This window comes from Salvelinus fontinalis, chromosome 3, assembly GCF_029448725.1.
Source record: "Salvelinus fontinalis isolate EN_2023a chromosome 3, ASM2944872v1, whole genome shotgun sequence".
NCBI lineage: Eukaryota > Metazoa > Chordata > Actinopteri > Salmoniformes > Salmonidae > Salvelinus > Salvelinus fontinalis.
Genome location: NC_074667.1, coordinates 41277569 through 41421747, shown reverse-complemented (window position 1 = coordinate 41421747; position 144179 = coordinate 41277569). Strand labels below are relative to the sequence as shown.

The 144179-nt window shown below is 41.6% G+C and overlaps 5 protein-coding genes across 6 annotated transcripts; 3 read left to right on the top strand and 2 right to left on the bottom strand.

Annotated features, from left to right (window-relative positions):
- Positions 1–9116: 9116 nt before the first annotated feature.
- On the top strand, positions 9117–17460 carry LOC129848660 (RNA-binding protein 15-like). Its single transcript, XM_055915759.1, has one exon. It carries the CDS (start codon positions 9259–9261, stop codon positions 11770–11772), a length of 2514 nt encoding a protein of 837 aa, XP_055771734.1. The 5' UTR covers positions 9117–9258; the 3' UTR covers positions 11773–17460.
- An 8478-nt stretch (positions 17461–25938) lies between these two features.
- Positions 25939–32116, bottom strand: LOC129848636 (amphoterin-induced protein 1-like). Of its 2 annotated transcripts, none has more exons than XM_055915753.1 (2): positions 31851–32116; positions 25939–31259 (listed from the first exon to the last, which is right to left on the bottom strand). In XM_055915753.1, exon 2 carries the CDS (start codon positions 31229–31231, stop codon positions 29591–29593), a length of 1641 nt encoding a protein of 546 aa, XP_055771728.1. In that variant the 5' UTR covers positions 31232–31259; positions 31851–32116; the 3' UTR covers positions 25939–29590. The 2 variants fall into 2 exon arrangements, with proteins under 2 accessions (XP_055771728.1, XP_055771727.1); XM_055915752.1 differs by lacking the exon at positions 31851–32116 and adding an exon at positions 31495–31844.
- A 36721-nt stretch (positions 32117–68837) lies between these two features.
- On the top strand, positions 68838–74452 carry LOC129848621 (G-protein coupled receptor 61-like). The gene is made up of 2 exons (XM_055915751.1): positions 68838–69213; positions 71105–74452. Exon 2 carries the CDS (start codon positions 71310–71312, stop codon positions 72696–72698), a length of 1389 nt encoding a protein of 462 aa, XP_055771726.1. The 5' UTR covers positions 68838–69213; positions 71105–71309; the 3' UTR covers positions 72699–74452.
- Positions 74453–78655: 4203 nt separating this feature from the next.
- LOC129848589 (guanine nucleotide-binding protein G(i) subunit alpha-3-like) lies at positions 78656–102448 on the top strand. Its single transcript, XM_055915748.1, has 8 exons — positions 78656–79409; positions 80413–80455; positions 80671–80812; positions 82352–82509; positions 92980–93108; positions 93356–93485; positions 93600–93753; positions 99359–102448. The coding sequence occupies exons 1-8, from the start codon at positions 79292–79294 to the stop codon at positions 99547–99549; spliced, it is 1065 nt and encodes a 354-aa protein (XP_055771723.1). The 5' UTR covers positions 78656–79291; the 3' UTR covers positions 99550–102448.
- A 1150-nt stretch (positions 102449–103598) lies between these two features.
- On the bottom strand, positions 103599–117853 carry LOC129848605 (guanine nucleotide-binding protein G(t) subunit alpha-2-like). Its single transcript, XM_055915749.1, has 9 exons — positions 117533–117853; positions 109125–109167; positions 106653–106794; positions 106275–106432; positions 106025–106153; positions 105722–105851; positions 105076–105229; positions 104655–104861; positions 103599–104407 (listed from the first exon to the last, which is right to left on the bottom strand). The coding sequence occupies exons 1-8, from the start codon at positions 117648–117650 to the stop codon at positions 104671–104673; spliced, it is 1065 nt and encodes a 354-aa protein (XP_055771724.1). The 5' UTR covers positions 117651–117853; the 3' UTR covers positions 103599–104407; positions 104655–104670.
- Positions 117854–144179: the final 26326 nt, after the last annotated feature.

Genomic DNA, 144179 nt, shown 5'->3' with positions numbered 1-144179 from the left:
TTTAAGTATACACCCTCTAATTCTCTTTCTCTCTCTTTCTCTCTCTCTCTTTCTCTTCTCTCAGAGGATCTGAGCCCTAGGACCATGCCTCAGAACTACCTGGCCTAATGACTCCTTGCTGTCCCCAGTCCATTTGGTCGTGCTGCTGCTCCAGTTTCAACTGTTTTGCCTGCGGCTATGGAACCCTGACCTGTTCACCGGACGTGCTACCGTGCTGTTTTCAAACCTCTTTCTCTACCGCACCTGCTGTCTCTAACTCTGAATGACATTTACTCCTGAGGTGCTGACCTGTTGCACCCTCTACAACCACTGTGATTATTATTATTTGACCCTGCTGGTCATCTATGAACGTTTGAACATCTTGGCCATGTACTGTTATAATCTTCACCCGCACAGCCAGAAGAGGACTGGAAGAGGACTGGCCACCCCTCAGAGCCTGGTTCCTCTCTAGGTTCCTGCCTTTCTAGCCACTGTGCTTCTAACACACCTGTGATGTCACAAAGTGCTATTCAGAAACCCAGCCTAACCCAGCTGGGTTTCTGAATAGCACTTTGTGACATCACTGATGTAAAAAGGGCTTTATAAATAAATGTGATTGATTGATTGATGTTTCAAGCAGATCACCATACTGCCCTACCAAGCAAAAAGGCAGTATCTACTCATTTGGTCGAAAATGAGTTAATGTAATTTTTGATACATTAAATACGTGCTTAATTATGTGGACAAGTATCCTGCCTCTATTGTATTGTGTTTTGGAGAAAATGGGGGTCTCATTAGCAGTAATTGCATAAAGTTACTGTGAAACCAAGGTAAATAAAAGTAATTCTTCTCAGTTCCACGCTATGAGCAGTTACTGCCTTTTTACTTGGTAGGGCAGCATAGTCCCTGTGCCCAAGAACACGAAGGTAACCTGCCTAAATGACTACCGACCCATAGCACTCACGTCTGTAGCCATGAAGTGCTTTGAAAGACTGGTCATGGCTCACATCAACACCATTATCCCAGAAACCTAAGACCCACTCCAATTTGCATACCGCCCCAGCAGATCCACAGATGATGCAATCTCTATTGCACTACACACTGCCCTTTCCCACCTGGACAAAAGGAACACCTAAGTGAGAATGCTATTCATTGACCATAGCTCAGCGTTCAACACCATAATGCCCTCAAAGCTCATCACTAAGCTAAGGACCCTGGGACTAAATACCTCCCTCTGCAACTGGATCCTGGTAAGGGTAGGTAACAACACATCCGCCACGCTGATCCTCAGTTCCCTCCTGTACTCCCTGTTTACTCATGACTGGATGGCCAAGCACGACTCCAACGCCATCATTAAGTTTGCCGGTGACACAACAGTGGTAGGCCTGATCACCGACAACGATGAGACAGCTTATAGGGAGGAGGTCAGAGACCTGGCCGCGTGGTGCCAGGATAACAACCTCTCCCTCAATGTGATCAAGACAAAGGAGATGATTGTGGACTACAGGAAAAGGAGAATCGAGCATGCCCCCATTCTCATCGACGGAGCTGTAGTGGAGCAGGTTGAGAGCTTCAAGTTCCTTGGTGTCCACATCACCAACAAACTATCATGGTCCAAACACACCCCTCAGGACACTGAAAATATTTGGCATGGGTCCTCAGATCCTCAAAAAGTTCTACAGCTGCACCATCGGGAGCATCCTGACTGGTTGCATCACTGCCTGGTATGGCAACTGCTCGACCTCCGAAAGCAAAGCACTACAGAGTGTAGTGTGTACGGCCCAGTACATCACTGGGGCCAAGCTTCCTGACATCCAGGACCGCTAAGTCCAAAAGGCTTCTTAACAGCTTTTACCCAAAACCATAAGACTCCTGAACAGCTAATCAAATGTCTACCTAGACTACTTGCATTGCCCCCCCCCCCCCCTCCTCCGCCTATTTTACGCTGCCGCTACTCTCTGTTTATTAGCTATACATAGTCACTTTAACTCTACCTACATGTACATATTACCTCAATTACCTCGACTAACCGGTGCCCCTGCACATTGACTCTGTACCGGTACCCCTTGTATACAGCCTCACTACTGTTATTTTATTTTTCACTTGACACTTACTTTTCTTACAACTGCATTGTTGATTAAGAGTTTGTAAGTAAGCATTTCACTGTAAGGTCTGTTGTATTCAACACGTGACAAATAACATTTTATTTGATTTCAGGTGTGTTAGGGCGAGGCCAGAGTGACAACAGTACAGCAGACCCCCAGGGCCAGGACTAAGCAGCCCAGCAGCTAGGGATTGCCTAAATAGGTATCTCCCCTGACGTGGCCATGTTTTCAACACAGTCTATTTTTGTTGTACAGTATTCCATATAAGGCATCCAAAACTTATGAAAGTTGCACAGTATACCCTTAATCTTAAAACAAATCTAGTGATACTGTACATAACTTGACATTTCTTCCACACATTGTGGAAGGATAACCAACCTTCCAATTAATGGCAATGCATTTATTAGCCACTATAAATGCAAGGTTATACAATTTATTCTATTAACAGTCTCCAGTATCAACATTTCCAAGCAAACAAAAACAGGGAGAAGGGAAAATCTGTAGAGATGCTGAGATAAAGGTACATACTCTTTGCCGGAATTCAGCCAACCTTCACAAGACCACAAAATATGCAAATATGTCCCCTTTTTTACTTTACACATCCAACAGAATAATACAATTTCTGAGTGCATGATATTCCGTTTCACTGGCATATAGCACATTCTATGGATGGTCTTAAACTGCAGCAATTTATGTCTGAGATTATATGAACATGACTGGGCATTCTAACATAGAGTGACTTTTTCCACATTTTGATATGTTACTGCCTTATTCTAAAATTGATTAAATAGTTTTTTCCCCCATCATCAATCTACACACAATACCCCAGAATGATAAAGCAAAAACAGGTTTTTAATCATTTTTGCTAATATGTATATTTTTATGGAAATATCACATTTACATAAGTATTCAGACCCTTTATTCAGTACTTTGTTGGAGCACCTTTGGCAGCGATTATAGCCTCAAGTTTTCTTGGGTATGACGCTACAAGCTTGGCACACCTGCATTTGGGAAGTTTCTCCCATTCTTCTCTGCAGATCCTCTCAAGCTCTGTTAGGTTGGATGGGGAGCATTGCTGCACAGCTATTTTCAGGTCTCTCCAGAGAAGTTTGATCAGGTTTAAGTCCTGGATCTGGCTGGGCCACTCAAGGACATTCAGAGACTTGTCCCGAAGCCACTCCTGTGTTGCCTTGGCTGTGTGCTTAGGGTTGTTGTCCTGTTGGAAGGTGAACCTTCACCCCAGTCTGAGGTTATGAAAGCTCTGGAGCAGGTTTTCATCAATGATCTCTCTGTATTTTGCTCTGTTCATCTTTGCCTCAATCCTGACTAGTCTCTCAGTCCCTGCCGCTGAAAAACATCCCCACAGCATGATTTTGCCACCCTCATGTACCTTTTACTGAGGAGTGGCTTCCGTCTGGCCGCTCTACCCTAAATGCCTGATTGGTGGAGTGCTACAGAGATGGTTGTCCTTCTGGAAAGTTCTTTCATCTCCACAGAGAATCTCTAGAGCTCTGTCATGGTGACCATCAGGTTCTTGTTCACCTCCCTGACCATGGTCCTTCTCCCCCAATTGCTCAGTTTGTCTGGGTGGCCAGCTCTAGGAAGAGTCTTGGTGGTTCCAAACTTCTTCCATTTAAGAATGATGAAGGCCACTGTGTTCTTGGGGCTTTAATGCTGCAGAAATGTTTTGGGACCATTCCCCAGATCTGTGCCTCGGCACAATCGTGTTTCGGCGCTCTACAAACAATTCCTTCAACCTCGTGGTTTGGTTTTTGTTCTGACATGCACTGTCAACTGTGGGACCTTATATAGACAGGTGTGTGCCTTTCCAAATCATGTCCAATCAATTGAATTTACAACAGGTCGACTCCAATCGAGTTGTAGAAACATCTCAAGGATGATCAATGGAAACAGGATGCACATGAGCTCAATTTCGAGTCTCATAGCAAAGGGTCTGAATACTTAAGTAAATAAGGTGTTTCAGTTTTTTATATTTAATAAATTAGCAAACATTTCTAAAAACCTGTTTTTGCTTGGTCATTATGGGGTATGGTGTGTAGATTGCTGAGGATTTTTATTTATTTAATCAATTTTAGAATAAGGCTGTAACGTAACAAAAGGTGGAAAAAGTCAAGGGGTTTGAATACTCTCTGAAGGCACTTTATCTGTATCCATTCATCATCGTCAATAGCGTCTCCCAGGTCTTCCTCACATTTTTTATTTAAATGTTTTGTGTCATTGGGAAAAGCCTCTATCAACCCTTCATACAGTCTGGAAATCAACTTTGGAGGTTTGTCAGACTGCCTTAAAAAATATCTGGCTTGTCCTGTGTTTGCTGGTTAAAATAATAAAGTGTTGTATCTGCATAAATTCACCTCACCTCTGTCACAGACTGGTCTTCCCTGGCTGCCTGACCCTGTTGAGACCCCTGTCACCATCTGATCCTCCTAAAATTAGGCATGACAAAGAATGACCTTGGTGTACATTTATACACTATATTATCCAAGAATCGAATCAATGGTTCAATAATTGAAATGACCAGTATTCCCAGATCCTAGACTGTAGCTTTAAGCTTAAGCTGCTGTCCTGTAGCTACTGTAGGTCTACACATCAATTCAAGATGGAACTTTGCATAATTCACTGAATATACTGCAAAATTCACCTGAGCTCCGTAAATTGGTCTTCCCTGACTGTCTGACCATCTTGGGACCCCTGTCACCATCTAATCCTGCTAAGACATGATGAGCATAGTGTTGTGTACTGACTGCACTAGAGGGCTGCATTTCTGCAGTATACCAGAGATCATTGCGGCACAGTCAGCATTTTTCAAGCTGCAGGCGGGAGCGAGCGTCAGACAGATGAAAATATTTTTGTTGTCCCACAGATTATTTTGAAACGTTCCTCCTTCTGCTTTGTATGTGTTAGCGTACCTATCGTATTAAAAACATACATTTTTTGCATTAGCCACACACTCAGAATTAGCTGCGTCAACTTCAGTAGCCTACCTCTCCTAGTTGGGTGTTAGAGTTCAAGTGCGCCTAGTATGTGTGGCGCTCAACCAACGTGAGTCGAAGTGCAATCATAAAAATGAATCATCATTGAAAAGGAAAAGGCACAACATAGTTTACCACATTGCCTAGAAATAGGCTTAAATGTTGATCACCCATATTTTTCTGTCTGAAAATCTTCCCTCTCCAAAAAGGTAGGCTATAAAAATAGATTAAGAGAAAGTGCCAGTCTCTCCAACTCTGCTCTCTTCAAACTACAGCTAGCATGTTGGCTGATATAGCCCAGTAATACAGATAGCCTAATATAAGGGCCATGTGAGAATCTATGGTAATTGAACCTATTTCTTAATTTCTTAAGTTATTTTTGCACATTTGATATTGCCTATAGGGCGCAACATTGCTGGGATCCTGGCTGGCAAGTGAGCTGCATCACAAATGCCTAAAATAACATTGCGGGACTGTGGTTGGGTTTGGGACCATCGGAAAGAAAGCCAGCAGGTGCTGGCAGAGTGAGGTATGAAAAGCTGTGTCTCAGGGCGGGAGCTGGATGAAAAAAATCGGTCCTGTGCAGACCTCTACTGTGCACCATGACAGCGAAGCCTGTAACTTTAGAGTTGCTTATTACAGTGTCAGTGTGAAAAGTAGGGAATTATCTAGGGAAACTGACAGATCAATAACATTACATTGACATCTGACTAATACAACTCACATTGCACTGAAAAAATATAATTCTTCAATCATTTGGCTGATGGTTTTATTGTTAAATTCAATTCTAGTTTAAGGCAAAAATAATAGCTAATGTAAGCCAACCTTTGGCCAGCTCTCTCTCTCTATCGGTACATCAACTAGCAAAAGCTTGCCAAGTTCATTTACTTCTGAAGCGTGACAAAACAAAGGCTACAAAACATTTCCATACAAACAACTGCTGTTAGATAGTAATAATAGCCACCTCATATCGCTATCTGACAGATAACTAGAGGCTAGAGCTGACCTGGCTGTGGAAGCTACTTACTAGCGTAGCGTATTCATTCACCTCAGTCAAGACGGGATGAAACATTAGCTAACGTTACATGTCAGTCACAATACTAGCTCAGCACAGCGAATATACACTTGTTTTGTATTTTTTCTGATAAGTTGAACAGCAGTTACCTTGCCAGCTACATCAGTCAACTAAAGAGTACACGTTTCAGTTCTGCTTTCTTTTACAACTCGGTGAAAGAGCTCAACACTATGTTCAACTCTCCCGTGCTGGCCCAGCCAGCCTTCCAGAAGCTTTGACTTCACACAGCCTGTCAGCCCGCTCTGTGGTGTCTGTGTGGTCCTAAATCCAGTTGGATAAACACTCCGAACAGCCTACCTGATTGCTCGGAGGCGTCTGCATGGTCTTAAAGCACACCGTTGCCGTGTTTTGTATCACATTCCAAGGATAAAATTTGGGGGACAAAAATGCAATTTCAGAATGTGGGGGGGACATGTCCCCCTGTCCTCAGTGGAAGTTGCACCCCTGCCTACAAGTGTGATCTGGGATTTATATTGGATAAGCAGTTTTAGCCTATCTTCAGACTGTACTGTCTTTGCCAACATGATGAGATTATTATGGACAAAAGAGCGAGATTATTCATTGGAAAGGAGCATCAAGCTCATCACCTTGCACTTTCACTACCCTGTGAAGCTCATCATTATTTATTTTAGGCTTACCCTGGCTTAACGTTTTGATAACTGTGTAAATCTCTCTAGGTGAAGGTGGCTTTTGACAATATATTTGCCTGTATTTACCCTCCAAAAATGAAATTCTAATTATCTGCTAATGTGGCTATCATAAAGAGCTACAAATGCCATGAAGATCTGGACGAGACTGCCAAATCGAGGCAAAGGTCAGAATCTCTGGATTAACTATCTAATGCCAGCTAAATTTGGTCATGAATAAATTGGCTAAATTTCTTTAAATTGATATGAACTAATAAATACCAGGAACTTTATGTGAATTTTGCAAAACCTATTACATGAATTTACCATTGGTCCTGGTGACCATTGGTCCTGGTCCATTCTAAAATCCACGTAAAAACAATTGTTTTATGCGCATTTTCCTAACAGAGATGTTTCCATCAAATTGACTTCTTGCAGATAAAAGCCTGTGCATGATCACATAGTGCACATAAAAATACCTTTTGTGGTTAAATTACCAAATAAAAAATACAAGTTAAATGGGTTTCCATCGCATTTTGAACTCTACATATGGTCCCCCCCCCCACCAAATTTGGGGATTATATAGGAAGTGTGCCCACTATGGTATTGGCACGTGCGTTCTAGCCAACAGCAGATAGGGGTACAGTACTGTATCTGCACGCTGGTGGCTAGAGCGCAAATATAGCCTACAGGATGAGATTATCATGCACAAAAACACAAGATTATGTTTGCCTAACAGCAGCCAAGCATCGATGATTATGTCACCAGAATATAACCCTTGATATTTATTGGAAAGGAGCATCAAGCTCATCACCTTTCACCACCCTGTTAAGTTCATCATAAATTGTTTCATCTGTAGCCTAAAACTGTTTGCTTTTGACAAATTGTACTTGGAGGACCACACAACATGTCATTGGGTGACTCCAAGTTTACTTTGATATGATGGTTATTATATCAATATTTGTGCATAAAAGCGTTGCCAACGACATTTCTCGCATAATTTGTTTAATCAACACAAAGAGATCCCTACTTCCCGTGGCATGTACTTTACTTGGATAAAAAAGGTTGGATGGTAACCTGGTTTAGCCTGTGTCTGTTTGTCCTTCATTGGACCTTGAGGTGTGTCACAGGAAGTGAGAAAGAAATTACAAGGAGGCCTACGCCCTCAGTGTCCATAGCACTTTATCAGAGGAACCCCTCTGCCCCCTAGTGGTTATTGTGCTTCTCACATCCACCTGGCAACAGGTTGCTCACGGCAAAAGGAGTATTTGTATTTGTATTGTATTGTATTTGTATGCGAACCAGACATTTTACAATAATAAACTTAAAGTTTACAAATTTGCACAAATGAATGAAAGGGGATAGATACTGTATCTCCAAAGGCCTGTACTGTAGCTATGGTGCCTACCCTATCCTTCTGGTTCAACTGTTGCTGTAATTGAGGCATCTGTCTGGCTGTAATGAGGGTAAATTACACTGTTATGAATAGGTTTCCTCTTCTCCTCCAGCTACTCCTCATCACTCCTCCGATGTCTCTCTGGCAGTGCACCAGTACTGGTGCCAGTGACTTTGGCTGCAGCCGTACAGGCAGAGAGATTGTGTCCCAAATGGCACCCTATTCCCACATAGTGCACTACTTTTGACCAGAGCTCGATTGCCCCTGTTTAAAAATAGTTCAATATATAGAGGATTTGGGACATAACCAGAGAGGTTCTACCTAAGTAGGCCCCAGAAATAAATGTGCCAGTCCCAGTCAGTCGATTCAGGCCTCATCAATCAACTCCTCTACCACTAACCAGTTCCACCTCGCTCTCCCCCATGTCTTTCATGACTTTGATTGATATTGTACATGATGTGTCTCTCTCTCACACTCTCTCAAAGAATTTACATCAGTATAGAGTAGATCACTATGAAGACATAAAACAATCTATAAGCTGAGTCTCATTGTAATGTTTTGTTACTACTTTTATTAATCTTATTAGTTTTTATTTTTAAAGCACACATTTTTTTCTTATTTCCTACCATATGCATTAGCCTACATTCTCAGCCAAATTTTCAAAATCTTCACTAGACAATACAAAAATGTGTTGGAGTTTCTATGGCACAATCTTATTTTTTAGCTTGTTGCATTTCCCTCTGATCCAAAAAGGATAAGCCTACTATAATATTAACATGTATGTATCTCATACATAAAGCCTAAGATATTAGAGGTTACTGACCTTCCTCACTGTATTTTAGGCCCAGAACCGCACCTATACTGTGTTGAGTGACATGTGTGGAACCAATCGTTCTTCTCTACGCGAGCCGCATTCCACCAATCACCAAAGCTGGGCGGGACTTTTAATGCTGCTCTTCAACATGGCGGACATGTCGCCTACGAGTTGAATTTAAAGCACATTTGACTTAAGTTAGAGACAAAAACAGTGAGTAGTAAGATTAGAATATATTGTTTTCAAGACGGTAACTGCAGTCTACTAAAAATGAAAGGCAAGGAGCGGTCGCCCGTTAAAAAGCGCTCGCGGATTCTGGACGATATTCGAGACCGGGGAGGAAGCCACCTAACAAGTAAGAAAATGGGAACACTCTCGGCGGCAGGCAGCAACGGGAATAGTTCTGTCAAAAGTGGTGGTTCGGTGAAACGGAGTTTACCATCTGAAAAGAGAGACTGTCGAGATTTAGACGGACATGTGGCAAATCGAACTGGGAGTAGTCATGGATATGCTAATACAACTGGTTCGAGTAGCAAGCTACACATTAGCATTGCTCTGGACCCCACGACAAGGACCAATTCTCGCGGGGAACCGCGGCCTCTTCCGAGTAACGAAAGTGAGTACAAGACTCTAAAAATCAGCGAACTGGGCTCTCAGTTGAGCGACGAAGACATTGAAGATGGATTATTTCACGAATTTAAGAAATTTGGGGACGTGAGTGTCAAAATAAGCCGAGTTAACGACGAAAGGGTGGCATTTGTGAATTTCAGAAGGCCCGACGATGCCAAGGCGGCCAAACACGCACGCGGCAAGTTGGTACTCTATGACCGCCCTCTAAAAATTGACGCGGTGTACATGAACCGGAGGAGGAGCCGCTCCCCCATCGAAAAAGATCCATATGCAGAAGTTGCAGGACACAGACATTTGCATGTCCAAAGACCCCTTTCACCAACGGGGCTAGGATATAGAGATTTCCGACTGCAGCAGCTAGCTTTGGGCCGTCTCCCTCCTCCCCCCTCCCTCCCTAGAGAACTAGAAAGAGAGAGGGAATTTTCTATCTATGAAGCCAGGGCCCGGCCACCCTTCATCCCTGACTGCGCAGCTTTCTGTGAGGAGGACCTTCTCTCCCCTGAAGATGAGCATCGGGCCAACAGGACTTTGTTTCTTGGCAACCTCGATGTCTCAGTGACAGAGAATGACTTGAGGAGGGTGTTTGACAGGTTTGGGTTGATCACAGAGGTGGACATCAAGCGGACATCCGCTCGCGGACAGAACAGCACCTATGGATTCCTAAAGTTCGAGAACCTGGACATGGCTCACCGTGCTAAGATCACCATGTCAGGAAAAGTGGTGTGTCACAACCCTATTAAAATTGGCTATGGCAAAGCGACACCCACAACCAGGCTGTGGGTGGGGGGTCTTGGCCCCTGGGTCCCCCTTGCTGCTCTGGCTAGGGAGTTTGACCGCTTCGGCACCATCAGGACTATAGACTACAGGAAGGGGGACACGTGGGCCTACATCCAGTATGAGAGCCTGGACGCTGCCCAGGCCGCCTGCTCCCACATGCGTGGCTTTCCTCTGGGTGGTCCTGAGAGAAGACTTAGGGTGGACTTTGCTGACACAGAGCTCCGCTACCAGCAACAGTACCTGCAGCCTCTCCCTCTGCCTCCTCACTTTGACCTAGTGGCAGATTCGTTCGTCCACCGACCCACCCTCGAGGCCATCAGAATCAGAGAGAGGAGCCCTCCACCCCCACTCCGCTTCAGGGAAAGGGAACTGTACAACGCAGACTGGGCTGGCCCAGCAGTCTGCGAGAGGGTGCGAGGGGCAGCTTTTGAAACCGTGGATCACCTGGAGAGGCGTTCACGTGAACCCTGGTCTCTGGAACGGGAGCTGCAGAGCCGAGACCAGGCCCGAAAACGCCGCCCCTTAGAAGATGGGCGTCGCCCGGACCGCTCACCAAACAGCAGTGAACATGGGCGTCGTCGTCACGGCGCCTCTCTGGAGCGCAGCCCTGGTGGCAGCAGCCGGGACGGGGGGCGCTACAGCCCCCCACGCTCCGATAGGCCCTCTCCCATCAGAGAGCAGCGGGGCAGCCTAGGCCGTGGCCCTGGGGACAAGCGGCTGCGGACAGACAGCCCAGCCTTACCAGAACGGGACCGCAAACGCAAAGCCATTGACTCATGCACAAGCCCTGTAAAGAGGGAGGACCGCTCTGATCACCCTTCCTCTTCCCTATCCAGCCTGCAGTCTAAGCAGGGGGCCGGGGGGCAGAAGCTGTGTCAGGCCTGGCAGGGCGTGCTCCTGCTGAAGAACAGCAGCTTCCCCACCTCCATGCACCTGCTAGAGGGGGACTTAGCTGTGGCAGCCAGACTACTGGTGGAGAGCTCCACTGGTGGTCAGGTGTCCCAGCTAAAGATCACCCAGCGCCTGCGTCTGGACCAGCCCAAGCTGGATGAGGTGTCCCGTCGCATCAAGACTGCAGGCCCCAGCGGCTATTCTGTCCTCTTGGCTGTGCCCGGGAGCTGTGAGGAGGGGCCCCAGGATGTGGGAAGCTCCACCGAGAGGCCTCTAAAGAACCTGGTCTCCTACCTGAAGCAGAAGCAAGCGGCCGGCGTCATCAGCCTGCCTGTGGGTGGCAGCCGTGACAAGGACGGCGCAGGAGTTCTTCACGCTTTCCCGCCCTGTGATTTTTCCCAGCAGTTCATGGATGCCTCAGCTAAAGCCCTTGCCAAAACCGAAGAGGACTACCTGGTGATGGTCATTGTCCGAGGAGCCTCATAAAATGAGAATCATTCATGTGTGATGCATTGGTAGCACATTCACACCCACAATGTGTTACGGGATTTAGCTGTCATTGAAACGGAACAGGGTGGGGTTGATAGCTTTCTGTCTTGCTACAAGTAGAACTTCTTGGCAGAACACAATGCTATACTAAGAGTCATTTGGTAATGAAAAATAACAAGCCTTTCAGATATTTTAAGTTGTCAACTTAGCATGCATTAGCATGTAGCCTTCATTACATTCTATTGGTGGTCTACTTTTAATGTGAACAATTTAAATTTAAATCGCAAGAAGTGGATACATTTAATTGAAAATGGTTAAGTCAAAGTAGACTCACCTTTCTCTATTTGCTTAACTAATCTGTAAATCATTCATCTGTAGAGTAATTTATGCGTTTTTGTGAATCACTACTACATTGGTTATTGCCTTTTTATTTGGAAAAAATCTGACATCCATTGTATTTGCAAACAATAATTTATCTGGTGTCAAGTCTTGTTTGCTAGTCATTGCAGTAGAACATAAAAGCATGTAAAGATTAATCTGAAAACTGAAAAAAAAACTGAACTACACTTAGTTATCTCCTCATTTGAATTTCTTACTGGTAATAGATAAGCCATGCCATATTTTAAGAGCCCTGTGAAGGTGTGTAGTTGTAAGACGATACAGTTTTCCATTGCATTATCAATAATTTATTAGTAAAATTGGCGTCTGCTTTTGTTGATCAATAAGAATATACCTCTATCAAGCAGCCAATGTAAAGGGACATGAACGGTTTTGAAATTCGATTATTTACTTAAAACTCTACCTGGAATATTTTCAAATCAAACATTGCTGTTTGATAAGGTCTTACTTATTTGATCCATAATTGGGAGGATTTTTGTTATTTCTAATCGCCAAAGTGCTCACATTTTCACCGACTGTTGTCAGTGTATCTTTGCTTGGCACCAATAGCACTCACAGTTAATTTTGAATTTTCGATGTTGGAAACAATATTTTGTGTGATACATTATAAGAGAATCTAGGATATCAGAGTTTGTTTTACAAGTGTTGCATTGCCCTGTTGACTATATAGACTAATAGTAAAAAGAAACACACAAAAAAACAAGGCTCATAAGTTTCTTTTGAGTGGTCTAATTTAAAAGTGCCTATTAGTTAGGCACTATCCAAATATTGACTCTATTACCGTAAATCCAGAATGGTTTTGATTGTCAACAGGTCTATGATCCTTGGGTTCATTCAATAGAGATGTCACACAAATTCCATAGAGGGTATTATTTTTTTACCAAATAAGAACTACCACTATTTTCCTGTGCCACTGAGGTCCTTGAGGTCAGGACGTTATCCTGTTTTTTATATTATGAGTAATGTTATTTCCAACAATCATCCCCACAGTTAAATGGTTAAGTTTAAGTAAGTATTTTACTATACATGGTAAAGAGGGAAATAAAGCTTCTAAACCAAATGATGATGGCCCCTCATGGCAGTAATATGTGTCCCTTGATGACTTCCCCTTTTGGTTCTGAGAGAACTGTCTAGAAACCATTTAGAGACTGCCTAGCCTTCCAGAAAGCTAGGCGGCGCCATTTCACATAGTCTTTTCAGTTCCACAAAAGTGAGTCAACAAGGTGAGAAGGAAAGTAGTTTATCTAAATGGAATTTCTCCAATGAGTTCAATCCGTTATGTCAAATGTATGACTCACTTTTGAAACAGGATACCTTTCTATTTGCTCTCAAGGACCAAGAGTATGTGTGTCCCTAAAACATCTATAGATTTTAACAATTGGTTTAGTTCAACAGTGTACTTAAATTCTGTTTAGAGTTAAACTAAGGATAAGGTTTTTTGACTGGCTTATGTATCAAAATCTCTCAATACTACAGTGGACGTTCATTTACATAATTGTTGATTTTTAATTTGGCCTTTACATTAATTGACAACTTTATACTTGGGGAACTCACCAGTAGTGTTGTTAATGCCATAGCCGTCTGCTTCTACTTAGAATTCAAAGTGTATTGGCATTTTTATATATATAAAAAAAGTTTTATTTAAAAATGTATTTTAAGTGACATTTCTTGTATAAAATTATTACTGTATGTATGTTATGGACACTTCAGATTTTTGAGCAAGGAATACCAGAGGGGATAACACCACCATACCACCGTTGGACACTGGAAAAAACCATATGCAAAAATACTCCAGAATGCACAGGGGCAAGGGTCCTTTGCACAGTGGCCCTTTGTGCATTTCCTCAGAATTTACTGCTCGTTGTGTTAATGCTTTGTGATGCCATTTCCCGTGTTTTAAATGGAAAATATGCTTTGTGCTGTGTCCACCTGATTTTTGGAGAAAAAATGGAAACCGCAATTGCACATGCGCCTAAGACGTAGTTGTCAAAAAACACAAAGTGCAGCTTGCACTTCATAGATTTTGTTTCGGTATCAATAAATGTTCTCTTTCGTGGGAAAACAAATGTTTCTGCCTTGGAAGACGACTTTTGTGACCTTTTCTGTTGTGTTGCGAAGGAATTGGCTTTCGCACTTGAAAAATGGGAGCACCTTTCCAGACCAGAAAGGAAAAAGAAAAGTGTTGAGAGCAAGGGAAAGAGCTCAAATCTTTGTGTTGGCATCATTGCTCACCATCATTGTTGACACAGCTTTTTGAAGAGTTGCTGATGTTCCAGCTGTTAATGCCCAAATCCCCCCCCACCACCTTTTACCTGGCCATCATTACTTTGCCTTTGCTGAGATGTCCCTAGTGTCCCTTTGAAGTGGGAGTGGGGCCCTACTCCTGTGTTATCTCTGGTCCTCGTAGCCATAGGTGATGAAGCTGTTTTCCAGTGAGCTGTTACAACTGGGGCTGGAGAGAGGCTCACCTCTTGCTGGCTGCTGCTCTGATGGTGGCGCTATTGTCATCACCTTGGGCCACTGATCCAGTTGTCCCGGGTGTTCCACTGCTCTGCACACCACACCTCCTGCTATGTGTCACTTTGGCCAACAACACACAGCTGGAGTGCCTGTCCTGTCCACTCAACTCTACTGACGAAAACAACCCTGCAGACCTAGGAGGGTAATGCCTCAAGATCTGTTCCAGCTTAACAAGGAGCCATAGTTTTTATTATTTGTGTATTTACCAGTTGCTTTGCTCCCCCTGCGTTGAAGCCTGCAGGAATAATATTTTACTGTGTTAGGGTCAGTTTACATTGGTACCCCACCATGGGATGGAGTGACTCGGCACCCAGGCTTTCCACAAACCACCATGTGCCACTCCCAGTGAAAGGAACCTCCCGCCCTGTGCAGGGATCGATGATTTGAATTGATTTAGTTTTAGAGGTTATTCTAAGTGAATATGAAATCAAAATGAAGAGACCGTCATTGGGCTGCCATCAGGGATCCAGAATCCACAGGAGGCACTGCCCAGTTAACAGTCGGCTTAGTGCCAGGATTCCAGGCCTGACTAGCATAGTTGTGGATTTGGTATGTAAACTTTGGTAGGAAATGCAAATCCTGCCTTGTGAGAGATCCACTGTGTGTGCCACACCCTGGACTGCAACACAAGGCTTCTCAGAGGTTTTGAGCTCTGCCTGTCTATGACAGGAGTGGGCACCTCCCTTCCCCCCCACAGACACCTGTCCCTGCTCAGGTAAAGATTGCTGCCAGCCTGAACGACATACTTGGTACGTATAAACAAAGAACAGTCTGATCCCTTGTTATGAACACCTGAAAATCACTTAATCTGGTATTTTGTACTTAGATGCATTCTATATATGAGGCAAGCAGATAAGCCGTTCAATTAATGATACCTGGTTCATAATAAATGTAATACCATACACTTGTATATATTGCACATAAACGGGTATAGACCTCTCCTTAAAGCAATGCCATCAGTATAATAGCACTGGTTACAATTTATAGAAGTGTATTGCTCCATGATCATTTTGTTTCACTTTCAAAATGTCCATAGGTCTGTTATACAATTCATTAACAGTGCGTTGTCAATAGTTTTTTTCTCCCTGCATGCTGTTTTGTCACAGGCAAATTTAGATTCAAAATATTGCTTAACCAATAGAAGTCCCTCTGATGTGTATGTCACATACCGGTAAGTTAAATTGAGTATGACGTTTTACTCCGTCAAGTGTAACTGGGGAGTGATAGATAAATAGCTAGGTCAGGACTATTCCTAAAATCATACACACATCTAATAATATCCTCATAGGCTATACTGTTTTTAAAAATGGTAAAATATTCAGATGCGCTATTTAACTGCATGCGGGAAGAACAACTGGTAGAGAACAAATGTTAGAGTTAAAATTCAAACTGCACATTATCAGGGGAGACAGGATCCATTTTGTTTGATGATATGAATGGGTAGGATAGTGTGTTCCCTGCTTATAATGAGTGGGGGAGTGACACGCTCTTGAAAACATCAGCTTTTTATGTCTGCAGCATGAGCATAACATTCAGTTTAACAGAAATCTTAGTGATGGAAATATCTGATAACAGGTGCCTGAAGACCTGGTAGTATGCCTGATATGATCAATACTGCTTGTACAACTGCATAAAATGGCAGGGACACATGAAATAATCTCACAGTTGCATTTGATAGATTAGACACAAATGGAAGAACAGCAGCGGACTCATGCCCCCACCTCCAGTTGAGAATAGCAGAAAGGATAGACGTATAAAAATGCCATGAGTATTGATCATCAGTAGTTGTGTTATGTTCAGATCAGTAGATGTTGTCAGATCATGCAGCGCCCTTCTTCACTGATGATATTGAATGGGTTTTGATGAATGACTTATTTCACTGTAGATAACATTGCCTTTGCATTATGAAGAGGTAAGTAGTGACTTTCTCTTGGCCATCACTAGTCCCAGGGGGCTTTGAACAGTAAATGCGGTCATTTTACCATTCACAATACGATTCTAGAAGATTCAATCAGCTTTTTTCTACTAAATTATAACACTTAGTTCATTTGTTTGATACTGAAGGCTTTGGTTTATTTAGAACATATCCTTATGATATGTGATATTAGGTTGTTAATTTTCTCCAGTACAATTTCAGGGGATTTCAATGTTTTTATGACATGTTCAAATGTTTTAATGTGCTACATATGTTTGTTGTTTCTCTGGCCAGTCTTGTCTTTGTGTTAAGGATGTGGCTCTGTTTCAGTCCTCAGCTCATCGATTAATCCTCCAGGAAACCGTTTGCAGCAGGTACTACATCATGCACTGTAGTAAATACACATTAGCCCCATACTGCTGTATTATGACCTCCTTTTTGTTCCTCATGAAAGGAGTGAACAGGGATTAATCACGTTTGAGTTTCACAAGAGCAACATTCAGAAAAGGAGGAAATAAAGAAGCTTGCTCCATTAATCTTTCTGCTCTGGAAGAGTCATACAACCTGAAACAGAACTGTAAAACTGTACACGGGTCAGAGTTTTACCTTAATGTTTTATCTAATTAACAAACATCTGGTTGATACAGTATTAAACAAGGAATTCATCTGACAAGGGATCCACACATTGGTGAGTACATTTTCTAATGCTGTCAGTGTTTACCATTTAATGTGCATTTAGCCAGAGTCATTATTTACTATTTGAGCTAATTTTAATTTGTACATACCACATTACGTTTCAATTAAAACTATTTGTAGAATGTTTTTTTTAATAAAGAGTATTTTATTTTAAACATGGCTGTTGTTTTTTATTAGTGTGTTCTCTTTTATTACCTTTGTACATTTGAAGATGAGGTTGAATGATCTAAAGTTATTACAGTTTTACAACGTTACAACCTGTTGGCATTAAATACAATTTTACGAAATTATAAGACCGTGTAAGTTATGATGATGTCTGACTTTGTCCTTTAGAGGGCAGAGTTGTCTAAAGAAGTTAGACAATTACCTACGTCACTTAGATGTTATTCAGACGCATGTGAAATATCAGAAACATTATTACTGACATTATCTTGTTTAAAAACACTCTAATCTAGTGATAATTGAATCAAATTGTTGAGACGCGAACAATTGAACAATTCCTATCAGACTCAAGTATGCGGAAAGTACGCTCAGACCTTTATTTGCAGTCATTAAAGTCACTCTATTCTTTGTATCAAATGGCCATTCATAAATAATATGACAAGCCATTAAACTAAACCCATTAAACTAAAACCAATCATACACACTCATATGTTACATGCTCACATTCTGAAAAGTCAACAGCCCCATTTTACAGAAATCTTTATTTTTGTGGGAAATGCTGAGTCATGACGTACTGTTCCAGTTTATCTATATGACTTATTATTAACCTGTAACAAGGTGTGACCTACATGTACTGTATATGCACTTCATTAGTGCAGATGTAGATTTATTGTATGCTCATCTTTCTCATGCAGTTGACAACATTACACAAATAGAAACACTTGCCACTTCAAATAATTCACGCTGAGTATACAAAACATTTGGAACACCTTCCTAATATTGAGTTGCATCCCCTTTTGCCCTCAGAACAGCCTCAATTCGCCAGGGCATGAACTATACAAGGTCTCGAAAGGCCCATCTTGACTCTGAAGTTTTCCACAGTTGTCATGTTGGCTGGGTGTCCTTTGGATGGTGGACCATTGTTGATTCACACAGGAAACTGTTGAGTGAAAAACCCAGCAGCGTTGCAGTTCTTGACACACTCAAACCGGTGCGCCTGGCACCTACTACCATACCTCGTTCAAAGGGACTTAAATATTTTGTCTTGCCTATTCAACCTCTGAATGGCACACACAATTCATGTCTCAAGGCTGGAAAATCATTCTTTAACCTATCTGCCCCTTCATCTACACTGATTGAAGTTGATTTAACAAGTGACAATAAGGGATCATAGCTTTCATTTGGATTCACCTGGTCAGTCGGTCATGGAAACAGCAGGTGTTCCTCACTGGGCGAGCACTGCTCCTACCTTTGTTTGCCCTGTCTCAATGCAGGATCATACGTCAAAAAGATTCTATGGAAATTATACTATTGCTTCTATTTTTAGACCCTCTTTATTCCTAATTGTTGAATCATTTGAGGCATGGATAAGACATTTTTGTTTGAAAGGTTTCAGGTGAACTATCTGTTTATTGTTCCCCTTATCTGATATATTAACCTATTGAACTCTGTTCTTATTGTTGTTAAGTAGTTTCTTATCATTGCATTAGATATTGCAGACGTATAGGAGGGGTAAATGCTGGGAATAATGAACACTGTCCAAACACACTAGGGTGTATAAAAGGCCAGGGTTGTACTACCCTGTCCAGTGTACTGTACTCCCAGGTAACTGAACAGGCGAGATGAAGTGTTTGCCTTAATGGCCCTTTCTGAGTGCCTTCTCAAGTATATAATCTAGGAATTATGTAGGATATTGTGTTGCTGAGAGAGACTTGAGGGTAGGTTTTGAACATGTTGAAACGGAATTGAAAGGGAAACTGTTTTTTCTAACTGCAGTATCAGACTGTTTTAAAGCTCTGTTCCTCTCTGAGTCACAGTAGATGGTCTTAGTGTTGTGTTATCTGATGCTAAAAAAGTGCTATGTCCACTTTGAGGCCCAGGGTTATTCTATTTAAAGGGGAAGTCAGCTAGCCAGGCAGGCTCTGGAGGCCAAGGGTCTGTATGAAGAGTATAATATGAAGTATCCCTACAACCCCATAGACAAGTTTAACACCAGGCCTGGAGATGCCACGGTGCCCATGAGGTGTGTGCACCTACCTAAAGCCCAGTATGTCTCCATTGGTGACTGCTCAGCCTTACTTGAGTGTCTGGCTGAAACATTCCTCATATGAATTTCTCTCCCTTGACTGTCTCACACAGTCCACATACTATGGAGTCATCGCCATCGGTACACCCCCTCAGTTGTTCAAGGTTCTCTTTGACACAGGCTCTGCTGACCTGTGGGTGCCCTCTACACTGCAGCAGTAGCCAGACCTGCAATGAGTATGCACAGAATGATAGAGATGCACAACAGTGATACAATGAAATAATACCTAGTTGTGGAACTGTAACCTCTAAATAAGACATTATGTATTTGTTAAAAATGTTCCTTTAAATCCGGGGTCGGCAACAAGCGGCCTGTTGGCCAATACCACCCTGAGTGATTTTTTTCTGGGTTCCTCAAGTGTTTGGGCCCTTATTTTTAGGATTTTATTTTTAGGTAAAAGTCAAATCACCAGGAATTCAGAATAAAATGTGTTTCATTTAGGAAATCTGTTAAAGTATTCCCACAGTGGTGGTAAATTTGCAGTGTACAAATTATTCTATTTATTTCCTGGCCCCGACCATCTGCTCTGACAAAAATCGGCCCGCGACTGAATGTAGTTGCCTACCCCTGCTTTAAATCATCTCTACTCTTTCTCCTTTTCTCCCAAACCAGGAAACTTGCAGCCCACCTCAGAGACTTTCTCCATCCAATATGTCACTGGTTACATGACAGGGGATGTGGGATACGACACCATAATAGTGAGAAACATAAATATCTATTTACTTTCTTTCACATTGGTAATGTAACATTATAAACTGTGTGGTTCGAGCCCTGAATGTCGACAGGCATGGTATATCAGACCGTATACCACGGTTTGACAAAACATGTCTTTTGCTCTAATTCCGTTGGTAACCAGTTTATAATAGCAATAAGGCACCTCGGAGGTTTGTGATATATGGCCACTTTACCACGGCTAAGGGCTGTATCCAGACACTCCGCGGTGCGTCGTGCATAAGAACATCCCTTAGCCGTGTTATATTGGCCATATACCACACCTCTGGCATTATTGCTTAATTAAAAACTGGGTGGTGACAGCCCTTGTATATCAGACCGTATACCACGGATATGACAAAGCATTTCTTTGTTACTGCTCTAATTAGGTTCATAAATAGCATGGCTGGGCTGATGAGACAGTGGATTGTGCAGTCACAACAGAGTAAATAGGCATTTTCCCAGGCACTCCGTGTTGCGTCATGCTAAGAACAGCCCTTGGCCGTGGTATATTGGCCATATACCACAAAGCCCCGAGATGCCTTATTGCTATTATAAACTGGCTACCTGACCTCCACTATAAATTGCATTTAGACTTTATCTCACATTTCTTTTAGACTAACATTTCGTTTTGATCAGCGGAGATTTGTATAAACCTTGCAAATGTCAGAGAGACAGAAGACTTTGTTTCAACATTCAAATTCTCCAGATGTCGCATAGTGATGAGACAGACAGGCAGCCAGCTTTTCTCAGCCAGTCGAAATCACGAATCATAATTTTTTTATGGAGATATGCAAAGACCTATCAATCGAAAACAGCTAAAACGACACTAAGTGCAGCTAGTTTGCTGTCTTTCCAGCTTCAGTTTGAAGTGATTGTGTTGGCTGTGTTGTTGGCTTGCTCCTCTGAATAGGTGTCCAGACGAGAGCACGTTTTCTACGCCAGTCGAAATCGCGCATCATTAGCTCATTGTTATGGATGTATCCAAATAAATGTCACTAGAAAACAGCTTAAACAAACGCAAATGCAGCTACTTTGCTGTCATTCTGTTTGCACTGTTTGACGTGACTGTAAGTTAGTCGTAACGTTAGTTGGCTAGCAAGCAAGGGATACGAATGTTGTCAGCCAGTAAGGCAATGGAACATTTAGAACGAACGACTGGGTCGCGTCCGTAAATACAGAACAAAAAGACTTCAGGACTGGGTTGCTTCTCTGGTAACCGAACCAATTGAACGAAAGACCAGCCGGTTTGGGGACCAACACACGATTTGTGTCGGGGTTATATCTTGTGGAAGGAGGAGATTGTATGAATACATTTATCAAAATAGCGTTTTTAATGAAAATATGTAAATAATTATTTGAATATGGAAACCGGTTGTATAAAAATAATCATGCCCGAGTAGCCGGTGTTTGTTCACTCGGAAAATAACAAACACCGGCTTCTCGGTAACAAATACCGCCACATCACATTCAATCCCCTCAATTTATGCTGTTGAGAGAGGCTTGTACTTCTCATTCTTAAAATGTCACCAACAGCATTTTGAGTGGATGTGTGTAACTGCTTTTTCCCCCAGATCAGTGACACCATATCTTTGGCCGAAGTCTGGTGGAGGACAGTCATGCAGACATTACCATGGGATGGGAGTATGGGTCTGGCCTTCCCCAAGCAGCTGTCAATTAAGGGAGGCACTCCTGTATTTGACAACATTTGGAAACATGGCAAACAACAGACCCACCCGGTGTGCAACATCCAGAAGTTGGTGGTGAAAAATATTATGCATATTGGCCTCCCGAATGGCGCAGTGGTCCACTAGAGATTCTCCCGCGACCGAGAGACCCATTGGCCCAGTGTCGTCCGGGTTAGGGGAGGGTTTGGCCGGCAGGGATGTCCTTGTCCCATTGCGCACTAGCGACTCCTGTGGTGGGCCGGGCGCAGTGAACGCTGACACGGTTGCCAGGCGTACGGTATTTCCTCCGACACATTGGTGCGGCTGGCTTCTGGGTTAAGTGGGCATTGTGCCAAGAAGCAATGTGGCTTGGTTGGGTTGTGTTTCGGAGGACGCACGGCTCGACCTTTGCCTCTCAATTGGATTCCACGAAATTGGGGAGATAAAAGGGGTACAAGTAAAAAATAAATATTTAAAAAGTGCATATTTTACGATTTTTTTCCTTCCACCCACAGACCATTAAATCGAGAAAAGGAGGAAACCGACGCCGTTGCAGCCTGAATGAAGGATGTGTTATGTACGAACCGGTCGCTAGGGGACACGAGTGTATCACTGTCTGGGCACATTAAGTCTAGATGATAGTGGACAATAGCGCCTACTAGCGGCTGTCCAGGCTACTTTTCCACCTGCAGTTATACTCCGCTTTCTTCTCTATCCAGTATGGCTCCAGTTGTAGTAAAATCAAATCAAAATGTATTTGTCACATGCAGATGTTAATGCGAGTGTAGCGAAATGCTTGTGCTTCTAGTTCTGACAATGCAGTAATAACCAACAAGTAATCTAACCTAACATTTCCACAACTACTACCTTATACACACACGTGTAAAGGGATAAAGAATATGTACATAAAGATATATGAATGAGTGATGGTACAGAACGGCATAGGCAAGATGCAGTAGATGGTATAGAGTACAGTCTATACATATGAGATGAGTAAGGTAGGGTATATAAACATAAAGTGGCATAGTTTAAAGTGGCTAGTGATACATGTATTACATAAAGATGGCAAGATGCAGTAGATGATATAGAGTACAGTATATACATATACATATGAGATGAGTAATGTAGGGTATGTAAACATTATATTAAGTGGCATTGTTTAAAGTGGCTAGTGATACATTTTTACATAATTTCCATCAATTCCCATTATTAAAGTGGCTGGAGTTGAGTCAGTATGTTGGCAGCGGCCACTAAATGTTAGTGGTGGCTGTTTAACAGTCTGATGGCCTTGAGATAGAAGCTGTTTTTCAGTCTCTCGGTCCCTGCTTTGATGCACCTGTACTGACCTCGCCTTCTGGATGATAGCGGGGTGAACGGGCAGTGGCTCGGGTGGTTGCTGTCCTTGATGATCTTTATGGCCTTCCTGTGACATCGGGTGGTGTAGGTGTCCTGGAGGGCAGGTAGTTTGCCCCCGGTGATGCGTTGTGCAGACCTCACTTACCTCTGGAGAGCCTTACGGTTGTGGGCGGAGCAGTTGCCATACCAGGTGGTGATACAGCCCGACAGGATGCTCTCGATTGTGCATCTGTAGAAGTTTGTGAGTGCTTTTGGTGACAAGCCAAATTTCTTCAGCCTCCTGAGGTTGAAGAGGCGCTGTTGCGCCTTCTTCACAACGCTGTCTGTGTGGGTGGACCAATTCAGTTTGTCCGTGATGTGTACACTGAGGAACTTAAAACTTTCCACCTTTTCCACTACTGTCCCGTCGATATGGATAGGGGGGTGCTCCCTCTGCTGTTTCCTGAAGTCCACAATCATCTCCTTTGTTTTGTTGACGTTGAGTGTGAGGTTATTTTCCTGACACCACACTCCGAGGGCCCTCACCTCCTCCCTGTAGGCCGTCTCGTCGTTGTTGGTAATCAAGCCTACCACTGTTGTGTCGTCCGCAAACTTGATGATTGAGTTGGAGGCGTGCATGGCCACGCAGTCGTGGGTGAACAGGGAGTACAGGAGAGGGCTCAGAACGCACCCATGTGGGGCCCCAGTGTTGAGGATCAGTGGGGTGGAGATGTTGTTACCTACCTTCACCACCTGGGGGCGGCCCTTTAGGAAGTCTAGGACCCAGTTGCACAGGGCGGGGTCGAGACCCAGGGTCTCGAGCTTGATGACGAGTTTGGAGGGCACTATGGTGTTAAATGCTGAGCTGTAGTCGATGAACAGCATTCTCACATAGGTATTCCTCTTGTCCAGATGGGTTAGGGCAGTGTGCAGTGTGGTTGTGATTGCGTCGTCTGTGGACCTATTAGGTTGGTAAGCAAATTGGAGTGGGTCTAGGGTGTCAGGTAGGGTGGAGGTGATATGGTCCTTGACTAGTTTCTCAAAGCACTTCATGATGACGGAAGTGAGTGCTACGGGGCGGTAGTCGTTTAGCTCAGTTACCTTAGCTTTCTTGTACTGTAGTACTGGTTTTGCTTAGGACAATGATCAGTGGATCCTGGGTGAGGTCTTCATGAGGCAGTTTTACACAATCTTTAACAGAGACCAGAACTGTGTGGGCTTGGCCCAGGCTGAATCGTTCTGATATTTCTTAATTTCTTTATTTTTGGGGATTTGTGTGTATTGTTTTGGTTTGTTGGATATTACTGCACTGTTGGAGCTAGAAACACAAGCATTTCGCTGCACCTGCGATAACATCTGCTAAATATGTCGATGCTGACAACCACGCTGGTGCTCCAACACAACACTGAGACCATGCCTGTCTGCATCTGACTCTGAAAGATTCACCAGGACCGACCATCATTATTCCAGTTCTGTTTACATCTGAAGTGAACTGCAGACAGGTCATGAAAAGTGAACAAGCTCCACTACTGTGCAATTATTCCAATTATGCGAAATAAACAAAGTTAACCTGTATTGGATTTGGGACTTATTAAGTCTATTGTGCTGTTTTGCAAATGTGGTAGTTTAACCATTGACATAAATTCTCGTTCAGATTAACCAGGTTGATTATGGGCCCATTCACAGTGTTAGACTGCATGTTCAGCTAAATCATTCACAATACAGTCCACTAGATGGCATGAAAACCCATAGACTCACAAATACACTATATTATCGGCAGTCATTTCATTAAATCAGGAGGGGGCTTACAGAGAAAGGATGAGTCATCTTCTGAATTCAGTCTACATACACACACACAAATACATGCTAATCATTGAGCATCAGCAGGCACTGACTACATGCACCATGCCATCTGTGCCTGCTCTAAATAGAGTCATCTTATATTCAGGTCGTTCTGACATTTCTGCTACGGGTCGATTGGTTCTAATTATAAACTATGCTTAAATATCTACTAGCTAGAAATGTCTCATTACCACACCTCAATACTTCCTATTACTTAACTATTTGTGACAATACATATTGTAGAGTATGTTACTGCAAGGCCATAGACATAGTTGAAGTAAAAATGTGCAGGGATCTTTACATTTGTTATACGCTCTTATCCAGAGTGACTTACTGTAGTACATTTTCATACTGGTCCCGCATTGGATTTGAACCCACAACACTGGCATTGAAAGAGCCATGCTCTACCAACTGAACCACATGGGACCTAAACATCTAGCATCTGCTGACATATCACCCAGTTTAATCAAATCTGTCACTTCATTACAAAACCTGGATGATTTTGCTTTTGGTCAGCGTTGCTAAATCAGGGATTATGTCCCAAATGGCACCCTATTCCCTAACCAGAGGCAAATGGGCCCTCGTCAAAAGTAGATGAACCCAGGGTCTTTAGACTTCCCTCTCCAGTCCTCTTGAATCATTAATCTAGTAGAAGTCTTCATTTACACTAGCAGTATTAAATTAGCGGGTTCTGGCACACATGCCTTCATATTATAGAATCTAGATGGAAATATACCTTTACTTCTGCAGATATTGACAATTAATCCATAATGACATCGAGTACAGTAATTCAGATTGGTGATAAACACAAACCCACACAGACAACACACTGTCCTTCCTTCAGTTTACCTGTAATTAAGTTACCTGTAAATGGCAAAAGGGATGTGATGGTGTGCTCCTACAGCCACAAGACAGTGCCAAAGGTAAATGGTCCAAAAGAGGGAGAATAAAAAGCCTGCATCAAATGGTGCCTGAAGAAAGTAAACAGACTGCTCCTCCAGTGAACTGAGTTTTCACCTCAGTGATCCTGTGAGTTCTAACATTTCACCCCCTAGTGATCACAGTACATGTCATTAGGGTAATTTACTGTAGAAAAAGAAGCCAGTGGAGTGGCATGCCATTTGGCCCTGTGAGCAGGCCTCAGTAACACTGGACACTCACGTCACAATATCGCAAGGAGGGCTGTAATAAAGCATAAATTCTAGGCGATCAGATATTGACAGTAGTGGGAAAAGTACCCATTTGTCATACTTGAGTAAAAGTAAAGATACCTTAATAGAAATGGACTCAAGTAAAAGTTAGTCACCCAGTAAAATACTTGAGTAAAGGTTTTTGGTTTAAAAGTACATCTAATTGCTAAAATATACTTAAATATCAAAAGTAAAAGTAAATACTATAAATAATTTAAAATATTATATTAAGCAAACCTGATTTTTATTTGCGGATTGCCAGGGGCAGACTCCAACACTCATTTATCACCCCCTAGTGATCACAGTACATGTCATTAGGGTAATTTACTGTAGAAAAAGAAGCCAGTGGAGTGGCATGCCATTTGGCCCTGTGAGCAGGCCTCAGTAACACTGGACACTCACGTCACAATATCGCAAGGAGGGCTGTAATAAAGCATAAATTCTAGGCGATCAGATATTGACAGTAGTGGGAAAAGTACCCATTTGTCATACTTGAGTAAAAGTAAAGATACCTTAATAGAAATGGACTCAAGTAAAAGTTAGTCACCCAGTAAAATACTTGAGTAAAGGTTTTTGGTTTAAAAGTACATCTAATTGCTAAAATATACTTAAATATCAAAAGTAAAAGTAAATACTATAAATAATTTAAAATATTATATTAAGCAAACCTGATTTTTATTTGCGGATTGCCAGGGGCAGACTCCAACACTCATTTATCAATGAAGCATTTTTATATGGGAGTAAAAAGTAGATATTTTCTTTATGAATGTAGTGGAGTTAAAGTAATCAAAAATATAAATGGTAAAGTACAGATACTCCAAAAAAACGACTTACACAGTCGCTAGTGAAAGTCTACACATCCCTTGCACAGTCTTCACATGTTGCTGCATGTTGCCCTAAGAGTTGTGCAAAGTTGGTAGAATATGATTCCAAATTATTCACAGCTGTAATGGCTGTATTACCTCTGGGGTGTTAGGACATACGTTTTGTATTTCTTAGTCATTTGGAAAATGTTCTATAAATGTTCTATAATATGGAGCACGTTGTATAGATCGATAGGATTTAAAAAAAATTTAATCAGTTTATTTTATACAATTTTAAGGCAGAAAAATGTGAAGACTGTGCAAGGGGTGTATAGACTTCCACTAGGCACTGTAATAAGTAATTAAAGTATTTTTACTTAGTTACTTCACACCACTGGATATCAACCTTCATGTTGTGTGTCTCCTGAGTGCTTCTTTCCAAGAAAAACACAGCATCATCACACTTCATGCTTTGGAAGTTTGAGGTTGTGAATACAGTTGACAGATACAGTGGGTGAACAGGAAGACATTTGGGAGGCAAGCAGAGAGATTCTGACAAAAGTTTGTCATTATAGATTAATGTCTTTGTACTTGACCCAACAATTCATAAGCAGTAAGTAGTAAGTAACACAGACGTACAGTAGACAAACGCAGAACATTAAAAGAAATGGCTACCACAAAGACGCATAATACTTTTACATATATAAACAGATAACAATTACTCAGCTGATTCCCTTTGTGAGTGTATAAGAGATTACACACCGGTTACTCTTTAAATATTTTAACTAATCATTGCTTGGTCAGAGATGATACATTTTTCTTCAGGAGATTATAATGCAGTCTTTATACAGAAGAGCTAGAGGTCCAATAGCTTCTACCAGAAATGACCATGTCAATTGTACAATGTCAGCAAATTGTCAAATGTAACGGTCTTCAAAGCATAACAAGATTATAGGTTATGATAATATTCTCATATAACATTATCTGTCTTTAATTTACAACTCCTCTGCTAGTATGCAAAAACACATACAGTATCTTGCAACATCTTTTTATAATAATTTATACTGTAGGCATCCATACTATTAAACATCTGATTAATAGATAGTTAGATAATGTGTATACACATACATATGAAACTATATGACACTGAGCAGGCAGAAACATAGACATGAATGGATAGCTTAAGAAAGTCTTGCTTCTGAAAATGTTAGTGGCACATGTTTTGTTGTGGGTGTTCAGTAACTGCTTTACTGTGAGTTAATAATGTGCCTTTCAGCTTATACTATAGGTTTGAGTATATGGTCTTAAGAGGTGGGAGTCTGTCTTCGGAGATGTCCCTCTCTAACATCAGCGCAGTAAGTTCCTCCATCAAGGTACTGAAATTACGATGGCACCTGGTTTCAAGTTAAGAGGCCCAGAGATTCTCAGGTTGAAAAGCTGTTAGTCAAGGTTAGGTAATATCTAATGAAGTGTGTTAAGAAACCCCCATAGCATACAACTGGACTGAGTGACTAAACAGAGATTCAGGTACAAAACAAGAGCTCAAACTTCATTGAGCTCAAACCTGATTTTCAGCTGGGTAACATTAGCATCTGACTGCTTGTTGACCATTTTTTCCAAGCTCATGGTGCTGGCGTAATATCAATGACTTTTGTTTATATTATACCTCCTACATCAGTCCTTAATCTTAGTTGTGTCTGTTTATCAATATAAGAAAAACAGCAGAATATCTGTTGTTCCAGTGCTAGAGTTGTGTTTACATCCCATGCTCAACTGTGGCAGGGGCACTGAGTGGGCTAGCGTATTAGCTGTACTACTGGCTGCTATTTCTGACCATGTTTATAAGACAATCGCCCAGTCTGCATTTGTCCGTTTGCTTAGGGACTTGAACCCATGCCCAGAAGTACTCAGTGGATTTTCACAGCAACTCCCTTTGGTAGGACTGGACCTAGCTGCTAACAAATATCCTTTCTGTGCCACACTGTCCCACTAGCATTCCCCTCCCAATAATGACTAAGTGACAGAGACTATTATTAGCCTGGTGATCAAGGCGTCACAGCAGCACAGATGTATTGGAGCAATGTTGAGTCTATTCAAGTGAATACACTTCAATGCTGCTTCTGTTGGTTGCATAAATTCAGCTACAATTCATAATGTTTTTGTGCCCCTTATCACTGGAAGGAATCAACAATATTGGTATTCTAACACAAAGAGATGAAGCATTTGATGAACACATAGATTGCTACAGAATAAATTAGTGAGAATTAATCCTCATTTGGTTGAAAGTTCTTGTTTTATAAAAAGACACGATAGTGTAATCCCACTACTTAAAGCCACTTAACCTATTGAATTTCTACATATGGAAAATGGATAGCCTCCTCCTGCTTCATAAGCAAGTTACAGTCCTACTGAGGCAGCTGAGTCACCCATCCTCCACCCTCCACCCAGTGTTTTTATGTGGAAGATCCTCCAGTTGAAGCGAAATCCTCTCATACAACAATAGGGGTGTCAGAGCACACAGAGCTCAGAGACTCTGCGTCTGACTTCCTTCTTTGTTCCTGCCTCCCTCTGTCCTCCTCCTGCCACTCCTCATCCTCCTCCCCACATGGGCTCAGTCGCCCATTCTGCTCCAGCAGGCCCTTTGGGTCCAGGTAGGTGACATGCCTGTTAAAGGGAGGCTTGTCAAAGGCACCCCCTCCACCTCCGCCCCCCTCCGGGCCTGTGTCCTCATGGGTGGGAGAGACGCTAAGGATGGAGGAGTGAAGGCTGTCCCCCGGGGCTCTCTTGTCCAGGCCCTGGCCCGGGCAGCAGATGCAGCGGCAGGGTGTGAGGTAGAGGTAGATGAGCACCATCATCGCACTGGCCAGACAGCCCACCAGTGTGGTGTAGGCCGTCTTCATGCCCTCCTGCCCTCCAGCCTGAGTGGCGTTGTGCACTAACACAGTCACATACAGGGTCTCGTTGAAGGATTCCCCCACTGCGTAACAGGTGTAGATCCCAGAGTCCTCTAGCGTGATGGGGCCGACCTGCAGGCTGCCGTCGCTGAGGACCCTGGAACTCTGGTTACCAGAAGACAACTGCACATTGCCGGGAAGGACCCAGCTCTTCAGCATGTACCTCTGCCTAGTGTCACAGCCCAGTCTTATGAACTGCTCAAGGTAGGCCTCCTCGTCTAAAATGGTCACTGTGCTGCAATTCAGATGGACCTTGTTCAGCTCCAGGGTGAGTGCCTTCTCCTTCTGTGCGCCTGGGAGGAGGCAGGTGTGGTCATCTCTGAAATCAGTGGCGGAGCTGAGCTCCTGGCGGTGCCAGCGGGCCAGCATGCTGTACAGCTCACAACTGCAGGGCAGCGGGTTGTTGTGGAAGTAGAGGCCATTCTTGATCCAGGCAGGCAGGACCTGGAGCTCCTGTATGGGCAGCAGTTTGAGCCGATTGGTGGACACGTCCAACAGAGTGAGCTTCTCCAGCCGATTCCTCTCTTTGACCAGCTCCAGGGGGAAGCGTTGGATTTGGTTCTGACTGAGGTAGAGCTTCTGCAGGCTGTTGAGGCTGGAGAAGGCGGTGCGGTCAATCTGGGAGATGTAGTTGTTGTAAAGCAGAAGCACCTCTAGGTGCTCCAGGGGCTCGAAGATGAACTCCTCCAGAATTTTCAGGCCATTTGAGGACAGGTCCAGGTAGCGCAACCGTGTGACATATAGGAAGGCCTCGGAAGAGAGGAAGGTGAGGCCGTTGTGGCTGAGCAGGAGGCTGTGCAGCATGCTGAGCTTGACTGGGGTCCATTCAGCTTTCAGTTTACTGATTTGGTTGAAGCTGAGGTCCAGCACAGCGGTGTAGCGAGGAAAAGCCATGGGGATGCCGGTCAGGTTCATCTTGGAGCAGCTAACGATGTTGCTGGCGCACAAACAGGTTTTGTGGCAGGTGACAGATTTTGAGCTGGTTGTTGCTCCTGAAGGCAGTAGGAGACTCAGGACCAGAAGGGCAAAGAGCCCCTTAATAGACACTCCTTCTATGGCACAGCGGGAACCAGAGAGTTGCCCATCCACCATGTCAGGTGCAGGCATGGTAGAGGATGTTGAATGTATTTTTAGATAGGGAATCTTAGTCTTCACAATGCAGAATTTAGACTTCATATGACATACATCCTCAATCGGCCATGTGCTGAAAGAAAATATATTGGAGGTCAGCAGCACATTGCTTCCCTTTACCTTGATATTTGTAGTGTCCCCTGGCTAAAATTATGCCAACACCTAGCAATAACATAAAACAACCACATGACAGTCATAACTCACACACGTGGGCTGTCAAGCATAGTAAATGCGCTACTAAACAGTAATAGATGAGCAGAATATTTCATCTTCCATGCACTTTACCCATGCGCACATGGTACACTTACCGGGGTGCATTGCACCACAGGACCGCTACAAGTTCCCATAATGAGTTGAACTTCATGCGTCTCAGAACAGATCTGTAATTTCTACGCTTGTTTCATTCACTAACTCATGTTCAACATTGAATACACTGCCTACATTACATCCTACATGTCTAGCCACATTAGCCACAAAAAGCACTGCCGATATCCTATTGCTAAAGAGGAGAGTAGGCTATCTATTATTAATAAAGCCAAAACAATTTAAATACTTTTTTATTAGCTGATGCCATGCAACATAGTTTTATTTTCAAAACCTATGGAAACGTTCAACATCCAGCTGACCTCTGCCTATAATAAATGATCCACAAGCATTATTTTACCTTCTGCTCCCTCTCAAGGCGTAAACTGAAGAAGATCAAAGGCGATATTAAGAAATGTCGCAGGTTGAACAGCAAATGGACCCAGGACGTCGATGCAAAATAGTAGCCTACCAATTGGTTATACTTCATATAATAAGAAAATGCAATTCGAAGTGATTCTTTAAGAGCGGAGTAGACCACAGCCTATGATGCCAATCCTTCTATGCCGTATCATAGAGAGCGAAGCAGCAGCCTTCTGCCGGATGAAGAGCCTTCTGATTGATTACTGGGAGGGCGCTCACGCGATGCACTATTACAAACACAGCAACGACCTCGAGTCAAGTCCGTTAGTTTCCACTCCAGTAGCTCAATGCAACATTTTTACGGATTATTATCATGGAATGTAGAATAAAACGATTAAATACAGATTAGGATAAAGGGGTATTAAATTATATTTATTTTATGTTATTTAATTCCCTTCAGACTGTAGGTCTAATAACAGGTACAACGTTTACACATGTGTATATAAATGTGGCCCCATTGTACTGTACCAGTCAGCCTATTTTGGTTTCTTAACTTCGAAAATAGGTATTGCAATATGATGAGAAAAAAAGGAATGTCAACTGAATCAGAATTATAATCTGAGCTAACCTATAGGCCAGGGATGGGCAACTGGCGGCCCGCGGGGCTGCATGCAATGCTGCTTTTGTAAATTGGGAGGTGCCTGAACAAAAAGTGAGCTGACCTGAGGCTCTGAGGTACCAGAACGCATGAAAGAAACACACACAAAAACATTTATAATAAAGCATTGCATGCATGTCATTGCTTTTGCGTGCTGACATGGAGCAGAAGAGTAGAATGGCTTGCAGAAGATGCACACATGGGGATAATTCATTTTGGCCTAGGGTCCTGGAAAATGTTTGCTTTATATAAACGCATTAAATGCAATTCTACACAATTTTAGATTACTGGAGACTTTGGCAGAATATTTTTTAATACCTCACAAATTGAGAATCTGAGATGAATAAAAACGACCTTGTCTTGACTCCATCAATAGCCTAAGCCTAGGTGTGTAGAGACACATATTGTATAATATGAGGAGGAAATATTATACTATCTCTCGCTTGTTTTACTTTGTAACGCATCGTTTTACTTTTCCAGATTAGTCTTCTCTTTTCAGCAGAATCCATTTCCTTTCAAACCTGTGTTTTCCGCGATGTTTGGCTATTTGAAATATTGCAAAAGGCCTGTTTTGGCTACATGCTGTTCACTGACAGATTTGCTGCGCGTTCCAGGCTGTAGGCATGCCTTGTGATTGGGCTACACACAATCTGCAGCTAGGCTATTTTAAAATAAAATAAGCTATTGATCCTCTGTAGCTAAATTATAGACCTACTCCCGGTGTAGTATTCTACGTTATTTCATTTCTTTCTGAACAGACAGCAGTAATTCTATAACTTTGGCAAATATATTTCAATTTATCAAGGGTGATGCGGAACCTCCAGCACCTTTCCCACTTCTACAGTCAGAAAAAAAGGTTCCAAAAGGGTTCTGCGGCTGTCCCCATAAGATAACCTTTTTTGGTTCCAGGTAGAACCTGTCTTGGTTCCAGGTAGAACCCTCGTTAGTTCCAGGTATAACTTTTTTGGGTTCCATGTAGAACCCTCTGTGGAAAAGGTTCTACCTGGAACTATGGAACTAAAGGGGTTCTCCTATGGGGGAGCTGAATAACCCATTTTGGTTCTAGATAGAATCATACACGCTTAGAAAAAGGGTGCTAAGGAATAAATGACGAAGTGCAACGCTGGAGAGAAGAGAATTGCAGGAGCATGACTATCAAAGCAGAGAGAGGGAGAGCGATCACAGAAAGTGAGTCTCATACTAGTTCTGTGAGATACAGGCGCACTTCTCTCTCTCAAAACAGCAATGGCAACGCATTGATCTATACAGGCTAATGCTGCGCAAACCATAAACCCGGGCAGGCCCAAGACGAATCAAGTGTTAGAATATCAGGCACATTACGTTTTTTAGGGGGAAGGAGAATTACAGAGAAGGCAACTTGAATTAACTTTGATTTTATTATATTTTTTACATTGCAAACAGGGACAATTATTTTTAATGCCAAGAGAGGTACTGATCCTGGCACATGGGTTCCGGGAAACAAAACAGTCCAGAATTGAGATGTGCCGGATCCTGTTCAGGCCGGATGCTGCTCGAATTAAGCACTGGCTGCATGTATGCACCTTTTAAAAAAAAGAATAGAAACTGAATAGTAGAATAAGGTGCAATTTCGAAATGTGGTTGTGCATCAGCAGTTTTTTTCTTATGTCAGTCACTAAACTATCCTATGTCAGCTAACATTTTTAAGATTGGTAAATAGTCTAGCTGCCAGCTATTTCAATTTAGTAATTATCGTTGAATTACTGCCTGGGTGGCCCCCATTTATTTATGCAGTTAGTCTCATTTCAGATATCATATTAAAAACTGGGTACAGAGGCCCATCAAAGTTAATATTTCATATCTTCTCCCTCCTTTTGCTGTATGGATGTGAGAATCTGATATTTCTATAAATTGATGTCATTATAATGTTGTTTTATTGCTAACAGTGAAGACTTCTGAATTAAACCTTGTTAGATGAGTTGTCCTCATTAAAACAGAGGAAGTGTGTTAGTAAGAGGATTGTGCTGCTCAGTTCAAAGCCTGAAGGATAACTACTGTCATATCTGTCCTCAGACCAGTGCTAATTTGATTATAAAATGGGGCTTTTTCACATTCTGTGCGGTTCATAGCCAAAATGGGTACTTGGAGGAGGTTTATCTCCATTGTACAGTGGGACATGCCCGTTTGTCCTTCTAAGTGAAGAACACCTCAAAAAGATTCACGTGCTTCCATTGCCTTTGAGATGAGACCTCCTCATTGTTAAATCCCCCTGAGCTCTCACTGTCTGTATAGGAGCTGGCAATGAGCAAGGTTATCACTATCATGATCCATTTGAACTGTAGATGAACTGTATCAGGGGGAGTGATGTCTGTTGGTGAAGCAAGATGTTGATTTAGGATTGCAAGGAGTGGAGTGTTGCTTACAGAGGAATTACAGAGATTCACTGTTCATTGTTTAGCAGATTCAGAAGTGTGTCATTAACCTAAGAGCCCTGGTTTAGATTGCATGCAGTTGGCACTCTATGTAGGATCATCCAGTACATTGCCCTGACTTTGATAATTTGCTGTAGTGGGGATTTTTTCAATTTCATGTTGCTGAGGAAGAAGGTCTCACTTGAGATGAGTTGACCCCACCTCTCTGTTAACTCTCAGCTCACATGGCACAAAAGATGTCACTTGAGCTTTCAGAGCGAAGAATGATGGGAACAGTCTACAGGGCCGGTTGCCATGGAAGCCAAGGTCAGTGATGACTTTCTGCTGCAGAGGCATTGAGGAGCGAGAGCAGAAAGGTGTGTGTGTGTCATAGCGTGGAAAAGTGACAGATTCTAGGGTCTGGGCAGGCATTGTCAAGTAGAGGCAGACAACAAAAAACATAATTTACTTTTCCTTTATTTAACTAGGCAAGTCAGTTAAGAACAAATTCATATTTTCAATGATGGCCTAGGAACAGTGGGTTAACTGCCTTGTTTAGGAGCAGAATGACAGATTTGTACCTTGTCAGCTCGGGGATTCGATCTTGCAACCTTTCGGTTACTAGTCCAACACTCTAACCACTTGGTCACGCTGCTGCCCCACGGCATGAGTTTCAATAGTCAAGTTTCAACACATCTTAATTCGTTTTCACGATTCAGTTAGAATGCTTCATTTCCATATGCAATTCTCTTTACTTTTAACTCCATCGTTTCTCAGACTTAGTCATACAGCAAAATGTCCATTTGTTATGTGCTCTCTGACATTTCACCATCATGCCTCTGGACTGCGTCACTTCCTGTAAGCGGCCGCCTGGAACACAAAAACAGGGGGTTTAAATACACAATTCAAATCACATGATGCGTTAATCATCCAGTAGGAAGGCTTGACTGTTACACATGCAAAATAGTCACACCAATGACGTGTGTGTGTTTACTTGTGTGTAGCCCAGCGCATCCACACGATGTCTGTGTATATGTGGTTAATACTTATGTTACTGATTGTTAAAAGGAAGTATAATGCCAGGTGATGGGGATGTATCCAACAATAGACCATGGTGCTTCTTCTTCTTTCTCCTTCCTCTGTGAAACACATGTAGATTTGTGTATGTATGTGAATGTATCCAACAAATGGAAAGAGAGAAACTTGTGTGTACAATATCCACAATCCCGGTGCAGACTCACTCCCTCCCTCCCCCTACATGAAGCTTGATTCCTCCTCATCTCCAGTCACACATTACAGTACTCATTACATTATCCAAATATGACTCATGTATTATGGGGTGCATTCTAAATGATGAGTGTATTTCAGTCACCTCAATTTGATAATGGAAGTGGAGTAGTTGTCCATGTATATCACATTGACATTCTGGCTCAGAAAGGCTTTGAGGAGATGGTTGAAATTTTCTTGGAGAACATGCTGAACTGTCAGTTCATCAGGACATTGTTAAACCTGTCTAGGATCAGCGTACCGCTAGCGCCACCCCCCCCCCCCCCCCCACTGAAAAACCAGTGCCGCGAAATTCAAAAAAAATATTTTTTTTAAATATTTAACTTTCACACATTAAAGTCCAATACAGCTAATGAAAGACACAGATCTTGTGAATCCAGTCAACATGTCCGATTTTTAAAATGTTTTACAGGGAAGACACAATATGTAAAGATGTACATCTATTACCTAAAAACACATTAGCATAATCCACCATCTTTTATTTGTCCACCAACACCAGTAGCCATCACCAATTCGGCTAAACTAAGATATTTATAGCCCCTAACCAACAAAAAAACTCATCAGATGACAGTCTGATAACATATTTATGGTATGGGATAGGTTTTGTTAGAAAAAAGTGCATATTTCAGGTAGATGGCATAGGTTACAATTGCACCCACCGTCACAAATGGACTAGAAAAACTACATTGAGCAACGTGTTTACCTACTTACTAATCATCAAACATTTCGTAAAAATACACAGCATACACGAATCGAAAGACACAGATCCTGTGAATACAGACAATATTTCAGATTTTCTAAGTGTCTTACAGCGAAAACACAATAAATCGTTATATTAGCATAGCACATAGCACATAGCAGCCCAGCATTGATTCTAGCCAAAGTGGGCGATAACGTCAACATCGCCAAAAATATATTAATTTTTTCACTAACCTTCTCAGAATTCTTCAGATGACACTCCTGTAACATCATATTACACAATCCATATAGAGTTTGATCGAAAATGTTTATATTTAGCCACCAAAATCATGGTTAGACAATGTGAAATGTAGCTCAGCTGGTCAGAAAATGTCCTTGCGCCACTTAGACAGTGATCTACTCTTATACATAAATACTCATAAACGTGACTAAAAAATATAGGGTGGACAGGGATTGATAGACAATTTAATTCTTAATACAATTGCGGAATTACATTTTTTAATTTATCCTTACTTTTCAATACAGTTTGCGCCAAGCGAAGCTACGTCAAAAAACATGGCGTCCTAAGCCACTAAAATGTTTCGACAGAAACACGATTTATCATAATAAAAATGTCCTACTTTGAGCTGTTCTTCCATCAGTATCTTGGGCAAAGGATCCTTTCTTGGGAGTAATCGTCTTTTGGTGGAAAGCTGTCCTCTTGCCATGTGGAAATGCCAACTGCGTTCGGGATGAACTGAAAGCGTGCCCAGCTATTCACAGCGTTAAAGAAATAAATGTCCCAAAATCGCACTAAACGGATATAAATTGCTATAAAACGCTTTAAATTAACTACCTTATGATGTTTTTAACTCCCATAACGAGTAGAAACATGACCCGAGTAATATTACCCCCTTCACTAATGCTTGGAACAGGTGCGGGCCGGTGTCCTCTAGGCGCATGACGCAGCTCCAAAATAATGACTAGCCTCAGGGTTTTTTCATTTGTAGTGCCTGTGAACGCGCAATCGACCCCATTGAAATCGTCATCACGTAAAGGCATCCAGGGGAAGACGTAAGCAGTGTCTGTATAGTCATAGCAATAACAGTGCCCTTTTAACTGACTTCAGAACAGTGGCCAACATTTCTGAAATCTGACTCCATGTCAGGGAAATTGCTGTAGAATGGGCTCTGTTCCACTTAGAGACAAAATTTCAACTCCTATAGAAACTATAGACTGTTTTCTATCCAATAATAATAATAATATGCATATTGTACGATCAAGGATTTTGTGGGAAGCCGTTTCAAAAATTACCCAATTAGCATAAATAGTCTCAACAGCGCCCCCATCCTCAACAGGTTTTAAGACACTTGAGTCTCTAGACTTGTCATGGCCTGAAAGAAATGACTGGCTGGAAAAAGCCAGCAGAGAGTGGGGGTTATTGATTACCTACGGTCACTTTGGATCACCTCAGTTTTGGTGTCTGTCTCTGCTCTTGAGTGCAGACTGTGGGTGGGTTAGTATGTTACATCGGACATACTACTGCACTCTATGGATGCCATGCCCAATAATAACCTGCTGTCGGTCCTTGTAAGCTAAACAACACACACATTTTCAGTATGAGAATAGTAGAGATGTGCATCTTTCCTTTTCAAGATGATTTGATACATACACTATATATACACAAAGTATGTGGACACTCCGTCAAATTAGTGGATTTGGCTATTTCAGCTACACCCGTTGCTGACAGTTGTAAAAAATAAAAAAAAAATCAGGCACACAGCCATGCAATCTACATAGACAAACATTGGCAGTAGAATAGCCTTGCTGAAGAGCTCAGTGACTTTCAACCTGGCAGCGTCATAGAATGCCACCTTTCTAACAAGTCAGTTTGTCAAATTTCTGCCCTGCTAGAGCTGCCCCGGTCAAGTGCTGTTATTGTGAAGTGGAAACATCTAGGAGCAACAATGACTCAGCAACAGCTCAGCCGCGAAGTGGTAAGCCACACAAGCTCATAGAATGGGACCACCGAGTGCTGAATCATGTAGAGCGTAAAAAAAAAAGTCTGTCCTCGGTTGCAATATTCACTACCGAGTTCCAAACTGCCTCTGGAAGCAATGTCAGCACAATAACTGTTCGTAGGGAGCTTCATGAAATGGATTTCCATGGCTGAGCAGCTGCACACAAGCCTAAGACCACTATGCGCAATGCCAAGCGTCGGCTGGAGTGGAGTAAAACTCGCAGCCATTGGACTCTGGAGCAGTGGAAACAAGTTCACTGGAGTAATGAATCATGCTTCACTATCTGGGTTTGGCAAATGCCAGGAGAACGCTACCTGTCCAAATGCATAGAGCCAACTGTAAAGTTTGGAGGAGGATGAAAAATAGTATGGGACTGTTTTTCATGCTAGGCCCATTAGTTCCAGTGAAGGGAAATCTTAACACTACAGCATACATTGACATTCTAAACGATTTTGTGCTTCCAACTTTGTGGCACCAGTTTGAGGAAGGCCCTTTCCAATTTCAGTATGACAATGCCACTGTGCATCAAGCGAGGTCCATACAGACATGTTTTGTCGAGATCGATGTGGAAGAACTTGACTGGCCTGCACAGAGCTCTGACCTCAACCCCATCGAACACCTTTGGGATTAATTGGAACGCCGACTGCGAGCCAGGCCTAATCGTCCAACATCAGTGCCCATCCTCACTAATGCTCTTGTGGCTGAATGGAAGCAAGTCCCAGCAGCAATGTTCCAACAACTAGTGGAAAGCCTTCCCAGAAGAGTGAAGAATGTAATAGCAGCAAAGGGGGGACCAACTCCATATTAATGCCCATGATTTTGGAATGAGATGTTCGACGAGCAGGTGTCCACATACTTTTTGGTCATGTAATGTATCTAGATACATGGGCTCTGATACAATACAGGAATGACAGGTTTTAGGATGAAACCATTCAGTGCAATTCGGTTTGATTAGAGAACAAATCGATGTGATTCGGTGCGATACCATGCACTAACATTTGTTCCATAAAAACATTAATTTTCCATTTTAAATGCAAATCTGCTGCTGATGGAGCGCATGAGCTAGGCCTCTCTGAGCTGGATCTGTCTGGGCTGACGTGTGTGTGTGTGTGTGATGTGTTTCTATGGTGTATGTACTACAGTATGTAGGCACCTTAGCTGAGCCATAAGGGAGACAAGGCTTTTTTTATTTATTTAATTTAAACTTTATTTAACCCGGACGACGCTTGGCCAATTGTGATACAGCCTGGATTCGAACAAGCTGTTTGTATGTGTCTGGTATGAAAGTGAACTGTGTTTGCTTATGATCAGGGGTGTATTCATTACGGCAATTTGGTTGAAAAAAGTTTCTTAAACGGAACGAAACAGGGATAAACATACCTGAATTTGTCCAATAGAAACTAACGTTTGATTGTCTGTCACCTTGATTACTCAAAATTCTCTCGACCTGTACACCTATATTGTAAACTTAGGCTAGGTTGTAGCAACCTCATGATGTGTACAGGAAAAATTTGAGTATCATGTAGTAGCCTAAACATATCGATGTTACATTGAGCTTGATGAATGGAAAATGAATGACAGTCAACCAATATGCTGTAATAGAAATTAGGCCATGTTCATAAAACATTTGTATCATCCTTCCTCATCTTAAACGGCACTGATCGCCACTGGGCTACAGATATTTCCTGGGGTTGTCGGCATGCAAAATTACTTGTAGATCAATGACTGTCAACTCAGTTACATGTAGTTCGACATTGAAGGAGAGTACACATTAGTTGTCACAAAAGATGAGAGATATTTTGGGAAGGTAGAAAGAATCTATTGAGCAAAACAAATTTTGTGAACCGGCGATTCTTAACGTTTGAATCGATTTTCTGACCGATGCATCTTGGTACATTTGGATCGGTGCGGACTGATGCACTTGTATCTTAAACATTTGGATCAGGGACTGATGCGTATCAGTGATTCGTTACATCCCTAGAATTGCATTGATTACTTGTCTTCCTAGCGTCATACACAAAGTGTTTATATGTGTGTGATGGAGTCATGATATGAATCAATCTGATATTATTGCATTTACCATTTGTCTCTGTTCCTGTTGACAAGGACTCTGCCAAGGCCAGTGGTTCCTGCTGCTCTATTCTTGTCCCTTCAGTGAACCCTCAGAGTGGAGTGAGGTAAGACAGAGGAGGTATCAATCCATTCTCTGCCAAGCACCTATGCTTGCACAAATATAGAATATATTGCAAGAGAATTCACAGATAAATCGGGCCACATGGAAAACTAAAGGCATAGAACCCATAAATTACTTAAATAGGAAATACATGCATTTCCATGACAGCATTACAAATCAATGTTGGATTGACCAATTTAGATTTATATCACAAAATGTTGATTTGAAATCTTTTGGGCATCAGATTAATCTCGATGGAATCCTATTTGAGTCAGGAAATGATATTCATATGGTAGGTTAGCTATACAAAACCTTGCAGAGAGCCTATGCATCTGACATTAATATATTCCCTCTGTAATAATGTTATTTTTTGTTTGATAATTATTGTGTTTTTCTCTGTTGTCTAGTCTTTGTTTGTATGTGTTTGCATGCCCACATTGTGTGTACTTTGCGAGTCTTCACATGTGGGAGGTATGTGTGTGTTGAGTACACACTGTTCTGAGCTTTAGGAGGAATAATTTATCACCCTCACACTCATTACACAAGGTCAGCATTGCATTGTGGGAAGGAGTAGTGCCACATTTATTGTGCTTTATCTTCTTGGGTTTACAGGTCTATGGAGTATCCTAGGTTCTAACACAGATCTGATTATGTCAGGTACTGTGAAAGGTTTATACTCCTGTCTCATTGCGATATAATGTGTGCAGCGTATCCATTTTACATGAAACCCTGACCCTGCCCATCCCCCACTAACTGAGACACAACCCGGATGCAGCTGCAGCTCCCTGGGTATTAGCGTAAGATGTATAGCTCTTCTAATAGCAGTAATGAACCCTGACTGACTGTCAGTGGGGTAATACTAGGACCAGAGACCGGGGACACAAAATGACCCTCTCTCTCCCTGTGTCACTGTCACATGGCAGTCACAATACATTGAGTTATTATACGGATAATGGTCATTAACAGCCTGACAAGGGAAAGGTAAATCTATCAATAACCTTTGGGGCCTCTAAGAACCTCTACGCTGCTCATGACATACTCTTAAGTGGTTTTAATTCAACACAATACATTTTAATAGAACTTCCAAAATAAAAGAAATACTGTGTAGAATGAATAAGATTGGGCATCAGTTTAGTCATCGGCCGGCCAGTTAGAGGAATCTGTGACCAAGGCTGTGGTTTGGAACAAAGAGTTAACCTAGTAACGGAATTCACCTCTTACTGTCACAACAACAGCCTGACAGCCAATGGGACATGGTGGTGTGTTATTTTGGAGGGGTATCAGGGGTGTCAGGGAGAGGTGTCAGAGTGTTGATCCCATCCCATGGTTGGTTTTGGCAGCAGCCCTGAAGATCTAACGTTCCCTGGTAAATGATGGATGAGACTGGCTGGGCTGGCTGGGGTGGTGGCGGTGAAGGAGGCAGGTGAGCAGGGTGGTAATACATCTCCCTGCCTAGCACTCCATCAGCCAAATGAGAAGTGACTCAGAAAACAGTGCTCTGCTGCTCACACACACACATTCCTATTCAAGGGTATCAAGGTGTTTTAGCAGGAGATGGTATAAATGTTTGATTTAGGTACTATTATATGTGTAGATACTATTTCTGAAGTACCCTATCCATTATAAAATGTATACAAAAAAGGTATGGTTTATGCTTTTATTTAATTGTATTACATTATATGCAATTACATCATATTTACAGTTGAAAGAAAGATGCATATGCAGAAACAAACCCCATACCTACTGTAAAATATGGTGGTGGATTTTTGATGTTTGGGGGGCTATTTTGCTTCCACTGGTCCTGGGCCCTTGTTAAGGTCAACGTCATCATCAACTTTACCCAATACCCAGACATTTTACCCCAAAACTTGGTTGCCTCTAGCAGAAGGCTTTAAACTTGGCCGCAATTGGATCTTCCAGCAAGACAATAAACCTAAATGGATGCCACCGGATGACCCCAAAATCAACATTTTGCAATGGCCATTTCAGTCTCCGGACTTGAACCCCATTGAAAACCTGTGGTTTGAATTGAAGAGAGAAGTCCATAAGTACAGAGGAAGGATATCAAGGATCTGAAAAGATTCTTCCCAATGTGTTCTCCAATATCATGTTGTTTTTTTAGGAAAGGCTCAGTGTCATTATCCTCGCAAGGTGAGGTATTGAAAGGTATTGAAAACAAGGGTGTGAAGATGGATCATAACATGGGTTCCGGTGGCATGCATTGAAACACGTGGCCTAATCGTGACTTTCTTTTGCAAAATTACTGTGAATTAATCGATTTGTTTTTCTAAAATTGTCAATTGTAAACACCATATTAAGGTATGGGACGTTCATTGTATGACAAGACAAAACTAGCAGGTCTAGTTCGTTACAGCAGATAGCTGTTACGGGTGTGTACTGGAGGCGAAGTCAGGTGCAGGAGAGTAGAGTGTAGTTAACAGGCGCACTTTTTTTTCCGGTCCAAACGAAAGCACATAAACGTGCCCAAAACACAGAACATAAACAAAGTCTGGCGTGTGACAATATCCACATAACATTAAAAAAATTCACACAACGACATGGAGGGGAACAGAGGACTAAATACATTCAGTGTGATTAGGGAATGAAAACCAGGTGTGTATGGAACAAGAACAAAAACAAATGGAAATACGAAAAATGGAGCTGCGATGGCTAGAAAGCCGGTGACATCGATCACCAAACGCCGCCCGAACAAGGAGAGGAGCCGACTTCGGCGGAAGTCGTGACAATAGCATGATCTGTATGTCTACAATTCACCTGTGGGAACATGGCGGCTCTCAACACTAGACAGAAAGAGCTGGCCTCTACTATACGAAATATTGTTTGTGAGGAGATTACCTCCGCCCTGGATTTGCAATTAAAACCGGTTAATGAATCACTTCCGGTGCTTACTTCTAAAGTGGATGCTAGGGTTGAATGGCGCGAACCAAGTTACCGATATTTACCTTCCAAAACCACTCCCTTTTCCCGGGATAAATAACTGTGAGAAACCACTACATTTTAATTATTTATTTATTTATAGGAACAGCATGGCGTGAAATAGAACTGTTTAATTATATGCATTGTCTAAATCTGGCTTCTCTATGGCCTCATCATGATGAATCATTAACACTCAGGGTGGTGGCAGACAGCCCATCTCAGTATGGAATTCGGTTCACAATGCATGTAGACCTATCATCTTATCATGGTAAATGTTTTTCTTGTGACAGGTAGGCCTACATTTGCTACAGTAATATAAGGACTGAATGCGTGTCTAATTTACCCGTCTCCATCTGGGTTTCGGGGTCACCATATTTTTTTATTTATTGCAGCTGCAGAGTTTTAAAAACAGCCTATCACTCGAATATCATTGCTTTAAATCAGTGCATGTGCACTCTCCATCAACTCCAGTCAATTTGCATCCAGAATACTGTAGATAATCCTGTTCTAGATTGATATATAGCCCTATATATAGATGTCCTAGTCTACCTCTTTCAGGTAATAAATTCAATGCAGTATTAGCCTTATATTTAGCTAATTAATGGTTATGCATAATAAGCTTCTAATTTATAGCCTCTGTCTCTTGCGCAATAAGGACGCTCCTTTGCTCCACTGGCCTCTCTCCTTAAAAAAGACTCCTTAGCTCTTGGAGTCCCATGCAGGAAAAGCTAGACTAGAATAGCTTGCTGGACATTATTTTGTTTTGCATTTCTTATACCAAAAGATTAGTCAAAGAGGGATTCCAAGCTCTTGTTTGCTGAATGTTAAATACAGCAGCCAATAGAACTCACAGGTAGTTTGAAAGAAGAGCAAACGTGCGATGCCGGTAGGCTATAGCAGTTATTTATGTAGACCCATAACCATTCAATCTTTGTGAGGAGAATTGAAAGCCTTCTGCATCTAATTCTAGTCCTATATTATTCAAGGATGTCATTAGAATGATGAAGATAAGGACAACAACACTTATTTCATTTAACTGTTGAAAGCGAGGAAGGAATGAAGTAAGAATAGCGATAGAAAGCGGAGGTAGGCTAATAACAGAGGAAATATTCTGAAAAGGTGTATATATATATACACATGTCAGCCTACTCATTATAGAAATAGCCCTTATTATATTTCAAAATTAAAATCAAATTCATTAACCTATACTTGTAACTTTTTAGGCTGCATGTGCTGCACTAGAATCACATGTTCTCCCTCTGCTTTATCATGGTTTGAACGATGTGCGTAATTCCAGTCCATATAATACAGTACAGTACAGTAACGCAGTCCACACTCAAAAAGATTAGCCTACTGGAGCTTGTTTCATTTATTTATCCAAGAGAGCATATAGCTAGCTACATCTATGGGATTTTATGTTTTTCAGATGTGCATAATCTGCAGTAGCCTATATCATATATGTATTGGATAATGGCACAATCATTTGGCCTTTTTTGGGCTTGGGATTATTAAATGTCTTTAATGTAGGACTCATAAAGGGTATTTAATTTATGGCACATCAGGCTCAGGTAGCATCAGGTCAGAAATACAGTACCAGTCAAAAGTTGACACACTTACTCATTCAAGGGTTTTTCTTTATTTTATTTACTATTTTCTACATTCTAGAATAATAGTCAAGAGATCAAAACTATGTAATAACACATATGGAATCATGTAGTAACCAAAAAGTGTTAAAGAAATCTAAATAATATTTTATATTTGAGATTCTTCAAAGTAGCCACCATTTGCCTTGATGACAGCTTTGCACACTCTTGACATTCTCTCAAACAGCTTCATAAGGTAGTCACCTGGAATGCATTTCAATTAACAGGTGTGCCGTGGTAAAAGTTAATTTGTGGAATTTCTTTCCTTCTTAATGCGTTTGAGCCAATCAGTTGTATCCTCACTGTATAATGCTGAATAGTTTTGTTGATATATTTCAATGTTAAACAAATTATTTTAATCATTAACACTACAATTAAAATGGATGCTGTAGTTGTGGCTATTTCCAGCAATGCAAAAACTGATGTCAAGGAAAACGAGAACTGGAGAGAGGTTGTGGGTCGAAATGCCCCAAAGGAGACTGTTTTACATATTTTTTATCATGGAGAGAGAAATCCTGACAAAGGAGGAGGCCATTGCCAACCACATTAAGGAGGAGGAGCTCTACCACAGTCTCATACATGAAATTCATCCAAACCACTTGAGGTCAGTACAGAGAGTACGTGCACTCTGGCATAAATATATTCTCAGTCAGGAAGCAAGGGCAACGCTTCTGATCAGAGAAATAATAGTCAGAGGAAAACATGTCGTGTTCAAAGAGAATAATCTGTTCATGGCTGACTAGAACTCAATTCAAGTTACAGTTAAATAACTACCTGAATCAGCAGATGATAGTGTTGTGACTGAGTTTCTGGCTAAAGCTGGATGTAGGGTGGTGGGGAGAGTGATGAGGCGCATGATAAGATACAAGGGTCAATTTACAAACTGCTCCAATGGAGATGGTTTTGTACAGTTGAAGTCGGAAGTTTACATACACTTAGGTTGGAGTCATTAAAACTCGTTTTTCAACCACTCCACAAATTTCTTGTTAATAAACTATAGTTTTGGCAAGTCGGTTAGGACATCTACTTTGTGCATGACACAGGTCATTTTTCCAACAATTGTGTACAGATTATTTCACTGTATCACAATTCCAGTGGGTCAGAAGTTTACATACACTAAGTTGACTGTGCCTTTAATGGCCAAGATGGCGTAGCAGTCAGACGTCTTTGTCCTCGTCTTGGCCCGTGTCCCGTGTATATATCTTTTTATATTTTTCCTAAACCTCAACATACTCTCCTGCAACCCGCCTCACCCAATGTGGTATGGATCTGCTATTTTCTAAAGTATTTTTCTTTACTTTCGAACCAGAATCCCCCAACAGACGCTAGCCAGCTAACTAGCTACTAGCTAGTAGTCAGCTAACCACTGCTAGCGGTCATCAGCTAACCTCTAGCTCTGAAACCCTTGCCAGTTTGCACAACGCGATTCAATCCAGAGCATACCAAACTTATTTTCTCTCCATATCCCCGGATTCCTACCGCAAGCTCTGAACCTTTTCACCTGGATCATCGCAGCTAGCTAGCTGCAATCTGAGTTGCTACTCCTGGCTAATGTCTCTGTTCCGAAGCAAGCACCAATTAGCCTGGAGCTAGCTCATGCTAGGCCCATCTCCTGGCTAGCTGAAGAGGTCCATCAGCCACTCCTTGGGCTACAACACCTATTTTGCCAATTGGCCTGGACCCCTTTCACTACACGAAGCCCTGCTAATCCATCACGACTGGACTGCCGACGTAATCTGCTCGAGGGTTCTTTTTGCAACAGGCCCCTCCGTCGTGACGTCCACTGAATGCCCATTTGCTAGTCTGCTAGCCGCGGCCCGCTAGCTGTCTAGAGCATATCGGACTGTTAGCTGAATATGTCCATTGGCCAATTTCTTGGGCCAATATACCTATTTTGCCAATTGGACTGGGCACCTTTACTACACGGAACCCTACTAATCCATCACGGCTGGTCTGCCAACGGAACCGCATGAGGAGGCTACAACAGACTTCTTCCGTCGCGACGTACCTCTAAGGCCCTTCTGCTATCCCCGGTCTGAATCGCCGTGTCTCCAGCCAGCTTAACTACTCACTGGACCGCTATGATCACTCGGCTACGCATGCCTCTCCCTAATGTCAATATGTCTTGTCCATTGCTGTTCTGGTTAGTGATTATTGTCTTATTTCACTGTAGAGCCTCTAGCCCTGCTCAATATGCCTTAGCTAACCCTACAGTTCCACCTCCCACACATGCGGTGACATCACCTGGTTTAAATTATGTTTCTAGAGACAATATCTCTCTCATTGTCACGCTATGCCTAGGTTTACCTCCACTGTATTCACATCCTACCATACCTTTGTCTATACATTATACCTTGAATCTATTCTATCGCGCACAGAAACCTGCACCTTTTACTCTCTGTTCCGAACGTACTAGACGACCAGTTCTTATAGCCTTTAGCTGTACCCTTATCCTACTCCTCCTCTGTTCCTCTGGTGATGTTGCGGTTAATCCAGGCCCAGCAGTGCCTAGCTCTAGTCCCATTCCCCAGGCGCTAATTTGTTGACTTCTGTAACTGTAAAAGCCTTGGTTTCATGCATGTTAACATTAGAAGCCTCCTCCCTAAGTTTGTTTTATTCACTGCCTTAGCACACTCTGCCAACCCGGATGTCCTAGCCGTGAATCCTGGCTTAGGAAGGCCACCAAAAACCCTGAAATGTCCATCCCAAACTACAATATTTTCCGACAAGATAGAACTGCCAAAGGGGGCGGAGTGGCAATCTACTGCAGAGATAGCCTGCAGAGTTCTGTCATACTATCAAGGTCTGTGCCCAAACAATTCGAGCTTCTACTTCTAAAAATCCACCTTTCCAGAAACAAGTCTCTCACCATTGCCGCTTGCTATAGACCACCCTCTGCTCCCAGCTGTGCCCTGGACACCATATGTGATTTGATTGCCCCCCATCTATCTTCAGAGCTCGTTCTGCTAGGTGACCTAAACTGGGACATGCTTAACACCCCGGCCATTCTACAATCTAAGCTTGATGCCCTCAATCTCACACAAATTATCAATGAACCTACCAGGTACAAGCCCAACTCCGTAAACACGGGCACCCTAATAGATATCATCCTAACCAACTTGCCCTCCAAATACACCTCTGCTGTCTTCAACCAAGATCTCGGCGATCACTGCCTCATTACCTGCATTCGTAATGGGTCTGTGGTCAAACGACCACCCCTCATCACTGTCAAACGCTCCCTAAAACCCTTCAGCGAGCAGGCCTTTCTAATCAACCTGGCCCGGGTATCCTGGAAGGATATTGACCTTATCCCGTCAGTAGAGGATGCCTGGTTATTCTTTAAAAGTGCCTTCCTCATCATCTTAAATAAGCATGCCCCATTCCATTTTTTAAAAACAGGAACAGATATAGCCCCTGGTTCACTCCAGACCTGACTGCCTTTGACCAGCACAAAAATGCTGTGGCGTACTGCATTACCATCAAATAGCCCCCGTGATATGCAACTTGCAGGGCAGTTAGGAACCAATATACACAGGCAATTAGGAATTTCAAACAGAAATTTGCATCCTGTAGCACAAACTCCAAAAAGTTCTGGGACACTGTAAAGTCCATGGAGAATTAGAGCACCTCCTCACAGCTGCCCACTGCACAGGCTAGGAAACACTGTCACCAACGATAAATCCACGATAACTGAGAATTTCAATAAGCATTTTTCTACGACTGGCCATGCTTTCCACCTGGCTACCCCTACCCCGGTCAACTGCCCTGCACCCCCCACAGCAACTCGCCCAAGCCTCCTCCATTTCTCCTTCACCCAAATCCAGATAGCTGATGTTCTTAAAGAGCTGCAAAATCTGGACCACTAAAAATCAGCCGGGCTAGACAATCTGGACCTTCTCTTTCTAAAATTATCTGCCGAAATTGTTGCAACCCCTATTACTAACCTGTTCAACCTCCCTTTGTATCGTCTGAGATCCCCAAAGATTGGAACGCTGCCGCGGTCATCCCCCTCTTCAAAGGGGGAGACACTCTTGACCCAAACTGCTACAGACCTATATCTATCCTACCCTGCCATTCTAAGGTCTTTGAAAGCCAAGTTAACAAACAGATCACTGACCATTTCGAATCCCACTGTACCTTCTCCGCTATGCAATCTGGCTTCCGAGCTAGTCATGGGTGCACCTCAGCCACGCTCAAGGTCCTAAGCGATATCATAACCGCCATCGATAAGAGACAATACTGTGCAGCCGTATTCATCGACCTGGCCAAGGCTTTCGACTCTGTCAAGCACCACATTCTTATCGGCAGACTCAATAGCCTTGGTTTCTCAAATGACTGCCTCGCCTGGTTCACCAATTACTTCTCTGATAGACTTCAGTGTGTCAAATCGGAGGGCCTGTTGTACGGACCTCTGGCAGTCTCTATGGGGGTGCCACAGGATTCAATCCTCGGGCAGACTCTTTTCTCTGTATACACCAATGATGTCGCTCTTGCTGCTGGTGATTCTCTGATCCACCTCTACGCAGAAGAGACCATTCTGTATACTTCTGGCCCTTCTTTGGACACTGTGCTAACTAACCTCCAGACGAGCTTTCCTTATATGAACTGTAACTCAGTAAAATCTTTGAAATTGTTGGTTCTTGGGTTTATATTTTTGTTCAGTACAAAATGTTGGAATCAGCTAAGTCAATTATTACTCTAAAATTATTAACACAGCCATTCACAAAGTTTCATTGTAGAGAGATGTGAATAAGGCAACTCATTTCACTTTTATTAAAAAAAGGTCAGGATGCCACCTAGTGTTCTCACTCTTTGATAAATACACATATGTTAAACTGTATTCCAAAATGTTATCATCCTGTCTCGAAAGTTACCCAAATTGGTCTACTATGGACAAAAGCAGGTTTGTTCAAAAACCTTTATCCTCAGATAACCTCCGTCGACTATTACATATCTTAAAAGCTTCATCAGAAACAACAGCTCATTGGGCTCTATTATCTCTCAATGCAGAAAAGGTTTTGGTAGACCAGAATGGTCATTTCTCTGGTCTGTCTTGGAACGTATGAGAATTGGCTCCAATTTCATTAATATGATTAAAATACTATATGCCAATCCCTCAGCCAAAATTATAACGGGCAATATCTGCTCTGTTCCCTTCAGAATCACTAGAAGCAGAAGACAAGGCGATCCAATTTCGCCTTTGCTATTTTATTATCCATAGAACCCCTGGTCCAGGCAATTCGTCAATCGACTTCCCTAAAATCTACTGAACACTTCATCTCATTATACGCAGACAATGTTTTACAATATCTAGACATTTAATCTCAAACGCATTGAAGATCATAGATAGATTCAGCTTCATCACAAGTTATAAAATTAATCTTACCAAATCAGCCCAACTGCCTCTCACGACCCTGGTGGAGGACTCCATCTCTACTTATGGAATCCCAATTGTTTCCCATTTTAAATACTGTGGAGTAAATATATTTCCTTCCTTAGACAAAACCATTGCCAGAAACTTTATTAGAACACTGAAATCAATGCAAACCGACCTCAGATGGAATAAGATCCCAGTTGCTTTAACAGGCATAATATCTTTTGTCAAAATTAATATGTAGTTCAATGCTTCCCATGGCTCCCCCCTTCTGGCTATTGGGATAAGATTCATAGTGTTGTTTAAAAATGTAAACTCAGCAAAAAAAGAAACGTCCCTTTTTCAGGACCCTCTTTCAAAGAAAATTCGTAAATCTCCAAATAACTTCACAGATTGTAAAGGGTTTAAACACGGTTTCCCATGCTTGTTCAATGAACCATAAACAATTAATGAACATGCACCTGCCTGTGGAACGGTCGTTAAGACACTAACAGCTTACAGACAGTAGGCAATTAAGGTCACAGTTATGGAAACTTAGGACACTTGGGACATGAAAGATTCCTTTCTACTGACTCTGATAAACACCAAAGGAAAAGTGCCCAGGGTCCCTGCTCATCTGCGTGAACGTGCCTTAGGCATGCTGCAAGGAGGCATGAGGACTGTAGATGTGGCCAGGGCAATAAATTGCAATGTCCATACTGTGAGACGCCTAAGACAGGACGGACAGCTTATTATCCTCGCAGTGGCAGACCACGTGTAACAACAGCTGCACAGGATAGGTACATCCGAATGTCACACCTGCAGGACAGGTACAGGATGGCAACAACAACTGCCCTAGTTACACCAGGAGTGCACAATCCCTCCATCAGTGCTCAGACTGTCCGCAATAGGTTGAGAGAGGCTGGATTGAGGTCTTGTAGGCCTGTTGTAAGGCAGGTCCTCACCAGACATCACCGGCAACAACGTCTATGGGAACAAACCCACCGTCGCTGGACCAGACAGGACTTGCAAAAGGTGCACTTCACTGACGAGTCGCGGTTTTGTCTCACCGGTAGTGATGGTCGGATCCGCGTTTATCGTTGAAGGAATGAGCGTTACACCGAGGCCTGTACTCTGGAGCGGGATCGATTTGGAGGTGGAGGGTCCGTCATGGTCTGAGGCGGTGTGTCACAGCATCATCGGACTGAGCTTGTTGTCATTGCAGGCAATCTCAACGCTGTACGTTACAGGGAAGACATCCTCTTCCCTCATGTGGTACCCTTCCTGCAGGCTCATCCTGACATGACCCTCCAGCATGACAATGCCACCAGCCATACTGCTCGTTCTGTGCATGATTTCCTGCAAGACAGGAATGTCAGTGTTCTGCCATGGCCAGCAAAGAGCCGATCTCAATCCCAGTGAGCACGTCTGGGACCTGTTGGATCGGAGGGTGAGGTCTAGGGTCATTCATCCCGGAAATGTCAAGGGAACAGAACGTAAATCTGCTGCAGTCCATGAGGAGATGCACTGCAGTACCAGATACTGACTGTTACTTTTGATTTTGACCCCCCTTTGTTCAGGGACACATTATTCCATTTTTGTTAGTCACATGTCTGTGGAACTTGTTCAGTTTATGTCTCAGTTGTTGAATCTTGTTATGTTCATACAAATATTTACACATGTTAAGTTTTCTGAAAATAAATGCAGTTGACAGTGAGAGGACGTTTCTTTTTTTGCTGAGTTCATATGACAAGTTAAACGATCCCGGATAAAATGAACAAACTTACAAAGAGGGCTATCCGTACCAAACTTTAAATTGGCATTAGCATTTCGCCCCATCCTAAATTGGTTTAGACATGATTAGAGAGGGAAATATGTCTCCTATTGCCCTGGAAGAGGTGGTCTTCACTGATATATCCCTTAAACAATGTATACTTACTAGTAGAAGTTATAACAGAATTATCGACAGTGAGAATGAATGGTGCTAGTCATGGAACAATTGAGGCGTGGACAAATATACAGTGCCTTCACAAAGTATTCACACCCCTTGACTTCTTCCACATTTTGTTGCGTTAGAGACTGATTCTATGCCACTTTACATGACTGGAGACCTTAGGAGACTCTTATTTAATACCACACAAATTACAGAAATTACAGGCTATGAATGGACGGAGAGATAGGCCTATGTGTTCATCTTATCTCTCCAATGCCAAATCAGTGTTTCATGTTGCATCAAAACTGCCCCTATTTGAATTATGAATTTGAAAATGAATTTGCCTCCTTTCAGCACCATGACTGTTCCGATTGATTGTGCCGCAGCTGCTACTTGAATCTGGCTTATTGTGAGGTCAATACCTCTGCTAAATACATAATTGCAAGAAACATTGTTTTTATTAAACTCAATTATAGTGGTAGCAAGCTGTCAAAGTTGACCTCCTCATAATCACGCTCTCCTTCTCAAACTGAACAGAACATATAGGCTTGTCCATGAGCACGATATTGAATTTTTGGGCCAAGGTCTTATCAAAATATTTTATTTACACCATCCCAGCAGCTCAAAAGACTCAGGATGTAAGTACATTTTCTTAGAAATATAACTTTGCTCTCTGCTTCTCCGAGCATGCAATTTGTAGCCTATAGCCTATGGATTAATTGATTGAGACCACACTAAATAGCCTACAAGCGCACTTGATATTGCGCGCACAGTGGATAGATGAGGGGCGGAAACTAATTCTAAAACACTAAGAAATATTGAATTTCATCAATTATTTGACCCTCCCCTGGACTAGATTTAACATTTGTTAAACATCCCCCTGACTGAAATGTAAAAAGCATGACCCATGACCTCACCCATTTTCCTCCATATCCCCGTTATGTAAATTTCGAACCATCCCTAATGAGCCGCCTTAAGTCTCTGTCAAGCTCTCTTTGTTATCGAATGGACCCAAGCACCCAAGTCAAGATGGGAATGAGATTCCGTTTCGGGCAACCAGACACCCAAACTGCCAGCTACACATAGACATTTGGATTGGCCAATTATGGGACAACTTAATTGGGATGCCCACTTAGGAAAGTCCTCGCCAATGACTGCCTTTGATATAGGAGAGATCAGGTAACACTCAAGGAATGAATCTGTCACTGATTTGTTTACCCAGTAGAATACAAAGCCTGCTGCTTGCAATTCTCTCTTATGACATAGTCAAACACACTGGTTTTACAACAGGCTTTTTTCTTGGACAGAACAGATGTATGATAAGTGTACTAGATCTGACTTTGTCTGACCTCATCTGTGTTAAAATAAGAGACCTAATTATAAACACAGTGGGAAAAACAGCTCATAAAACATAAGTAGCTGTTGAACGGCAAGAAAATGGTTTGATTATACGGCCACACAGTCTTCATGCTCTGACTTAACCCTTTTGAATGCTGTTTTACGTTTGTTCCTCCTCACCTTGAGGGCTGTGGGGGATCAGTATCACATTCTGTCATCAGACACTGTATGGAACCTTCTATGGAAGTTGATATGTGAGACTGCAATAAGAGCCAAATTCTGATTTCCTTCCTCCTTGACCTTCTCCTCCTCTTTCTCCCAGAGAGAGAGGAGATCCATTCTAACTATATTAGTTTGTCAATTAGGATAAATGCAACACTTATTTCCTTTCCTGCCTCTTGTTACAGTGCTCTTGAGTCTTGTGTCCGGAAATTCTTTATTGTCCTGTTTGGTCACACTGAAGAAAGAGCATCTGTTCTTTTCATGGGAATTCAAAATGTTTCTAAGAAAAATATCTGAGAAGAGATCAAAGCACCTCTCTCTCAATTTGCTTTATTGGCATGACGTAACAATGTACATATTGCCAAAGCGCTCTCTCTCTCTCTCTCTCTCTCTCTCTCTCTCTCTCTCTCTCTCTCTCTCTCTCTCTCTCTCTCTCTCTCTCTCTCTCTCTCTCACACACACACACAACAAAACAAATTATACTGTACTCTTGTTATACAATGCACTTCACTTTTTTAATTGTTTAGTAATTCATAAATCATATCTTACAGTCTAACAAGCCAGGAAGCTGTTCTTAAAGGGTTAAATCAGTCATTATGCAGTCCACTGATGTCACTGGCCCCTTTGTGTGCGTGTTGTTCACAGCATCCCGGTAATGTTATTGAAAAACACAAGAGAGTTCATGGAGGAAATTCCTCCTTGAGTGCTTTTTGTTAATTTGTAAGGTTATGTTCAGTGCAATAATTGGTCTTCCTGGCAGATTTTTGCTGTGTGTGTGTGAGAGAAAGGGAGAGCATTCTTAGGTGAGTTTGTGTGTTGAGGAAAATAAACTACGGTATGGGTCATATGGATGTCATACATTTCTAACTATCTTCAATATTGGGCTTTTGAAGGCGGCAGGTAGGCAAAGAGCGTTGGGCCAGTAGAGCGTTGGGCGATTAGAGCATTGGGCCAGTAACCAAAAGGTTGCTGGGTCGAATACACCAGCCGCCAAGGTGAAAATCTGTTGATGTGCCCTTTAAAAAAGAAAAAAAAGATTTAACTGGGCAAGAACAAATTATTATTACAATGACAGCTTACCCCAGCCAACACTCAGCCAATTATGTGCCACCCTATGAGAATCCCAATCACAGACAGATGTGATGCAGCTTGGATTTGAACCAGGTACTGTAGGTTTGAACCAGGTACCTCTTGCACTGAGATGCAGTGCCTTAGACCGCTGAGCCACTCGGGTACCCTTAAGCTAGGCACTTAACCCTAATTTGATCCAGGGGTGCCGTACTACTATGGCTGACCCTGTAAAACAACACATTCCACTGCACCAGAATGTGACAAAAACATGAGACATCTAAGACTGTAATACCATTCTCCTGTAATAGGCTAAGTTAACAGCTTCTGTAGAGTTATACGACACTGCCACCCCCTGGTCATTCACATGAAGACTTGAAGTGTAACAATCTACATCTAGACTAATTTAATGAATAAGAATTTTATCAGTCAATTATTGTTATTTCAGTAGGCCACAAAGGCCACTGCAATGGAACACAAAGGCCAGTGCAATGGAACACAAAGGCCAGTGCAATGGAACACAAAGGCCAGTGCAATGGAACACAAAGGCCAGTGCAATGGAACACAAAGGGCAAGGCAACGGAACACAAAGGGCAAGGCAATGGAACACAAAGGGCAAGACAATGGAACACAAAGGGCAAGGCGCCTCAACGCAACACTTTAGCCATCCATCCTTTGAGCATTTCAGCATGCAATCATTCTCTCAGTGAATGTTGCTCAATAGCATGTCTATAGGCTAACCATTCGCATAGCAGCACCACTACTAAACACTACCACATTTTTCTAAATATTCTATTTTTGCTAGATTGATGAATACAGCCATAGCAAAACGGCTGTCAGCTCAAGAGGTTTTAACGGTTCAGGTGCCTAGTATCCACCCAGGCTGAATTTCAGCTCTGCCTTTAACACTTTCATCAACCCTCATTAGGAATTAGTGCTTGGTTGATGGTTTGAAGGGTTGTGTGTGTGTGTGGTGACAAAGTCTTGGTCAACAGTTAGGTAAGACCCCCTCTGTCCCTGACTCCCTGGCAACTCACATCACAGAGCCCTCATCTTTGACTACTTCAAAGGACCACCATTTTATTTGTGGTCTACCATGGGGGTGGTGGAACAGGTCAAGTGATGTGTGTACATGTTGGTGTGCAAGAAAAAGTATCTGTTCATGTGTCTCTGTCCATATAGTGTTTCTGTATGTTTCACCAGTACAGTTTATACACTGAGTGTACAAAAAAAAGGAACACCTGCTCGTTCTATAACATAGACTGACCAGGTGAAAGCTATGATCCCTTACTGATGTCACCTGTTAAATCCACTTCAAACGAGTGTAGATGAAGGGAAGGAGACAGGTTAAAGAAGGATTTTTAAGCCTTGAGAAAATTGAGACGTGGAATGTGTATGGTGTGCCATTCAGAGGGTGAATGGGCAAGACAAAAGATTGAAGTGCCTTTGAAAGAGGTATTGTGGTAGACGCGAGGCACACTGGTTTGAGTGTGTCAAGAACTGCAGCGCTGTTGGGTTTTTCACGCTCAACAGTTTCCTGTGTGTATGAAGAATGTTCCACCAACCAAAGGACATCCAGATAACTTGAAACAACTGTGGGAAGCATTGGAGTCAACATGGGCCAGCATCTCTATGGAATGTTGTTGACACCAGTAATTATGCTGCAATAGTTCATGTGTCGGGGGGCTAGGGTCAGTCTGTTATATCTGGAGTATTTTTCCTGTCTTATCCGGTGTCCTGTGTGAATTTAAGTATGCTCCATCTAATTCTCTCTCTCTCTTCTCTCAGAGGACGTGAGCCCTAGGACCATGTCTATGCCTGATGACTCCTTGCTGTCCCCAGTCCACCTGGTCATGCTGCTGCTCCAGTTTCAACTGTTCTGCCTGCGGCTATGGAACTCTGACCTGTTCACCGGACGTGCTACCTTGTCCCAGACCTGCTGTTTTCTACTCTCTCTCACTACCACGCCTGATGTCTGAAAGATCGGCTGTGAAAAGCCAACTGACATTTACTCCTGAGGTGCTGACCTTTTGCACCCTCTACAACCACTGTGATTATTATTATTATTATTTGACCCTACCGGTCATCTATGAACGTTTGAACATCTTGGTCATGTTCTGTTATAATCTCCACCAGACACAGCCAGAAGAGGACTTGCCACCCCTCAGAGCCTGGTTCCTCTCTAGGTTTCTTCCTAGGTTCCTGCCTTTCTAGGGAGTTTTTCCTAGCCACCGTGCTTCTCCATCTGCATTGCTTGCTGTTTGGGGTTTTAGGCTGAGTTTCTGTATAGCACTTTGTGACAGGGCTTTATAAATTCATTTGATTGACTGATTGACCTTGTAGTGTGTCTATGCCCCGACAAATTAAGGCTGTTCTGAGGGTAACAAGGGGGCAACTCAATATTAGGAACATTAGGTTCCTAATGTTTTGTACACTCAGTGTGTATACACACACACACACACACACACACACACACACACACACAAACACAGTGTATTCCGAAACTATTCAGACCCCTTGACTTTTTCCACATTTTGTTACGTTTCAAACTTATTCTAAAATTTATAAAATTGTTTTATTTCACTCTTCAATCTACACACAATACCCCATAATGATGAAGCAAAAACATATATATTTTTTAATTTATAAAAATGTAAAACTAAAATATCAGATTTACATAAGTATTCAGACGCTTCACTCAGTACTTTGCTAAAGCACCTTTGGCAGCAATTACAGCCTTGAGTCTTATAACACTACCAGCTTGATACACCAGTATTTGGGGAGTTTCTCCTATTCTTTTCTGTACATCCTCTCAAACTCTGTCAGGTTGGATGGAGAGCGTCGCTGCACAGCTATTTTCAGGTCTCTCCAGAGATGTTCAATCAGGTTCAAGTCTGGGTTGTGGCTGGGCCACTCATGGATGTTCAGAGACATGTCCCAAAGCCACTCCTGCGTTGTCTTGGCTTTGTGCTTAGGGTCGTTGTCCCGTTGCAAGGTGACTTTTGCCGCAGTCTGAGGTCCTGAGCACTCTGGAGCAGGTGTTCATCAAGAATCTTCTCTGTTCATCTTTCCCTTGATCCTGACTAGTCTCCCAGTCCCTGCTGTTGAAAAACATCCCCACAGCATGATGCTGACACCACCATGCCTCACTGTAGGGATGGTGCCAGGTTTCCTCCAGAAGTGATGCTTGGCATTCAGGCCAAAGAGTTCAAACTTGGTTTCATCTTGTTTCTCATGGTCAGAGAGTACTTTAGATGCCTTTTGGCAAACTCCAAGAGTGCTGTCATGTGCCCTTTACTGAGGATAGGCTTCCGTCTGGCCGCTCTACCATAAAGGCCTGATTGGTGGAGTGTTGCTGAGATGGTTCTCCTTCTGGAATGCTCTCCCATCTCCAGAGATGAACTCTGGAGCTCTGTCAGAGGGACCATCGGGTTGTTGGTCACCTACCTGACCAAGGGCCTTCTCCCCCGATTGGTCAGTTTGGCCGGGCGGGCCAGCTCTAGGAAGAGTCTTGGTGGTTCCAAACTTCTTCCATTTAAGAATGATGGAGTCCACTGTGTTCTTGGGAACCTTCAATGCTGCAGACATGTTTTGGTATCCTTCCCCAGATCTGTGCCTCAACACAATCCTGTCTCGGAGCTCTACAAACAATTCATTTGACCTCATGTCTTGGTTTTTGCTCTGACATTTACTGTCAACTGTGGGAACTTATATAGACAGGTGTGTGCCTTTCCAAATAATTTCCATTCAATTGAATTTACCACAGGTGGACTCCAATCAAGTTGTAGAAACATCTCAAGGATGATCAATGGAAACAGGATGCACCTGAGCTCAATTTTGAGCATCTTAGCAAAGGGTCTGAATACCTATGTAAATAAGGTACTTTTGTTTTTTATTGTTAAGCCCTATTTGGTGAAAGACCAAGTCCGCATTATGGGAAGAACAGCTCAAATAAGCAAAGAGAAACGACAGACCATCATTACTTTTAAGACATGAAGGTCAGTCAATACGGAAAATGTAAAGAACTTTTAAAGTTTCTTCAAGTGCAGTCGCAAAAAACACCAAACACTATGATGAAACTGGCCGTCATGAGGAACACCACAGGAAAGGAAGACCCAGAGTTACCTCTGCTGCAGAGGATAAGTTAATTAGAGTTAACTGCACCTCAGATTGCAGCCCCAAATAAATGCTTCACAGAGTTCAAGTAACAGACACATCTCAACATCAACTGTTCAGAGGAGACCGCATGAATCAGGCATTCATGGTCGAATTACTGCAAAACAAACACCACTAATGGACACCAATAAGAAGAAGAGACTTGCTTGGGACATGAAACATGAGCAATGGACATTAGACCGGTGGAAATTGATGAGTCCAAAATTGAGATTTTTGGTTCCAACCTCTGTGTCTTCGTGAGACGCAGAGTAGGTGAACGGATGATCTCCACATGTGTGGTTCCCACCGTGAAGCATGGAGGAGGAGTTGTGATGGTGTGAGGCTGCTTTGCTGGTGACACTGTCTGTGATTTATTTAGAATTCAAGGCACTGTCTAGTATGCTTCAAAGCCCTTTTGAGATCATCAAACAATGTTTGAGAGATGAGCGATATTGTCGGACCCGAATCAATTAGCGCATGACAAGTTAAGCAGTCCTCCAGGACTGTTTCCAGGTATGGGCGTTTAGATTTGTGTTTAGTGGACATATTCCCCACGAAGTGGAGTGGTCGTTTGACGTGATGTGCCATTTCTGTTCGAGGTGAAAGCAGATCGACTTTTCGGATTTTGAGTGGGCCTGGCTTTAACGAAGCTTTAGACCTTTTTCTTCGCAACCTTTGTATCAGAGTCTATAGACAAAGCCCGTGGGCTTGTTTCTTGATCAAGCTGGCCCTGGATAGGGTCTCGAGTGAGAGCGGGAGAAATTGTAATTTTAACGTCCTTGCTATGGGTGTTCCTGCAGACCTGGTGTCCGGTGATTCCCCGTCTAGTCCTTGTGACTTTTCTTTTATCCTTTTCTCAAAATTTTCTCGCTTTAGTTTTTCACTTAGTGGAACTTCTGGAGAACATTGGTCTACGTTTTGATCGTCCTTCAACCCTTTGTTACCCTTGTGATGACACTTTATTTTATTTTTTTTAATTAATTTTTTTTATGTTATCCCCTTTTATCCCCTTTAAATTTGACCCCCTTTTCTCCCCAATTTTCGTGGTATCCAATCGCTAGTAATTACTATCTTGTCTCATCGCTACAACTCCCGTACGGGCTCGGGAGAGACGAAGGTCGAAAGCCATGCGTCCTCCGAAGCACAACCCAACCAAGCCGCACTGCTTCTTTAACACAGCGCGCCTCCAACCCGGAAGCCAGCCGCACCAGTGTGTCGGAGGAAACACCGTGCACCTGGCCCCCTTGGTTAGCACGCACTGCGCCCGGCCCGCCACAGGAGTCGCTGGAGCGCGATGAGACAAGGATATCCCTACCGGCCAAACCCTCCCTAACCCGGACGACGCTAGCCCAATTGTGCGTCGCCCCACGGACCTCCCGGTCGCGGCCGGCTGCGACAGAGCCTGGGCTCGAACCCAGAGACTCTGGTGGCGCAGTTAGCACTGCGAAGCAGTGCCGTAGACCACTGCGCCACCCGGGAGGCCCCGTCATCTGACACTTTTTGTGGGTTGGGTGCAGGAACTTAGCGAACAGGTCGATTGTAGCATTAGTCGTTTTGATGGTGACGTACTTTACAGTTATTTAGACCGTGGAGGTTATTGGAATCGTGGTTTCGTGGTCATCTCTCAAATCTCCAATACCTGATAATGCACCCTCTAACTGGAGTGAGTGCTCCAGGTCGAACTTCAAAACCGAGGGGCCAGGGCTCTTAGCGTTGTGAACTTTTGATGCCTCAAAATCTGTGCTTGCAAGCTCTCTGAGTTGTAAGATAGGAAAGTCAACGTGGCTGCAGGGCCCAAGTAGGTAATGAAGGTGGGATACATGTTCGACAGAAACATGTGTTTGAATGGTAACAGTTCTTCCATTCCTGTTTCAGTGAGTAGGCCAAAGTAAGCTGAACAAAGCCTATGATAGTAAGCTTGTGGGTGTTCGTGCAAGGTATTCCGCGCCAAGCGGGCGGAGAGGGTTAGCTTCCTCCTGTGGGGAACTTGGGGCCGAAAGGCCAAGAGGAGAAGCCAAGCTTTGGCTGTGTTGGTCAAGAGGTACCATATTACTCAGTGCCAAATGGCCAAGAGGAGAAGACTGAGGGACACATGAGGGAGGCAACGTCTGAAACCTATTGTCTTCACTCCTTTGAGTGCCGGGCTCTGGTTGCTTGGTTGGGTAGTCACGCTGTAGCATGTGATCGTTCTGGAATTCCACCAGAATATACCTAAGGATGGTATTCTGCTGTATTGCAGAGTCCACTTGAGCGCTTAGAGTACTGATTTTGGACACGTGAGTGTCGCACTTGCTCCTTTCGGTCTCAAACTTATCTATCATGGTTTGCAGATAGAGGTCTTGAGTACAGAGCGAGAGATTCAGTGATGAGATTTCCTCCGCTTGCTTAGAAATCAATATTTCCATCTTCATCACCTGAGTTCTCTCATCATTCATTTGGTCAGCGACTTCAATGAGTTCTGCTGATTTGTCATCCAACTTAGTCATTGTGTTCATTAATTGATCGTCTTTGGTCTGCAGCATGTTGAGTAGAACATTGTTACTTTGAGTCGTGTTCAACAAAACTGCATGCATGTTATCAAGTTGAGTGCACCTGTTTGTAGATAACTCGTCAGATTTATCTAGTTTGGCGTGGACATCATCGTATTTTGTTTAGGCTAAATTGAGTTGTTCCTGCAGCATAACATTTTGTTCCTGTAGAAGACGATTTTGTTGAATAGTTTGTGTTTGTTCATCGTCATAAGTTTTTGCAATTACATTTAATTGTTCAGTTTTCAAACGCAGTTCCATAGCTAGCAGAATTTTTCCCTTTTCTGCATTTGTCATTGGTTTCCCGGTTCTCTCCACCTGTCCCTTTCCGTTTACCGTTACCTGCTCGTGCTTCAGCTGTGCACTGCGATATTGGACCGATGCCAATCTCGGATGGTAAGACATTAGGGCTAGACTGGAGAGAATCTTTGCAAGGCCTGCGCCCGATGGTTGATTTTGGAGAGCGTTGTTTTCTTCTGTTATTCCCCTAATGGTATAATTAAGGTTGGTATCGCTGCTGAGGTCAGAGATTAATCCATTTATGGGTGGAGGTTCACTAATTAGCGGGAGAGTGGGGACTACCCCCTCTGATAGCTTGCACATTATTAGAACATTTGAAAGGAAAAATGTTTTTCCAAATTATCCAAAGTTTGGTTTTGGAATACGTTGGAAGCTGCAAAGATGATTTTAATCTATTTATAAACATTAATGAACCCTCAGTACTGTACCAGTAATGTGGGAGTTGGACGTGAATGAATTTGCAAAGGCAAATTGAATTAATAAATGATAATGATTAATCATAACTGGATAGGCTATCTGGGAATTAAACTTTACTTAACCTGGGAAGTTGGTTCATCTACGTTACTATAGCAAAGTTTAAAATGTCTCATTTAATTGGAAGAACCTAGAAAGGTATGTTCGACAATTTAACTCATTAAATTGAATGAGACGATGATATCCAAGCAATTGGGATTGTTTGGATTATCATACAAGTAACCAGTAATTTAAATGTTAGGGTACATTCACCACTAGGTTCACTTACCCACAATGGTTAAGCGCGGTAGGTGCACAGAACTTTGGCTCTGTCACCGAGGAGATCTCTTTCATTTCTAACATTACTGGCTCTATGTCCTTGCTCTAGAAATGTATATTGACCGACAGAAAGAGTACAGTTTGGCCTAATGGACTAAATCTGGAATTTACAACTCATTGCTCTGACAGTAACGACACATGACCGGAAGCTTGTTCAAATGGAAACACACACAACCAATATCTGTATACAATGCAGTCTGTTTGTACAATTAATTTTGCTCAATTGATATATATATATATCATTCAAAGACTTATTTTATCAAATCAATTCTCTAATTATTATTACATAATTAAACTAATGACGTAAATGTAATTAACTAGGAAATCGGGGCACCAAGGAAAATCTTAAGATTACAAAGTCATAATTTTCCTAATATAACTCTTCAGATATTTTAATATCTGATCAATTAGTCTTCTAATTAATGAATTATTCTTTACCTAACGTTAGTCTCATTCCAAACATCACAAATTGTTGGTTATCTGCACGAACTCAGCCTTTACTATGAATCATCCATACACCAATTGTCTTAATAATTGATTTACTAACTAACTAAATAATCACAGAAATGCATGAACAAACAACAGTAGATATGGTTAAAAGGAAATGATAGGGGAGGTTCCCTAGTGGGCTGAGCCGATATGACGGCTTGGTGAACAAAGGGAAGTGGATGTGGACTGAGAAGGGCGGGAAAGACAAAAGGAGTCACTACACAGTTGATAATTATATTAATTGAAATGCTAATCCTTTGCACATGAACGCTCACTCATTCGGGAATAATTGCAATGAATATATATTTACGCCCAGTGTGTTGTCGTGATCTTTGCTGGAATCGTCAGTCCTTCTGTTGGAGAGTCAGTTCATCATAGTCTCTCTCTCTGCTTCCCTGAAGATCAAAGTCTTTCGTGGTTAGAATGAATACTTAAGAGTACTATTCCGAAATGTTCTCATAAAATAAATGTTTCGGCGGTTGTCGGTTTTCGCATCCCAGGTTGACATAATTTCTAGCCGCAGACTAGTGATTCGTTTCTAAGATTTGCTCTTATTCTGTAGGGATTGATAGTCTCAGAGTTTAACCATTTCCAGCAGTGTAGCCAATGCTCCACGTGGTATGGTTGGGAATTCAACAACCATTACAACCTTAGCTTATATGATGTTTTTGTGGTGCAAACTCAACCTGTGCCCCCTCGGTGTCCATCGAGGAACGTGTGGTCTGAAGAGGATTTCCTCAGGAGGGACTTTTATTCGTAAAGGCGTATGATGCCAGATCTTGTCTGTGCTCACGGGGGCGGGCCCATGACTTAGTTAAACTTTAAAGGGAATACAATTCTCTTTCATTAAGGGTTTAACATCACCTTACATCATTTCACAAATAGTTTCATCTTTACTCATTCATTTTATACAAGAATTAGATGCAAAGCCCATAATTGAGAAATTTACATATTCAGAGATATAGTTGTGTGTGTTTCCTGTTCTCTCTGAGGTTACAAAATGAAACACACTCGTCATACCCATCCCTTAAGTGTCCACAAACAAATCCCACCTTCTCACAAGTGAACCTTTTGTATCAAATTTATATTTTGGGGATTTAGGAGTTCGCCATGTGAAATCCTTTGTTCTCTCTAAGTGTCTCTCTTTCTGCATGGCCAGGGGGAGAGAGTCTCCGCCCGGAATTTACAACCTCAGATAACAGAACCTGGGTGTAGGAGAGAGAGAGAGAGCGGGGAGGGGTGCCACGATCTGTACCCAGAAAGGGCCACGTCATGACAGCACACTTAACCACCATGGCTACCACAGCATTCTGCAGCGATACGCCATCCCATCTGGTTTGCGCTTAGTGGGACTATCATTTGTTTTTCAACAACACAATGATCTAACACACCTCCAGGCTGTGTAAGGGCTATTTGACCAAGAAGGAGAGTGATGCAGTGCTGCATCAGATGACCTGGCCTCCACAATAACCTGAACTCAACCCAATTGAGATGGTTTGGGATGAGTTGGGCCGCAGAGTGAAGGAAAAGCAGACAACAAGTGCTCAGCATATGTGGGAACTCCGTCAAGACTGTTGGAAAAGCATTCCAGGTGAAGCTGGTTGAGAGAATGCCAAGAGTGTGCAAAGCTGTCATCAAGGCATAGGGTGGCTACTTTGTAGATCCTCAAATATATTTCGATTTATTTAACACTTTTCTGGTTACTACATGACTCCATATGTGTTATTTCATAGTTTTGATGTCTTCACTATTATTCTACAATGTAGAAAATAGTACAAATAAAGAAAAACCCTTGAATGAGTAGGTGTGTCCAAACCTTTGACTGGTAATGTATATATACACACTACCGTTCAAAAGTTTTGGGACCCTTAGAAATGTCCTTGTTTTTGAAAGAAAAGCAAATGTTTTGTCCATTAAAATAACATCAAATTGATCAGAAATACAGTGTAGACATTGTTAATTTTGTAAATTACTATTGTAGCTGGAAACGACTGATTTTAATGGAATATCTACATAGGCGTACAGAGGCTCATTATCAGCAACCATCACTCCTGTGTTCCAATGGCACGTTGTGTTAGCCTTTTAAAATGATTAACTTGGATTAGCTAATTGATCATTAGAAAATCATTTTACAATTATGTTAGCACAGCTGACAACTGTTCTGATTAAAGAATAGTTAAAACTGGCCGTCTTTAGACTAGTTGAGCATCTGGAGCATCAGCATTTGTGGGTTCGATTACAGGCTCAAAATGGCCAGAAACAAATCACTTTTTTCTGAAACTCGTCAGTCTATTCTTGTTCTGAGAAATGAAGGCTATTCCATGCGAGAAATTGCCAAGAAACTGAAGATCTCGTACAACGCGGTGTACTCCCTTCACAGAACAGCGCAAACTGGCTCTAACCAGAATAGAAAGAGGAGTGTGAGGCCCCGGTGCACAACTGAGCAAGAGGACAAGTACATTAGAGTGTCTAGTTTGAGAACAGACACCTCACAAGTCCTCAACTGGCAGCTTCATTAAATAGTACCCGCAAAACACCAGTCTCAACGTCAACAGTGAAGAGGCGACTCCGGGATGCTGGCGTGTTATTTTAAATGGACAAAAAAAAGGCTTTTCTTTCAAAAACAAGGACATTTCTCAGTGACCCCAAACTTTTGAATGGTAGTATATATATATGCTTGCGTGAACAAGAAGCTGGTTCACGTTTTTTGCATGCATGAGTAGCCCTGTGTGTTACATTCATGTTTGAATGTGTTTTTTGTTTGTGCAAGTAATTGTGTTTTGGTATAAGTAATTGCAAGATTGTATTTATGAACGCAGTTGATATTTGTGTGTGCGTATTTATGGCTGGTTATTATTGTCTGTGGGGGCTGTGGGGTTAGCACGCTGGCCTTTGCTATTTCTGACTGGGAATGTGGAGTCTATTTTCAAGGTTGTCATGGAAACCATTGTATTTGCAGTGGCAGTGATTGGTGCTGCCAGGCGAGCAAGAATCTGCTATTTCTGTCATGAGTCAACACCTGACACACACACACACGCGCTCATGTACAAATGTGCACACACATGCACAAAGGCACACTCATGTGCATGTACACGCATGCACACACGCACAATTTATCTTCCTCACACATCTTTCTAGAACAGCCTTATTTTTTAAATCTCTCTCTCCATCTTCTCTTCCAACAGTATTAGAAATGGCCATAAACCCTGTGTCACTACTGTGAAACCGTATCTCTGCAGCATAGTGCTGCTGGTGTGGTGAGAGGACACAGTGTCTGTGTCTGTGCTCTGGTCCAGCCTGGCTTGTTTTGTGTTTAGAGTGATGACATGATGAAAGTAGTTCAACAGGAAGAGAGACGGGTGCAACCATCATCAGATGATTAGATCACATAATTATGTTAGCATCGGGTTATTATGACAATGCAGAACATTATGATGCATTTCCATTCTGTTGTCATCAGAGGATACAATGCTGAGCATTATCTGGCCTTTCAAGTATTCCCATATGAAATGTAAAAGTAATATCAATGTATTTCAATATGATCCGACCTTTGCTGGCAATAGACTGGTGTCATCAGTGCCATGATTGTACCAGCCAGAGTACAAATTCAAATTTAGGGGAGTTGAAAACTGGGGTGCGAATTACATAAATGCTAATGTGCATGAATGACCATCTGCATCCTTTAAACGCAAATGAAAAGCACTTAGAACCCAGCAGCAGCTGTAGACTCATAGCATTGAGAAATATTGCCTGGCAGGGTCTCCATTTCATTGTCTCCCATAGACAGTGGAGTGGAGATGATCTGGCAGCGCAATGATAGGGAGTGTTTATGAAAACGTCCATCAGCCACTGTCTTCCTCATTTCAGCGAAGATCACCGTGGCAACTTGAGACTAATGCTGCTGTGTTATCCCAGTATGATGGTCTGGATGGAATGGGTGCTGATGCCTTAACTGAGGACCTGAGCTAATTAATGCCTCTTTGTCTCAGTAAAAACCATCATGTGAGAGGAATCAGAGATTTTTATTGGTAGATTCTGTACAACATTTAACTTTTTTCCTTACTGGCTTCTGGCTTGTTTATTGATTGATTTAACAAATAAATGTATATGTTCTTGTGTGCTGGTCTCCTGTTAACCTTGCTCTCTCCATTAGGAAAGTTATTTGGGATGGCTCATCTCTACTTCCATTAGCTTATAAGAAAACGTAGATTTGCTCAAATATGAAGAAATGTTGGATGAAAGACAAGGCGAAGTCAACTGTAATTTGAGCATTTAACAGACAGAAATCTGTGCACAAGTGAGAGTCGTGTGATACTCAGAAGAGTTTGCAACAATCTGTCCCTCCAAGGCCAGGAAGCTTGTTAAATATCATCCTATCACTGTTCGTTCTCCAAGTCCCTGGGCACTGGTCAAAAGATTAATCAAGGTTGTTGTCGAGACTACTTGGGTCAGTGTGAATCGTATATATTAGCCATATCTACCATTTGAAACCACCAGTGTCTAAATGTACAGACCTGGGGGGGGGGGGGGGGGGGGTCATTGGACTTGGGGGGAGTACCAGGTTCTACTTTATGGTGATCTTCACACTGATTCCTTTTCCCTCTGTAATTATTGAAAAATTTCTTCACAAGACAGGTTGAGTAAATGTTTTTGGGGCATGTGGGTATGTTCCATAGAGGTGTGTTTGAATGGGATTGATAAACCATGAGAGAGATGACACAACAAAAGGTCACCTGGAGGTCATGATGTCAAAGACTCTGGGCTAAGTTTTTTGTGTATTGGAGCGTTTATGAAAAAAAAACATATTTTTCTTTTGTCCCGAGAAACAAAACAAAAACCCAACATCTAAATAAGCCATGCTGTTTTTCTCTATTTATCTCCATTAATTTAACATTTAACCCTCTGTTTGCAAAATAAAAATGATAGCCAAACATCAGGGGCACTAAGACCCAGCAGAGAGAGTGGCTCTGGTCCTATGCCTATGCCTCTGCCTCCCTCTCCATCTCTGCAGTCACTCTGTGTGAGTGTGCAAGAGAGAGGGAGAGAGGGAGTTTATATGTGTGTGAGTGTGCGGTTTACATTAGAAAGTGGAGGGAGACAACATTTGCTCCTTTTCTGCATTTTTCTCTCTCTCATCCCCTTAAATCTATCACTGTCAACACAGCTACCCTCATCCGGAAAATAACCAAAAGACGAGGCAAAGGCAGAGGAGGAAAAGAGGAGCAGGCTGATAAAGAAGGGGAGTGCCATAGCAGCAGTCAGCACCATACACAACGCATGCGGCTGACTGATGTCTATCCTGCATCCCAGCACTGGGAGCTAACCAACCAGCTTTATATCCTTAAAGAGCAGGACAGACAGCAGGCTACATCATCACAAAACCTGCCCTGATCCAGGTACACTGTGGGGTTCTGTCTCTCTCTCCATCCCTCTCTCTCTTTATTTGTAGTTCTATCTTCCTCCTCTAATCCTCCTTGAATGTAGAATATATTATGTGATCAAGTCTTGATACTGTAACATGGTGTTGTAATGTTGGGCATGGGTTGGTCCCTTTAGACTGGGAATGTAATAGATGTGTTGTCCCAACTTGCACTGTATGCACTTGCAGAGTACACAGCATTGCTTTTCTTCCATACTCTGGGGCTCTTTTTTCTCAACAATATCACATACAGTTTAGGCCTATGTGCTATAGGTCTGGTCTTGATATGTGCTGTAGGTCTGGTCTTGATATGTGCTAGCAGACCTACAGCACATATCAAGACCAGACCTATAGCACATAGGCCTAAACTGTATGTGATATTGTTGAGAAAAAAGAGCCCTAGAGTATGGAAGAAAAGCAATTGTCATTGTATTGGAGTGGGGGATGAGGAGGATGGGAAGGAAGAGGATAAAGAGGAGGCGGAAGAAGAAGGGAAAGGTGCAGGAATATATAGGATAGAGTGTCATTCTAAAGACACCTTTTTCCAGTGCTGTGTACTCTGCAAATGCATACAGTGCATTATGGGACAGCTGAAAAACAGAGTCATGAGATACTGTGTCTGGAAGTACGACTGTGCTAAATGGATACAATCAGAATTATTAGGTTACAACTCAACATAACCACAGACTTAGAAGACAACCAGAATAACAAGAATATCAAATTCATAAATCAAATCAAAGTGTATTGGTCGGTTTTAATAGCAGGTTTCATAGCTGAGGGCTGTGGGTGTGGCCAAAGTTGACAGGTGTGCTTGAGTTGAGTCTGTCACTCAACAGTCAAAGTGGGGGGATTGCACAATGAGGGACTTCAATTAAGTGCACCGGGCTATGGCCCGTGACGTGAACGGGCTAAAGCGGTGAGGGAGGAACGCCCTTCTCAAATCTAACAGTAATCTGTGCTGCTCTGTTATGTTGTCAACAAGGCAGGCAGCACGCTGCATCATTCAGAAACATTTTCAATTAAGTATATGTTTTAAAATTCTAACAAATTTTCATTGGGAAAGCAGATAAAGTTTTGTTATCAAAGCAATCACCCTTGCATGTGAAAACACAGAATCCTATTAATTAGTCCACGTGCTTAACCTAGGCATACATCACTTTTGTTTTGAGCCAACTTCGCCGTCGGCCCACACAGGGCACCTGACTCAAGCCCGGGAGGCAGCCCGGTTCCAAAATGAATGCAATCAACGCTAACCCGGTTCAACCGGGGCAGGCCTGGGGCATTAATCAAATAAAAATAGTGCACTTTTCTGACAATGGAAGACTCTAATGCACCATCATATGTTGCTGTATAAATCGATTGGCACTCCCACTGGGAGGTTTATTTGGGGAAAATAGTGTTTATAAAACACTACAGGTACATTGTAGCTTGACACTAAACAGGAGCCATAAAGCCAAGGGTGTGGTTTCCTCTCTTATTCAATCTCAAAATGTTGCATAGTGGTTCAATTTACACAATACACAGAGATTGTCTTCAACATTTTGAAAACACATTGCAAAATGTCCTCTCCTTTCATCAGGAATTAATTAGGAATTAGTCCCTTCAAACACTGGTTTTGGATTAATGTATTGCCTTTGGATTAGTTTCTCACAGATTTGAGTTGATAAGAATTTTACAAACTGTCACCCTAATGAATTAATCTTAAAATGATACTGGTTGCCATAGAGCTCTGACAGAGTTTGTGTTAGGATTATCTCATAAAACCACGTCCATCGGCACAAAAACAGTTACATTGTTCTATTGTCCTGTGTCAGCCATTGTGAATTGCATTAGCTAATGTCCTTCATTCTACTTCTCTCTGTTCATAGGAGAAGGCCTGCATTTCTGAGGAGGTTATTAACGGAGGTTGAGCATTCCCAGGATGACCCAGGCTCACAGGCCCCTTTTACAGAGCTGCTGCTATCTGACCTCCTCCCAGACTGGGCCTCTGGTTCCTGGCCCTGCTCCCTGGCTGTGAAGGATGGGTGATGGGCCTGTGATTGACACCCTCTGTCTACCTTGTCCCGCCATCCGATGGAGCCGTTGTGGAACTCCTCCCTCCCCTTCTCACAGCCCATGCCCAACACCTCAGCCTCTGAGTCACCTGAGAGCGGGGCTTTGTCCCAGTCACTAGCACTGCTCGCCATGCTGCTCATGGACCTGCTGGCTGTGGTGGGCAACGGGGCCGTAATGGCTGTGATCGCCAAGGCCCCACAGCTCCGTAAGTTTGCCTTTGTCTTCCACCTGTGCCTGGTGGACCTACTGGCAGCCCTGGTGCTGATGCCCCTGGGCATGCTCTCAGGCAGGGCCTTCTTTGGCGAAGCCCTGTGCCGGAGCTACCTCTTCCTCAGTGTGTGCCTGGTCACCGCCGCCATCCTCTCCATCTCAGCCATCAACGTGGAGCGCTACTACTACATCATCCACCCCATGCGCTACGAGGTGAAGATGACCCTGGGCCTGGTGGCCTCAGTCCTGGTGGGGATATGGGTCAAAGCCCTGGCCATGTCCGCCCTGCCGCTGCTGGCCTGGGCCTTACAGGGCGGGAGGACTCCTTTTCTGGAGGGTGTTGGAGTTGGGGGAGGGGGTGAGGGTGTCCCCTCACCCCCAGCTCAGAGTCACAGGCGCTGCTCCTTGCACTGGACGGGGGGTGGGTCGAACCGCATGGCCTTCATGGTCCTGTTCACGTTGGTGTACTTTCTGTGCCCGCTGCTGGTCATCCTGGTGGTGTACTGCAGCATGTTCAAGGTGGCGCGTGTTGCGGCAATGCATCATGGGCCTCTGCCCACCTGGATGGACACGCCCCGCCGCCGGCGCTCCGAGTCGCTCAGCAGCCGCTCCACCATGGTGACCAGCTCAGGAACGGGCACGGGGACAGGGTTGGGGCGCGACACCCCTCACCGCACATTCGGAGGGGGCAAGGCGGCAGCAGTTTTAGCAGCAGTGGGAGGACAGTTCCTGTGCTGCTGGTTGCCCTACTTCTCCTTCCATCTGTACTCAGCTCTGGCCTCTAGCCCTCCAGCCACGCTGGCACCCCTGGAGGAGGTGGTTACCTGGATCGGCTACTTCTGCTTCACCTCCAACCCTTTCTTCTACGGTTGTCTGAACCGGCAGATCCGCGAGGAGCTTGGCAAGCATGTGCCTTGCCTGTTCCGCCGGGCAACAGAAGAGGAGGACCGACTGCCCAGCCGTGAGGGATCCATAGAGGAGAATTTCCTGCAGTTCCTCCAGGGCACTGGCTGCAACCTGGATCCCCAGGACTCTCACAGCACCTCCAGCCCCAAGGGAGAGGCCTGCCGGCCCCTGGCCCAGCCCCCTCAACCCATTCCCATCGACTTCCGCATCCCAGGACAGATTGCAGAGGAGACCTCAGAATTCCTTGAGCATCACCAGATTAAAAACAACCATATCCTATCAGACAGTTAGGTTTTGTATTTATTTGATGTAAAAACCAACACAAAAAGTTACTAGGATAACAATTACCACAGTAACATAACCACACTCTGGTTTACGTCACAGAGTATTACTATACAATGTTTTGATATTTTCTTTTTGATTATATTATTCTTAAAACTCAAAAGTTGTGCAATGGGAAATTGACAGAGATTTTTGTGGAGTCTGTATTGTCCTGAATCACTTTTTGCAGCTTCACTTTCCATTCTGTAAATGCTGTAATGCTATGGAATTTATCTTCTTTGAGAAATGTTCCCATTGGAATCATTTGCTGGGAAAGGGTCGTGGCATTTTTGGAGAAAGACAAAATGGCACAACTGTAGCTGCAGAGAACAGGCTAATATTGCCAGTCATGCCGACATTGGTGTTGTTTGTTAGAATGAGTTTTAAAGATGTAATTCTTTACATACTTTTTTTTTCACAACGCATTGATAGGGCCAGCATGTTATTAATACAGATATCTCGGTAACACTTTATTTGGATAGTCCATTTGTAGCTCTACAGACTATATACAGACTATCAGTAACATTTAAAGTAGCTATCTACTAACCCTAACTCTTATCCTAACCCTAAACTTAACCCTTATTCTACACCTAATCCTAACCGTATCCTTAGCAAGCAGTTGCTTATCAACAGATAGTTTGTTGATAGTATGACCAGACTATCCAAATAAAGTGTGACCATTATCTCTTCTGAGGATTTCCTTTTGGATTTCAAACCAAACAAGCCCTTGAGCAAAGAGGCTATAGATGACTTTCCTTCTATTAGCATACCTTAAACCATATCAGGTCCTATGACTTTCAGAAGACATCCACAAATAATGTATCTAATATTTAATACTGGTAGATCAATTACTTTGTGAAGAACCAATTTATGACAGCTTATTTATGTAAGCTGCAGAACAAAGACACCAATGTTGGAGTGCAGGAAGTCATGTTTGAAAAGATGACGTTTTCCTGATCCCTTTACCTCTGTAAAATATCATGATATGGATGTATAGTAGACAGTGAGTGAGTGGTCACTATGTCTCTACGATAAAGATAAGTTGTGCCTTTTATAGATGATGACAGAGCTACTGTACCGTAATTGTGCCCTGGTTCTGATGATGATGTAGGTAGGGTATGAAGTAAGAAGTACCATGGATCAGCCACCTGTTGTTGATAGGTAAACCTCTGGGCAGATACCCCCTCTCTCTGGTGCTTTTCCTTAACACATCATCTGTGTTTTCCCATAAGCAGACCAGGTTTGTTGTGACCACAGTTAGGATGTAGGCAATCTTTTCTTTACTCCTCCTAAACTACTTCTGGTCTGTCAGAAAAGTACATTTATTTATCATCTATCTACCGTTTAGATAGTACAGTACCCCTCAAATTGACATGGGAAGGTGTTTCGTACATTGGCAGATGTTCAGTTAAGGCAGGAGTATTTTTCTTAACTGATGCACTACGTTACATTTCTATACAATTCGATTTTGACAGTTGTCGTTCTACAAATGTAGCTGTGTTTTATGTTTGATTAAAAAAACTAATAGTGAGTTCAACTTAAGCATTTAATTATTGCAAATTATTGATTATTATTAGGTATTATTGATTACTGTATCTTTTGTGATTAATTAACAAAAGACAATGGTGTATTCAAATGGTATACAGTAACTGTCTTTTCAGTGTGTGTTGATTAGCTGTGGAGCAACAGGTTGGAGAATATAATAAACCTAATTATATTTAACAGTCCTGCTCCTCAGAGTTCTCTACCTCAGATACAAGATTGATTTCATTTGAAGGTCAGCACACAATGTACCGATAGAAAAGATATTGTGTAAGTCATGCCACATATTTTTTACTCTATGCTCCTTGGGTTGCTTTCCTTCTGCAGCTGAACAAGGACAGACTGACAAAAGCTGTCCTGATATGGCTTTGTCTGAGAGGCTTGATATGACGCTGCTTTACGTCTGCTCTCTCTGGTGTCACATTGTGAGGAAATTTAGAGTCGTTTTGAGTTGTCCAGAACAGTACTGGACACTTTGAGGTATCATCAGCCCTGTGAAACCATAGATGGTTAACGCAAGAGTACAAAATTAAAAAATGTCTTTCTGGCTTCTGACTAATTTATAGATTGTTTTAACAAATAAATGTATGACATCTTTATATTTTGTACTTTATGTTTGAATGTGTGCAGGTCTACTGTTAACCTCATCTCTATTTCCATTAGCTTGTTAGGAATCATAGATCTATGTGATGAAATGCTGGATGAAAGACAAGATGAAGATGACTGTAATTTTAGAGGATTTAACAGACAAGTGAGAGTGGTGTGATACTTAGAAGAGCTCGCAACAATCTGCCCCTCCAAGGCCAGGAAGCTTATTAAATACCATCCTATCTCTGTTTGTTCTCCAAGTTCCTGGGCACTGGTCTAAACAATGATCAAGGTTGCTGTTGAAACTACTTGGGTCAGTGTGAATTGTATATTAGCCATCTCTGTCATTTGGTGGTCACCTGCAGTACCGGGATTTACTTTATGGCAACTCCTAACCTCAGAGAGGTCACTAACGGGCTGAGTTCAGACTTAAAGTGGGCCCTGGAATGTAGTTCTTAACAAGCTGCTGGGTGGAGGGATACTTGGATCTCTCTGTTCCACCCACTCGCTCATCTTTTTCTATAATGTATATGGTTGGTGCCCCTCATTGCTTTGATATACCATTGAAAGAGGGGGAGATATGCAGTTAAAATACTCTAACCCCGGGGCTACATTTCAACTTCAAAGACAGTAATCTGACCTTCAGGTAAAAGAAAACAGAAAAACAGTCACAAAGGGCACGATGGATACGTTCACATTTCACTCATTATATTTTGAGAGTGATGGATAGACAGTGTGGAGGACAGGGTTTACCAGCTTAGGACAAATAGATACTGTTTAAATAATCAGCAGTAACACAATTTACAGTGTAGGAAAGAATATATTATTCTTTAGTTGCAATTAACACTAGAGTGAACGCATCAAATAAATAGTAGAGTGAACTTCAACAGATAAATCTGATTCTGTTGAAGAAGTGTAATACTATGCATGAGATGCCCTGTAGTTTTTTTACCACTGTCTTGCTGCTGTGTGAACATACTACATTTATGTTGAAAGGCCTTGCATCACACCTCATGCTCAGCAAAGGGCCTCAGTCAACCCACCCCCAGCTTCTCCAGGCTCTGCCATTCCCATGGCAACATATAACCACTGACATTTCTCAGTAGTGGGGGTGGTGGGAGGAGCTTCTCCTGTTGGAATCGTTCACAAGACCTGATATTTTCACAACCACCAATGGCTAGAGTTCTACATGAAAGCATATTCAGGTTTTGTTGGTTACAATTGTCATTAGTTGTATGCACTGTAAGCACAGTAGTAAGCATAATGGATGTTCATAAAATAGTAAACAAGTCCAGCTACCCACATGATTTTTTTTTTACAGTTTACTACAGAATTCTATAGTAAACTGTAGTATACTATACTACTTACTATAGAATATTGTAGAACAGTTGAAGTCGGAAGTTTACATACACTTAGGTTGGAGTCATTAAAACTTGTTTTTCAACCACTCCACAAACTTCTTGTTAACAAACTATAGTTTTGGCAAGTCGGTTAGGATATCTACTTTGTGCATGACACAAGTAATTTTTCCAACAATTGTTTACAGAGATTATTTCACTTATAATTCACTGTATCACAATTCCAGTTGCTCAGAAGTTTACATACACTAAGTTGACTGTGCCTTTAAACAGCTTGGAAAATTCCAGAAAATGATGTCATGGCTTTAGAAGCTTCTGATAGGCTAATTGACACCATTTGAATCAATTGGAGGTGTACCTGTGGATGTATTACAAGGCCTACCTTCAAACTCAGTACCTCTTTGCTTGACATCATGGGAAAATCAAAAGAAATCAGCCAATCACCTCAGAAAATAAATTGTAGACCTCCACAAGTCTGGTTCATCCTTTAGAACAATTTCCAAATGCCTGAAGGTACCACGTTCATCTGTACAAACAATAGTAAGTATAAACACCATGGGACCGCGCAGCCGTCATACCGCTCAGGAATGAGACACGTTCTGTCTCCTAGAGATCAACGTACTTTGGTGCGAAAAGTGAAAATCAATCCCAGAACAACAGCAAAGGACCGTGTGAAGATGCTGGAGGAAACAGGTACAAAAGCATCTATATCCACAGTAAAACGAGTTCTATATTGACATAACCTGAAAGGCCGCTCAGCAAGGAAGAAGCCACTGCTCCAAAACCGCCATAAAAAAGCCAGACTACGGTTTGCAACTGCACATGGGGACAAAGATCATACTTTTTGGAGAAATGTCCTCTGGTTTGATGAAACAATAATACAACTGTTTGGCCATAATGACCATCGTTATGTTTGGAGGAAAAAGGGGGACGCTTGCAAGCCGAAGAACACCATCCCAACCATGAAGCACTGGGGTGGCAGCATCATGTTGTGGGGTTGCTTTGCTGCAGGAGGGACTGGTGCACTTCACAAAATAGATGGCATCATGAGGAAGTAAAATTATGTGGATATATTGAAGCAACATCTCAAGACATCAGTCAGGAAGTTAAAGCTTGGTCACAAATGAGTCTTCCAAATGGATAATGACCCCAAGCATACTTCCAAAGGTGTGGCAAAATGGCTTAAGGACAACAAAGTCAAGGTGTTGGAGTAGTCATCACAAAGCCCTAACCTCAATCCTATAGAAAATGTGTGGGCAGAACTGAAAAAGCGTGTGCGAGCAAGGAGGCCTACAAACCTGACTCAGTTACACCAGCTCTGTCAGGAGGAATGGGCCAAAATTCACCCAACTTATTGTGGGAAGCTTGTGGAAGGCTACCCGAAACGTTTGACCCACGTTAAACAATGTAAGGTAATGCTACCAAATACTAATTGAGGATATGTAAACTTCTATGTGATATGTAATCATTGATATGTAATCATTCTCTTTACTATTATTCTGACATTTCACATTCTTAAAATAAAGTGGTGATCCGAACTGACCTAAAACAGGGGATTTTTACTAGGATTAAATGTCAGGAATTGTGAAAAACAGAGTTTAAATGTATTTGGCTAAGGTGTATGTAATCTTCCGACTTCAACTGTATACTGTAGAATACTATAGTAAATACTACAGCATTATCCGCACAAAAAACACTGTAGTAAATACTACAGTAATATATACAAAAACACTACAGTCCACAAAAACACCACACTTTTTAAACTATAATAAAAACTACAGTATTTAATTTTCATATGCCCTGCCCATTCTCCTCCCCCATATCATAGTTTGTTCCACCCATAAGTGAGAAACCTACATGCCAAGTATACACCATTTATTGTGTTCCCTACAGGTTATAGAAAAGAGTAGATCTGAACTATCCATTCAGACCCCAGTCCTACCTACCTACCTACAGGTTATGGAAAATGTGCTCTTTTAGTATTTCTACAGAAGTTTTCCTGAAGGAGAAAGTCTCCACTTCTATGTCAAGGATTAGAAAACAAAAACACTATAGTAAATACTACAGTAATGTCTGCAAAAACACTACAGTAAATACTACAGTATACTACAGTCCTCAAAACACTACAGTAAATACTACAGTAAACTACAGTCCTCAAAAAACACTACAGCAAATACTACAGTATAGTACAGTCTGCAAAAACACTACACTAATTACTACAGTATATACTACAGTTATTTTACTACAGTATTTATACTATAGTTAACTGTAAATACTACACTATATACTACAGAGGGGTTGGGTGCTATGTGTTAGTTTTAAGCCATTTTTTAGGGACCCCTGAAAACTCCTAATTCTCCTAGACCCCCTGGTTGAGAATCACTATACTAAATTACTGATAGATATGGACTTCATTTCCCATCAGCCCGGCAATTATTTTCCTCAATTTCCGCGTCACTTGGCTCTAAAAGTAAACATATTTTGCTCTTCTGCGTTGTTGTAGGACCAGACAATTTAGAACAGTTAACAGACAATAGTATTTAGAAGTGTGTGAGTATTTTGAGTCACTGTATAGGGTGTTTAGATTGTAGCTATTTATCTAGCTCAATTTTTACACAGCCAACGCAACGCGGAAAGAACATACCGGTAGTAACGTTATAAAGTTAAGTTTCTAGCTTGTCAATTAAGTTAATGTGGTAACTAATGTTAACTACTTAATTTCTTCGTATGAATTTTGAATTTCTTGCTCTTCTATCAAAAGTATTCGGCTCCCTCCGTGCATAGAAAAAGCTAACAAATATTTGTATGGTTAACGTGCTAGTTTCCCGGCCAACGCCTTTCTCCCTTCCTTTTTTCTCATGCTCGTCGTCGCACACATTTCGTTTGAAAATGTGTCGTAGTTGACAGAGTTCTGCGTCAAGCGCTTGACAGACACAGCAATACAATTTTGTAGAATTAGGGATGACATTCTTTCTTTTTACTGAACACCTTCGTTTTTTCCATTTGGACAGTTTGTCAAAAGCCAGGTAGATTATAAGCGAGACATTTTCATAGGGTTTACCTGCTGGGATCAAAATGGGTTGCACACTAAGTGCCGAAGATAAAGCTGCCATGGAGAGGAGTAAAAATATTGATCGGAATCTGAGAGAAGCTGGCGAAAAGGCATCATGTGAAGTCAAACTGTTGCTTCTAGGTGAGTGTTCATATGTGACTGACATTCGCAGCTACTATATACATTATATGAGATCTGGAGAGGGTGTCTGTCTAACTGATCGAATTACTGTTATGTATGGCTCATGACTAGCTCTTAAACTCTTCTGTATTTAGGGTTTGAGGTTACATTCGGCCACATTTGGCTCCACGTGAACTACAATTCCGACGCTGTGTTTTAACATGTTGAAAAGTCAATCATCGCTTTAAAACCGGTTTTCGAGACATATGCTTTGCCCCTTATCGTTCATATCAGCGATAAATACTCTTAAAAAAAAAATATATATATATATATATATATACACAGTTACTGTAGCAGTTTTGCACAGATCCACAAGCTGTGTGCTGCCAGTTGATGAACTACACTTCCTCCCCAGTAATGCTTGCGCACATTTGTTTGAACTAATTATCGCAGGTGGCCACCTATGGCTTTCATTAACAAGAGATGTAACATGGAGATATGGCCGTGTGGGAACACATTGTTTTGAACTTTGTTCACATTGTTTTGAAAAATATGCTCCTTGTGTTTCCAAAAACATACCGCAAGTGATAATGTTTAGAGCACGCGTCTGGGCTCTTAACAAAACACCCCCAGTCAGAAGATACTATGGTCAATAGGCGCTAAAACAGTTAGTCATGAGCCTACCCCGTTCATAGATGCTATCTGGCAATGGTTATGGTGGAACCTACTTTACTCAAATGAAAGCTGTCATTACAATTCAGTCTTCCACAGACTGCATTAAAAAAAACACTTTAGCGTTCATGCTCATGATGTAGCCTGATGTTTTCCCCTAGATTCTCAGGGCATGTGCAAAGGCCCCAAAACAGTAGGGGGTTGTAGAACTGTCACAGATGGAATCAGCTGGTTCTGAGCTCTGACTGTGCATGTTTGTTGTTGCATCTTTACACATTTAGTAGAGTTAAGGATTTGAAACTTCTCCTGATCTTATGTCTCCTTTCTTTGCCTCTAAACATTCCACTTCAAGGTGCTGGGGAGTCTGGGAAAAGCACAATTGTAAAGCAGATGAAGTGAGTACATGTTTCAACCATTTTGTGCACACCCAAAAGAAAATAACAAACTAGCATTCTGTTAAAACCTATTGACCGATTAGGAACCCATGTGAAGTGCTGTATCAGCTATGAGCCATTGCGATATGATGTTATCTATGTCACGAGGCCTAGCTTAGATGTTGACCGCAAGCACCAGTAAGATGCGCATGTTAACCTTCTCTTCCTGCCCCCAGAATTATCCATGAGGATGGGTACACACAGGAGGAGTGCAGCCAGTACAGAGTGGTGGTTTACAGCAACACCATCCAGTCCATCATCGCCATCATCAGAGCTATGGGCAGGCTGGGCATAGACTTTGGGGACACAGCACGATCAGTGAGTCAGCTTGAAGATTCTTTTACATTCCAGTGCTCTTAATTAGTTTAATAGATTGTTAGATTCATTTACTATTGTTTCCTTGTAAAATGCCACAGTAAGTGTTGTTTCTATTTATGTTGTTATGACAACAAGGAAGTAGATACTTCACAAGAACAGTGTACAGAATGATCTACTGGCTGCCGCGACATTTTTTCCAAATCAAATTGTATTCATCACATGCTTCGTAAAAAAACAGGTGTTGACTAACATTGAAATGCTTACTTACGGGCCCTTCCCAACAATGCAGAGAGAAATAATAGAAAAGTAAAACGCGTAATAATACATACACAATGAGTAATGATAGTAATGACTTGGCTATATACAATGAGTACCAGTACCGAGTCGATATGCAGTAATGAGTAATAATATGCAGTAATATGCAGTAATAATAGTAATGACTTGGCTATATACAATGAGTACCAGTAACGAGTCGATATGCAGGGGTACGAGGTAATCGAAGTAGAAATGTGTGTGTGTGTGTATATATATATCATGCTACCATGCGGTAGCAGAGGACAACAGTCGAGGAACTACATGGATGGTCAGCATGTGAAGTAAATCACTTAAACTGATTCTGCACCGAACATGTTGACTTGGGAGTAGGTTTGGGCAGTATACAGTATCCCAGTCTATTTTGAAATACCATCAGTATGATTCTTTAAAAAAATAAATTATATACATTTGAATATTAGTACTTTGTTAAATAAATACCTTCTGTCAACTTGTGCACTAGGTAATGAATAAAGCAGACCGTGTTAATCATTTTGCCTGTTAGATTATTTTTCATTATTATGCTTACTGGTACTAGTTTCACAAAACATCTGTTTGAGCCAGTCACATGTTTGTTTACAAAGAAGCACAACGAGCAAAATGGGTGCTTCGCAAGGGTACTGTCACTCTGGTAGCGCAACTTACCGGTAAGTGAGGTGATCAAGTTACACTTGTTTGAAATTCACTACTGTTGTTTCCCAGCTATATACCGTATAACTATTAAGTTAACTATCAAATTGTGCCAAATAAATTGTCCCCAGTTGGGTTTTGCTAATGTTACCTAAGTGGCTAATGTTAGCTTGCAAGCTCAAGCTTCTTGGTAGCTGCAGCAGAGGCCATCCCCTCCTGGATTAAGATCCCTGCTGTTTAATATTTATTAAATATGTGCAAACTATGTTTTGAGATGCTTTGAGATACTGGGTTTTCTTGATAGTAAATGTTTCCATGAGCTTGTTAGCATTTACCTAGCATCCACTATGGGGATTCCTTAGTACTTGTTAGCATTCTGGTAAATTATGATTTTTGTGGGGGGGAATGGCGCACCCTGTGTGCACTACCAGTAATACCATATATCCCGGGACAGCACAGGCATGGTATGGAAATCTGGATTCCACCCAACCCTATTTGGGATTGACATTTTTCTGTTGTCATACTGTTTCCACGATAGACAAGCATTGTTGTTTCCTGTTGGTAACTGTGGTTTTCTTTGTTTTGCTGTGTCTCCAGGATGATGCCCGCCAGCTTTTTGCCTTGGCCAGCTCTGCAGAGGAAGGGGTCATGACCCCTGAACTGTCTGGGGTCATCAAGAGGTTATGGCAGGACGGAGGGGTCCAGATCTGCTTTGGCAGGTCTAGAGAGTACCAGCTAAACGACTCCGCCTCATAGTAAGAGCATTACAAATCTCTGCTCTAACACTACTTGAATCAAATATTATAACGACTAGAGAACCATTATGACTGATAGGAGGCATATTGGTTATCCTCAAACATGAGAAGCGAGACTGTAATCCAAATGACTGTGATTCATCCAAGATTGGGGAAAGCCTGATGATCTGAAAATAATATTTGAGTTCCAGAAAATCATTGGAAATAGGGAGAAGTGTAACGAACGTGTACCTAAGGTCTTATGTGACATGTTAATCAGGAGGCTGCGGCCTGGACTCATTTCGTATACATTGAAATGTTTTTCTGTTTTCCACTGCCTCTGTTGGGAGCTTGCTTTTCAAAAAATGTACTCTACTGTCAACAGGCTGTAGATTGAGTATTTATTAGGATCCCCATTACCTGCTGACAAGGCAGCAGCTAATCTTCCTGGGGTCCAAACAGGAATAAAACAATACATCATAGTTAAACAATAGCCTACATCATAAATAAAATAGTACATCAACGTAGACATTGCATTATACATACAGTATGTACATTTCTCCATTACTTCAAATTTACATTTATAAAATGTACAATACAACAATACACTATTACAATGTGTGTGAAGAGTATGGCTGGCACAATGACCGTGTTATGGATGAAGACCGTCATGAAAAAATAAACGCCAGAACTGTTTAACACTAGAATCACTGGTGTTAGAATCGAGGCTAACGAGCAGTCATTACAGTGTAATAAATACATTTAATATACAGTGCATTCAGAAAGTACCCCTTGACTTTTTCCACATTTTGTTACGTTTCGGCCTTATTCTAAGAAAGCCGTTCGGCATGTACTTGGTGTCCACGTCAAACCAAAAGTTAATTCCAAACTTGTCGGGTTTACTCGCAATGTACTGCGTAAAGCAGCAACAAGCTTTTGTTGTGAACAATTGTTCATCAACAGGTATCTTCTCTCCTGGTTTGCAATGCTGTTCTGTACAAACGTCAGATAGCATGGCAAATTTGTCTGTTTTCAGATTTCTCGTTTCTGTGTCATCAAAACGGAAGTAACGCATGATCTCTCTGAAGCGATCATGTTACATGATTTGCTGATGTTTTTTGCTTGAGCTATAGGGCCTGCTCTCTGAGTACATTTTGTGCTGATAATCGTAGCTTGTTCTTCCAATTTTGGGATGAATGGGTGGAGGAGGAGGGCAATGGGGGGGGACCATAAAACAAATGACATGCCCTCCTAAAACTTGTTATAGCTCCAGTTCTGTATGTGATTATTATGATTCTAACAACGGCAGTGTTTTATTTAGGAAAAGTCAAGGACGGAGGCTTTACTGAGTTTTTTAATTAATTGGTCGGAGGCTTGACTGTAATACATTTAATTAATTAATAAGCAGTCAAAATGACTGCTTTAGCAGTTCTAGTGTTAAGTTTAATTTAGATTTTTTTTTTTATGAACAGCTGACTGAAAAGAGGATGGCCGGGCATTCGTGTGGTTGAGTCCGTTTCTGCGGTAACGTGGACTTTAACAACGTGACTAAACTTTGTTGCTCCTTGCTGAAACAAGCAAGATGTTGTAGAACACTAAGGCAACCTGCCTAAATTGTAGAACACTAAGGCAACCCGTAGCACTCATGTCCGTAGCCATGAAGTACTTTGAAAGGCTGGTAATGGCTCACATTAACACCATTATCCCAGAAACCCTAGACCCACTCACTCCAATTTGCATACCGCTCAAACAGATCCACAGATGATGCAATTTCTATTGCACTCCACACTGCCCTTTCCCACCTGGACAAAAGGAACACCTACGTGAGAATACTATTCATTGACTACAGCTCAGCGTTCAACACCATAGTGCCCTCAAAGCTCATCACTAAGCTAAGGACCCTGGGACTAAACACCTCCCTCTGCAACTGGATCCTGCACTTCCTGACAGACCGCACCCAGGTGGTGAGGGTAGTTAACAACACATCCTTGATTCAAGTTCCTTGGTGTCCACATCACCAACAAGCTATCATGATCCAAACACACCAAGTAAGTTGTGAAGAGGGCACAACAAAGGCTATTCCCCCTGAGGAAACTAAAAAGATTTGGCATGGGTCCTCATTTCCTCAAAAAGTTCTACAGCTGCAACATCGAGAGCATCCTGACTGGTTGCATCACTGCCTGGTACGGCAACTGCTCGGCCTCCGACCAGAGGGTAGTGCGTAAGGCCAGTACATCACTGGGGCTAAACTGCCTGCCATCCAGAACCTCTACACCAGGCAGTGTCAGAGGAAAGCCCTAAAAATTGTCAAAGACCCCGGCCACCCCAGTCAAAGACTGTTCTCTCTACTACCGCATGGCAAGCCACACCGGAGCGCCAAGTCTAGGACCAAAAGACTTCTCAACAGCTTTTACCTCCAAGTCATAAGACTCCTGAACAGCTAATAAGATGGCTACCCGGACTATTTACATTGTGTGTGTCCCCCCCCCCAAACCCTCTTTTACGCTGCTGCTACTCTCTGTTTATCATATATGCATAGTCACTTTAACCATACATTCATATACGTACTGCCTCAATTAGCCCGACTAACCAGTGCCCCCGCACATTGGCTACCCAGACTATATGCATTGTGTCCTGCCACCCGCCAACCCCTCTTTTACGCTACTTCTACTCTCTGCTCAATTAGCCCGACTAACCGGTGCCTGTATATAGCCTCGCTCCTATTATAGCCTCGCTACTGTTATTTTTCACTCTTTTTTTATTTTTTTTTATTTCTTTACTTATCTATTGTTCACCTAATACCTATTTGTTTTACTTAAATGTCATTGTTGGTTAGTAAGCATTTCACTAAGGTCTACACCTGTTGTATTTTGCGCACGTGACAAATACACTTTAATTTGTAGCAAATGAGCGCACACAAAAGGCTGCAAGCAAGATGCAGCATCAGCACACATAGAAATAGAATGATGGCAGCACATGCATATTTTTTATATATGTTTTATATACAGTACCAGTCAAAGTTTGGACATCTACTCATTCAAGGGTTTTTCTTTATTTTTACTATTTTCTACATTGTAGAATAATAGTGAAGACATCACTATTACCGTGGAATCATGTAGTAAGCAAAAAAAAGTGTTAAACAAATCAAAATACATTTTATTTTTGAGATTCTTCTAAGTAGCCACTCTTTGCCTTGATGACAGCTTTACACACTCTTGGCATTCCTTCAACCAGCTTTTTTGGAACCAAAAATCTAAAATTTGGACTCCTCAGACCAAAGGACCGATTTCCACCGGTCTAATGTCCGTTGTTCATGTTTCTTGGCCCAAGCAAGTCTCTTCTTCTTATTGGTGTCGTTTAGTAGTGGTTTCTTTGCAGCAATTTGACCATGAAGGCCTGACTCACGCAGTCTTGACCTGTTCTTGCCATAATATGGACTTGGGCTACTACCACCCCTACCATGTCACAACTGATTGGCTCAAACGCATTAAGAAGGAAAGATATTCTACAAATTAACTTTTAACAAGGCACACCTGTTAATTGAAATGCATTCCAGGTGACTACCTCATAAAGCTGGTTGAGAGAATGCCAAGATTGTGCAAAGCTATCAAGGCAAAGGGTGGCATCTCAAATATATTTTGATTTGTGTAACACTTTTTTGGGTTACTACATGATTCCATATGTGTTATTTTATAGTGTTCATATCTTCGCTATTCTATAATGTAGAACATTTGTAAAAATAAAGAAAAAACATTAAATGAGTAGGTGTGTCTAAGCTGTTGATTGGTACTGTGTGTAATATATATAGATATATTGTTTAACACATATTTTATTGCACAGGGGACACCTGTCTGAATTGTGCCTGTCTCAGTGGACTAATCCATTGAGGAGGCTGCTGGAATGCCATGGTCCAAGAAGGGAGAGTGGCTAAGATGCACAAGGCACGTCTCTCTCCATAATGCTCTCTGTCCCGCCATTTCGTGTGCATTTGTTGTTTTGTAACTTTATTGTGTGAATTGTTTGCCCTTTGATTGTTACTGTCTATCAATTCCCCATTACATATCACCAGTAGTAGCCTACATTTACCGTTAATTCCGATCATTTCTAATCTACAATGTTTGTTTGGTTATGGTCATTTTTGTTTAATGCATTCAATATTATTAGTTGTTTACCATTCATTGTCGGAGTGCACACGATTGCAGCGCTCACGCGTGTGAGAAAGTTTGTTTATTTCATTCTATTTACGAGTTTTGACAATTTATAAATTCTTTGGTAATTTAGCAGACTTTAAAAAAAGTCAGTTGTGAATGACTATTTCCTCAAATATTTCCAGCTCTCTCCCCTTCGATAACCACTTGGCATGAAAGGGAAAGGTTTAATGATCTGATCCAGTGGAAATGTAATAAATACTTGATTACTTCTTATCCCTTGCACAAATAGCCTACAGCTTTGTCTGTCCTGAACTCACTGGCACCTGAATTTTGTACATTTTCACCCCAAATTCTCATTATCGAAATGCCTCTCGGGGTCATTTGAATAGGTTTTTCTAAAGTAAAATGTAACTTATTTCTATAAAATGCAAAATATGTTGTCCATAAATCAAAACATTTATACTAATTGAAGTTTACATTAAACTATAATATTTATTACGTTAAGAGTGTTAACTTTTTCAAGTTGCTGTAAAAACTCCAATCGTTTTTTAAAATCGTTTTATTCACCCATGATGCATCATCTAGAGGAGCAGTCCTTAGACAAACAGAAGTTCATTTAATTTCTTCACTTATATGCCTTCAGAATGAGAATCTTATTCTCAAACACCCCCTTTATGACACTTGACATACTGAAATGACAAAGGCTCAAATTGGGAAAACTTACCAAACCAACATAGAGCCATGAATGGGGCTTCAGCGATGTGGCCCAAACATTTTTTTGCTCATTTGTAGTGGCCGTCTCTTATTACTGCAGATTGAGCTACTGGCCTCTAATTACTGAAACACACATTTCTCATTACCGCATAATTTTTAGGTCTGTTTCGGGAATGAAATCTTTCATTTCAGCAAATTATAATAAGCTAATTCTAACATATAGTCAATGGGTTTGCTGTGCTGGTAACTTTATTTACTAGGACCACTCCTTATACTTATTGTATAGCATTTTTGTTAAACATCAGTTATTTGATTAAATAGGGGTTGTCAAGAAATATGGGTGTATAAACACCATTTATTTAACTTAAAGCCACAATCTGGAGTTTGATTCAGCATAGCGCAACCCACCGTCCAGGCTGTATCACATCCGGCCATGATTGAGAATCCCATAGGGCTGCGCACAATTGGCCCAGCGTCGTCCGGGGTAGGTCGTCATTGTAAATAAGAATTTGTTCTTAACTGGCCTGCCGAGTTAAATAAAAAAAATGATGTACTTAAAGGAGGACATCCCCCATTTTGACATGTTCCTTTGTTATGACAAGCCTAAGTAAGTTCAGGAGTAAAAATTTGCATAACAAGTCACATAAGTTGCATGGACTCTGTGCGCAATAGTGTTCAACATGACTATCTCATCTCTGTACCCAACATATACAATTATCTGACATATACAATTATCTCTAAGGTCCCTCAGTTGAGGAGTGAATTTCAAGTAAAGATTCAACCAAAATGACCAGGGAGGTTTTCCAATGCCTCGCAAAGAAGGGCACCTATTGGTAGATGGGTAAAAATATAAAAACAGACATTGAATATTCCTTTGAGCATGGTGAAGTTATTAATTACACTTTGGATGGTGTATCAATACATCCAGTCACTAAAAAAATACAGGCATCCGGAGAGGAAGGAAACCACTCCGGGATTTCACTGTGAGACCAATTGTGACTTAAAACAGTTAGAGTTTAATGGCAGTGATTGGAGAACTGAGAATAGATCAACAACATTGTAGTTACTCCACAATACTAACCTAATTGGCAGAGTGAAAATAATTTAAGCCTGTACATAAGAAAAATATTCCAAAACATGCATCCTGTTTGCAACAGGGCATTAAAGTAATACTGCAAAAATGTGGCAAAGCAATTCACTTTTTGTCTTGAATGCAAAGTGTTATGTTTTGGGCAAATCCAATACAACACCTTACTGTGTACCACTTTCCATATTTCCAAGCATAGTGGTGGTTGCATCATGTTATGGGTACGCTTGTAATTGTAAAGGACAGGGAAGTTTTTCAGGATAAAAAAATAAATTGAATGGAGCTAAGCACAGACAAAATCCTAGAGAAAAACATTTCCACCAGAAACTGGGAGATTAATTCACCTTTCAGCAGGACAATAGTCTAAAACACAAGGCCATATCTACACTGAAGTTGCTTACCAAGAAGACCGTGAATGTTCCTGAGTGGCAGAGTTACAATTTTGACTTAAATCTTCTTGAAATCTATGGCAAGACCTGAAAATGGTTGTCTAGCAATGATCAACAACCAATTTGACAGAGCTTGAATAATTTTGAAAAGAATAATGGGCAAATGTTGCGCAATCCAGGTGTGGAAAGCTCCTCGAGACTTACCCAGAAAGAATCACAGCTGTAATTGCTGCCAACGGTGATTCTAACAAGTATTGACTCAGGGGGTTGAATACTTATCTAATCAAGATACAGTTCCTTTCGAAAGTGTTCAGACCCCTTGACTTTTTCCACATTTTGTTACGTTACAGCCTTATTCTAAAATTTGTGATTTAAAAAAAATAATACATTTTAACCTGTCTAGGATGAGGGTGCCGCTAGCGGCACTCCCCCCCCCCACCCCCACTGAAAAACCAGTGCCGCGAAATTCAAAAAAAATATTTTTAAAAAATATTTAACTTTCACACATTAAAGTCCAATACAGCTAATGAAAGACACAGATCTTGTGAATCCAGCCAACATGTCCGATTTTTAAAATGTTTTACAGGGAAGACACAATATGTAAAGATGTACATCTATTACCTAAAAACACATTAGCATAATCCACCATCTTTTATTTGTCCACCAACACCAGTAGCTATCACCAATTCGGCTAAACTAAGATATTTATAGCCCCTAACCAAGAAAAAAACTCATCAGATGACAGTCTGATAACATATTTATGGTATGGGATAGGTTTTGTTAGAAAAAAGTGCATATTTCAGGTAGATGGCATAGGTTACAATTGCACCCACCGTCACAAATGGACTAGAATAACTACATAGAGCAACGTGTTTACCTACTTACTAATCATCAAACATTTCGTAAAAATACACAGCATACACTAATCGAAAGACACAGATCCTGTGAATACAGACAATATTTCAGATTTTCTAAGTGTCTTACAGCGAAAACACAATAAATCGTTATATTAGCATAGCACATAGCAGCCCAGCATTGATTCTAGCCAAAGTGAGCGATAACGTCAACATCGCCAAAATATATTAATTTTTTCACTAACCTTCTCAGAATTCTTCAGATGACACTCCTGTAACATCATATTACACAATCCATATAGAGTTTGATCGAAAATGTTTATATTTAGCCACCAAAATCATGGTTAGACAATGTGAAATGTAGCCCAGCTGGTGAGAAAATGTCCGTGCGCCATATTAGACAGTGATCTACTCTTATACATAAATACTCATAAACGTGACTAAAAAATATAGGGTGGACAGGGATTGATAGACAATTTAATTCTTAATACAGTCGCGGAATTACATTTTTTAAATTATCCTTACTTTTCAATACAGTTTGCGCCAAGCGAAGCTACGTCAAAAAACATGGCGTCCTAAGCCACTAACATTTTTCGACAGAAACACGATTTATCACAATAAAAATGTCCTACTTTGAGCTGTTCTTCCATCAGTATCTTGGGCAAAGGATCCTTTCTTGGGTCTAATCGTCTTTTGGTGGAAAGCTGTCCTCTTGCCATGTGGAAATGCCAACTGCGTTCGGGATGAACTGGAAGCGTGCCCAGCAATTCACAGCGTTTCAGAAATAAATGTCCCAAAATTGCACTAAACGGATATAAATTGCTATAAAACGCTTTAAATTAACTACCTTATGATGTTTTTAACTCCCATAACGAGTAGAAACATGACCAGAGTAATATTACTCCCTCCACTAATGCTTGGAACAAGTGCGGGTCGATGTCCTCCAGGCGCATTACGCAGCAAGAAAAGAGTTCCTAGCTACAGGGTTTTTTAATTTGTAGTACCTGTGAACGCGCAATCGACCCCATTCAAATCGTCATCACGTAAAGGCATCCAGGGGAAGACGTAAGCAGTGTCCGTATACTCATAGCAATAACTGCGGCCTTTTAACTGACTCCAGATCAGGGGCCAACATTTCTGAAATCTGACTCCATGTCAGGGAAATTGCTGTAGAATGGGTTCTGTTCCACTTAGAGACAAAATTTCAACTCCTATAGAAACTATAGACTGTCTTCTATCCAATAATAATAATAATATGCATATTGTACGATCAAGAATTTTGTGGGAAGCCGTTTCAAAAATTACACGATTAGCATAAATAGTGACAACAGCGCCCTCATCCTCAACATTAATATCCATCTACACACAATACCCCATAATGCCAAAGCGAAAACAGGTTTTTAGAAATCTTTGCAAATCTATTAAAAATGAACAAATACCTTATTTACTTAAGTATTCAGACCCTTTGCTGTGAGATTCGACATTGCGCTCAGATGCATCCTGTTTCCATTGATAATCCTTGATGTTTCTACAACTTATATTGATTGGACATGATTTGGAAAGGCACACACCTGTCTATTTTAAGGTCACACAGTTGACCGTGCATATCAGAACAAAAACCAAGCCATGAGGTCGAAGGAATTGTTCGTAGAGCTACGAGACAGGATTGTGTCAACAGATCTGGGGTAGCGTACCAAAACATTTCTGCAGGCACCTAAAGGACTCTCAGACCATGAGAAACAAGATTTTCTGGTCTGATGAAAACGAGATTGAAAAGGATCTGCAGAGAATAACTGGAGATGCTCCCCAAATACAGGTGTGCCAAGCTTGTAGCATCATACTCAAGGCTGTAATTGCTGAGTAAAGAGGCTGAATAGTTATGTAAATGTCATATTTCAGTTTTTATTGAATACATTTCAACATTTTTCTAAAAACCTGTTTTTCTTTGTCATTATGTGGTATTGTGTGTAAATTAAGATTATTTATTTTAAAAAGTAATTTTAGGATAAGGCTGTAATGTAACAAAGTGGAAAAGGTTAAGGGGTCTGAATACTTTTCAAATGCACTGTGTTAGTGTTTTATTCTTCGACTTTGACATGAGAGTATTTGGTGTAAATCGTTAAAAAGAATACAATTAAATTCATTTTCATCTCACTTTGTAACACAACAAAATGTGGAAAAAGACAAGGGGTGTGAATACTTTCTGAAGAAACTGTATTTAGAAGCTTTAGGCATATCATGTTGTGCCATTTACCTGTAGAATCGCATTCGATTTAGAAATGCATCTAAAATACCTTAGAACCACACATATCTATGTCCTAATACACCAATATTACCTGTAAATTCCTAAATTACTTTTTTTTAAAGGCACATTTTTATGCTGAAGTGACTTGTGAAAATACATGCACGTAATTACAGTACTTATCCTAAAATAATGGTATTTAGTCAATTGCATTAAGATCAGTGATTTTAGTTTTATGCAGGTCATTTTGGATTGACAAATGACAGTTTGATGTTTTGGATTACTGAATCTCTAATAGAGCTCAGTACAGTTTTTCAATGCTAAACTAGGAAACACTCATTCCCGAAACATGCATTCTCCCGAACCTTCTTTACTGTAATGCACCAATATTAGGAAAACTAAAATGTTTACTTTTAGTCATTTTTGCTTAATCTGATAGTGTGCCTTTTTTTGTTATTTTATCCAAATATGTGTACAGAAAAATAACAGAAAAAAAACAAAATTCAGAAAAGCTTGTGTTATGAGAAATTACTAAATACATGTTAAGTGTCATGTTTAACTCAGGCCTTTTCATTTAAGTTAGCAATGTTAAAACTTATTAGAAAGGGATTTGTTTTACTTTTTTGAACTTAATGATAATTCTTGCTTAGGTAGTTGTGGAAATTGTGGTAAAATGCATAATATATGTTCAATAAACACAACAATGATTATGAAATAGATAAATACAGATCCTAATCTTAGTGGTCCAAGAGGAATTATGGAAAAAATGTCTTTTGTCAATTTCTTTTGGGTCAAGTGTCAGTTTTGTGAGAATCACCCATATGATTACTCTGAGTTGTTTGTTTTGGGAATCATTTTCTTTATTTACTTTGTATTCCTCCATATTGGCTTAATTTGTTCACTTGCATTGTTGTTCACATCCATGGTTGATCCAAAACCAGAACTTCTATTACATGTTAGCTCATCAATTTGAAATGACATTATCCAACAATTGGTAAGTAGTAGTGTATGTAAGTAATTTATGTTAAGTCAGTTTCCTTCTCTTCCTCCTCAGTTACCTGAATGACCTGGACAGGATATCCCAGCAGAACTACGTGCCCACGCAGCAGGATGTCCTGCGCACCAGAGTCAAGACCACCGGCATTGTGGAGACACACTTCACATTCAAGGACCTCTACTTCAAGTCAGTAAGCTGTTAACACAGCATTCCGTGCGCCGACTTACACTAATAATAACTGAGGATCTTTGTCCCTACAGTTAGTGATTCACTAATGTAGAAAATCGCAAAGCTGTCTGTATAGCACCCTAGTGACCACAATTTACTGTAGAAGTGTTGTCTTTCTCTCTCCCACTCATTCCCTTTTTTATGTCCTCTATCTTCTCTCAATTCCTCATGTTATTTCTCTCTGTCTGAATCTCCATGGTTGCAGGATGTTTGATGTGGGGGGTCAGAGGTCTGAGAGGAAGAAGTGGATCCACTGCTTCGAGGGAGTCACAGCCATCATCTTCTGTGTTGCGCTCAGTGACTATGACCTGGTGTTAGCTGAGGATGAGGAGATGGTGAGTGGGACAGGGCATAAACTCTAGATCTATAGTCCTGTGGTAATGACATGATACTCTTTATCAAAAGAGATTGCCCACACGCTGACCCTAACACTGCTCATCTCTCCACAGAACCGAATGCACGAGAGCATGAAGCTGTTTGACTCCATCTGCAACAACAAGTGGTTCACGGGCACCTCCGTCATCCTCTTTCTCAACAAGAAGGATCTGTTTGAGGACAAGATCCAGAAGAGCCCCCTCACTATCTGCTACCCAGAGTACTCCGGTACATCTTTAACCCTTTACACTCATTGGAATTGGACTGTATGGATAGGGATACATTTAAATGTTTCTTACAGAAGAAATATGAAAAGCTTATGCACAACCATTTAAACAATTGAAAGGATACAGTTTGTAGATTATGGAAAAAATATTAGACTAAAGGTAGGGACACAACAGTTCACCTGACACAAGACTGAATTCTAACAAGCTGCTGTTGATTTGATGTGCATTGTACATTTTCTGTACTTTTTGCTGTATTTGTGGATAAGAAATCTGAAAATACTCTGGGTACATTCAGTAACATGATAAGAATATTCCTGGAAAATGTGTGGTAGATGCAACACAAAACAAAAATACAATGGTTTGAGTGAGAGGACTAACTGGTGTGTCCAAGTGGCCACACAACTCTCCAGAGTGTGCACAGTCCCTAAGTCATTCGAGTTGTGGCTGAAAGACGACATGATTAACATCAGCTGGCGGGTTATACACTGTATCGGCAGGATAGAACAGCAGCCTCTGATAAGACAGGTGGTGATGGTCTATGTATATTTGTAAACAACAGTTGGTGCATGATATCTAAGGAAGTCTCGGTTTTGCTCACCTGAGGTAGAGTATCTCATGATAAGCTGTAGACCACACTATCTACCTAGAGTTTTCATCTATATTCTTCGTAGCTGTCTATTTACCACCACAAACCGATGCTGGCACTAAGATTGCACTCAATGAGCTGTATACGGCCATAAGCTAACAGGAAACGCTCATCCAGAGGCGGCGCTCCTAGTGGCCAGGGACTTTAACGCAGAGAAACTTAAATCCGTTTTACCTCATTTCTACCAGCATGTTAAATGTGCACCAGAGGGGAAAAAACTCTAGGCCACCTTTACTGAACACACAGGGATGCTTACAAAGCTCTCCCTCGCCCTCATTTGGCAAATCTGACCATAGTTCTATCCTCCAGGTTCTTGCTTACAGGCAAAAGCTGAAGCACCAGTGACTCGGTCAATAAAAAAGTGGTCAGATGAAGCAGATGCTAAGCTACAGGACTATTTTGCTAGCACAGACTGGAATATGTTCCTGAAATCCTCCGATGGCATTGAGGAGTGCACCACATCATTCACTGGCTTTGTAAATAAGGGCATCGATGACGTTGTCCAGAAGTGACTGTACGTACATACCCCAACCAGAAGCCATGGATTACAGGCAACATCCGCACTGAGCTAGAGGGTAGAGCTGCCGGTTTCCAGGAGCAGGACTCGAACCAGGAAGCTTATAAGAAATCCCGCTATGCCCTTCGATGAACCATCAAACAGGCAAAGCGTCAATAAAGGACTAATATCGAATCAAACTACACCGGATCCGACGCTCGTCGGGTGTGTCAGGGCTTGCAAACTATTACAGACTACAAAGGGAAGCACAGCCGCGAGCTTCCCAGTGATACGAGCCTACCAGACAAGCTAAATGACTTCTATGCTCTTTGAGGCAAGTAACACTGAAACAAGCATGAGCGCATCAGCTGTTCTGGAAGACGTGAGTAAGACCTTTAAACACGTCAACATTCACAAGGCCGCAGGGCCAAACAGATTACTTGAACGTGTATTCCGAGCATGCGCTGACCAACTTGCAAATGTCTTCACTGACATTTTCAACCTCTCCCTGTCTGAGTCTGTAATTCCAACATGTTTCAAGCAGACCACCATAGCCCCTGTGCCCAAGATCACTAATGTAACCTGCCTAAATGACTATCGACCCGTAGCACTCATGTCTGTAGCCATGAGTGCTTTGAAAAGCTGGTCATGGCTCACATCAACACTATCAGCCCAGAAACCCTAGACCCACTCCAATTAGCATACCGCCCCAACAGTTCTACAAGTGATGCAATCTCTATTGCAATCTACACTGCCCTTTCCCACCTGGACAAAAGGAACACCTATGTGAGAATGCTGTTCTTTGACTACAGCTCAGCGTAGTGCCCAGCGTAGTGCCCTCAAAGCTCATCACTAAGCTAAACACCCTGGGACTAAACACTTCCCTCTGCAACTTGATTCTGGACTTCCTGACGGGCTGCCCCCAGGTGGTAAGGGTAGGTAACAACACATCCACCACCCTGATCCTCAACATGGGGGCCCCTCAGGGGTGTGTGCTCAGTCCCCTCCTGTACTCCCTGTTCACTCATAACTGCATGGCCAGGCACAACTCCCAACACCAGCATTACGTTTGCTGATGACACAGCAGTGGTAGGCCTGATCACTGACAACGACGAGACAGCTTATAGAGAGGAGGTCGGAGACCTGGCCGTGTGGTGCCAGGACAACAACCTCTCTCTCAGCGTGATCAAGACAAAGGAGATGATTGTGGACTACAGGAAAAGGAGGACCCGAGCATTCCCCCATTCTCATTAACAGGGCTGTAGGGGAGCAGGTTAAGCACTTCTTCAAGTTCCTTGGTGTCCACATCACCAACAAGCTATCTTGGTCCAAGCACACCAAGACAGTTGTGAAGAGGGCACGACAAAGCCTTTTCCCCCTCAGGAAACTGAAGAAATTTGGCATGGGTCCTCAAAAGGTTCTACAGCTGCTCCATCGAGAGCTTCTTGACTGGTTGCATCACTGCCTGGTATGGCAACTGCTCGGCCTCCGACTGCAAGGCACTACAGAGGAGAGTGCGTACGGCCCAGTACGTCACTGGGGCCAAGCTTCCTACCATCTAGGACCTCTGTACCAGGCGGTGTCAGAGGAAGGCCCTAAAAATTGTCAAAGACTCCAGCCACCCTAGTCATAGACTGTTCTCTCTGCTACCACACGGCAAGCGGTACCGGAGCGCCAAGTCTATTTCCAAAATGCTTCTTAACAGCTTCTACCCCTAAGCCATAAGACTCCTGAACAGCTAATCAAATGGCTACCCAGACTATTTGCATTACCCAGACTATTTGCATTGACCCCCCCCCCCCCCCCCCTCTTTTACACTGCTGCAACTCTGTTTATTATCTATGCATAGTCACATCAACTGTATGTACATGTATGTAGAGTTAGTTGGAAATTTACATACACCTTAGCCAAATACATTTAAACTCAGTTTTTCACAATTCCTGACATTTAATCCTAGTAAAAATTCCCTGTTTTAGGTCAGTTAGGATCACCACTTTATTTTAAGAATGTGAAATGTCAGAATAATAGTAGAGAATTATTTATTTCAGATTTAATTTCTCATCACATTCCCAGTGGGTCAGAAGTTTACATACACTCAATTAGTATTTGGCAGCATTGCCTTGGATCAAACGTTTCGGGTAGCCTTCCACAAGCTTCCCACAATAAGTCGGGTGAATTTTGTCCCATTCCTCCTGACAGAGCTGGTGTAACGGGGTCAGGTTTGTAGGCCTCCTTGCTCGCACATGCTTTTTCAGTCCTGCCCACACATTTTCTATAGGATTGAGGTCAGGACTTTGATGGCCACTCCAATGCCTTGACTTTGTTGTCCTTAAGCCATTTTGCCACACCTTTGGAAGTATGCTTGGGGTCATTATCCATTTGGAAGACCCATTTGCGACCAAGCTTTAACTTCCTGACTGATGTCTTGAGATGTTGCTTCAATATATCCACATAATTTTACTTCCTCATGATGCCATCTATTTTGTGAAGTGAACCAGTCCCTCCTGCAGCAAAGCACCCCCACAACATGATGCTGCCACCCCTGTGGTTGGGATGGTGGCAGCAGTTCTTTGGCTTGCAAGCCTCCCCCTTTTTCCTCCAAACATAACGATGGTCATAATGGGCAAACAGTTCTATTTTTGTTTCATCAGACCAGAGGACATTTTTCCAAAAAGTACGATCTTTGTTCCCATGTGCAGTTGCAAACCGTAGTCTGGCTTTTTTATAGCGGTTTTGTAGCAGTGGCTTCTTCCTTGCTGAGCGGCCTTTCAGGTTATGTCGATATAGGACTCGTTTTACTGTGGATATAGATGCTTATGTACCTGTTTCCTCCAGCATCTTCACAAGGTCCTTTGCTACTGTTCTGGGATTGATTTGCACTTTTTGCACCAAAGTACATTAATTTCTAGGAAACAGAACGCGTTTCCTTCCTGAGCGGTATGACGGCTGCGTGGTCCCATGGTGTTTATACTTGCGTACTATTGTTTGTACAGATGAACGTGGTACCTTCAGGTATTTGGAAATTGCTCCCAAGGATGAACCAGACTTGTGGAGGTCAACAATTTGTTTTCTGAAGTCTTGGCTGATTTTCTTTTGATTTTTCCCATGATGTCAATCAGAGGCACTGAGTTTGAAGGTAGGCCTTGAAATGCATCTACAGGTACACCTCAAATGATGTCAATTAGCCTATCAGAAGCTTCTAAAGCCATGACATAATTTTCTGGAATTTTCCAAGCTGTTTAAAGGCACAGTCAACTTAGTGTATGTGAACTTCTGACCCACTGGAATTGTGATACATTGAATTATAAGTGAAATAATCTGTCTGTAAACAATTGTTGGAAAAAATGTGTCAATCACAAAGTAGATGTCCTTACCGACTTGCCAAAACTATAGTTTGTTAACAAGAAGTTTGTGGAGTGGTTGAAAAACGAGTTTTATTGACTCCAACCTTAGTGTATGTAAACTTCCGACTTCAACTGTATTACCTCAATTACCCCGACTAACTGGTGCCCCTGCACATTGACTCTGTACCAGTTCCCCCTGTATGTAGCCTTGCTATTTTACTGCTGCTCATTAAATATTTTATACTTTTTTAGAACTTATCTATTTTTTTACTTACCACGTACTTTTCTTAACTACATTGTTTGTTAAAGGCTTGTAAGTAAGCATTTCACTGTAAGGTCTACACCTGTTGTATTCGGTGCATGTGACAAAACATTTGATTTTCAAAGCACTTTTATGACTCAAAGAAGAGACTTCAGCCAAGGTGCTTTTTTAAAGATATCCTAGCTATGCAGTTGAGGAATTAGCACAAGCACCCTTGTAGTTTTTGTTTGGAACACATCCCTGCATCCCCGCTATCACACAATTACTGTTGTTTATCCAACCCAAAAACGGTCCATTATGAATCACAACGGTGCTCAAGTTCACAACGGGTGTCAGTCAAAACCTATACAGCACTGTGAAGCAAAGAGTCTGAGCTCTGACATCATGTTTAACGTGTTACTGTGCAGCCACTGCGTACCAATTTTAAGGTACTTATCAGTACCCAAATATTCCATTTTCAATTTGTGTACGAGTGTAAAGGGCTACTAATACATTCTTTGACATTTTAGAGATATACAGGTGGATATTTAGGAATCAGCATCTATAAAACAGCACAAAGCACAATTTCCTGTGGGATTGTTGTTATAGTACCCGCAGTGCATTTGCACACAGTGGATTCTTGTTTGGGATGTCTGAGTAATGAGTTATACCTCTTATGAAATATTAGCTTGTGCAATATGGGAGGAGCCTCATGGCACACTTTGCTGAAGCAGGATATTTGAGTTTAGCAAGTTTAGTCTATAGTAGGTAATGACTAGTTTGCTCAAGCAATGTATTAATTAAGTCAAACATATATTGCATGTCCTTGTGAGAATAATTGCATAAATGATATTGAAAACATATTCCCCTCTGCTCTAGGTTCAAACGAATTCAAAGAGGCGTCAACCTACATTCAGTGTCAGTTTGAGGACTTGAACAAGCGGAAGGATACAAAGGAGATCTACACCCATTTCACGTGTGCTACTGACACTAAGAACGTGCAGTTTGTCTTTGATTCTGTCACTGACGTCATCATAAAAGCCAACCTGAAGGAGGTTGGCTTGTACTGAGACTCCTGCAACATCATCTGTCTTGTCATCATAGGGGCTGGTGTGTTGGAATCACACATTCACAGGTATAAATCAATCATTGCCTTTTTGACAGTTAGACCATATACAGGATGGGTTTTTAGACCATAAACTGTTGCCATAATGTATGATGAATCCTTGGATATTTCAAAACAAGATTACATAGAGCACTTATGTGGTTTTGGTTTTCTATCTTTTTGCTGTTATGGATTCCTTAGCTATGGACTGATTTTTAAAGTGGAATAGAAGTTGTGAGTTGGATTTGCCAAATGTTTTTGACTGTTACTGCCAAATTTCTGTAAAATGTCTTTAAAACATTCTGCACTTTTTAGGCTTTCAGCATTCACTGTAAAGGGTTCAAATGTATTAATTACATTGTAAATGTTGAATAAGGGATCACAACTATTATGCATTTTCTGAGTTTTGATAACTTATCTTTATAACTGTATGTACTGAGGGTACAAAACATTAGGAGCACCTTCCTAATATTGATTTGCACCCTCTTTTGCCCTCGGAATAGCCTCAATTTGTTGGGGTATGGACTCTACAAGGTGTTCCACATGGATGCTGGCCCATGTTGACTCTAATACTTCCACAATTGTGTCAAGTTGGCCTGATGTTCTTTAAGTGGTGGACCATTCTTGATACACATGGGAAACTGTTGAGTGTGAAAAACCAAGCAGTGTTGCAGTTCTTTGTACATTACTACCATATTCTGTTCAAAGGCACTTCAATATTTTGTCTTGCCCATTCATCCTCTGAATGGCACACATACACAATCCATTTCTCAATTGTCTCAAGGCTTAAAAATCCTTCTTTAACCTGTCTCCCCTTCATCTACACTGATTTGAAGTCGATTTAACAAGTGATCAATAAGCGATCATAGCTTTCACCTGGATTCACCTGGTCAGTCTATGTCATGGAAAGAGTAGATGTTCCTAGTGTTTTGTACACTTAGTGTAAATGGTCATTGCTCAACCTAAATTGTTGTTGTGGAATTGTGTCCACTTGTGTTAATCAGTATTCTCGTGGGGATTTTAATGTGCTGAATTCTGATTGTTTTAATATATCACCATTCAGATCGTTACATAACACTGAAGTATTATACTAGCTCTTAGCGGACTGTAAGACATCACTTGATGTTTTAAAACCACTTTTAAAGAGAAAGCTTTTTTTAATGGTTGCCTTAACTTGTATTATGTTATTTTGGATATAACTAATTTGTATAAAGATTATTATGGGCTTTCGCTGAAGACAATGGCCTTAATAAAAAATAAGAGTATTTGCCTGGAAGCCATTTTAATCGCCCCTCCTTTTGAAAACATGTTTTTTTTTTATTTTACCAGGTGAGTTGACTGAAAATATCTTATTTTATAGCAAAGGCCTGGGGAAAGTTATGGAAGTCCAGAGGACATGAATATTAAAAATAAAATAACTTGTTATGTCGATCACAAAAGTTGTTTTGTTGAGATCACGAGGAACTATATAAATGGGCGTAGACGTAGTGATTGACAGTATGGCTGAGGTGGCAGAGCCCACGGTGGTTCAGCGCATACGTTTTTATTGATTGCTACACTAAGGGATGGTGCATTTAATACTAACCTCATGCTTTCATTTGTGTTTTGAGCTCATTATCCGTTTATAAGTTAGAATGTTATCAAGCTATGTTACCTTGAGCTAAAAGCTCATGTAGCAGCTAAGCCCTCATGGTGCATTCAAGCCCTGAACGATGCCTGACAGGCACCGTTGTCTCCCAGGCTGTATGCCACATCAAAGACCACAGCAAATCGCATGCAAGCAACAATGCAGCTAACCTGACTAGTCTTGTTAGCTAGGTAGTCTTGTTATCTATGCTGGTTGTTAGCTTGCATAACTGATATGTGTATAATTGTAAGGGGCACTTTGTTTTATGAATAAAATTTACAGAGTGGGTGAGCTCTAATCCTGACAGGTTGATCAGATTCAATAGTAGCCTCAGTCTGAAACATCAGGATGCTGTCTTGTAGGTTGTTTCATAGGTTAAACGCCTTCTGTTTCATAGGTGAAGCTCCTTGCAGGCAAATTAGCAATTGGTGCATTATGCATATGATCAAGAGTGGGTGCACTCTATTCCTGGCCAGCCGATCAAATTCAGTAGTAGTGTCAGAGGCTGATCTGTCAGGATGCTGCCTTGTAGGCTGGCTGCAAGGAACCTTAAATATGAAACCGCCTACAAGGTAGCATCCTGATTTATCAGCCTCTAAGGCTGAAATTGAATCTGATTAGCCTGTCAGGAATGGACATCGCTCACTGTAAATGTTATACTAAATTACCTTTTTTATAATTATACACATCAGTTATGCAATTATACACATCAGTCCTGTTAGTCCTGTTAGCTAACTTGTTGCTACCTAGCTAACTAGCTAGCTCACAAGACTAGCCTAGTTAGTTGCGTTGTTCCTTGCATGAGATTGGCTGTGGTCTTCAGGGGGGCATGCAGCCTGGGAGACGCCGCTGCCTGTCAGGCAGCATTCAGGGCATAAATGCTCCGCATTACCATCAACGCAGCCACAGGGCTCCTTGATGAGGTGGCTATTGTGCATCTGCACATATGAATGGATGATGTGTGCTACTTTTGGTGATCTCGACAAAACAACTTTTGTTATGTAGAAACATGAGATAAATACATAAGTCATGATCTCGGCATAGGGAGGGAATTGTATTTTTATTCATATGTCCTCTGGGCTTCTGTAGAAAGTTACAAAAAACATAAAAAAATACATAGGTAACCTACAAAATATATAAGCAAGCAAAAAACAATTGCTATTTGGACATTTTAACAGTTGTCTAAATTGAACACACTGAATGTTCCTTCTTGCATTAAAATTGAATGTGGACCAAACTTGTCTTTTAATTATTCAGTAGTGTCAATTACAATCATAAGATTGTAAAAGACTTGACTTATACCATTATAAACCATAGAAATGTTTGTTTGCATTGTGTATCTCTCCACAAGGTCGTACGAGTCAGTGGTTGACAACACCACCTACAATGGGGGTTATGTCATACAACACACATTTAAGTCTTAGGCCTAACAAAGTTGATTTATTGTTTAACGGATGCCCCGTTTCACATTTCTCCCCCCAATTATTTTTGTGGAGGACAATTGGGCTCCCGAGTGGCGCAGCGGTCTAAGGCACTGCATCTCAGTGCTAACCGTGTCACTACAGTCCCTGGTTCGATTCCAGGCTGTATCACATCCGGCCGTGATTGGGAGTCCCATAGGGTGGCGCACAATTAGCCCAGCGTCGTCCGGGTTTGGCCTGGGTAGGCCATCGTTGTAAATACGAATTTGTTCTTAACTGACTTGCCTTGTTAAATAAAGGTAAAATAAATGTTAAAAATGTGATTCATATGAATTTATTATTTTAAACGATTCACTTTGCCCTTGTAGTATTTGGGATTCGGTTCAAGCGTGGTGAATCGGATCCTGTGAATCAAAGTAATCATTCGTAAATCGCAAACAGTAATTTTAGGAAAAAAGATAGCCTGTAGCCTTCCTTTTGGATCATGTGATTGACTTACCAGCACCTCAAATGTTCTAATGCTTGAGCTCTTGTTTATCTTTATAGAATATTAGTTCAATGGTATTGTAGGTATGCTGCACCTAAATGGTAACAGTCCAAGTCGAGCATTCAATATGTGGCTACAAAACTTAACATCAATGTAGTTCATTAGAGGGGGACCCTGACAAGCACTCAAACTGTGGTCCCTGTGAGTGTCAATTCCAAAACCATCATACAAAAAGGCAAAAATGTCTTGGTAAGATGTTGTATTAAGGTCGTTTCGTGTTTTTACAAGGGGTTGAAATTTTATTTTACATGTTCATATTTCTATTTTCTCGCTCACCTCACTTTTCAAAAAATGTATTCCTTTTAAACAGTAAATCAACTTTGTATGACCTAAAGATCACATATCTTCATAAAAAAAAATACAAATAATGATGACATGCAGAAATGGCAGTTGCTATGTATACATTTTTATTTTGAATGTTTGTCTTTCACAAGACCGGTCAGTTACAGGTTCATTTGTCAGTAGTCAAAATGGAATATACACGCACATCACTAAACATGTCACTGATGTTGAACATTTTGATAACGTATTAATGTTTAAGGTCCCCTATTTACAAAATACATTGCTAACTTGTTTTGATGGTGCTTTTTTCTTAAATTCCAGCTATTTGAACTCGCTGATTGAAATTAGCGTAATAACTTTTTACTGTGTTACATCTGGTGCGAAACAGTAAGCATATCCAAACAGAACTAGATATAAACATTATAAATCGTTGGGCAAGAACAATGTTACTGGAAAGGACTTCACTCTGACCATGTTGAGTAAGATGGATCACTTCAAAATGTATCCTTTCATAAGTTTATCAAATGGATTCCATTAGCAGCGTTATACACTTTCCTCAACACAAACCCTTTAAGAGCCAGAAATAACCCAGAATATCTAATAAAGTATCTATATCAAACGTGTTCATTCGGTTGTTCTTCTGACCTCTTATCCACATTTCCATCTACATCATCATCCACATTGTCTCCGCGAGGAACATGTTGCCATCTTTGTTCGATTTGTTGGACATGTGTGTTCTCTTCCTTTGGAGTAAGTTAGGGGCTGTTTTTTTTAAATTTGCCTTCATTACACATAATTTAGGGTGTTGGGAGTTAGGAATGAAGGGAAGGGATAGTGTAGAATTGAAGAGTCTTATGACATTACAAAGCCTTCTGTTGTGCCTTCTGTTCCTACTGCTCAACTTCAACATGAATCCAAGTGAAGGGATGAGGGGAAAAAATACAATCTGTGAGGAAGAAAGTTACATTTTTTTAGGCAAAAAATACCATAAAAGAATAAGATGCTGAATTCCAAATTTAACCTACCCTTGAGGCACTTTAAATCTGAAAAGATTGGATGGGTGTATCCATCATGGTGAAAATTTCACCTAGTCTGAGAAAAGTCTATCTGATTTGTCCAAATCTAGTAGAAGTGTCTATGTACAGGCTAGGCGTCGATTTGGAATTCAAGAACCAACGCAATAACTACTGTACCTCTTTGTGTATCTGCTTAGAACAGACCGCAAGATTTTAGGTTCTCTTTGATAATGATGTCTGTCACGGCTCCAAACACAATCTCAACGTTCTTTGTATCCGTTGCGCAGGTCAAGTGGGAATAGATTTCTTTGACACCCTTCTTCATGTTCAGCTCCTCAAACTGCTTCTTGATGTAGTCACTGGCATCATCATATGTGTTGGGGCCTAGTGGTAGAGAAACCGGGCAGCTTATGAAGTGGTTCTCATTTGTTTAAAATTGTAGGTGATGAAATTGACAGTACCTATTCTGTTTAGTATCTTGCCGCTACGTCATATTGCAGAAGAAGAGACAGAACATTTCCATCATTCCTGCTCGTGGGAAATACTATGTAATAGTACTAATACGTACTATGCTGTTTTTACTTGTGGTTACTCTTACCATCGTAGTCTGGGAAGCAGATGCTGAGGTGGACCTTTTTGATCTTCTCTTCAAAAAGATCCTTCTTGTTGAGGAAGAGCACAATAGAGGTGGTGGCGAAGAACCTGTGGTTGCAGATACTGTTGAACAAGTGGAGAGACTCATGCATACGGTTCTGTGGAGAAGAGGACAAAAGTTAGGTTAAGTGCCAACAATCTCTGTTTTACAATACTCCCTCAGGCTGGATTAGTATAATAACTACTCTAAACCAAGATATGATCTTACTTCCTATTTTGGGCCTTTGACTATCACACAAACACAACTATACATGTCTTCTGTGCTTGAACTGGGGTGGTGGTACTGTGAAGCACTCATATTGTTTAGTCATCTGAGCTATGTCCTTAGGGACTTTAACATGTGATGGGATAGTAGAGTTCTGTAACCTTGTGACTGAATAATCCATTGTTTACTTCAAAGTCAGACTGTAGAAAATACTCTTCAGTTAGAATCCGAAATCATGATGCTCTTTCAATCTTACCAAACGGATCACAGCATAAAAAAGAGAACTGGAAGTAAACAGTACAAAAGTACAACATTTCTACATAAAGGGCCACAACTGTTACAAACTAATGGACCTTTCAGAGGTTAACTGTAGAACCAAACTCACCACTTCATCGTCCTCTACGAGCACCATGTCATAAGCACTGAGGGCTCCGCAGAAGATGATGCAGGTTACACCCTCGAAACAATGGATCCACTTCTTTCTCTCCGACCGCTGGCCGCCCACATCAAACATCCTGTCAGAAGAGAGGTTAAAGAAGTGAGATGTTAACATCTGACTGTACAGACCTAACCGACGATTGTGCAAAATCAAACCCAAGATCAACGGGAATTAACACGCTACAAGGATGTATGGGAGATCCACTATTGGCCGCTTGTGGTCTCCCATGCTTGGCAAACATTCCCTCACCTGAAATGCAGCTCTTTGCAGGAGAACTGCTCCTCGATGATACCGGTTGTCTTGACTCGAGAACGCAGCACGTCCTGCTCATTGGGCAGGTAATCAGACTTTGTGATTCTGTCCAATTCTCCAAGGTAGCTGTTTAGCGAGATTTCAGTTTAGCATACATCCACACCCCCAGACCCACATAATCACTCTCACACGTACCAGCAAAGATATGAATGTCATAACAGACTATAACAGTTGCTGTGACACTCACTAGCCAGCAGAGTCATTGAGCTGATACTCGGCTGCTCTCTCGAAGGAGGCCTGGACACCACTGTCACTCCACAGCCTCTTGATGACATCAGCCAGCTCAGGGGGCATGGAGCCCTCTTCAATGGAGTCTGACAGGTTGGACAGCTTCTGCCCGTCTTCCTGCACCATGAAGTCAAATGGTGAGTTTTACCGCTAATGAAACTTCAATTTCCTTCCATTCTAAAGTAGCTAATTAGCTAAGCTAACAATGTATTGTTGTTCTTTATATTTGAATAACGTGCAATTACCGAAACTTCTGCTGGTGTGTCAATGTCTATCAGTGTGTGTCATTGTCTGTTTGGAGGATCAGAAGGGGTTAAAGATGCAGAGTGGGACTCACAGATCCTTTTGGTGATCCAAAGTCAATGGACAGCATCTCCATGCCTCTGATGATGGCCAGAGCAGACTGCAGGATGTTACCATAGATGATCGCCCTGAACTCCAACTGTTCTTCTTTGGTATAACCACCTTGATGGAGAATTCTACCCAACATAAGAGGAAGAAAACAGTTGGGTTGTAATTACAGTTTCAAATACAACTGACATTATGCACTCCCCTACCTATTTATTCGGACAGTGAAGATAACCTTTCATTTGGCTCTACTCCAGCATTTTGGATTTGATATCAAATGTTTTATATGAGGTGACAGTACAGAATGTCACTTTTTAATTGAGAGTATTTAAATATATGTATGTTTCATACATCTGGTTTACAGTATAGAAATGAAAGCATGTTATGTATCTAGCCCTCCCATTTAATGGTATTTGGACAAATTCACTTATATTGACTACATGAAACTTGTGACTTTACAAACTTGTTGGATACATTTGCAGTTTGTTTTGGTTGTGTTTTGGATTGTTGTGCCCAAAAGCAATGAATGGTAAATGTATTGTGTTATTTTGGAGTCACTTTTATTGTAAATAAGAATATAATATGTTTCTAAACATTTCTACATTAATGTAGATGCTACCATGATTACGCACAATCATGAATGATGAGTGAATAATGATGAGTGAAAAAGAAGCATAAATATTATACCCCACCAAAAATATGAACCTCCCCTGTTATTGGTAATGGCGAGAGGTATGTTTTGGGGGCATGATCTTTGTGCATCTGTAACTCTGACACACAGCCAAAACAAACTGCAAATGCACGTTTGTAGTCACAAGCTTAATGTAGTCATTGCATGCTAGGAATATGGGACCAAATGCTAAGCTTTTGACTAAATGCAATACACTATAAGTGAATTTGTCCAAATACACTACATGACCAAAGCTGGTCAAACATCTCATTCCAAAATCATGGGCATTAATATGGAGTTGGTCCCCACCCCTTTGCTGCAATAACAGCCTCCACTCTTCTGGGAAGGTTTTTCTACTAGACGTTGGAACATTTCTGCGGGGACTTACTTCCTTTCAGCCACAAGTATTAGTGAGGTCAGGCACTGATATGGGGGGATTAGGCCTGGCTTGCAGTCGTTGTTCCAATTCATCTCAAAGGTGTTCAATGAGGTTGAGGTCAGGGCTCTGTGCAGGCCAGTCAAGTTTTTCCACACTGATCTTGACAAACTATTTCTGTATGGACCTCACTTTGTGCACAGGGGCATTGTCATGCTGAAAGTCTAAGAGGCCTACCCCAAACCATGAAAAACAGCCTCAGACCATTATTCCTCCTCCACCTAACTTTACAGTTGGCGCTATGCATTCAGGCAGGTAGCGGTCTCCTGGCATCTGCCAAACCAAGATCTGTTTGTCGGACTGCAAGATGGTGACACGGGATTCATCACTCCAGAGAACGCGTTTCCACTGCTCCAGAGTCCAATGGCGGTGAGTTTTACACCTCTCCAGCCGACGCTTAGCATTGCACATTGTGATCTTTGGCTTGTATCCGCCTGCTCGGCCATGGAAACCCATTTCATTAAGCTCCCGACGAACAGTTCTTGTGCTAACGTTGTGTCGAGAGGCAGTTTGGAACTCTGTAGTGAGTGTTGCAGATGATTTTTACACGCTTCAGCACTCTGCGGTCCCGTTCTGTGAGCTTCCGTGAGCTTCTGTGGCCTACCACTTCACCACTTCACTTCACTTCCACTTCCCTAGACGTTTCCACTTCACAATAACAGCACTTACAGTTGACCGTGGCAGCTCTAGCAGGGCATACATTTTACGAACTGACTTGTTGGAAAGGTGGCATCCTATGACGGTGCCGTGTTGAAAGTAACTGAGCTCTTCAGTAAGGCCATTCTACTTCCAATGTTTTCTATGGAGATTGCATGACTGTGTGCTTGATTTTATACACCTGTCAGCAACAGGTGTGGCTGAAATAGTCAAATTCAGTCATTTGAAGGGGTGTCCACATACGTTTGTGTATATATAGTGTACTTATGACACCTTCAAATGTGGGGACTCGATACATAAAGTGCATTCATTTCTAAACAGGTATGAAAATACCCTAAAATAAAAGGTGAAATCCTATACTGTCGCCTCATATATTCAAAATGCTGGAGTATAGAGCCAAATTAAATGTTAATCTTCACTGTCCAAATAAATACATACCAACAATCACTAGTGGCAAGAACTGGTACTTATCATGTTGCAGCAAGTGTTTTGTTCTGTAAGGGTACATGTCAATTGTAGCCACCACAATCTATTCTATTATGGTTAATTCTGTTGTGATTATGAGCTATTAACTTAGTCCATCTTGTTGAACACCCAGTTTACACCTTTTAGAGTGATGTTACAGTATTTGGACAAGGTTGCCTGCATGTGAGTGAGGAGGAATGAGAGATGTAATGCGTTTGTTTTGTTATACTCACTTCATCTGCTTAACAATTGTGCTCTTCCCAGACTCACCAGCACCTGGTAAAACAAATTAAGAAGTAGATATGTTACAAGGGCTTTCCCATGTACAAACACATCATCATCATTCACCCTGTAGTTGGTTAAAGGGAACCCAAGGGCCGAAACATAGCATGAGCAAAGAGATGTATAATGATGGCACATAGTGAAAGAGGAACCTCAGCAGTTGCCCATCCCCTCCACTGCCACAGATCCAGTGCTTTTAGACACACGACATGACAAGCATTCAGTGGTGTTGCAAAAGTGACAGTTACAGTTCTTTCACATCCGTTCTATCATGATCTTCTGTTTTGTGTTTAGCTTTGTTTTTGCATGTTGTTGTTGCATTTGTACCATTGCATATCCTATAGGATATTTCCCATTACACACTACACTAACAGCTTGGCCCATTTCTCTGCATGAACTGTAACAACACACTTAGTGGGGGGGAATAGGAATAGAGTAAACAAGTTCTGGGCCATAGGGCAGACTTAGATGAGCAGTGAATTTTAATGTTATAATACCAGTAAGCTAATTTCACTCTGGGTTTATATCAAACAAGATTGTCACCACGAGCTGATTTGTTGTTCCACACGCCACCTCAAGGGGGCCATCTAAGATTCCTGACTATTTTGAATTGGGCGTATGAAAGGGTTTATGGCTAATGTGATTGACATCTGTCCCAATGGTTTAGCAGAGGCCAGTGACCTTATTAGCTCAGGGCTAAATGGAGGGATTTGAGAGGCCTTGGGTAAGAAGGCCTGGGGTTGAAAAGCCTCTCAGAGGATTGTCCGATAAGCAAAGACGTCACTGCTCTGTCTTCTTGACCTCATGTCAGTTATCACAACTGTTTAATTTCTGCAGGATGGTTGGTTTACCTCTACACTCTGTTGCTGCTTCTTCTCTTACTCATGTGTAGGTAAAGGTTTAAGGTATTAACCAGAAGACTCCCAGTAGGCAAAATTATGTTGAAAAGACGTATTTTCCAGGCGTTGAAGTTTGGTACATTTTAAGTTCTGAACAAAGGATAGGCAACTTTGATGGGGGTGGGGGCCTCCAGGAAAACTCATCATGAGGAGCCGCAGTGGCTCGCGGGTCTGTGTACCCGCATTCATACCCACACATGCAGTCAGAGCCAGCCCTATAGCCTTTTGGGGGCACTAAGTGGAATTTTGTTGACCTCTCCACCTTGTGAGCAAAACATTTTAGTGGACCCCCTCTTGACAGTGTAGAGACAAAATTGAGTTAATTTCCTGCAATTCTACACATTTTGCCATGGGGCGGAGATGTATTTTTGCAGTTTTACAGCATTTCTTTTGCAATTATACACGTTGCCATACGGTGGAGAGACATTTTTCCAGTTTTTTATATTATATCTGAGTGAAAGTGACTAACAAAATCAATGAGGCCCCACCGGTCGGTAATTCGACCATGATTACTACGTTTAGATAGCCGGCTAGACTAACTAGATAGCCGGCTAGACTAAAAGGTTTAGCTAACTGAGTGACTGTCAGTGACTGACAAAACAATAGGAAAACTCTGATGCACAACCAAATTTCGAAATTGCACCTGTATTCTACTACTAGGGCGGCAGGTAGCCTAGTGGTTAGAGAGTTGGGACAGTAACAGAAAGGTTTAATACGAGAGGTGAAAAATCTGTCTATGTGCCTTTGAGCAAGGCTCCAGGGGTGCCGTACTACTATGGCTGACCCTGTAAAACAACGCATTTTACTGCACCTATCCAATGTATGTGACAATAAAACAGCTGGTTGCCCATCCTTTAAATAAAAGGTGAAAATATGTTTTCCCAGATGTTGAAATGGTGGTTAATTTTCGGTTCTGAATGAAAGTTGAAAAGTTTGGACACACCTACTCATTCCAGGGTTTTTCTTTATTTGTACTATTTTCTACATTGTAGAATAATAGTGAAGACATCAAAACTATGAATTAACACATATGGAATATGGAAGCCACCCTTTGCCTTGATGACAGCTTTGCACACTCTTGGCATTCTCTCAACCAGCTTCATGAGGTAGTCACTTGGAATGCATTTCAATTAACAGGTGTGCCTTGTTGAAATTTCATTTGTGGAATTTCTTTCTTTCTTATTGCATTTGAGCCAATCAGTTGTGTTGTGCCAATGTAGGGGTGGTATACAGAATATAGCCCTATTTGGTAAAAGACCAAGTCCATATTATGGCAAGAACAGCTCAAAGAATCAAAGAGTAACGACAGACCTGCATTACTTTAAAACTTGAAGTTCAGTCAATACGGAAAATGTCAGAAACAAAAAGTTTCTTCAAGTGCAGTCGCAAAAACCATAAAGTGCTATGATGAAACTGGATCTCATGAGGACCACCACAGGAAAGGAAGACCCAGAGTTACCTCTGCTGCAGAGGATAAGTTCATTAGAGTTACCAGCCTCAGAAATTGCAGACCAAATTAATTTTTCACAGAGTTCAAGTAACAGACACATCTCAACATGAACTGTTCAGAGGAGACTGTGTGAATCAGGCCTTCATGGTCGAATTGCTGGAATGAAACCACTACTAAAGGACAATGGACATTAAACCGGTGGAAATCTGTCCTTTTGGTCTGATGAGTTCAAATTTGAGATTTTTGGTTCCAACCGCCATGTCTTTGTGAGACGCAGAGTAGGTGAACGGATGATCTCCGCATGTGTGGTTTCCACCGTGAAGCATTGAGGAGGAGGTGTGATGGTGTGGAGGTGCTTTTATTTTGACACTGTCTGTGATTTATTTAGAATTCAAAGCACACTTAACCACCATGGCTACCACAGCATTCTGCTGCGATACGCCATGCCATCTGGTTTACACTTACTGGGACTATCATTTATTTTTCAACAGGAAAATGACCCAACACATTCCTCCAGGCTGTGTAAGGACTATTTGACCAAGAAGGAGAGTGATGGAGTGCTGCATCAGATGACCTGGCCTCCACAATCACCCAACCTCAACCCAATTGAGATGGTTTGGTATAAGTTGGACCGCAAAGTGAAGGAACAAGTGCTCAGCATATGTGGGAACTCCTTCAAGACTGTTGGAAAGCATTCCTCATGAAGCTGGTTGAGAGAATGCCAATAGTGTGCAAAGCTGTCATCAAGGCAAAGGGTGGCTACTTTGAAGAATCTAAAATCTAAAATATATTTGGATTTGTTTAACACTTTTTTTGGTTACTACATGATTCTGTATGTGTTATTTCATAGTTTTGATGTCTTCACTATTATTTACAATGTAGGAAATAGTAAAAAATAAATGTATAGCCCTTGAATGAGTAGATGTGTCCAAATCATTGACTGGTACTGTATTTTCCGGACTTTGAAAATACATATTTTCTGGATGTTGAAATCAGGTTCATGTTTGGTTCTGAATGAAAGTTGAAAATACATAATTTACCGATGTGAAATTACGTATTTTTTGGTCATTGATTCTATGGACAAATTTCCACTGCACAATGAAGTGAGCATTATATCACAATAACTTTTTTTAAATCCATAAAGGAAAGAGGAGCCAACTGAAAATCAAAAGCTTTAAAACTGGCAACGACGATGCTCAAAGTTAGTCTGGCTAAGACCTTACTCTCAAAGTCCTCCTGACTTCAGAGTCTTGAATGGCTCTTTTGATGTTGTCAGCACAATGTGTCGATAATGAAAGGTGTCTGTGCTTTTACTGATTGGCTCTCCTTTGTCTTTCTCACAAACACCCACTTGCTCAGTCACACACAGCCCCTGAGCTCCACCCCCTTCTATTACAACAGTTGGATTTTCAACAAAAAAACACTTGCGAGAACTAATTAAACCCGTCACAGATTTTCTGAACAAATATTGCATTACCAAAAGTTAATGTGTGTCACAACTCTTCCTGCGCTGTGAGTGACATGGGTCAAGTCAGCCAGGCTAGTTCAAAGTAGTCCAACCTACAGAATTATCCAACAGACCACTTCAACTACAATAACATTCTCAGCAACAGTTACAGATCTTTTTTGTTGTCGCTATGATTGTGATATGTTGTTGTTTATCTACCTTGGTTGAATGCACTCTGCATAAGAGCGTCTGCTGAATGACCAAAATGTAAATGTAAAAACAAACACTTGCTGACCTTGCTGGGTATTATCCTAATAAACTCTGCACCCAAACAAATACAAATGTGAAATCTGAACAGATAGATGTTTAGGTCATGTTTCAAAAGTTTGAACAACCCAGTACAGCATAGTTCAGTACAGTAGCGTACAGGACAGTAGTTTTATTCAGTAGAGTACGGTAGAATAGGGCACAGTGCAGTACAGTTTAATTCAGTAGAGTACATTAGAGTAGAGTGCATTATACTGTACCTTGCTGTTCTGTACTGAACTTTACTGTACTTCACTCTACTGTGCTCTACTGTACTGTACTTTTATTTTCTGTTCTGTAATGTACTGTGCTCTGCTGTGCTATATTGTACTGTACACTATGCTTAGATGTTATGTATTGTACTGTAATGTACTGTGTTGTCCAAACTTGTGAAACTTGGTTAAGATTCGGTCCAGTCCGACGTTGAAATCAAGGCTGTCCGGACCACGCAAGTAAAAGACCGCCGCGGACAGGACCAAAACAAGATGTCCAAAAGACGTAGTGTCGGTCCGTGCTTAGTGGGCTGTCTCTGCAACACGTCTCCACTAATCCATGCTTTATTTGTGCCAAATGGCTGTAAGCAATTGCCTCTCTGATATCACAGTTGTTTTGATGTTCTCTTAAGGTTCCATGTTTCCCAAAAAGCCAAATATATTTTCATCCTGTAAAAAACTTCACCACCAATTTCGTTTTAAAACTGCTTTAGATAAACAGAGACCTAGTTTAAACTCATACCTAACTCTTGAATCCCTACCTCCCGATGAAAGAAAAGACTATAATGGGCTGACAGAAATAAACTGTTGGCCTAATAATAGTGTAAATAGTGTCATTGATACCTGAAGCATCTCTCAACTTCAGCTTAGAACCAGAAGATGGCACCGTGTATCAGATAAAGTGGCTCACCCATGGAGCTACAGAAAATGTCCTTCTGCCAAGGCAATGTTCAATTGCTTTCTTTTTAAGCAAGAGTTGAGTAGTCACTGTTCTTGCACCCAAGATACACACCATACACTAAGCTCTGACAGCAAATGTAGTTGAATAAGACAAAAGTAATAGAGATGTTTCACATACATGTCATTCAAAATACAGAACAACTTTGTGTTTAGTAATTGTTAATCCATAGTTCTGCCAGAGAGTTGGCTGTGTTGCATCTGTGTTGTGTTCTGCAGGAGCAACAGGAGACATGAGGATTGATGGCATTAAATTGCTATTTTACGTCTACAGAGCCTCAACTCACAATGTTATGGTTGCAGTACTGCCAACTGTATTGTGGGTCAGCCATTTCACAGGACTTCACTTTTGCAATTTGTCAATATTTGACCAATTGCTTCAGCTGCCACTGTATCTCATTGGTTTAGTTTAAAATGTGGACCATGGCCCCTAATTACTGTTAGTGAGGGGTGTAGACAGGGGTTATGGTGTACAGGATGTAACATCTGCATCTTTGATCTGTTGTAAACTCAGGTGGATGTTCTGGCTCCATTATTGTAAATGCATGATCTATGGCCCAGATAGTAATTGGCTCCTGTAATTTATCCTAATGAGCTTTTGTTGCTGCTTGCTCTGGTTACTCTGATGGTTGACCCAACTGAGTTTCTCTGGTAGTCCTCTGTTGACTCTATAGTCTGCAACCTTTTAGTGGCTTGGTACTTGTTGTATTTGGCTCCTCAGAATTACAGTATTGATCTATTTGGCCCTTGTCAATTAGCTTGGCCCTTACTTTTTGTCTCTGTTTTTTTTTTTTTTCTTCTTTTTTTTTTTCACCTTTATTTAACCAGGTAGGCTAGTTGAGAACAAGTTCTCATTTGCAACTGCGACCTGGCCAAGATAAAGCATAGCAGTGTGAACAGACAACAACACAGAGTTACACATGGAGTAAACAATAAACAAGTCAATAACATGGTAGAAAAAAAGAGAATCTATATACAATGTGTGCAAAAGGCATGAGGAGGTAGGCAATAAATCGAATAATTACAATTTAGCAGATTAACACTGGAGTGATAAATCATCAGATGATCATGTGCAAGTAGAGATACTGGTGTGCAAAAGAGCAGAAAAGTAAATAAATAAAAGCAGTATGGGGGTGAGGTAGGTAAATTGGGTGGGCTATATACCGATGGACTATGTACAGCTGCAGCGATCGGTTAGCTGCTCAGATAGCAGATGTTTAAAGTTGTTGAGGGAGATAAAAGTCTCCAACTTCAGAGATTTTTGCAATTCGTTCCAGTCGCAGGCAGCAGAGAACTGGAAGGAAAGGCGGCCAAATGAGGTTTTGGCTTTAGGGATGATCAGTGAGATACACCTGCTTGAGCGCGTGCTACGGGTGGGTGTAGCCATCGTGACCAGTGAACTGAGATAAGGCGGCACTTTACCTAGCATAGCCTTGTAGATGACCTGGAGCCAGTGGGTCTGACGACGAACATGTAGCGAGGGCCAGCCGACTAGGGCATACAGGTCGCAGTGGTGGGTCGTATAAGGTGCTTTAGTAACAAAACGGATGGCACTGTGATAAACTGCATCCAGTTTGCTGAGTAGAGTATTGGAAGCTATTTTGTAGATGTGACGTTACTAATTAGCTTTTGATGATGCATTTTGCAAGGTGGGGCCATGTTGTAACCCAGTGCTAGAGAAATGATTACAGGGAGTCTAAGTGGCAGGAAAGAAAGCATAATTGGGTTACCATGATCCTATGAGAAAAGCTTACTAAATCCTGCCCATGAACTCTCACAAAGCTATTTATAACCAGGGCTCATGACACGTATCTACGGCTCATTGTTTTACATACTGTATTGAAAAAAATGCATCTGATATGTCAACATTCATAACCTTGGCCACTTATACAGAACTATATAAATATATAAGCCTGGTTTCATAACCTATGAAGACAACATAGGGCTCTTCCAATCCTTTCAGAACCAAACATTAACACTAATCTGATTCCCTGCTAGGTAGTGCTCCACATTTTACACTTTCCAGACCTTTCTCAGAATCAAAATGTATTTTGATGTCCGTAATATAGAAATAGACTTACAACTTTCCTTCTAGTAGCCTAGTTATGAATCAACACTAGCATTTCAGGGGAAATAACTCAGCTATTAACTTTATTGCTGCTGAGAAACATTAAATTATCCCATACACCCAGTAACGACTGTCATACAGATAATGTCAGTATGAGAGAACTTGTTGTTTCAGTCAATAGAAATGGTATTGCCTTTTACTATGGTGTTTTTTTTATACCTCTGACCTCACAAGCCCTACGATTTCTCATCTCAGTCTTGAGGTAACGTAACAGCAGCAGTCACTCTTGGGCTTATCTGATTTAATGTAAGCTACTTTCAGCTTGACATGTTTATCTGTTTGCATCCAGACTGTGTTATAGTGACATGGGTCACGTGGAATGTGCAAATATAGTAAATGTGCAAAGACAGAACACCAATACAGTATATAACAGATTATGAACTACTTTAATAACTTTTACTGTTAAGCTCTTTTCATATATACCTGAGACTTAGATACAATATCAGGATCAACACTAGAGTCCTGATTGAATAGTCCTAGGTTAATAGGTTAAGCCCGTTTTTGAATGTACCATTTCAGCATTGGCAAGTTTCCACAAGTCTGGAAGTGTTACACAAATGGAAAAGCATATTACATTTATCCAAATTCTGATAATTTCAGAGGTGTTTCCACAAAAGCCTCTATTTAGCTACTGAAAATGTTCCAGAATGACTTGAGAAAAGAGCTCCATCAATCAAGTGACCACATCAAAGTATTAAAGAATTCACAACAACTATGTCAACTTCACCAGTGAATATTCACAACTTTTGTCATTAGTGTAACCAATGTAAATCTTATATTATGCTAATGCTCATAAAGGTTTGCTATGGATGATGCTTAAGCTCATACAGGTTGGTATGGCTGCCTCATCGCAAAACCTCAAATGTTTACATGATGTAAACTTAAAGTATTTGTAACTTTTATTGCTGTGAAATTTCCAATACAATGCCCCCCAACTTTGACAAAAAAAAAATCGGTGTGACTATTTCTCCAAGAGCAGGGCACATACTGTAGTTGCATACTTTCTCATCTCCACCCAATATCTTTTTCCCCGTTTTTTTAAGAAGATTATGCTCATCCTAAGCGTTTGCATCAGACACTGTTCAGGTTTATATGCTAACAGACCATAAGCCAGTTGAGGGTCCCATTCTACTTTTCTGCACTTTCAGAAGAAGCCCCACAAGCACAACAGCTCCTTACCAAGCAGCAGAAGCTTGACTGTCTTGGCTTCTTTGTCCGCATCCTCCGCCAGCTGCTTTTCCAGCTCCTTGGACTTTGCGGCTAATGCCTTGTCTTCGACACTTCCTCCGGCTCCCATTTTTTACTTTTTTTTATCACTCTTTCAAGCCAAGATCCTGTGTGGTACGGAAATGCGGCCGGCCGCTCCCGGCGTCTGAGGGGTGCACTGGGAGACAGGGACAGAGCGAGGCAGAGGTGGGGGCTGGGAACAGGGGATCCTGGCCTCAGTCCGTGGTTGGTGACTGGAGGAAGAGGACACCGGAGATGTATACTGACACACAGTCAGACAATCACTGCTTGGGGACTAAGGGAAGCTGTACTCTCTGGTGTTAGCCCTCCCTAATTCCCCTACGCTAAACCTGACATCTTGCCGTCAGGTTGGGATTGGGTAGGGCTTTTTCTGGCGTTCCCATGGGAACCGTTAGATCCAATTAGGATGAAGCAGAGGGCAAAAGTGAAGGTTAAAAATGGCAAACTCCATTGGATTTAGAAAGAGATGGGTGGATTAGAAATAGAGAACATATGGATGTTCCAAGTTGACTTCCTCTTGCACAATTTAGCTCGCCCAGCTTCTGTCAAGTATGACTATGAAAAATAGATGGTGTCATGTGTTCTTCTTGTTCTATGGCCAGTGACAATTGGCATGCAAATCTGAGCCATGAAAATACATTATTTGTCACTTTGGGATTTGACTGTGAAGGCCATGTGTTCATAAGGCATTTCTACAATGTAAGACCTTAGCTTTGCGACTATGCTGGTGAAGGATGGAGAGTTTAACAGGCATCAGGTCTCGTTTCCTGGCACGGGCTGAGTGATCCATTGAGGATAGAAGGCATTAAACAACAGTGTTGCCTTTCTGGTCAAGCTCTACCACTTACAATAAATAATACGTCACTGGCCTTTTACACTCAGATGAGGAGAGAGACAATGTGAACAGAGGGAGATTTCACTGATCTCAGAAAACTGTGTCATGGGTCAGCACAGAGATTTACTGTACTCAGCAGTGTGCCTTCTGTGCACAGTGCCTTCTGTGCTTGCATGTGCCCAATTGAAAGATCTGTTCTTTATAGATATATTTTGTCAGCAATTTTCATCTCCAAGAACTTTGTATGTCTGCGACAAAACAAAAGGGCCATGAACAGTTAGCTACTGTTTGACCGGGCTTGGTTGTAACAGAGTAACAAAGGTCATTCTAATGTAAAAATGCTTCATACACCTGATATAGCGTTGCATCCTTTATGTGAACAAACTCAAATGGAGTGGCACTGTGGTTGTGGTTAACCAACTAGGTAGGTGGCACTAACAGTGCTGAATGAAGACAAAAAGCCAGACATTGGCCCTTCCAGATACTATGAGATTGCCCAACGTGCAGTGAAAGAGAAAAAAAGAAAGAGAGATTGGTCTCATGGCTAGAACCGGGTTGCTAATTAGGGCATCCTCCAATTCCGTTGTCCCTTTCTAATTCTGACCCTTCGATCTTTGACTATATGCTACCTACTTTATCATGGGATTGGCCTGGTGTAGCTGATCTGTTGACAAGATTATCCAGAGGCCCCTGTTAAATCTTGGGCCACAGCTTAGGCCAGCAGATGGCCACTTACTGTGAGAGGGGCGCTGGTTGAGAGGTGCTGGGGTGTGCAGTGCTGGTGGTACAGTAGCAGGGAACATGTGTAATGATACTAGTCCACCCCTCTTTCAGAATAGCTCTTCCCTCTCTGCTCACCTGAGTGACTAGTCGGCCAGTCAGACCCTTGAAAGTAAGTAGGAAGTAAGAGGGTGATTGGATAAATGCACATCCAACTGTCCCCAGGACACTGTTCAGTATGAACTACTTGAGTTAATCTGAGAGTGACTGAGGTGGACACTCTAGTCAAGTTTTAAATATGTTCATTCACATCTCATCCAACTCTTTAACCAAAAAAACAAAAAAAAGTGTGTCACTGTGCAGGCTACAACATATATAGACTATAAATAGACAATATTTTGTGTGTGTCTTTCTGCCCTACTTGTCTGAGTGGGAGAAATGCCTGGGAAAGTACTACAGAGCCTTTAAGTGAGTGAGGAAGAGTGGATGAATAAACTTTCTTACTATTCTAGCCTCAGGATTCTGGCCTCATTCTGTGCAATATGAATTACTGTTCATCTGAGTTGGATTGAGGTGCAGCGATGTCATCCATTGGCAGCTTTATATCTGGCACACCTGACTCGTGGTTGTGTATTCTACACCACTATGATTTTTTTTTTCTTCTCTTAAGTTTTTCTTGTCCTTGTCCGGGTTTTTTAAACACCGTTGTCTCCCCAATTTCCGGGTATCCAATTGGTAGTTACAGTCTTTTCTCATTGCTCCAACTCCCGTACGGACTCGGGAGAGGCGAAGGTTGAGAGCCTTGCGTCCTCCGAAACCCAACCCAACCAAGAATCACTGCTTCTTGACACAATGCCCACTTAACCCGGAAGCCAGCCACACCAATGTGTCAGAGGAAACACTGTACACCTGGCAACCGTGTCAGCGTGCACTGCACCCGGCCCGCCACAGGAGTCGCTAGTGAACATCTATGCCGGCCAAACCCTCCCCTAACCTGGACGACGCTGGGCTACTTGTGCGCCGCCCCATGGGTCTCCCGGTCGCGGCTGGCTGCGACAGAGCCTGGACTCAAACCCAGAATCTCTATTGGCACAGGTAGCACTGTGATGCAGTGCCTTAGACCACTGTGCCACTCGGGAGGCCCACTATGAACATTTTAAGATAGTTTGGGGCATACTGCAATTATATTTTATACAGGTATGGTCATGCGAAATTGTCCAAGTCCCCATTGAGGTGTTTGGCAGGCATATTGGGAAAGTCTTCTATGGGTTAATGAGTGAATTCTGTGATGGCCCTGTATCTACAAATCTTTTTAAAGCCCTGTTCTAGCTGTTTGTGTGAAATCTGGTGCCTCTATCACCAAAGTTACAATCCAAAAACAGCTGCTCCATAACATGGCATTTTATGGCTAAGCTTCCAACATTCTAATGTCAATGGCACAATATGGATAATTTTTTAAATATAGTTGTAGCTGATCAAAATTGATTATATCAAAATTGATTATACATTTGGAAAGTATTCAGACCACTTCACTTTTTCCACATGTTTTTACATTACTGCCTTATTCTTTTTTTTTTTCATTTTTTTTTTTACCCCTTTTTCTCCCCAATTTCGATCTTGTCTCATCGTTACAACTACTCAACGGCCTCAGGGTGCGAAGGTCGAGTCATGCGACATGAGACATGACCCGCAAAACCGCGCTTCTTAACACCTGCCCGCTTAACCCGGAAGCCAGCCGTACCAATGTGTCGGAGGAAACACCGTTCAACTTACAACACAGGTCAGCCTGCAGGCGCCTGGCCCGCCACAAGCAGTCGCTAGAGCACGATGATCCAAGAAAAGCCCCCCCGGCCAACGCAGGAGGGGCTTCGGGACAAGTCTCTGAATGTCCTTGAGTGGCCCAGCCAGAGCCCGAACTTGAATCCGATCAAACATCTCTGGAGAGACCTGACAGAGCTTGAGAGGATCTGCAGAGAAGAATGGGAGAAACTCCCCAAATACAGGTGTGCCAAGCTAGTAACATCATACCCAAGAAGACTCGTGGGTGTAATCGCTGCCAAAGGTGCTTCAACAAAGTACTGAGTAAAGAGTCGGAATACTTAGGTAAATGTGAGGGAAAAAACGATTTAATCTATTTTAGAATAAGGCTGTAACGTAACAAAATGTGGAAAAGGTATAGGGGTCTGAATACTTCCCGAATGCACTGTATTATATAAAATTTGAAAGTTAATGTCATAACCTTTTAGAACCACTTGTCAAACAAAGTTTAAAATGTATCAGAATTTTTGTTTTAAAGCCATGGACAACTAGTAGGACTACTTGACTTCTGACCTGTGCACAACTAATTAACACGGCCCCTTTAAAACTTTCTCCACTTTTTTCTGTATGTGATTTTTAAAATTTGTTTTACATGACGTCAAAACCGCTAGTACATTTCCCGGTCAAAAGTGCAGCCAAATGGCAATGTGTGCAGTCTTCAGTCACACACGAAACAAACAAAAACACACATCTTATTGTTTAGTTAACATAGCTAGCTGATGATATGAGATATACATTCGGTGGGGGAAATATATTTACTCAAGAAAATAGACGTGTCTATAGCTAGACAATAAATTCACATTTCTGGAATATTTCCACATTCTCTTATGACTGGTCAGTTGGAGCTAACAAAACTAGCTCGCTAGCAAGCTAGTTACCAGTGAGAAGTTGTTAGAAGGCTGTACTCGGGACGTCTGAGAAAAACAACAACTGTCAGCTACAGTAAGGTTACCAGTTGTTTCCTAGTGCAAGGCAAGCTACTGCGACTATCTGTATCACCTCTTCGAGCTAAGACTGAGGTCGCAACAATGGCAGGTGGTAAGTAGATATCTAGCTAAACCAGTGTTTTTCTAACCACGTGTTGATGTCAGAACTTTCATGACCAATCCTCTTGAGTTATTTGGTATGTGACTTAATGTATTGTGGCTAGCTAAACAATGTAAAATACACAGTTCGTTATTTTCATGAGTACAGTAGTAGCTAAGTTAGCTTATAAATGTAAAAGATCTAGAGAGCCACATTGGACAGAACAGAAGCTGTTAACGTTGCTTGTAAATCAAATGTGTGGCACACTTAGCTACCTGGACAGCGCAGGACAGTTGGTTTATTACATGATTGTAGCATTTCTATACTGTCAGTACCAAGCCATCACATATTGAAGTTGCATTGTTTCAGTAAAAGCATTACTGCAGTGCACCCATATCAGTAATTGAGGATTTTTACGAGAGTTGATTTTCTTGTAGTGACTAGACTGTTATGCATGGATATGTACACTGACACACAATGACAGTAGTAACTCAAATTGAACGTTTAGCTCAAACGCTGGTGTAACAGTGGCCTGACAGTGGAAAAACAGTGCCGACTTTGCACTCAGTCTGTCTATCATCTCTAGGCCTCAGTGTTATGTCACTGGTACAAGGGAGGTGAAATTCACTTATTTTCAGGAAAAGGGGGGCTGTAATTTTACATGACTGACTCAGGGTGAGGATCATTTTCGGGGAGGAGTGATTGAAGGGTGAGGGGGTGTGCAAACTCTGCAAACAAATCTGCAACTCTGTAAACAAATCTGCAATACCCTGAGCTTTGCAGAAAAAACAACAAAAAGAGCCAGCAGTCTGGTCTCATTTTTACTGCTAGGGTGTCCAGGAAGGAAGCCTGGCCGGCAGAGCCTGAAACAAAAGCACAGAAGAGTGAGTAAGAACCTGTGTAATTTCCCAACAACAATCCTCCCATTCTTGCGGTAAGGGCTGTAAAGATTGCGTTGCCATCATTTGTCTTGGTTACCTGTCATAGACTTGGGGCTTTTTTGGTAAAAAAAAAAAAATCCCCGGCAAAAAAATGTAGGCCTCAATTTTTAGTGGTGTAGACTGCGAGAAGTCAGTCCTTTTAAAAAAATGGTCAGATTTATTGGAATGTTCCAGACAGCCTGCAGTAGTTGTTTTTGTCCTCCACTGAAACCCCCCTTTTACTGTGTTGGCAGTTGCCACACAGTCTGAATGATATTTTTATATATATTTTACAGCTGTATTGACAAGTGACTGTATTGAAAGTTAAATTATTGATTGTCACATACATTTATACAAATCTGATGAATTGTGTGCATTAGTTTAGGTGTCAGCACTTGCGTGTCAAGTCCAACATGTCTATCAGAGGTAAACCTTGCAACGAAAGTTGGTGAACATGTCTGGGATACTGATTTTCACTGAAGAACGTTTTGTCCTTTGACATAGTTGTGTCTTCTTACCACTAGATGGTGGTCTTTACTTAGTATTCCCTCAGTGTCTCATTACCTCAGTTCCAAATCAAATCAAATTTTATTTCTCACATGCTTCGTAAGCAGCAGGTGTAGACTAACAGTGAAATGCTTACTTTACTGTCCTTTTCCAACATTGCAGAGTTAAAGATATAGATACAAAATATAAATAAATTATGGCACGAGGAATAAATACTAAGGCTGTCAAATAATTATAATAATGAAGATTTAATGGCATGGCTGACCTTATAAAACAACACATTTCACTGCACCTATCCGGTGTATGTGACAGTAAAACATTATTATTAATCCCCAAAAGATATTTGCTCAAATTTAGCCCTAAAGAAAGATTTTTTTATTTAAAAAGCAGTACATTGAGCTACAGGTATACTATGCTTTGATTGTAAGGGACAGAAACACAAAGTTATTTACATCAGAATGTTTTAATAGCATTTTCACCAAAAACAACACAAAAGTCACTGTAACATAGCTGTAAATGCTCCTAATGTTTAAGTAGGCCTACTCCCTCCTATCAATGTTCTTGAAGTTTAACACTTTTGTACACACACACACACACACACACACACACACACACACACACACACACACACACACACACACACACACACACACACACACACACACACACACACACACACACACACACACACACACAGCTTTAAGTACTGTTAAAGGTTCAGGTGTTCTAAATGAGTGTGCTACAAATAACTTTTAAACTTGTCCAACAATGTTATGAAAACAATATAACTATATGTACTGTTCAGATAACTTTACACACATAGGCCTACACCCTCTCCCTCCCTCCCACACCTTCTCTCTCTCACACTTACATCCGCTCTCACACACACACACACACACAATCATACACACCCAACTCTTTTATTTGTATTTTTCAGGGGATAGATCAGCTTTAATATTGCAGATAGATTGTAGCTTCCATCATAAACACCCAACTCTTGCATATGCAGCCTACATTTGAAGCATCTTTGAGTAGCCTATTCCATTTCAGTTCTTCTTGTGCCATCCAAATTTGTGTATAGCCTAAACACGGGTCAAGTTACCAGGTTGCTAGCTAGCTATAACTTTGACATCCCTAGTAAATACATAATGAATAAATAATAACAGCAACGAGTAAAAAGTAGAGTCGATGGAGTACCAGTAACGAGTCGATGTACAGGGGTTCGAGGTAATTGAGGTATCTATCAAATTGTATACATTTTTATGTCACATTTTTGTGGCCTTCCTCTGACACCACATGGTATAGAGATCCTGGATGGCAGGGAGCTCGGCCCCAGTGATGCACTGGGCCGTTCGCACTACCCTCTGTAATGCCTTACGGTCGTTTGTCAAGCAGTTGCCATACCAAGCGTTGATGCAGCCCGTCAAGATGCTCTCAATGGTTCAGCTGTATAACTTTTTTGAGGATCTGAGGGCCCATGCCAAATCTTTTAAGCCTCCTGAGGGGGAAGAGGCGTTGTCGTGCCTTCTTCACGACTGTGTTGGTGTGTCTGGACCATGTTAATTCCTAAGTGATGTGGGCACCAAGGAACTTGAAGCTCTCGATCCGCTCCACTACAGCCCTGTCGAGGTGGATGGGGGTGTGCCCTCCATTTCCTGTTGTCCACAATCAGCTTCTATGTCTTGTTGAGGGAGAGTTGCCAGGTCAATGACCTTCTCTCTATAGAAGTGTTTTCCACAAGTACATAGGGTAGCCAGCCAAATAGAAAAATTTGCCAGCCAGGCACCCTCAGTCCTGTGGATTTTTTTTTGCAGATGGAGATCTATTTTGGTGGTACATTCTAATTCCTTGATTCAATCTGAAATACACAGCGAAATTATTGAATAGTTTATTGAGTTTACCTCCCAGATTGGACACATTTGTTGTGGTAGAAAGACATTACTTTACAATTTTAAATTACAGAACATTTATGAATTCAGTGTATTGTTAGTTGTTTTGGGTATTGTCTAGGTCGAGGCCTACAGTATATGATCAGGACTATTTCCTAAGAGAACATTAAACCTTTTTTTAACATTTAACGTCTTCTGTTGAGATTAAAATCTTATTTACAGTTTGACTGATATGAATTGCCACAATGATGTTTGTTCAAATTATCTATTTTATTAACACAGAAAAAGGAAGTAAATAGCCCACAGTATCTTGAAAAATCGATTAAAGGTTTTATTTTTCCAGGTTTCAGTTTTTCAGATTTTTAGGGTTTTCACTCTCAAAATCACACTTTTAATAGAACATCCAATTTTGTTGCTTTTCTAAGTCCACAACAATGCTTAAACCACATTAGGGCTGTCCCCGACTAAAGAAAATCTTGGTTGACCGAAAGAGTCGTCTGTTCTGTCGACCAATCAACATTTTTAAACGTGTATTTTTCAATATATAGACACAACTATATGCTTGTCTGATGCTGTTTGATGAAATAAGACACAAATGACTGAAGGAAGCCAGAGATCCAGATCCCCAACCATATGCCTCCTGCTCCTGCTGGCTTTCGCATATTCTGCCATTATTCTCCTGAAGTTGCCAGTAATAGGCTACACGCTCAATCGGCAACCTTTCTCATATGGAATGCAAGTGTATCTTTCAATTTCTATCAATCTGCATGCCAGTTATGGTTTTCATATGCACATTTTTGTGGAACAGTTTCATATAATTTATAATAACGTCTTTATCTCAAAATCATTGTCATGTCGTTAATCAAAATTCTATCCAAATCTAAATGAAAACGATACAAACCTAAAAAGTAACTGCTATTACCATTGCCAGCTATGTCAAAATAGCCTACATAAAGCCAACAAATAAAAACATTTAGCAGTAGAGAGCGCATTCTGGAAAGAGACTTGCAATGTTTATTTTAGCCACACTCCCCTTCTTCTTGGACTGTGCCATCCACGTGACCTCCGCAATAGATTATTTCACTGAGATGGGTGTGAATCAGACAGGTTTCTGCGAAAAAGTTACCCTTTTAATTCAAGTGTGCACCTAGCAAGAGGCTGTTGTTTAGCAGTGTTTTTGTAGTGCACATAAGCTAAGCTAAACTACTTTGTAGTTAACATTTAATTGAGAAGGTTTTTTGGGAAGCCTTTCCATCTACCAGAAAACTGTTTTCATTAGCATCATCGCTAACGGATACACAAAGTGGTAGACTGGTGCACTGCACACACACAGACAGGGGAATTCTCGTTGCCACTTCAGAAAGTTGCTGTTAATCAAATCGCTGATGCATCCTGTTCATGTCTTATGATAAACTTTGGCAAATTTATAAATGTTCAATACATCTAGTTGATTCCCTACTAAGGTCAATACATTTTTGAATATTGTTGAATTCCGTTTTTATGCCTGGATTCTGTGAAGACCTTAATTATTTGGACCAGAATGAGGCTCTTCACCAATGTTCCCTCAAAGCTACATGCGTGCTCGGGCGCGCAGTAACCCTGAGACTACTGCGCACAGAAGAAATATCAGCCCACAGAGAGAAGCACAAGATTGAACTTCACTCCACTTTCTAGAGCAGTGCTCATCAACCGGTCGATCACGAATGCATTCCACAACAAGCACTGCAACAGTAATGAATGAGTAAGAAAGTGTATCGATAGGCTTGCGTTGTTGTTATTATTAGCGGCTTGGGTCTTTTTGAATATAGAGAAATATTTCACTGTTCATGAGGCAGAAATAATGTGGTGCGACTCGAGTTTCGCCATCAGCAGGAAGACAGTCTCTCTTTTTGGAGGTAAGGGAGAGAAGAGAGGTGTTGAGAAGCGGACCTTCAGTCTGCTGCTCTTTCCCTCAGCTGAGACTGACCATCAGCTCAGTAAAATAAAAAGCTAATTATTTAAATGGATTCACGCAAAATGGGGATTTTATGTTCGGTAAGGGGATGCCACAATAACTGGCAGAAACAAAAGCTGTTCATGGAGCAGGAGTGTTTTGAACACCAAACTTTTTTGAAGGAGCGAGTGCAGTTGTGAGGCACCTTTTCATTTGCACCCAACTCCTAAGGATGAGGAGTCATAAATGAAAATGGTGCTGGAGGGGATGGCTGCCGTTTTACAGACTCCTAACCAAGTGTGCTATTTTGTTCATTTTTTTGCGTTGTTTGTAACTTATTTTGTACATAATGTTGCTGCTACCATCTCTTATGACAGAAAATAACTTCTGGACATCAGAACAGCGATTACTCACCTCGAACTGGACAAAGATTTTTTCTTGAACCAGTCTGAAGTGAAGGATATACTGCTTTCTCGGGAACTTGACCAAATCCCTGTCATTTGCGTGAAGAAAAGACAGAGTAAAAGGGGTCGGTGGTCGGGCTGCCTTCTGAGAATTCGTAGGCGAGTGAGTAAACCTCCACTACCATCCGTTCTATTGGCCAACGTGCAATTATTGGAAGACAAAATGGATGATATACGATCAAGAATATCCTACCAACGGGACATTAAAAACTGTAATATCCTATGTTTCACTGAGTCGTGGCTGAACGAAGACACAGATAATATAGAGCTGGCAGGATTTTCCATTCATCGGCAGGACAGAGAAGCTACGTCTGGTAAGACGAGGGGCGGTTGTGTGTGTCTATTTGTCAATAACAGCTGGTGCTCGATGTCTAATATTAAAGAAGTCTTAAGGTGTTGCTCGCCTGAGGTAGAGTACCTTATGATAAGCTGTAGATCACACTATCTACCAAGAGAGTTCTCATCTATATTATTCGTAGCCGTCTATTTACCACAACAACCCGATGCTGGCACTAAGACCGCACTCAACTAGCTGTTTTGCTAGCACAGACTGGAATATGTTCCGGGATTCATCCAATGCTATTGAGGAGTATACAACCTCAGTCATCGTCTTTATCAAAAAGTGCATCGATGGCGTCGTCCCCACAGTGACCGTACATATATATCCCAACCAGAAGCCATGGATTACAGGCAACATCCGCATTGAGCTAAAGGCTAGAGCTGCTGCTTACAAGAAACGGGAAACTAATCTGGACAATTATAAGAAATCCTGCTACGCCCTCAGACGAACAATCAAACAGGCAAAGCGTCAAAACAGGATTAAGATTGAATCCTACTACACTGGCTCTGACGCTCATCGAATGTGGCAGGGCTTGAAAACTATTACTGACTACAAAGGGAAACCCAGCCGCGAGCTGCCCAGTGACGTGAGCCTACCAGACGAGCTAAATGCCTTTTTATGCTCGCTTTTAGGCAATCAACACTGAAGATGCATGAGAGCACCAGCTGTTCCAGACAACTGTGTGATAACGCTGTCGGTAACCAATGTGAGCAAGATCTTTAAACAGGTCAACATTCACAAAGCCATAGGGCCAGACGGATTACCAGGATGTGTACTCAAAGCATGCGTGGACCAACTGGCAAGTGTCTTCACTGACATTTTCAACCTCTCCCTGACCGAGTCTGTAAATCCTACATGTTTCAATTAGACCACCATAGTCCCTGTGCTCAAGGAAGTGACAATAACCAATCAGAGCTGCAGTAGGCCTATATACAAATAGACTTGCCATATATGGATCTGTGCCATTTACTTTGATCTGGGCTGTGTTTACAGCATGAGTACTGTAGATGTGCTTGTTTTGAGATCAAAGCGAGAGCTGCATGTAACCACGTGCACATATCCTTTGCTAGTTAGTGAGTTACTAGCCCAGTTATAGATAATTATAGTCAACAATAGGGGAGTGATTGCTTCCTACAAAAGCACAAAAAATGTAAATTTCTAGACGTCTTTGAAAAGCTAGTCCGGTAAAGAGCTTTTTTTGTCTCAAAGAGGCAGTGTTGTATTTTATATTATTCTTTATTTATTTTATTTGATTGAATATTAAAACATACAATCTACTTGCAGTGAAGCCGCTCAACATTTAAATTACATTCAGTCATCTAACAGACTCCCATCCAGAGCGACCCACACAAGCAGCCAAGTTCTACGCCCTGCTCAAAGGCACGTCGACAGAACTCCCACAATGTCAACAACGGGGACCCGAACCAGGGACTGATTTGTTTGAAAGGTGGCATCCTATGGCGGTGCCACGTTGAAAGTCGCTGAGCTCTTCAGTATAGGCCATTCTACTGCCAATGTTTGTCTATGGAGATTGCATGGCGGTGTGCTCAATTTTATACACCTGTCAGCAATGGCCAAATCCACTAATTTATAGGGGTGTCCACATCCTTTTGGCCATATTTATTTATTTTATTTTACCGTTATTTTACCAGGTAAGTTGACTGAGAACACGTTCTCATTTGCAGCAACGACCTGGGGAATAGTTACAGGGGAGAGGAGGGGGATGAATGAGCCAATTGTAAACTGGGGATTATTAGGTGACCATGATGGTTTGAGGGCCAGATTGGGAATTTAGCCAGGACACCGGGGTTAACACCCCTACTCTTACGATAAGTGGCATGGGATCTTTAATGACCTCAGAGAGTCAGGACACCCGTTTAACGTCCCATCCGAAAGACGGCAACCTACAAAGGACAGTGTCCCCAATCACTGCCCTGGGGCATTGGGATATTTTTTTAGACCAGAGGAAAGAGTGCCTCATACTGGCCCTCCAACACCACTTCCAGCAGCATCTGGTCTCCCATCCAGGGATATACTTTTAGTGTATAGCCGCGTTGCATGTTTTAAGGGATATAAGGGATCAACTATATTCAGTCAGTTCAACACCTGGTACCGACAGCCGGCACTAATGGAAAATTGTCGTCGGTGATCAGGCCTACCACCATTGTGTTGTCAGCAAACTTAATAATGGTGTCATTGGAGTCATGCGCGGTCACGCAGTTGAGGGTGAACAGGGGGTACAGGAGGGGACTAAGCACTGTTGGGTTCCGAGAATATTAAATATACTTATTCATTTCACTAAGGGAGAGAGGGTAATGTATAATGTTTACATTATGTCAGGATATGTTATTGTTAGCCATCAGGGATCCTATGGGAGGGATCCTCTGGGAGGAGAGGAGACACAGTCTGGTACCAGGCACCATGACAGCCGTGAGTTGGGCAGGGAAGCGATCACATATGGCAGGCATTGATAAGGGGAGAGAGCTTTGGATTAGGCATCAAGTGGGTTGAGGTCAGGTCACCTTAAGGGAGAAGGAACGGTTTATTACCCCATCACTTCATCTTCCTGTCGAACCATAAAAGATGTAAGGGTTTGAGAGAAGGAGGAGTGCATCTAAATTGGAGTATATATACTTGTTGGTGGTAAATATTTTGTCTAATGCAGCTGTATTGATCTTCTGGGAAGAATTAACTTGGTTAGTCTTTCATAGTGTCATTCGAACCTAACAGCACATACCCTTGAGAAGCCCTCGTGTTGAGGGTCAGCATGGCAGATGGGTTGTTGTCTACCCTCACAGCCTGGGGGTGGCACAGTCAGGTAATCCAGGGGCCTCATTTATCAATAATGCGTAGGCACAAATCTGTACGTACATTTAACATTTACATTTAAGTCATTTAGCAGACGCTCTTATCCAGAGCGACTTACAAGTACAAACATTCATACTTTTTTTTGTACTGGCCCCCCGTGGGAATCAAACCCACAACCCTGGTGGTGCAAGCGCCATGCTCTACCAACTGAGCCACACGGGGCCTACATGGGATTTAGTAAACCATACATGGGATTATTTGCACGCAAATTGTGAGATTTATCAATATGAACGTTTGCTTGAGCGTGTGCGTAAATGTATGCACAGCCATGACCATGCGTATACACAGTGCCAAGTGGTGGAATACGGGAACTGCTTCTCAAGTGTAGAATGGGGAAAGTATATATTGAACATTTTTGAAATTGTGAGAGTAATAATTCAATAATTTTTCTATTTTATTGTATTTACATTGTGAATTCATACAACATATCTTGACAAGATATATCATAATTTGACCACACCAGTACATTAGTTATAAAGTACAGTAATTTGTTCAAATAGAGGCACGTCATCAGCAAAGCGAACAGTAACACATACAATTTCCATACACCGTCTCACAACACGTTGAAGTCAAGAGTGGTTTATTTGCCATGATACCATTAATGGGTTCCCAAATAAGGAACAGAGCAATAGACGGCACCCACATCGCCTTAAAAGCACCATCTCAAAAAGCACTCAACTATGTGAGCAGAAAAGGTTTCCACACTTAATGTGCAAGTTTATGTCGCACGTCATTACGTCACAGGAGAGCCTTTTTTTTTTTTTATCAAAGTGCATTTTTTTGGGCAGAAATGCCTTCCGGAACATGTGAACTTTCATGTGCCTTAAACTTCTTATGGCTGCAGTCCCGTTAACGGGATCGATATGACAACAGCCAGTCGAAGTGCAGGGCGCCAAATTCAAAAAACAGAAATCTCATAATTCCTCAGACATTCATGTGTCTTATATCATTGTTAAAGGTAATCTTGTTGTTAATCCCACCAAAGTGTCCGATTTCAAATAGGCTTTTCAGCGAAAGCACTACAAACGATTATGTAAACCACAATAACCACAGCCATTTTTTCCAGCTAAAGATAGCTTTCACAAAAACCAGAATAGAAATAAAATTAATCACTAACCTTCGATTATTTTCATCAGATGACACTCATAGGACTTCATGTTACACAATACATGCATGTTTTGTTTGATTAAGTTCATATTTATATCAAAAAATCTGAGTTTACATTGAGGGGTTAGATTCACTAGTTGCAAAAACATCAAGTGACTTTGCATAGCCACATCGTTTCAACAGAAATACTCAACATAAATATAAATGATAAAACAAGTAATATACATAGAATTATAGATATACCTCTCCTTAATGCAACCGCTGTGTCAGATTTCAAAAAAACTTTACGGAAATATAAACCATGCAATAATCTGAGACGGAGCTCAGATGATTAGCCAAATTTAGCCACCATGTTGGACTCAACAGAAACCAGAAAATACATGATAAATGTTTCCTTACCTTTGATGAATTCATCAGAATGCAGTCCTAGGAATCCCAGGTCCACAATAAATGCTTGATTTGTTCATTCATGTCCATTATTTATGTCAAATTAGCTACTTTCGAATTGTTTACCAAATACCCTAACCAAAGTCTCAAAGCGAGACCACTATAACGTGACGAAATGTCCAAACGTTCCGTTACAGTCAGTAGAAACATGGCAAACGATGTACTGAATCAATCTTTAGAATGTTGTTAACATACATCTTGAATAACGTTCCAACCGGAGAATTAAATCGACTTCAATTGAGAGATGGAACGGAGCTGCCTCTCACGTGAACGCGCGTGTTGAATGCATGGGCACCTCATGGCGGTGATTACTAAATTCTGTCTCCTTCGACCCCCCTTCACATTAGAGTCATCAGACTTAGTTCTATTGACTGTTGACATCTAGTGGAAGCCGTAGGAAGTGAAAACCCATCAATATCTCTCTGTATTTTCAATAAGAGCTTGGTTGAAAATATGGCACCCCCAGAAAAAATCCAAACAGGAAGTGGAACTTCTCAGGTTTTTGCCTGCCATATGAGTTCTGTTAATCTCACAGACTTAATTCAAACAGTTTTAGAAACTTTAGAGTGTTTTCTATCCAATACTAATAATAATATGCATATATTAGCAACTGAGACTGAGGAGCTGGCCGTTTTACAATGGGCACCTTTCATCCAAGCTACTCAATACTGCCCCTTCAGCCATAAGAAGTTAATGACACACTTGTATGCCATCTGTAAATACCAATGCAATAGTTAAATTACGAGCCTAGTTGTTAGTAGTTGTTTTAACCACAGAAAAAGGAAGCAACCTTCCCGCTAGCCATGATTGGCTGAGACAATGAGTGGGCTGGACATCCCGAGAGTTGAGTTCGGATTGGTCTGCCATCTAGCATGCTTCGGTCTATTTGAGCTGGTCAGTATGTGTAGGTAATCCTGTCGTAATGCAGCTTTAAAAAATATATTGCGTAGCAGAACTGCATAAGTGTTGCTCTCCACTTTCTGGAGGACCGAGTTTGGAAATCAGTGGAATTAGAGTATGATAGGTAAGGAGATGGAGAAAACACCTGTCTCCGGGTTACAGCTTAAAACTAAGGGCAACCATGGCATCCGTGACAGAGAGGGAGAAGCGTCCATCCATGTATATGGGTAAGATAGTCTAGCTAACTACATTTTCAGATATTACACATTTCTAATTTTGTCAGAAAGTCATTTTCATTTCAAGTTAGTGTACGGCTCGCTAGCTAACGTTACATGTATGATCTGTGTAGTAATATTATTCGTATCTCAGAGCCATTTGCTTTGCTAGTTATAGCCTAATGTTAGCTAGCTAACATTGAACCTGGTTGGTTAGCTACCTGCAGATTCATGCAGGGTAGTAACGTCATGAGTAGGGATAATGGTTCATTGTTTAGCTTGCTAGCTAGCTAGCCACAGTTGAAGTCGGAAGTTTACATACACTTAGGTTGGAGTCATTAAAACTTGTTTTTCAACCACTCCACAAATTTCTCGTTAACAAACTATAGTTTTGGCAAGTCGGTTACGACATCTACTTTGTGATTGACACAAGTCATTTTTCCTACAATTGTTTACAGACAGATTATTTCACTTATAATTCACTGTATCACAATTCCAGTGGGTCAGAAGTTTACACACACCAAGTTGACTGTGCCTTTAAACAGCTTGGAAAATTCCAGAAAATTATGTCATGGCTTTAGAAGCTTCTGATAGGCTAATTGACATCATTTGAGTCAATTGGAGGTGTACCTGTGGATGTATTTCAAGGCTTACCTTCAAACTCAGTGTCTCTTTGCTTGACGTCATGGGAAAATCAAAAGAAATCAGCCAAGCCCTCAGAAAAAAACTGTAGACCTTAACCAGGTAGGCTAGTTGAGAACAAGCTCTCATTTGCATCTGCGACCTGGCCAAGATAAAGCAAAGCAGTTCGACACATACAGCAACACAGAGTTACACATGGAATAAACAAACATACAGTCAATAATACAGTAGAAAAAGTATATATACAGCATGTGCAAATGGGGTAGGATAAGGGAGGTAAGGCAATAATTTGGCCAGAAGATGAATGTGCAAGTAGAGATACTGGGGTGCAAAGGAGCAAGATAAATAAATAAATATAGTATGGGGATGAGGTAGTTGGATGGGCTATTGACAGATGGGCTATGTACAGGTGCAGTGATCTGTGAGCTGCTCTGACAGCTGGTGCTTAAAACTAGTGAGGGAGATATGAGTCTCCAGCTTCAGTGATTTTTGCTGTTCGTTCCAGTCATTGGCAGCAGAGAAATGGAAGGAAAGGCAGCCAAAGTAAGAATTGGCTTTGGGGTGACCAGTGAGATATACTTGCTGGAGCGCGTGCTACGGGTGGGTGCTGTTATGGTGACCAGTGAGCTGAGATAAGGTGGGGCTTTACCTAGCAGAGACTTGTAGATGACCTGGAGCCAGTGGGTTTGGCGATGAGTATGAAGCGAGGGCCAGCCAACGAGAGCGTACAGGTCGCAGTGGTGGGTAGTATATGGGGTTTTGGTGACAAAACGGATGGCACTGTGATAGACTGTATCCAATTTGTTGAGTAGAGTGTTGGAGGCTATTCTATAAATGACATCGCCGAAGTCGAGGATCGGTTGGATAGTCAGTTTTACGAGGGTATGTTTGGCAGCATGAGTGAAGGATGCTTTGTTGCGAAATAGGAAGCCGATTCTAGATTTAATTTTGGATTGGAGATGCTTAATGTGAGTCTGGAAGGAGAGTTTATAGTCTAACCAGACACCTAGGTATTTGTAGTTTTCCACATAGTCTAAGTCAGAACCGTCCAGAGTAGTGATGCTGGACGGGCGGGCAGAGATCGGTTGAAGAGCATGCATTTAGTTTTACTTGCATTTAAGAGCAGTTGGATGCCATGGAAGGAGAGATGTATGGCATTGAAGCTCATCTGGAGGTTAGTTAACACAGTGTCCAAAGAAGGGCCAGAGGTATACAGAATGGTGTCGTCTGCGTAGAGGTGGATCAGAGAATCACCATCAGCAAGAGGGACATCATTGATGTATACAGAGAAGAGAGTCGGCCCGAGAATTGAACCCTGTGGCACCCCCATAGAGACTGCCAGCGGTCTGTACAACAGGCCCTCCAATTTGACACACTGAACTCTATCAGAGAAGTAGTTGGTGAACCAGGCGAGGCAATCATTTGAGAAACCAAGGCTGTTGAGTCTGCCGATAAGAATGTGGTGCTTGACAGAGTCGAATGCCTTGGCCAGGTCGATGAATACGGCTGCACAGTAATGTCTCTTATCAATGGCGGTTATGATATCGTTTAGGACCTTAAGTATGGCTGAGGTGCACCCATGACCAGCTCTGAAACCAGATTGCATCCTTGGGAGTAATTTCCAAATGCATCAAGGTACCACGTTCTTCTGTACAAACAATAGTACGCAAGTATAAACACCATGGGACCACGCAGCCATCTTACCGCTCAGGAAGGAGACGCGTTCTGTCTCCTAGAAATGAATGTGCTTTTGTGCAAAATGTGCAACTCAAACCCAGAACAACAGCAAAGGACCTTGTGAAGATGTTGGAGGAAACAGGTAGAAAAGTATCTGTATCCACAGTAAAACAAGTCCTATATCGACATAACCTGAAAGGCGTCTCTGCAAGCATGAAGCCACTGCTCCAAAACCACCATAAAAAAAGCCAGATTACAGTTTGCAACTGCACATGGGGACAAAGATTGTACTTTTTGGAGAAATGTCCTCTGGTCTGATGAAACAGAAATAGACCTGTTTGGCCATAATGACCATCGTTATGTTTGGAGGAAAAAGGGTTAGGCTTGCAAGCCGAAGAACAACATCCCAACCGTAAAGCACAGGGGTCGCAGCATCATGTTGTGGGGGTGCTTTGCTGCAGGAGGGACTGGTGCATTTCACAAAATAGATGACATCATGAGGGAGGAAAATTATGTAGATATATTGAAGCATCATCTCAAGATATCAGTCAGGAAGTTAATGCTTGGCCGCAAATGGGTCTTCCAAATGGACAATGAGCCCAAGCATACTTCCAAAGTTGTAGCAAAATGGCTTAAGGACAACAAAGTCAAGATATTGGAGTGGCCACCACAAGTACTGACCTCAATCCTATAGAAAAGTTGTGCGCAGAACTGAAAAGCATGTGCGAGCCATGAGGCCTACAAACCTGACTCAGTTACACCAGCTCTGTCATGAGGAATGGGACAAAATTCACCCAACTTGTTGTGGGAAGCTTGTGGAAGGCTACCCAAAACGTTTGACCCAAGTTAAACAATTTAAAGGCAATGCTACCAAATACTAATTGAGTGTATGTAAACTTCTGACACACTGGGAATGTGATGAAATAAATAAAAGCTGAAATAAATCATTCTCCCTACTATTATTCTGACATTTCACTTTTTTTAAATAAAGTAGTGATCCTAACTGACCTAAGACAGGGTATTTGTACTCTGATTAAATGTTAGGAATTGTGAGAAACGGAGTTTAAATGTATTTGGCTAAGGTGTATGTAAACTTCTGACTTCAACTGTACATGTCTTTACAAAAGACTCCACTATGCAAGTTACCATTTCAATATAATGTTAATGATGTCACTGTGACAACTGTTGATAGACGTAGCTGCTAAATTTTTCTGGCTATCTACTCCAATTTTAGAGCACTCTCGTCTGAGTGTGCCAGAGCACAGAATAACTGACCAATTTACGAACACTCAACACCCGTTGAATATGGCCTGTGTCAGTAAACGTTGGCAAAAAAACTGAAATTGTTGCCAGCAGCACAGTTTCAGTCACCAACGCTCTAGATAACATAAAAAAACTGCCTAACCAGCTCTGTTAGGGCGAGTAAAATGTTCAGAGTGAGCTATTCTCGCATTTGTGTCTGGAAGTAAGCTAGCCAATGTTAGCTAGTTAGCTTGGGTGCTTGACTGCTGTTGTTAGGACAGAATGCTCAGATCAACCCTTAGAGATAGGTGGGGCTAATGCTTAAGATGGTGTGAATGATGCTGAAGGGGTATAGACAAAGAAGAGCTCTCCAGTAGGTGTACCAAAACTTTCAAAAACCATTTTCTCAAAAGTGAGGTTACAAGTTTATCAACTTTCAAAGCATAATTACTTTCCCATTGTTCCTCAACTATAGTGTATGATATGCCGTTTTCTAGCTCTGAGTCTCTACTTTTATCCAATGTAAAAAACACAATTTCAAATTTTGCTACATAAGACCGTATCAAGCTGGTCGGTCACATATGATGTGCAAAGGACGCTGCTGAATATGGTGGCAAGGTGGCCAGGTGAAATGCACGGCTCATTCATTCTGCAGAACAGCAATGTTGGCCTAAATGTGACCCGATTCAGGAAACTAGGCGTATGTCACAAGTCACGACTTCACAGGAGAGACGTTTGAATGTAAACATTTTTTGGGGCAGAAATGCCTCTCGAACATGTGAACTTTCATGTGCCTTAATAATAAACTTGTATGCCATCTGTAAATACGAGTACAATTGTTAAAATACAAGCCTTGTTGGTTAAGCCACAGCAAAAGCGAGCAACCTTCCGACTAGCCGTGGTTGACTGAGATAATGAGTAGTCTGAACAAGCAGAGAAAGGAGTTTGGTTTGGTCTGTCTATTTGAGCTCGTCGGTCTGTGTTAGGAGTCCTGTCGAACGCGGCTTTTTAAAAGTATTGTGTAGTGGAGCTGCATAAGTGTTGCTCTCCACTTTCTAGAGGATCGAGTTTTGAAATCAGTGGAATTAGAGCATGATAGCTAAAGAAATGGAGAAAACACCTACATCTTCAAACTAAGGGCAACCGTGGTATGGCATTCCTGACAGGGAGATGCGTTCATGATGCATGTTGATGTATACAGGTAAGATAGTGTAGCGTTAGCTAGCTACATTTTCAGATATTACACGTTTCTAATTTTGACAGAAAGTGGTTTCATTTCAAGCTAAATTTAGCTTGAAATCACACAGAGCATTTCTTGGTATTCTTAACAAATCTACTTTGAAATAAAAGTGTACACCTCACATACATGGTTATGGGGTTTAAAAAAAGAAACATCTGTGCCATGTCAGATATAGAGTTTAAATGTATTCAATTTTGAGTTTGCATCACAATATTACACTTTATATACATCACAGTAGACTGAAATATAACAAAACGCCTAGTGTGTTTATTGAGCTGTACTCTGAGGTAACTATTCAGAGATGCTCAGTTGGTCAATATTCCCCTCCAGTGATTCCCAAACATCTTGTCAACATGTTCCCCAAAATCGGAGCAGATATCTTCTACTAATTTATCTTTATAGACGTTTATCCATAAGGCCTAGGAATCCCCTACTGTGCATACAAATCTCTCTTTCATTCATGCATATAACTTATCAAATATCATTTTTATGATGAAATTCACATTCTTTAGTGTATCATTTTTGGGGTTTTGTTTTCATGAGTGTTTGAGATTAGATCCTTGAATGGACAAAAAAACACTTCAAATAGAAGTACGTTTATAGCACTATTCACAAAATATCTTACAGGTAGGCCCTCTCTCACTGTCTCTCATCATATCACAAGCTGACCGGCTCCCAGAGGCAGGCCCATAAAAGTCCCCAGCTCCCTCAACTACCCTTCCTCCTCTCCATCAGCCCAGGAGCCGAGATAAGGATCTCGCTCCACTGAACTGACCAATCAGCAGTGAGGAGGCTTGGCACTCTGTGACCCCTTGAACATCAACCTATATCACCATTAACCTATATCACCATTAACAAGTTCATCAATCCATCTAGTGGAGAGGTGTCAATGCACAAGTCATGCAAATCTATTCTATAAAAACAAATCAAATATATTTATTGGTAGCAGTTCTGAACACAGGCTTTGTTCAGGCTTTACTCAAACAGATACTCAACAAATACAGATCAAAAGTCAGGCCTGGGTTCATGTCATAGTAATGGGGCTGTACAGATACTTCTGGATGTTGAAATAAATGCAATTGTGTAAATGTCTAGTATAGCTCCCGAGTGGTGCAGCGGTCTACGGCACTGCAGTGCTAGAGGTGTCACTACAAACCCTAGTTCGATCCCGGGCTTTATCACAACCGGCCGTGATCGGGAGTCCCATAGGGCGGCGCAAAATTGGCCCATCATCTTCCGGGTTAGGGGAGGGTTTGGCCAGGGTAGGCCATATTGTAAATAATAATTTGTTCGTAGTTAAATAAAGGTTAAATAAAAAATATATTTTTAATGTCCTAAATAGCCTACAGACAATAAACAGGGTCCCTGTGGGATGTCAATTGCCTTGCTGCATGTTCAGGATTTGCGAGTCAGTATACCATTTGAATTAACTAGATATCCCAAATAGTGGTGTGTTTGCATTGATTGAAAAATAGGCTATACAGCACTAACTCAATCAGCCAGGAGTACCAGTAGGTGAGGATGGGGAGAGTGACTGATCAATTGTTTCATCTAGGAAAGAGGTTTCATCCGAGCAGGGGTTTATCATCATTCCTGGTGTAAAATATAAAAAAGGAATTATTCAAAAAGCAAAAAACAAATCCATAAATCCAGTATAGGTCTAAACAATATGTTCAGGGTAACGTCCATGACTGTGTGCTAGCCTTAGCCAGCCTTAAGACAGATAAACCAAACATTATCACAACAATGTTTTCAATTAAAGAAACATCAAACTGCTTATGCTGTTGAACAATTCACATTGAACAGGCCAAAATAAACATGTTCTTTAGTGATTTACTTTGCTGTTTATATCACTTATGAAAGTGGACATGGAATAGAAAGTAGTCGATAGATTCCCTGACTTGTGCACACTAGACTAAATAGAAAGACAAGATACTCAACTTTGACTCAAAATAAGGTTACTTCCTGTAGAATGTGACCATGTTCCATTTACTTCTCTCTGAACTTTCATTGAGCAGCGCGAATTACAGGAAGTAATGGAACCGCTAGTTGAGTCTCTTGGTAGACTAGCATCTCTGATTTCAAGTTTCCCCGGTGATAAAGTTATACATTTTCCGTGACTGAAATTTTTTATTAACACTGTTGACAGGATTCCATATTCTACATGTCAGACGCATAGTGTTATATAATATATTTCAATCTAAACATTTTGTTCGTATTATAATGTGTCTTATGTTACCGTTCCTTCCCTTGCTTGCTCGAATGCGCCTTCCATCAAAACAAGCCTATGCGCTGAACAGCAACTTTCGGGGGTCAAAGCATTTCGGTGTGTGATAGGCAGTGGTTTCTATGTATATGTGACTCAAATAACATCAGGATATACGGAATGTGATGCTGTTGAATGACAAAGACCTATCGGATTGTTTACCAGATCGATACAAAACACAGCGCGCCAGTAGCTCACGTGTGCCTTGCAAGCAAGTGTTAGTCGATAAATCACTACATAGGGAGAGATACGCATACTTCAAGTTTATTTTATATAGCCCTTCGTAAATCAGCTAATATCTCGAAGTGCTGTACAGAAACCCAGCCTAAAACCCCAAACAGCAAGCAATGCAGGTGTAGAAGCATACTTGCTATGTCGTAATACTTAAACCGAATAGGACGTTATACATTGTTGGAAAGGTCAAAGGCTTTAGAAACCGAATGTGCTTAGGTGCTGCACTGAATATTTGCACATGTTTACCAGAAATCGATTATGCTTAGCCAAAATGTCAATACATTAGCATTAACCATTTTGGACTGTGTGAATGAGGACATATTTTCCAGTACATCTGAAAGGATTATCAAAAGGTCATCATGGATTAATTACATAACAACCAGAGCTTAAATAAAAGGTAAGTCATGATGTTTTTTAACCAATTACTTATTGGTGGTTTATTGGAAACTGTATTGTTGTGACCAAATTGCATGTGCATGGGTTTCTATGACTGATGTGAGCAGGATGTTGTTTTTTTTTTACTTTTAAAGTTGTCAATTTTGTATTTGTATTGGAATAGGTGTTCTCAGAGTTGAAGTTCTCAGTTTTGTTGAGCTTTTGACATGTACAGTAGGTGTCAGGGAGACTGAGGAGTAATGGGCAGCTGGTGATATATGTTCCTGCTGACAGCTGGTGATTTATGACCTTGTGTTGAAAGGGAGAGGCTGATAAGATCTCAACAGGGGATTTGGCTGACTGAGCGCCCGTTTGACATAGAAACATCAGATTTATGTTGATGAATTATGAAAAATATGAATAACCTTCCACCTATGAGGCCACTAGAGGGTGCTTTTGGTCACTGACTGCAGGAAAATGGCCTTTTCAAAATACAAATAGCCAAGGTCGTGCACGAGCAATGAGGATTATTTCAATTGGTGTTTATCAATGGTTATGTCCTACCTGTGTGCGTATGATGCTCGTAAGAATGTTTGATAAATCACACTTTTTCTATGCGTAAGAACATTCTGAATTCCGTTCGTAAGTATTTTAGAATAGTATTTACGCAATATTGATAAATGAGGCCCCAGGATCCAGTTGCAGAGGGAGGTGTTCAGTCTCAGGTTCCTGAGCTTAGTAATGAGCTTGGAGGGGACTATGATGTTGAATGCTGAGCTGTAGTCAATAAACAGCATTCTCACATAGGTGTTACTCTTGTCCAGGTGGGAGAGGGCAGTGTAGAGTGCAATAGAGATTGTGTCATCTGTGGATCTGTTGGGGCTGTATGCGAATTGGAGTGGGCCAAGCGTGTCTGGGATGATGGTGTTGATGTGAGCCATGACCAGCCTTTCACAACATTTCATGGCTACAGATGTGAGTGCTAGAGGGCGATAGTCATTTAGGCCGGTACCTTAGCATTCTTGGGCACAGGGACTATGGTGGTCTGCTTGAAACAAGTTTGTATTACAGACCGGGTCAGGGATAGGTTGAAAATATCAATGAAGACACTTGCTAGCTGGTTAGCGCATGCTCTGAGTACTCGTCCTGGTATTCCATCTGGCCCCACAGCCTTGCGAATCTGAACCTGTTTAAAGGTCTTACTCACATCGGCTATGGAGAGCGAGATCACACAGTCATCCATAACAGCTGGCGCTCTCATGCATGGTTAATTGTTCCTTGCCTCGAAGTGAGCATAGAAGGAATTTAGCTTGTCTGTCAAGCTTGAGTCATTGGGAAGCTCATGCCTCACTGGGAAGCTCACGCCTTTGTAATCCGTGATAGTTTGCAAGCCCTGCCACATCAGTCGAGTGCCACATAGTCCTGCATTAACGCTCAGGATACCGCCTTGCCTGCCTCTCTTTCACCGCCGCTTCCTCTTTCACATCCTGGAGATTAGGGCCTGGTTCTGAGTAAGCAGAACGTCCAGAGCTGTCGACTCGTTGAAATAGAAATGTTCTGATATCTAGTAGCTGTTTTCAGTGGCGGAAACATTATGTAAAAAAAAAAAAAAAAAAAAAAAAGGGAGAAAAAAAAGTGCATATCAGTCAATATATATATTTTTTAAATTAACAACAGATTTGGTCAATAAAATCGAATAACATTTTATTGGTTGCATACACATATTTAGCAGATGTTTTTGTGGGTGTAGCGAAATGCAGGAGCCCGTAAGACGGCTACTATCCACAGCAGTGCTATCTTTAATTGCAGCCTGTTGTCAGTGATTAGCCTTTTCAACATTGATTTCAAAGTTTAACAAACCGTACTCTATGCACAAGGACTACTTTGAACAATTTACACAGAAGTTTTCACAAAAACACAAAAACACAATAACTCGAAGAACTGTGCAGATGCAAAGTTTGGTTACAGAAATACGATAAAATATCCATTTAGTTTTTTATTCAACCACGTTTTCCAAGATGTCTGCAGAAAGAATAGGGTGTCAGCTATGACATGACACCTTAAGTTTGAATCTTTTTATTTTGTTATTGAACTTCAGTAAGTGAAGTGGATTTATATCATGGATCCTTGATCTGTACTAAACAGGAATGCATAATTATGGATATGAATATCATTCTCTTCATGATTATGTATCCTGAATAGGCAGACAAAGGTAGAAATATACTCTATACTTATTTAGCATATTTAGGTGTTTTTCTACACACTGGCTATTATTGTAATGAGCTCCACCCCCGAACAAGACCACATTTGGTTAGACCAGAGCAGACCAAATCTGAAACAATAATAGACGCCTATATTTCACCAGTTTGGACATCACACTACAGCACAGTAGAGTACAGTGCAGTAAAGTAGATTCTTGTGTACAGTCGTGGCCAAAAGTTTTGAGAATGACACAATATTCATTTTCACAAAGTTTGCTGCTTCAGTGTCTTTAGATATTTTTGTCAGATGCTACTATGGAATACTGAAGTATAATTACAAGCATTTCATAAGTGTCAAAGGCTTTTATTGACAATTACATGAAGTTGATGCAAAGAGTCAATATTTGCAGTGTTGACCCTTCTTTTTCAAGAGCTCTGCAATCCACCCTGGCATGCTCTCAATTAACTTCTGGGCCCCATGGTGACTGATGGCAGCCCATTCTTGCATAATCAATGCTTGGAGTTTGTCAGAATTTGTGGGTTTTGTTTGTCCCCTCATCTCTTGAGGATTGACCACAAGTTCTCAATGGGATTAAGGTCTGGGGAGTTTCCTGGCCATGGACCCAAATATCGATGTGTTGTTCCCCGAGCCACCTAGTTATCACTTTTGCCTTATGGCAAGGTGCTCCATCATGCTGGAAAAGATATTGTT

Bases quoted from the DNA above. Each gene is read 5' to 3' on its own strand.
- LOC129848660 (XM_055915759.1), top strand. From the start codon at position 9,259: ATGAAAGGCAAGGAGCGGTCGCCCGTTAAAAAGCGCTCGCGGATTCTG.
- LOC129848636 (XM_055915752.1), bottom strand. From the start codon at position 31,550: ATGAAGTTCAACTCATTATGGGAACTTGTAGCGGTCCTGTGGTGCAAT. The intron at 31,260-31,494 runs GTAAGTGTACCA...ATTTTCTTTCAG, and splicing joins CTGTGGTGCAATGCACCCCG to CACATGGCCGATTGAGGATG.
- LOC129848621 (XM_055915751.1), top strand. From the start codon at position 71,310: ATGGAGCCGTTGTGGAACTCCTCCCTCCCCTTCTCACAGCCCATGCCC.
- LOC129848589 (XM_055915748.1), top strand. From the start codon at position 79,292: ATGGGTTGCACACTAAGTGCCGAAGATAAAGCTGCCATGGAGAGGAGT. The intron at 80,813-82,351 runs GTGAGTCAGCTT...CTGTGTCTCCAG, and splicing joins TTGGGGACACAGCACGATCA to GATGATGCCCGCCAGCTTTT. The intron at 82,510-92,979 runs GTAAGAGCATTA...CTTCCTCCTCAG, and splicing joins CTAAACGACTCCGCCTCATA to TTACCTGAATGACCTGGACA.
- LOC129848605 (XM_055915749.1), bottom strand. From the start codon at position 117,650: ATGGGAGCCGGAGGAAGTGTCGAAGACAAGGCATTAGCCGCAAAGTCC. The intron at 106,154-106,274 runs GTGAGTGTCACA...CTCGCTAAACAG, and splicing joins CTCAATGACTCTGCTGGCTA to CTACCTTGGAGAATTGGACA. The intron at 105,230-105,721 runs GTGAGTTTGGTT...TCTTCTCCACAG, and splicing joins TCGTAGAGGACGATGAAGTG to AACCGTATGCATGAGTCTCT.